The 135,848-nt window shown below is 38.5% G+C and overlaps 24 protein-coding genes, 2 long non-coding RNA genes and 2 other non-coding genes across 43 annotated transcripts; 14 read left to right on the top strand and 14 right to left on the bottom strand.

The window, feature by feature from the left end:
* Positions 1-5,383: 5,383 nt before the first annotated feature.
* LOC133713849 (caffeic acid 3-O-methyltransferase) lies at positions 5,384-8,360 on the top strand. The gene is made up of 4 exons (XM_062139884.1): positions 5,384-6,192; positions 7,333-7,643; positions 7,728-7,792; positions 7,884-8,360. Exons 1-4 carry the CDS (start codon positions 5,774-5,776, stop codon positions 8,184-8,186), a joined length of 1,098 nt encoding a protein of 365 aa, XP_061995868.1. The 5' UTR covers positions 5,384-5,773; the 3' UTR covers positions 8,187-8,360.
* A 110-nt stretch (positions 8,361-8,470) lies between these two features.
* Positions 8,471-17,314, bottom strand: LOC133713851 (protein DOWNY MILDEW RESISTANCE 6). Its single transcript, XM_062139886.1, has 4 exons — positions 16,995-17,314; positions 16,648-16,895; positions 9,245-9,569; positions 8,471-9,140 (listed from the first exon to the last, which is right to left on the bottom strand). Exons 1-4 carry the CDS (start codon positions 17,190-17,192, stop codon positions 8,895-8,897), a joined length of 1,017 nt encoding a protein of 338 aa, XP_061995870.1. The 5' UTR covers positions 17,193-17,314; the 3' UTR covers positions 8,471-8,894.
* A 5,312-nt stretch (positions 17,315-22,626) lies between these two features.
* On the top strand, positions 22,627-25,187 carry LOC133713850 (protein TRANSPARENT TESTA GLABRA 1). The gene is made up of 2 exons (XM_062139885.1): positions 22,627-23,780; positions 24,775-25,187. Exon 1 carries the CDS (start codon positions 22,719-22,721, stop codon positions 23,757-23,759), a length of 1,041 nt encoding a protein of 346 aa, XP_061995869.1. The 5' UTR covers positions 22,627-22,718; the 3' UTR covers positions 23,760-23,780; positions 24,775-25,187.
* Positions 25,188-26,113: 926 nt separating this feature from the next.
* LOC133717032 (probable E3 ubiquitin-protein ligase RHA4A) lies at positions 26,114-26,758 on the top strand. Its single transcript, XM_062143655.1, has one exon. It carries the CDS (start codon positions 26,114-26,116, stop codon positions 26,756-26,758), a length of 645 nt encoding a protein of 214 aa, XP_061999639.1.
* Positions 26,759-34,431: 7,673 nt separating this feature from the next.
* Positions 34,432-35,537, top strand: LOC133717076 (ERAD-associated E3 ubiquitin-protein ligase HRD1-like). Its single transcript, XM_062143710.1, has one exon. The coding sequence runs from the start codon at positions 34,743-34,745 to the stop codon at positions 35,400-35,402; it is 660 nt and encodes a 219-aa protein (XP_061999694.1). The 5' UTR covers positions 34,432-34,742; the 3' UTR covers positions 35,403-35,537.
* A 4,191-nt stretch (positions 35,538-39,728) lies between these two features.
* LOC133717355 (uncharacterized) lies at positions 39,729-42,642 on the bottom strand. Of its 3 annotated transcripts, XR_009849557.1 has the most exons (6): positions 42,348-42,642; positions 42,207-42,271; positions 41,967-42,038; positions 41,080-41,585; positions 40,325-40,458; positions 39,729-40,180 (listed from the first exon to the last, which is right to left on the bottom strand). It is a non-coding gene; the product is annotated as an uncharacterized LOC133717355 (long non-coding RNA). The 3 variants fall into 3 exon arrangements; XR_009849556.1 differs by having other exon boundaries at positions 40,325-41,585; XR_009849558.1 differs by having other exon boundaries at positions 40,325-41,581.
* Positions 42,643-45,894: 3,252 nt separating this feature from the next.
* Positions 45,895-47,052, top strand: LOC133715176 (uncharacterized). Its single transcript, XM_062141567.1, has one exon. The coding sequence runs from the start codon at positions 46,032-46,034 to the stop codon at positions 46,914-46,916; it is 885 nt and encodes a 294-aa protein (XP_061997551.1). The 5' UTR covers positions 45,895-46,031; the 3' UTR covers positions 46,917-47,052.
* Positions 47,053-50,265: 3,213 nt separating this feature from the next.
* LOC133715635 (NDR1/HIN1-like protein 26) lies at positions 50,266-51,377 on the bottom strand. Its single transcript, XM_062142224.1, has one exon. The coding sequence runs from the start codon at positions 51,187-51,189 to the stop codon at positions 50,551-50,553; it is 639 nt and encodes a 212-aa protein (XP_061998208.1). The 5' UTR covers positions 51,190-51,377; the 3' UTR covers positions 50,266-50,550.
* Positions 51,378-56,967: 5,590 nt separating this feature from the next.
* On the bottom strand, positions 56,968-61,074 carry LOC133715261 (two-component response regulator-like APRR5). 3 transcript variants are annotated; one of them, XM_062141696.1, is made up of 9 exons: positions 60,745-60,883; positions 60,409-60,642; positions 59,646-59,807; positions 59,410-59,540; positions 59,154-59,303; positions 58,874-59,042; positions 58,440-58,779; positions 57,503-58,253; positions 56,968-57,404 (listed from the first exon to the last, which is right to left on the bottom strand). In XM_062141696.1, exons 3-9 carry the CDS (start codon positions 59,731-59,733, stop codon positions 57,282-57,284), a joined length of 1,752 nt encoding a protein of 583 aa, XP_061997680.1. In that variant the 5' UTR covers positions 59,734-59,807; positions 60,409-60,642; positions 60,745-60,883; the 3' UTR covers positions 56,968-57,281. The 3 variants fall into 3 exon arrangements, with proteins under 3 accessions (XP_061997680.1, XP_061997681.1, XP_061997679.1); XM_062141697.1 differs by having other exon boundaries at positions 60,481-60,642; XM_062141695.1 differs by lacking the exon at positions 60,409-60,642 and having other exon boundaries at positions 60,745-61,074.
* Positions 61,075-64,222: 3,148 nt separating this feature from the next.
* Positions 64,223-66,395, top strand: LOC133715554 (ribosome-binding factor PSRP1, chloroplastic). Its single transcript, XM_062142090.1, has 4 exons — positions 64,223-64,563; positions 65,374-65,517; positions 65,613-65,964; positions 66,069-66,395. The coding sequence occupies exons 1-4, from the start codon at positions 64,318-64,320 to the stop codon at positions 66,197-66,199; spliced, it is 873 nt and encodes a 290-aa protein (XP_061998074.1). The 5' UTR covers positions 64,223-64,317; the 3' UTR covers positions 66,200-66,395.
* A 125-nt stretch (positions 66,396-66,520) lies between these two features.
* On the bottom strand, positions 66,521-68,300 carry LOC133715553 (transcription termination factor MTERF8, chloroplastic). The gene is made up of 2 exons (XM_062142088.1): positions 67,955-68,300; positions 66,521-67,880 (listed from the first exon to the last, which is right to left on the bottom strand). The coding sequence occupies exons 1-2, from the start codon at positions 68,205-68,207 to the stop codon at positions 66,604-66,606; spliced, it is 1,530 nt and encodes a 509-aa protein (XP_061998072.1). The 5' UTR covers positions 68,208-68,300; the 3' UTR covers positions 66,521-66,603.
* A 290-nt stretch (positions 68,301-68,590) lies between these two features.
* LOC133714159 (uncharacterized) lies at positions 68,591-71,152 on the bottom strand. Its single transcript, XM_062140232.1, has 3 exons — positions 70,189-71,152; positions 69,185-69,306; positions 68,591-69,091 (listed from the first exon to the last, which is right to left on the bottom strand). Exons 1-3 carry the CDS (start codon positions 70,939-70,941, stop codon positions 68,947-68,949), a joined length of 1,020 nt encoding a protein of 339 aa, XP_061996216.1. The 5' UTR covers positions 70,942-71,152; the 3' UTR covers positions 68,591-68,946.
* A 681-nt stretch (positions 71,153-71,833) lies between these two features.
* On the top strand, positions 71,834-74,675 carry LOC133714158 (uncharacterized). The gene is made up of 6 exons (XM_062140231.1): positions 71,834-72,524; positions 72,670-72,838; positions 73,083-73,259; positions 73,386-73,469; positions 73,704-73,785; positions 73,907-74,675. The coding sequence occupies exons 1-6, from the start codon at positions 72,172-72,174 to the stop codon at positions 74,362-74,364; spliced, it is 1,323 nt and encodes a 440-aa protein (XP_061996215.1). The 5' UTR covers positions 71,834-72,171; the 3' UTR covers positions 74,365-74,675.
* Positions 74,676-74,920: 245 nt separating this feature from the next.
* On the bottom strand, positions 74,921-77,128 carry LOC133714160 (uncharacterized). Its single transcript, XR_009848482.1, has 2 exons — positions 75,284-77,128; positions 74,921-75,205 (listed from the first exon to the last, which is right to left on the bottom strand). It is a non-coding gene; the product is annotated as an uncharacterized LOC133714160 (long non-coding RNA).
* Positions 77,129-77,577: 449 nt separating this feature from the next.
* LOC133717326 (large ribosomal subunit protein P1) lies at positions 77,578-78,770 on the bottom strand. The gene is made up of 3 exons (XM_062144019.1): positions 78,607-78,770; positions 78,142-78,348; positions 77,578-77,805 (listed from the first exon to the last, which is right to left on the bottom strand). Exons 1-3 carry the CDS (start codon positions 78,673-78,675, stop codon positions 77,749-77,751), a joined length of 333 nt encoding a protein of 110 aa, XP_062000003.1. The 5' UTR covers positions 78,676-78,770; the 3' UTR covers positions 77,578-77,748.
* A 1,674-nt stretch (positions 78,771-80,444) lies between these two features.
* LOC133715589 (serine/arginine-rich splicing factor SR34A) lies at positions 80,445-85,214 on the bottom strand. Of its 4 annotated transcripts, none has more exons than XM_062142126.1 (14): positions 85,063-85,208; positions 84,124-84,389; positions 83,860-83,980; positions 83,242-83,307; positions 83,087-83,161; positions 82,854-82,983; positions 82,678-82,724; positions 82,539-82,596; positions 81,948-81,997; positions 81,802-81,858; positions 81,470-81,540; positions 81,300-81,371; positions 81,126-81,180; positions 80,445-80,811 (listed from the first exon to the last, which is right to left on the bottom strand). In XM_062142126.1, the coding sequence occupies exons 3-14, from the start codon at positions 83,944-83,946 to the stop codon at positions 80,791-80,793; spliced, it is 789 nt and encodes a 262-aa protein (XP_061998110.1). In that variant the 5' UTR covers positions 83,947-83,980; positions 84,124-84,389; positions 85,063-85,208; the 3' UTR covers positions 80,445-80,790. The 4 variants fall into 4 exon arrangements, with proteins under 4 accessions (XP_061998110.1, XP_061998111.1, XP_061998109.1 ...); XM_062142127.1 differs by lacking the exon at positions 85,063-85,208 and adding an exon at positions 84,549-85,055; XM_062142125.1 differs by lacking the exon at positions 84,124-84,389 and having other exon boundaries at positions 85,063-85,214.
* A 2,940-nt stretch (positions 85,215-88,154) lies between these two features.
* LOC133714874 (polyadenylate-binding protein-interacting protein 12) lies at positions 88,155-92,255 on the top strand. Of its 3 annotated transcripts, none has more exons than XM_062141140.1 (12): positions 88,155-88,292; positions 88,406-88,540; positions 88,665-89,256; positions 89,451-89,567; positions 89,670-89,714; positions 89,814-89,886; positions 89,984-90,096; positions 90,276-90,335; positions 90,421-90,468; positions 90,596-90,664; positions 91,685-91,746; positions 91,859-92,255. In XM_062141140.1, the coding sequence occupies exons 3-12, from the start codon at positions 88,750-88,752 to the stop codon at positions 91,917-91,919; spliced, it is 1,155 nt and encodes a 384-aa protein (XP_061997124.1). In that variant the 5' UTR covers positions 88,155-88,292; positions 88,406-88,540; positions 88,665-88,749; the 3' UTR covers positions 91,920-92,255. The 3 variants fall into 3 exon arrangements, with proteins under 3 accessions (XP_061997124.1, XP_061997126.1, XP_061997125.1); XM_062141142.1 differs by having other exon boundaries at positions 88,156-88,292; positions 89,454-89,567; XM_062141141.1 differs by having other exon boundaries at positions 88,188-88,292; positions 88,415-88,540.
* A 136-nt stretch (positions 92,256-92,391) lies between these two features.
* LOC133714876 (uncharacterized) lies at positions 92,392-94,185 on the top strand. Its single transcript, XM_062141143.1, has one exon. It carries the CDS (start codon positions 92,650-92,652, stop codon positions 93,778-93,780), a length of 1,131 nt encoding a protein of 376 aa, XP_061997127.1. The 5' UTR covers positions 92,392-92,649; the 3' UTR covers positions 93,781-94,185.
* A 200-nt stretch (positions 94,186-94,385) lies between these two features.
* On the top strand, positions 94,386-95,593 carry LOC133718014 (uncharacterized). The gene has a single exon (XM_062144799.1). It carries the CDS (start codon positions 94,976-94,978, stop codon positions 95,459-95,461), a length of 486 nt encoding a protein of 161 aa, XP_062000783.1. The 5' UTR covers positions 94,386-94,975; the 3' UTR covers positions 95,462-95,593.
* Positions 95,594-95,620: 27 nt separating this feature from the next.
* LOC133718013 (small heat shock protein, chloroplastic) lies at positions 95,621-96,788 on the bottom strand. The gene is made up of 2 exons (XM_062144798.1): positions 96,420-96,788; positions 95,621-96,315 (listed from the first exon to the last, which is right to left on the bottom strand). The coding sequence occupies exons 1-2, from the start codon at positions 96,664-96,666 to the stop codon at positions 95,885-95,887; spliced, it is 678 nt and encodes a 225-aa protein (XP_062000782.1). The 5' UTR covers positions 96,667-96,788; the 3' UTR covers positions 95,621-95,884.
* A 1,737-nt stretch (positions 96,789-98,525) lies between these two features.
* On the top strand, positions 98,526-101,103 carry LOC133714873 (protein IQ-DOMAIN 17-like). Its single transcript, XM_062141139.1, has 5 exons — positions 98,526-99,052; positions 99,164-99,550; positions 99,638-99,883; positions 100,012-100,188; positions 100,295-101,103. Exons 1-5 carry the CDS (start codon positions 98,924-98,926, stop codon positions 100,967-100,969), a joined length of 1,614 nt encoding a protein of 537 aa, XP_061997123.1. The 5' UTR covers positions 98,526-98,923; the 3' UTR covers positions 100,970-101,103.
* Positions 101,104-101,668: 565 nt separating this feature from the next.
* TRNAG-UCC (transfer RNA glycine (anticodon UCC)) lies at positions 101,669-101,740 on the top strand. Its single transcript has one exon. It is a non-coding gene; the product is annotated as a tRNA-Gly (tRNA).
* Positions 101,741-102,071: 331 nt separating this feature from the next.
* Positions 102,072-102,143, top strand: TRNAG-UCC (transfer RNA glycine (anticodon UCC)). The gene has a single exon. It is a non-coding gene; the product is annotated as a tRNA-Gly (tRNA).
* An 846-nt stretch (positions 102,144-102,989) lies between these two features.
* On the bottom strand, positions 102,990-105,464 carry LOC133714928 (growth-regulating factor 4). The gene is made up of 4 exons (XM_062141214.1): positions 104,792-105,464; positions 104,490-104,660; positions 103,969-104,410; positions 102,990-103,893 (listed from the first exon to the last, which is right to left on the bottom strand). Exons 1-4 carry the CDS (start codon positions 105,009-105,011, stop codon positions 103,110-103,112), a joined length of 1,617 nt encoding a protein of 538 aa, XP_061997198.1. The 5' UTR covers positions 105,012-105,464; the 3' UTR covers positions 102,990-103,109.
* Positions 105,465-109,359: 3,895 nt separating this feature from the next.
* Positions 109,360-111,130, bottom strand: LOC133715413 (uncharacterized). Its single transcript, XM_062141902.1, has 2 exons — positions 110,944-111,130; positions 109,360-109,702 (listed from the first exon to the last, which is right to left on the bottom strand). Exons 1-2 carry the CDS (start codon positions 111,064-111,066, stop codon positions 109,607-109,609), a joined length of 219 nt encoding a protein of 72 aa, XP_061997886.1. The 5' UTR covers positions 111,067-111,130; the 3' UTR covers positions 109,360-109,606.
* Positions 111,131-111,624: 494 nt separating this feature from the next.
* On the top strand, positions 111,625-117,957 carry LOC133717031 (putative zinc finger A20 and AN1 domain-containing stress-associated protein 8). The gene is made up of 2 exons (XM_062143654.1): positions 111,625-111,866; positions 117,873-117,957. Exons 1-2 carry the CDS (start codon positions 111,625-111,627, stop codon positions 117,955-117,957), a joined length of 327 nt encoding a protein of 108 aa, XP_061999638.1.
* Positions 112,609-115,212, bottom strand: LOC133715458 (25.3 kDa vesicle transport protein SEC22-1-like). Of its 4 annotated transcripts, none has more exons than XR_009849078.1 (6): positions 114,965-115,210; positions 114,262-114,896; positions 113,779-113,827; positions 113,513-113,659; positions 113,354-113,430; positions 112,609-112,904 (listed from the first exon to the last, which is right to left on the bottom strand). XR_009849078.1 is itself a non-coding variant. In XM_062141964.1 (6 exons), the coding sequence occupies exons 2-6, from the start codon at positions 114,400-114,402 to the stop codon at positions 112,857-112,859; spliced, it is 411 nt and encodes a 136-aa protein (XP_061997948.1). In that variant the 5' UTR covers positions 114,403-114,896; positions 114,965-115,212; the 3' UTR covers positions 112,609-112,856. The 4 variants fall into 4 exon arrangements, 1 of the variants encoding a protein (XP_061997948.1); XM_062141964.1 differs by having other exon boundaries at positions 113,354-113,379; positions 114,965-115,212; XR_009849077.1 differs by lacking the exon at positions 112,609-112,904 and adding an exon at positions 112,911-113,095 and having other exon boundaries at positions 114,965-115,212.
* A 6,958-nt stretch (positions 117,958-124,915) lies between the features above and the next one.
* LOC133714866 (uncharacterized) lies at positions 124,916-130,544 on the bottom strand. Of its 4 annotated transcripts, none has more exons than XM_062141127.1 (16): positions 130,118-130,544; positions 129,587-129,637; positions 129,272-129,508; positions 129,006-129,104; positions 128,865-128,920; positions 128,338-128,446; positions 127,922-128,092; positions 127,406-127,663; positions 127,090-127,302; positions 126,792-126,995; positions 126,591-126,716; positions 126,170-126,478; positions 125,967-126,065; positions 125,420-125,874; positions 125,296-125,328; positions 124,916-125,198 (listed from the first exon to the last, which is right to left on the bottom strand). In XM_062141127.1, coding segments are annotated over exons 1-16 (2,538 nt in total). In that variant the 5' UTR covers positions 130,235-130,544; the 3' UTR covers positions 124,916-125,197. The 4 variants fall into 4 exon arrangements, with proteins under 4 accessions (XP_061997111.1, XP_061997110.1, XP_061997112.1 ...); XM_062141126.1 differs by having other exon boundaries at positions 128,338-128,449; positions 130,118-130,543; XM_062141128.1 differs by having other exon boundaries at positions 128,338-128,449; positions 129,272-129,502; positions 130,118-130,543.
* Positions 130,545-135,848: the final 5,304 nt, after the last annotated feature.

The raw sequence follows: 135,848 nt of genomic DNA, 5'->3' as shown, positions 1-135,848 counted from the left end.
AGTTAGAAAAAGAGACATTTTTAAATTCAGTTCCATTATCTGATCTTATTCTCACTAAGCAGTTATTAGATGACTGTTTCTCAATGATTAATTTTTGACTTAAGTTCTTAAAGGACTCAAACGTTTCAGTTTTGTCTTTTAAGAAGTTTACCCAGATGTATCTTGAGAAGTCATCCACAACCACTAGTATATAGCTCTTACCTCCAAAACTTTCAGATTGAGCTGGTCCCATGAGATCCATGTGTAATAGCTCCAATACTTGTGTGGTTGTTGCAAAATTTACCACTCTGTGAGGTGCCTTAGTTTGCTTTCCCACCTTGCAGTCTCCACACATCTTGTCAGTTTTACCTTTTAAATTTGGCAAGCCTCGGACACATTGTTTGGAAGATAATTTCAGCAAATCCTGATAGTTGACATGTCCCATCTTTCTGTGCCAAAGTTCAAAGGTTTCCTCTGTGGATTTAACAGACAGACAAGACTGCAAAATAGAAGATTCATTAGCTTGAATATGATAACAGTTATCGACAGATCTCTTACCTCCCATGATACCTTCTCCTTTCTGATTTAGGACCAAGCATCTCTGTTTGTTAAACCACACATCTTCATAGTCATCAGCCAAATGGCTGACGCTAATCAGATTTGCAGTTAATCCTTCAACAAATAACACATTTTTAAGGTTAGGTATACCTGGAGTGTTTACTGTACCTCGAGCTAGAATGTTAGCTTTCCTCCCATCTCCAAACGTGACTGATCCTGTGGTAATTTCATCCTCAAACGAAGTAAACCATGTTTTGTCTCCAGTCATGTGTCTCGAACAACCACTGTCAACATACCAAAAATCTCGTCGCTTGTCAGCTAATGCAGTTAGAGCTACTAAACAAGTTGCCTCAATGTGAGAGCGTTGATGAATTTGGCTAGCACAAGCAAAAAGACATGTATCATCAGTTTCATTAACAATGGATCTAGGATTTTTGCTTTCAATTTTTCTGGTCCAGACAACTTTTCTTCTTTCAGTTTGAGGATTCTTCTTAGAAACAATTTCAGTTAATTTGTTAATGAGTTCCTTTTGTTCTTTAAGCTCAACCTGTAGGGTTTCAACCGTACATTTTTCTTGAGAAAATTGTAGGTTTGAAAACCGTTCATTGCATCTAGGTCTGATATGGCCAATCTTACCACAGTGATGGCAAGTAGGAATAAAGGTTCTAGGGTTTGCGTACCTGTGTTGACCAGTGGGGGATTCTTGGTCAAGTTTTACCTGATGGTGTTGGTTTGAATTACCTTCCTTTACACTTTTGACATGATCATCAATGGAGACATCTTTCTGCTCTACAGATGATTTTGAGGCACGTACGAACTTGGTGCTTTTGGAATTTTCTCCAGTGTATCCTAGCCCACATGTATCATGAGGAGCTTTTCCTGATCCGAGCAACTTTGACATGGAAGTGGAGCTGATATCGAACTTGATGAATCTTTCTTGAGTTAATTTTAACTCATCTTGTAGGGACTCATTTTTTGCCAATAACTCCAGGTTTAGGACTTGTTGTCCCCTCACATCCAGTTCCAGCATTTTGATTTTGTTCAGAAATTCACCTTTTTCAGCCTTCCAACTTGATGAGTTCTGATCACTTGACGGGATAGCCATCTCAGTTACAAGGTTTCTTCTTCCCTGTTCCCATGTGGATTGTGAAGTCTCCAACATGTGCTCCATTTTTTCTTTTTCTGTTCTTAGAAATTCAACTTCCTTTTCTAAGCTCAAGTTTCTGAGTAAAGTGGCCTTTGAAGCTTTATAGAGTTGTTTGCAGCGGATATTTGTTTCATCATCAGAGAATGTCTCATCACTGTCTGAATCAGGTAGAAGTGACGATACAAGTGCCAGATTTTCCACCTCTAGAGATTCATCATCACTCCAAGTTGAGAGAAGAGACTTGTTGATGTTGTTTCCATGCTTCCTGTTTCCACAGTCAGTAGAGATATGGCCATAGCCACCACACTCATAGCATTTAGGTTTTCCAGAGTGAGTTCCCTTGAAGCTTCCTTTTCCACTCTTGCCATTGTAGTCACTGCTGCTGCTGCTTCCCCCATAGGTGTTTTTCTTAGGAGCATTAGGGTTTCTAGAGGAGTTCTTGTTTTTTAGAAATCTTTTGAACTCCTTTGTGAGTAGAGCAAGATCTAGTGTTTCTTCTTCCTCTTCAGCCCCCTTTACTGCTTTGAAGGCTACACCCTTATTCTTCTTCTCAGGTTTTAACCTCATCTCATAAGTTTTGAGATTGCCGATGAGCTCATCAAGTGGGTACACATCAATATCAAATGAGTCTTCTATACTAGTGACTTTTGAATTAAATTTTTCTGGCAGAGCCCTGAGAATCTTTTTGACAATCTTATCTTCATCAAATGGTGCTCCCAGACTACGACACTGACCAGAGATTTTAAGAATTCTACCGTGGAAATCATCAATAGTTTCATCATCTCCCATAGTCATAGTTTTGAACTCAAAAATCAGTGCTTGTAATTTCTGAGCGCGTACCTTTTTGTTTCCTTCATATGTAGTCTGTAGAAGATCCCATGCTTGCTTGGCAGTATCACAGTGACTGATCCTCAGCTTTTCCCGTTCAGATAGGGCTGTGAAAATGCTGTTCTTAGCCTTGAAGTCTGCTTGCAGATCCCGAACTTCTTCCTCAGTCCAGTCCTTCCTTGGTTTAGGGGTGGCAGTGGAGGAGCTTTCTCCTTTTGCTTTTACCATAGGTATAGTCCAGCCATTTTCTACAATATTCCACACATGTTCATCTTGAGCATAAAGATATGACTTCATGTATATCTTCCACTGAGTATATTTTTCACATCCACCTTCGAACCATGGAGGACTATTTATAGATCCACCAGCAGCCCTATCACGTGAATGTTCCATCTTTCCTGGGATCACTAGAAAGTTCTAGAACCCGCTCTGATGCCAATTGAAAATACTAGATGGAACAAGTATTGATAAAATAATTTATCTCAATGAATTTAACTAAAGAAAGTACGATACACGACACGAGGATTTGCTAACGCAGTGTAAACCTCTCCACTGAGGAAACTTCACTGCGTGGCTTTTAACGTAGCCAACACGAAAAGAACAATCCAATATTAAACACAAGAGTTTACAGAACACAAGTAGTGTTGTTCATAACAAACACTTTCTCTTAGCAACAAATGCTAACTTGTTTTACAACCGTTCTAACTCTTAATTCAACATTCTAGACAATCAATCTTCAATCTTCCTTTCACTCAAGTGAATCACTGATCTTGAGAATGATTATGAATGATTATACAATATCACACATGAAACAAGTAAAGAGGGTTTTTAGAAAAACGATTTTAACCTAACAAGTAGTTCAATAGAAAACAGTTTATGCGGTCAAAAACCCCCAACGAAAACTTTTGTTTTAAAACCTTTTTATAAGGGAGAAAAACTCCCCCTCAATCAAATCTTTTCTTAATAATTAATTAAGATAAACATGGAAAGGTTTAAAACAGTTTTTTGAATATGCAATCGATATTTTCCTAAACAAGACTTCAAATTGATATGCATGTTAAACACCACTTTAATGCATAAGAGATTATTTATTTAATACAACGATATGCATATCAATTTAGAATTATACCAAATATGGAATGAATACACATTAAACTCAAGATCAGTGACTCGATTTGGCTTGATCTTTTCTTCAAGATCCGATCTTGTGATCTTTCTCTTTGTTTTTCTTGAAGCTCCGGTTTCCTTGTTGTAATGGGAAATCATTTGTTGAATGACAATGTGCCAATATACTTACAGAGTGGAGTGGAGTGGCTTGTTCATTCCATCATTTGTTTGGGCTTCATAATCCATTTGGGCTCATGCAGTAGGTTTAACAAGCTTAAGCTTTATGATAATTGTATATCCTCAATTCCTCGATCATCTTCATTGTGCAATTGTTCAAAATCAGATTGGTAAATCCAATTTTATAAGTTACAATCAAGCACGTCGAACTCAAATTAGTAGGATACAGATACTTGTGACTTTTTCAGGGAAGCTTTCTTCTTTCTCTAGTATTCTTCTTTGTACAGACAAATCCAAAAATGAAGGGGTTGGTGAGGAAGTTGGTAAAGGAAATAACCTATGGCAGTGCAATTTTCTCGAGCTTAATTATTTATATTTATGGGCAACCAAAGCTCAATTGCTTCCAGAAAAGTTGTGGGGTCTTATATGCACAACACTTTCTTCTGGTCACCAAAAGCTGCATATCAATCGTAGGTCTACATCTAGATCAAATATTAGGTGAGATGTTATCCCATTTTATTTGTCAATTCCCACCAACTAATTAATTAATTTTAGCCCACATAATCATTCAAAGGAGATTATATTGAAGTAAATAATAGGAGTGTAATTGATTTGAGCAAACAAATCGATCTTAGAGTTCAAAAGTACAAGTATTATTGGGCAAAATTTATTATAGAAACGAAGGAATTAGAACAAAAAAATAACGTTATAAAACCGCCGAGTACGATGAAATATAAGATTGAACAACTTTGTTTCAAACAATAGTGAAAATGAAAATCAAAACGAAATCGAGATGGTCTTGAAGGGTTTGTGAGCAGTTGAAGATTAAACCATGGAAGGTCAATGAATAATTTTCCAACTTGAATCCCCCATTTTTCTTCTGCTTATGAACCACGGCTTCTCTTGTATATTAATGTCCTAACTAATACGTACTTTATGTCAATTCTCAAAAGAGATTGTATCATTTTTTCCTTTGATAAATAGGAATATTATCCCCTGCATTGAATTTTAGGAGATATCATCTTGACTCAAACATTGAATTTTATCCCAACAAGGCATGAGAATAAGACTTCCTAAATATTTACTCTTCAGAATCAGATTAAGTGGAATGGAAGAAATGGCGACCATACTTGAATTAATAATTGATACATGTGAAAAAGAATGAAGTTTGCGTTTGAAGTAAACCAAATTAATTAGGTCTACTATAATGCGTCGTATGATGAATTTAGGTCCACTTGCTCACCAACTGATGTGAACTCTGAGCTCAACTTATTTAGGAGGTGATGACATTTGTCAAGTAAGAACAAAGTACTAGTTTACTTATAAGTTATATTTACTTAATTAAAAACTTCTTATCTTAATGAAACGTTCATTACGATAAGGACTAGTGTATGTTTGTGCTCTCAATATATATACAAATCTACAAGTTTGTGTAAATTAGTTAGTTACGTAAGAAGATTAGATAATTTGCTCATCCGTTTTAAACTAAAATGGTAATTGATATAATCAAATTTCTATTATTTTGAGCATATGCATGACAAGAAAGAATTGTCTTTCATTATTCACCGTGGATCTTCAATCAACTCGCTTTTCATACCCAAAGTGCTTTGCCAGCTTGCAATCATGCCGAAGTTATGCTAAAAGCACACATTATCTCGTAATTTTTGTAGATCAGTTACATATTTGGGATCAGTTACATATTGGGCCAGAATAGTATGACATTGTTTATTCTGTATAGGATTAAACTTCAAGTATTTGGCAAGTAGGGTGAAAATATGATGGACATGTGGTCGACACTTTTGAGTTTTGGTGTATGCAAGCACATCAAATATGGTGGTGGGTGAGCCAAAACCACCATATATAACACCCCCAATTAGTGTTGTCATGACTCATATCCACAATTAACCCCACTACTCCGTCCTCTAGCTCTTACATATTCGTTCTTCTTCATCAACTTCACACTCCACCAACCCCAAAATGGGTTCAACCGGCGAGACTCAGATGACTCCGACCCAAGTCTCCGACGAGGAAGCCAACCTCTTCGCCATGCAACTCGCCAGCGCCTCCGTCCTCCCCATGGTTCTCAAAGCCGCCATTGAGCTCGACCTCTTGGAGATCATGGCCAAGGCCGGACCCGGTGCGTTCCTATCCCCTAATGACCTAGCCTCTCAGCTTCCGACCAAGAACCCCGAAGCTCCAGTCATGCTCGACCGGATGCTTCGCCTTCTGGCCAGCTACTCCATTCTAACCTACTCCTTGCGTACACTTCCGGACGGCAAAGTTGAGAGGCTCTACGGTTTGGGACCTGTGTGTAAATTCTTGACCAAGAACGAAGATGGTGTCTCCATTGCTGCTCTCTGCCTCATGAACCAAGACAAGGTCCTCGTCGAGAGCTGGTAATTAATCACTTAATTAATTCATTAACCATGTTAAATTGATTATTCTCTTCGTTCTTCCCTCTTCTTAGTTTTGCTCTGGTTTTGTTTCCTTGTGGATAATCTATTGAAATTTGGAAATACTATCTGGTTTTTTGACTTTTGAGGGTGATTGAGATTATACAAATAGACGACACATGGTTCACACTGAAACATAAAAAGGTTATATGAGTGGTGGTGGCCTGTTGATCATATATTCACACCTCCGACGATGGAGACTTGGGAACCACCACTTCCCCTACCACTCGAGTCGAGTGTTCTGGATTCGATCTTTTTAAGCCAAAGTTTTTACCAGTTTTATAAATTCTGAAGCAGATAAGAAATTTTACAGAATTATGTGTGGGCACCTCATTTTGTTAGGTTTTGATAGAAATTTCATCTCCAATGAAATGGTCAATTTTCATGTGTAAGAGATACAATGCTTTCATCCGTCAGTTTTGATATCTCTTATAACTATTATTTTATTTCAATTACACTCATGTAAACATTACACAACCAATTGCATCAAAGTAAAATTTAATATCAAATATTTCTGTTAAACTAATATAGTATTTGACCTATCGGTTGAAAAAAAGATTCAGCAAAATGTCAATTGGCAACCTAAATTGTCAAATTTTCATTTGACATTTAGAGTTCTAACATTTCTATTGGAGATGTTCTTAGCTTAATCTTAACTCAATTTTTTGAATTTTTCTGTTATTTTAGACTAAGTATAGAGAATTGGTTTGTTGAGTACATTTTCTTATTAAATGATTTTTCAAATGTCGCCATTTACCTATTTTAGGATTCAAGCTTTATTAAACTAAAAAAAAAAAAAAAACTGACATTTTAATGGAACGATATATTAATTAATTGTGTTGAAAATCTTTCTACTAGTCAATATCATCATAACGAGTTGGTATTGGCCCAAAAAGAAAAACGTAAGCCGTGAAATACGGGCCAGATGCCTTAAGTATTGCTTGTAGGCTTGTAGCTTTAACGCTTATAACCCACGTGGCAAGAGGTCCATAAAGAGAAGTGTTCGAGTAAGTGACAGGTCGTTTCTTGTTGTTATGGTTTTGGATGTGTGTGTGACATGAGTTTCTCTCCATGATTGTGAAGGTATCATCTAAAGGATGCAGTTCTTGATGGTGGGATTCCATTTAACAAGGCCTATGGAATGACTGCTTTTGATTACCATGGAACTGACCCTAGATTCAACAAGGTCTTCAACAAGGGAATGGCTGACCACTCCACCATTACCATGAAGAAAATCCTTGAGACTTACAAAGGCTTTGAGGGCCTCACATCCATCGTTGATGTCGGAGGCGGCACCGGAGCTGTTGTTAACATGATCGTTTCTAAGTACCCTTCGATCAAGGGCATCAACTTTGACTTGCCTCATGTTATCGAAGATGCTCCTCAATATCCTGGTATACTATATGTGCATCATCACATTTTCTTAAAACAAAGAACATAGTTCTTTTTGAAATTTAACTCGTGGGTTATAAACGCAGGTGTGCAACATGTTGGAGGGGACATGTTTGTAAGTGTACCGAAAGGAGATGCAATTTTCATGAAGGTGAGTTGGGCATTATAAGACTAGCTCAACTAGCTTGTTATTTGAGCCTGATTTTGGATATACTAATGTTTGTGTTATTGTGATCTTACAGTGGATATGTCACGACTGGAGTGACGAGCACTGCTTGAAATTCTTGAAGAACTGCTATGCAGCGCTTCCAGACGATGGGAAAGTGATTCTTGGTGAGTGCATTCTGCCTGTAGCACCAGACACTAGCCTCGCCACCAAGGGAGTCGTCCATATCGACGTGATCATGTTGGCTCACAACCCCGGTGGCAAAGAGAGGACGGAGCAGGAGTTTGAAGCCCTGGCTAAGGGGTCTGGATTTCAAGGCATTCGAGTAGCATGTAATGCTTTCAACACCTATGTCATCGAGTTTCTTAAGAAGATCTGAGTACTAGCTACTTAATTGGCTTAGTTGGATTTTGTATGCTGTCATACGCTTACTTTAAAGTTGGTATTTGAGCTGGTGTGCTGATCTATCTTCCAGCATGTGGAACATACACCATATGTACATTTTAATTGCACAAAGAAGAAATAAGAAACTGGTTTTGGCTTTGCTTTTTAATTAGCAATAACATATTTCAAATTTGGATTCCTGTAACTAAATTTGTTGTGTCCAGAAACATGGATAAAAAGAAGGGCAAACTGCATTGAGATTCACTAGTCTGATTCATGTCAACAAAATAAGAAAGCTAGACATCCACATTTTTATTCAGAACCCTAATGATCAAAGGGTTAAACTCTTTGTTCTTGTTGAACACAAAAGCAATGGCGGTAAGTTCAAGTTCGACCAAGAAAAACAACAATTGGATACAGGAAATTATTGAACATATAGATATAACATAAGAGATTATAGTACTTCTAAACAGTAGTTCTAGCCCTGTGGCTCGGCATGTTGCACTCAACAACCCAAACACATGAAGCACTGCCATCATTGATCCATCATTCCACCAAATCACACTAGCACTCCTCCATGTCACGCTGAGCCCTAATCAGATCCGCAACAAGAAAAAAAGACTTGGACAGCAAGGGAAACTTGAAGAGGCTAAGACACATTAATGATGATCGTAATGAGACATGCGTGTCCAGCTGCAGCTAGCTACTGGTTCTTGAAGAGTTCCAAACAATGCTCTTGGTCCAAGTTCCTAGTCCAAAACTTCTTGTAATACTCGGTGTAAGTGTAGCCCCGATAAACAGGTGCAGATCCATCCTCTGTAAGAGTCTTTGCCGGGCTAATCAGTGCATCGTCCTGTGGACACAGAAATGAGGCTACCGAAAGCCTTGCCTTATCAGTGTTTGTAATGGCACGGTGCCACACACTCTTGTAAATCCCATTACTTAGAGCCTGCAAAAAATGATGTGACCTTAAGCAATAGTTCAATCTAAACCAAACTTAGATCACAAGTAACAAACATACTCCTAAGCCAATGACCATTTGGTCTAGGTTACCTGTAACTGGTCACCGATGTTAATGACGAAGGCATTCGGGTGGGGATTGACAGCAACCCATTTGCCGTCTTTGAGCACTTGAAGCCCACAAACGCCGAGGTCTTGGAGCAGAATGGTTAGTGCATTTGGGTCAGTGTGTCCCGGCAGCCCATAAGTGAGCTCTGGTTCAGGACATGGTGGGTAAAAGTTCACAGCCATGTGTTGCCCTTGCTCACCCATTATGTTCTTTATGTAATGCTTCTCCAGGCCCAAGCTCTCTGATATTAACTCCTCTAATCTGTACCCAAGTTCTCGAACTTCTTTACAGTAGCCGCTCACAATGTCCCTAAAACAACCCAAAAATATTTAATTTGCAAGTATATAAAAACTATAAGAAATTTCCACTATCCGGTGTGGGAGAGTGTATCTACAGAATGTGAGTGGTTATGCATTTTTTTTTCTGTTATATATAATTTTACTTGTTTTGCCATTCTAATTAAATTTGGTTTCCATAGTGTTATAAATGATATTTATGGGTAAAAAATGCTCCCCCTAAACCCTAGCCGTCTCAGCTTTGGGCTAGGGGTGGGTTCGCGGAACCGAAAACCGAAAAAAATCGAGCCGAAAGCTGAACCGAAGCGGAAAGAAACCGAACCGAACTAAACCAAACCGGTTCGGTTTGGTTTTCGGTTTTAGGGGTTCAGGAACCGAACCGAACCGAAAAAACCGAACTTACTAAAAACGACGTCGTTTTTGTTATATGGATCAGAAAACCCTAATGTCGCGATATAAATAGTTTATCGCAGCCTCACTTTTCACTTCGGTTCCTCTTTCAGACTCTTCTAGTTTAGGCTCTCTTCCTCTATCACGGAGGCACATCACACCAGATCAGACACCGATCAAGGCCGCCAAACCTTGCCATATGGATGTTGTCGTCACCAGCGTTATCAACTACATCATCTGGTGATGGGTTCGTCAACACCGTCCACAATCGGTTATGGATTCAGACCATTCTCGGCCGACGCTTTATTCGAGTATAGGCCCGGCAAGATCAGAAGAGTCTTCGGCTTCCCCAATGAACATCTTCGCACAAAGGTACCATCTTATTGAAATTTAATCTGGACCCATTTACAAATTTGATGTTATTTCTCAACTGGGTGAATACCCATTTCTTCTCTTCATCAATCCTCGTAGTTTTCTCGTCGTTGTCAAGAACACGAGATCGCGCCAAGGAGTGGAAGGTCGTCAGTTCTCTCCTAGATGAAGGTGAGACATCAAGAACATCCTTGGCGCTGGTACGTTTTTACTTTCTATGGTTTATTTGCTTATTGTTTGGTTAAACATAGGCCCAAAGTTTGGGTCTTTATGATCGATTAGTGCTACTGATTTGTAAATTCATGCACTGTATTCCTACTTTACCATGTGGGTTTTGAATTTTGAGTCTTTTTCTTCTTGATCTATGGATTTACATTATTATGTGGTGATTATTTGCAACTGATGATATTATTTTGTGGGTTGTTGATAATGGTAGAGAAGATGGAGCTGCTGGGATTGTTAATGATGGGAGAAAGAAGGTCATGGACATGAAGGTGGAGAATCTAGTGAGGCCCAAATCAATTCTCAGCCAATTGTTGCAAATCAAATAAACAATAAGGCTGAAACTAAGCCTCAAGATAGTGTCCAGGTATTGCCTGTTAGCCTCATATTGTTGGGTTTGAGTTGTTTTGGTGACTGGAGACTGGAGAGGGCATTAAATCATAGTAACTATTTATGTGCATCTATTTATTCAAATGTACTACAGGTACTATATGGTTGCTTGAGTTTTGTCATTTGATTATGACATCATTAGTTGATCTTTTGATGTTTGTGATCACCAATCGGGGATATCTAAGATATGTTCTTGAGGAATGATGATAATATAATTGCTTATAGTTAATTTAGTTAACTATGGTTTATGTATTTTGCGATTTTCACATCTAGTTTCTCTAATTTGAATGACCTATAGGGAAGTGAAGCAGATGAACCTGAACTGTCGGTGTGGATTGCAAAAAATCAATTGGATCCTAACTGTGGAAAAGTTGTGGTATCACAGTTGCATATGGCTTGGCCGATTCTCTTAGCAAGGCTAATGCAATTATTACAGAGGTAGTTTTGTTTCTTGGAACTATGCTATTCAATCTATTTGTTTGAACAATTATGAGGACAAGTTTGACGATAGGTAGCAAGAATTTGACTAAAGAATATTGATGATGATATGCCCTGTTGTTTTTCTTATTTGCAGATTACACAAATAAGTAGCAAGCTTTTTGCTATAGAATTTGGGCTGTGATGTAGAACACTGCAGGAAGGGGTTTGCTTTTATGTGATACAAATATGCAGTTGAGGGCTTGAGGCACAGAAAGCAGTTGAGTGGCTTGATGGTATGCTAATCTATTTATTATCATTACTTTATTTTTTTCTCTTTTAAAAACTATGTCACTAGTTTTAGTTTTGCTAACTAGAGCTTGCCATTTGTACTTTTCAGGAAGAGTTGTTGATGGTCGCGAAATAACAGTGGAGTTTGCAAAATTTAGTGAATCTGAACAAAATTATAGATTAAAGAGATAATGAACTTGTTATGTGGCTCCAATGGCCTTTCTTAACTTGGATTTTATTTTTTTGGCTCCAATGGCCTTGATTTCTAGTTTCCAATGTAATTTGCTGTAAGTAGAAAGAATGAACTTGATGTGTGGCTCACAGCCTCACTTCTACTAAAAATCTATAATATAATTAACTGATTCACGAAGAAAAAAAAAAATCGAAGTCTGACCGAACCGAACCGGTCGGTTTTCAGTTTCAGACTGGAAAAAGTGAAAAACCGAACCAAAAGTAAGATCGGTTCGGTTTTCGGTTTTGGCTTAAAACCGAACCGAATAAAACCGAACCCACCCCTACTTTGGGCACTATAATCGGCGTTCGGCGCCGATTTTAAACAAAGTGGTCTTCTTCGCCTCTCGCTGCATCTCTGTAGCTATCCATGGTCAGCCTTGGTCATCAGGCATCCAACCCATTTCAACGCCTCACAGTTTGGACGTTGAATCTTGTTTACCGGAAAGGAATCATTGTTTGAGCGAGTTCCCAGTGGCTGGGGGTTTTGCTACATTGGGATGGAGGAGCTGTCCACATCAGGCCAGACTCAAGGATGATGGGCTCTGGCCTGAGCGATCCTGGGCAACGGGAAAGCAGATCACTGCTTCTAGGAGAGGCGGCGTCAATATTTGGAGATCTAGATGGAGGTTACTGGAGTTGGAGTGGGCGGTGGCTTCAAACATAGATGCCCTTGTTTCTGCCATCTTTCAACAAGCAATCTATAAACGCCGAGTCAGAATGGTTTCGTGGTCGCAAACCCGACCTATCCAGCCCGTTAACAAACCGCAATTCCAACTTTGCATAGGTGGAGATGTGCAGGTCCTCATTTAGTCTGCAATCAGCAAGGGTGTGGCAGTGGGGGTGCCCAAATGGTTTTAGTGGCCCAAGGCAGTTTGGGTGCTGAAATCATATGGGCTTCTGTGCCCAAAACTAATAGAAATACTTATTGGATTTGGGTCGTTTTATAGGCCACACTGATGGACTCTGTTTTTTCAGGGTTTCATATTTGGGATCCGTGAGGATCGACTTAGCTAATCACACTTATGTTCTATATTTATGTAGTTGGTCTATGTACTATGTGTACTTTTCATAGTGTGATAGGCTTGCTACGAATAAGTGGGCGCTAATGTTCAATGAGTTGACCTATTCCTATGTACCACCGTGGTATTACCACAACTTCTTGTTTGTCTAATGTATATCTACATGATGGTATTGGAAGGGTATGTAATGGTCATTCTGGCTTGAGATAAATGAAGATCGTTTTGATTTTGATTCAAAAAAATAAATAAAAGATATTTATGTAAAAAAAAAAATTGTTTTAACTGACAAATTCTCCTCTCTTAAATATAACTAGTCACATATTCCACAAAAAAAAAAAGTGAAAAGAAAAAACGCTCTCTAACCTAGACGTGCTTGGTCAGTCCATGACGAAAGTAATGCCTTGTCGGCGGTTCCCCTTCATGGCAGGCTACGTGGTGGTGCATTTGGTGTCCAGATCGTGTGGAGATCCAGCCGGGGTAGGGCGGCGTCGATTAAGAGGCAGGTGAGTATGGTTGTTGTCAATCTTCCTAAGATCGTAGCGTGGACGGCAATGGGTGAGGAAGCCGAGTGGTGATGAGTGGGTGGTGGCGAGGTTGGGCTCTAATATACTCGAATCCAATCGGAGTGTTTAGATTTGGGGTGGGTTGTTTGAAGTCGCACGGGGGAAGGGGTTGGTTGAGAGGGGCAGCACTTCTTGCCTGCACGTTGTGGGGGAGTGGAGGAACGACCAACTCGGTGCCAAGTAGGAGGTGGTGGGCTTGTTGCCGGGAATGGGATGGACAGGATCTGCCATGCGAAACGGAGGCGCAGTGACATCGGCAGATTGCTATTCCGTCTCAGGCTTGATGGATTATGGGCTTGGGGTTTGGCTTTGGGCCCAAACTTATTTACTTTTATGTTTTATTATTTTTTATCTTTAGTTAGATGTAGCTTTATGCCTGTAATAAGTCCCTATCATTTTTTGGTACGGCGATGTGGGTTCTGTCCCAGATTGCACATTCATTGTGCCTTGTCTGACCTAGCGAGGCAGCGAGCTGTTTACTTGATCAAATGAACGCAACCTCCTAGTGACAGGATGAAATGGAGTGTCATCGGATTTATTTCTGTGCGGCAACATAGTGGGAAAGCTGTGCTACTTGTAATGATGCTTCTTCGTGATAGAGTTATATTTCTGTTATGTCATCGCTTTGTTAAAGCAAATGGAGTAGCTAGTCGTGCACTCTTTGCTAGTTAATGCATGTTAGAATACATATATTTTGTGAAGACTCCTGGCATTATTTTCGTGATGTTCTCTTTATGCTTACTGTAATACGGGGTTTAGGCTTTATGTCCCCCTCTTGTATTCTGCACTTTCATTAATCAAGACTTGAGGGCAGCCGCACCAGCCAATTTCAAAATTATATATATATATATATATATATATATATATATATATATATATATATATATATATAACTAGTCTGCAATCACATGCTCTGCATGTATAAAAAAATATATATATATTTGTTGTAAAAAAAATTTTAAAAAATGAGAAAGTTATTGCAGATAGTGGGTAGTTATCTACAGAAGAAATAGATTCAATGGATAGTTTATTCATGGAGTTGGATGGAGTTGGTAGTTTTCCCACGTATTTATCTATTTCCTTTTTTTTTCTTTTCTTATTTGTCTGTTTCTCATGTAATTTGACTATACTATCCCTATGTATTATTTTATGAGTATTAAAGTTTATTAATATTTCAAGGTTATTTTGGTACAATTTTTCAGTTTTGAATAATAAAGACTCTTCTCCTAATAATAATATAGATACTAGAACAAAACACACCCAATAATTAATTAAATATATGTAAAAAAAAATTCAAAAGAAGGAAAGAGTTATTACGGATAATGGGAAGTTTTGTCATGGGTGAAATGCACATAGTGGGTGACTGAAAAATTACATGCAGAGGTGATATATTGTTTTTAATTTTAATTTTGTTATTTACCTTCTTACCCCTTAATTATTAAATATAATTTTAAATTAATATATGTTGCAAGGACTTTGACTAACAAAACTTCTTCCCTTAAAAATAGTATAGATAAATAAAAACGTGACCATAATGGACATTATTGAATCTTCTAAAAAGTCTTGTTTCATTAAAAAAATAAAAAGATTTTTCCTTTTCCAAATAAAAATTCTCGTGGATCATGATTCATGACATTAGTTGGTATTAATAACGACAAAATAAAATTATTTAAAAAAAAAAGGTCTGTTTAATTTAATAAAAGTCAAATATTTTGGTCTAATTTAATTAATTTAGAAGACAAAACAAAAGAAAACAAATTTGACCCAAGGAAAATAATGTACTAAACGATTCCTTCATTTCCTTGATACGACACGTGCAGTGCACATGGTGGGAGATGGGCGGTGATTGTCCACTTATGGGATCACGTTAGCTTTTAAAGTCTTAACTACCATGGGCCAAACGGGCTTACGTTAACCATGGACCACCGAATTTACGCCCCAACTAATCAATCACCAACCACCCGATCCCACCCCCTCCCCCCCGATGACGTCAACACGGACACAATCTGCCTACGTCAGCAGGATCCCAAATCGAGTAAAAAAAAAATCCTATCCTAAATTAAAGCCCGAAATTTCGGCTGTGATCGACCGCTTTAGCAACGGGAAGGTGGCGCCATCACCGTTCATTATGAATAAGATATTTTAAAGCGGTGGGTCCGGCGTCTATTAAACCTTTGTCTATAATAGAGGGACACCGACGTGCAATCACGGCCGTTGATTGGGTCCCGAAAACGTGACGAACCCTAAAGATTCCGACCGAGTCAACCTGGACACGTAATTGTCCTAACTATTATAAGTGTGACTGCTATTTTAATACAAAGAATTATTACAAGTGTCGTGGTGTTTAAGAATTTTGTTTTACTCTATGCTTGTTTTACTCTACCCAACCTAATATCAATTATCAAGGGCAATAAGCTTTGAGATGTATAGTATCGTGTGGCTCTGGTTGGCGGTGCATGGGGTTCTTCTGTGGTCCGCACTAACATCAGAACCGGAAAAACCAATCATAGCGAAGCAACTTTTTGAAGCTCGAAAGGGTACGGATTAGGTTGTTTAAACATATAAAAGGGCTCTCGATACATGTCTGAAAAACCCTAGCCAGGTATAAGCACCTGAACCTCAAAAGTTAAAGTAAGGCTACATATAGATATGAATCTTTCAACTTGCATGAACAGAAGGATCTAATAGCTTCATTCTATAATGTCTCACTTTTAAATTTTAGTGAAGAATTGAGATCTGAGAATGTCTCTGAACTACTATTATAATGTAGAATAAGAAGGTCAGAGAAACCCTAAAAAAAGCTTTCTGAATAACCTAGAAAGATACTTTTAAAATATTTTAAAAGTAATACAATATAGTAATCAGACTATCAGAGAAGCATGTCATATCACGTAAAGAGTTACTATTTACGTGATATTTTATTATAAGACTATTTATAATGGTTATATCATGAATCTAGTGTTTTATAACTCTGAAGGCAAAACCTTTATATAACTTAAAAGAGAAAACCTTAATGTTTTTGTTATGTTTATACTCAACAATATGTATGGATATTATAATGGAAATCAACGTGGCAGACAGTAGCAGTACCACCGCTTTTGCCTGATCATTAAGCACCAGAAAACCGCCATGGCAGGGTAGCTTGAGAGGGGAGGGGGGGGGGGGGGGAGGGGATGGAGAAGAAAGAACGTACTTGAAGGTAGGAGGATTGGAGGGCCACTCAGGAGCGTACTTATCAAGAGGATGACAGTGGAGCCGAAGATAGTCTCTCCAATTATGAACCGTCTCCTTTTTCACATTAAAACTGGTAGAAAGTCTCATCGTTTTCGACGGATCATCTGAGTACAGCTTCATCTTTTCCTCCAGAGAGAGCTCGAAGAACTCGTTGGCAACCCCTAACATTTTTTCCACTGCTTCCATTGAAACTCCATGATTGATTACCTATAAACAAACCACAAAAAGTTAAGCTACACATGTGTAATAATATCACAAAGACTATCTAGTAAATGACAAGAGGGTTTGATTGTATTGTTTCTTTACCTGGAAAAAGCCATAGTACTTGCACGCATCGCCAATTTGCTGAACAGTTTGAGCTCTGTCCTGAGAATCCAAGTCAATTACCGGAATGTTTTCGCAGACTGAGACTTCAGACAAGCGGGGCCTCTCTGATTCCGGTCTAACATAACTTTCCGGCAGGTTTGTGTATCGGATTCCGGAGGACAAGACTTTTGTATCCATCTCTTATATGTTTTGGGGATAAAAAAAAAAGGATTTGGGGGGTTGATATAGAGACTAAGACAGCAAACAAAAATGTGCGAGTTTTTATTCGCAAAAGCAAGTTCGAGGAAGTGGTAAGATACTACCAAGTACCATAGCACATGGTATTTATAATATGACATTAAAGGGGTGGGGGTGATCAAGATTTTAAATATCTGCGATATTTTCGATATCTCTTTTTTTCGACGAACCGATATATCTAGGGGGTAAATATATTATCTTTTACCGTTTCTGTGAAATTTCTCCGACATCGTCAAATATCCCCGATATATTAGATATTTGTGATATATCCCCGATAAAGTGAAGAAATATCTGTAAAATTTGAGGTAAAAATAAAAAATAACTCAGTAATTCTCTAAATGAAAATCTGTGTGAAGAGAGATCTCCTAAAGCCAAATCTGAGTGAGGAGAAATCCCTTCAAGGTGAATCTAGGTGAGTAGAAAATCCCCTCAATGCGAATCTAGGTGAGGAAAAAAATCCCCTCAAGACGAATCTAGGTGAGGAGAAATACCCTCAAGGCGATTTTGGGTGAGAAGTAATTCTCTAAAAATCTAAATGCAAATCTGTGTGAGGAGAGATTTGGTACTGTGTAGTCTGTGACTATGTCTGTAACTCTGTATGTAGTTTGTAACTCTGTAGTTGAATAATAGAAAAAAGATAAAGCCATAAAGGTTCAATTATTCAAATGAGGCCAAATGACATTGCAGAAGGAAGTCAATGAACCATATATGGGAGAACAGTTGGTCATGGTGCTCAAGAGAAGACCCGATATGGAAGGAGGACTAGAGGTGCAACCGATGATCAAAGTACCCCATTTGATGTTTCTTCAATTGCATTAAGTTTTGACTCTATCAGTTTAGGCACAGAGCGCAGTGAGATCTCAAATGAATCTCATGAAGGCAACAATCAATTTGGTTATGATGCTTATGGATATAATCAATATGGAGAAGTATATGATCAGTCAACCAGTTGAGTTCATCCTTATTATCCCCTTATAGGGGAAACGGTCGGCAACTCTAAAGAGATCTATAACTATCATGTTCATCACTACAATTCGCACTATATGGGTCATATGTCTTGGTCTGATTATTACATTTTTGTAGACCAGCGGGCGGCTTTTCAACCACCTAGAGTCTCTTTTTGGATGTAGATGAAGTTGACATTCATATGTATTTATATGTAGTTCTAAATTTCTAATAAATTGATTTTTTTTCAAAAACGACATTTTGTTACCCTGTATCCCCGATATTTCCGATATCTCCCTTTTTCAAAGTACCGATACATATAAAGATACCGATATTTAAAACCTTGAGGGTGACAAGTCAAAGATTTTTAATTCACTTCTATACTTAAGCATTGAGGGTAATCCTTATGTTCTACATCTAATTAGACCTTCATTATTTCCTAGGGTAGCTACTACACTTAATTATATTTTAATAGCAAGTCTTTTTCTTTTACTTGAATTAAACCAAGTCTTTTCTTATAATTTTTTTGAGTGAGATCCATATATGATCACGTTTAGTAGTAATTGTTATTACTTCGGTGCATGTAGCTATTATAACCAGAGGGGCAAAACCCTAACATGCACCGTAGATATATGTGTGTGTGAAGTAACGTGACACACAGACTAGTTTCCAGGATTCCCAAGATCCAAACCCCCTTTTCACCACACCAAAAAAAAAAAAAAAAAAATTCCAAACCCCAATATAAGGTCGGTGATTGTTCCACAACCAGTAGCGATGGAAGCCTTTGTTACCTTTTCCACATAGCTAGGGCCTAGGGTCACTGTGCTTAGTCTCGCTCTCGCTCTCCTTCGATATGTGTCGCAATATTATCCCAGATAAAGATGAAAGCTGTGTTCGAATGCGTTTATGCCCTAGAGTGAAGGAAACGCAACGCTTTATATGGTTAAGAACACTCTGAAAGCTAAAGGGGGAATGAATGATGTGAATCGATTCACTGTATATTAACCACTCAACACGATAATTCGTTTTCCATTAGCTGGGATTGGTAAGTGACTCAGTATACGTATAGGTTATCAATACGCATTGATCTTCCTCCCCATTGATGTTGAGAATATTTTTGCGTGTGCATTTATGTGTGCATTTAGTATGCCTGTGCTTTTATAAGACAAGTTGGGCTATGCGGTGATATGAGAATAAGTAGTTGTTAAGTAAAACGGCTGTGTTTGGTAAACTAGATTGTCAAGAATGCTTATAGTAGTGAGGCTAGTGGCAAAGTGTTTTACTTAACTTGAAACTAAAAGTGTTATAATAATGAGTTGCATCCATAAGTTAGGTTGAGTGGACTTCAGTTTTGTTTTGTTTTGTTTTTTTTTATTAAAATATTAAAATAAACTTACAACGAAAAGGAAAAACCACGACAGACGCCTCCTCCCAACTGATCCAACTAGAACGCTTGACACACATAAATGGGGGAGAGAAAAAACCAAATTCTAGAAAAAACCAAAGCAGTTGTTTTAAGTTTTATCAATTACGTTACTGTCTTATTGTATTTAATTTGAGCTGCTTATAAGCTTTTCCAAATGCAGCATATAATTGTACACATTTTGATTTTAAGGTGGAGGAAACTGCAATTGTATATCCTTATCAAGTTTAGGAAGATTCTAATGTTATCCAGACGAGCAGATTATCACAGCCATTCGTAAAAATGAATTGTTGGTATAGAGATAGGATGAAAGTTTTATGGACAAGACGACTCTTGGCTAGCTTAGGGCTTCCCTACCAAGTTGCAAGTGTTGCAAGTAGCTAGAGCTTTTTCCAGAAATGAAAACAAAAATAGTAAGTTGACTGTCTGTTAGTATTTGTAATTTCCTTTCAAAACATGCAGGTCGATCGGAGTAGCCAACTGAAGCATGTGGGAGGCTACCAACTAATGGGTGTGGTTCCTATAAACATGCCGGCATAAACGAAGAATAATGCATTTTTTTTTTAATTGAGAAGAATAATGCATTTAACTACTTATAGATTGTGCCTATTTCACTAAGTGGGTCATATATTTGTCTTTCGTTTTTAACATGTAGGAAATCACCGTATGTAAAATTAGTGTTTAAAATATGAATGGTGTAACACTAAAAATTATAAAATTATTCTAATTTAGGTTTTTTAATTAATTAGTTTCTGCATTAGATCTGACTATCTGGGACCAAAACAAGTTATTAAGATTATGATTGTAATGTTATATTAAATCAAATACACTACTAATTATTATCGCACTCTTTCAACGTGTTGTAAAATGAAAATTAATGGCATGCATCTCTCCTTATCACAAACATCATTGTATTGCTATGCAACTAATGGTCAAAACTCAAAAGCTGGCTAGATCTTACTATCTTAGTGATCGAAATTGTTGACTTACAGACCATTGTCATCATTTACTCCAAAAACTGGTTCGAATACCTTCTGTAGTGATCAAACTGTTTCGACTTCGGCTAAGCTTTTTGGGCATACTTTTTTCAAAAGTTTACACTAGGGTTTGGCCGAAAGACAAAGAACTAACCGGCCGACAGATATTGGGTATTATAATCAACAAAATCTGCTCAAAATTTGAATTCCAAATACAAATCTCAGTAATTAATGAAACGTCGTCGTCTAGCTCGTTATGCATGTGAGGTGAGGTGAGGTCTTGTCCTAGACTTGTAGGTTGTAGCTACTAGCTAGTCCTATCCTTACATAATAAAATCGATTCCCAGTTTCCCAGTATCTCATAAACGAATAATATTTCTTAGCTCTCTGCACATATCCCATGCACCCATGTCGGGTTATGATCTCATCCGCCGTGCGTCACCGCAAACGACGTGATGACGTCACCGCGGAGTCTCTCTTACGCGGAGTCTCTAGTTCATCAATCATTATCCTCCTCATCATCATGTAGGTGTTGAAAAGCACCACACAGCCGTACCTTGCCAGGTAATCTTATCCTTATCGGCGTTTTCCATGCAAGAACCGTTGGTCTCCAAACTAGCTACGTTTCCTTCACAAATATAAATATGCACAGAGTCTCCGATCGATCTGTAACCTTCATCGCATTCCACGTTCAACCAAGTACGTCACTTATAACTATGCCACCGTCGTCATCAACATTGTATAACTTGGACACTTGCGAACGTTACGGGCAAACCTTAGTAATCTAAACTTAATTATATTTAACGTTCTAAGAAGTTCTTGGGCTTATAATTAAAAACAAGTGAAATAAAAATAATCGATCATAATTAACTTTCAAGTGTTGACCTTCTGGCTTTTGACGCAATCATCCTACTTAAAGTATCGAGAAAAATAAAATTTTCGAGAAATAAAAGCTGATTATTATACTTTCGTCCTACAACTACTAACTTATAATAATTGTTCCGTCTCACATATAAACAAGGTTGTTTAGTAATCATGTGTCGGTAGATTGAGTTGTTTAGACATTATGAACATTTAAGTAGAGTTTGATTACTTTGTTTATCAATCCAAGTGTTAAAGGACAAAAACATAATTTTCATCTAATTTATTTTAATGGATTGTAAGTTAACTAAATTAGATAGTTTATTCGTGATGCTCTTAATTATATGTATATTAAAAAATTTATAGTTTTTCCTCAACTAATAAAGAGCTGAGAACATATGTATTAGCTAATTCTGGACTCTGGATAAAAAGGTTTAGTGAGGAAATGATTATAACTTACTTTCATTAACAACCCGCTGTATTTAAAAAACTTTATGGTGATTGAGGCTGGGGCAAAAATCCCTATTATTTATTTTTTAACCGAATATATAGAGATGTTTTGGAAAAGAAGTCCGATGACGAAGGAATTCCCTATTGAACCGAACTGCTTAGCAACCACTATAAAAAAAGGCACGATAAACCTCTGATTTGCCACATTATCTCCATTGTTACCCACAATCCACATTTCCGTCCAAGTCTAGTTCCGTTCATCATACACCGGCTCATTCGATAATCATAAATGTGATGCCATGCATCAAGAATTGACTGTTATAGACAGACAACGACTTCTTGCAGAGGTAATGTACGTCTACAGCGATCAAGCACTGCGGAGATTGTTCCACGTGATTGTGGAGAATGGAGATGATCATGCCATCAAGCACCGATCGTTGCAGACAACGATTTATTGCGAAGGCGATGTCTACAACGATCAATTCAGACCAATTTCACTGAACCTGTTCTTATATCTTTGATCTCTTACCTCAAATTGGGCCTACACAAACACACCAGTAGTCTCGGGCTTTCACTGTAATGAAAGAATGGAAAAGTCAAAAAGCTCACTAGGCCCAGTCAGACCATGCGTGCAAGACCAGTCCCTACTTGTCAAAGGCTGACCAACTAATTTTTCCAGCCACAACAAAACTGTGTCGTTTTTTCTCCACTAAAACCACCCCCCCCCCTACTTCGAGTTCTCTCCCGCCTCCATTTCCCACCAAACCCTCCCCCAAATTTTTCCGATCCCCAAAATCCCAACCCGACCCGATGGAGAACTCGACCCAAGAATCCCACCTCGGCCCGGAAAACTCCGTCACCTACGACTCCCCCTACCCGCTCTACGCCATGGCGTTTTCCCCGGCCGCCCCGACCCGAACCCGCCACAACCACCCCCGCATCGCCGTCGGCAGCTTCATCGAGGAGTTCTCCAACCGGGTCGACATTCTCTCCTTCGACCCGGACACCCTAACCCTAAAGCCCAACCCTTCCCTCTCCTTCGACCACCCCTACCCTCCCACCAAGCTCATGTTCCACCCAAACCCTAACTCCCTCCACAAGTCCAACGACATCCTCGCCTCCTCCGGCGACTACCTCCGCCTCTGGGAGGTCAAAGACTCCTCCGTCGACCGCCTCGAGCCCATCTCCGTCCTCAACAACTCCAAGACCAGCGAGTTCTGCGCGCCGCTGACGTCATTCGACTGGAACGAGATCGAGCCCCGGCGAATCGGAACCTCCAGCATCGACACCACCTGTACGATTTGGGACATCGAGAAGGGCGTCGTCGAGACGCAGCTGATCGCTCACGATAAGGAGGTTTACGACATTGCGTGGGGCGAAGCTAGGGTTTTCGCCTCCGTCTCCGCCGACGGGTCGGTCAGGATTTTTGATCTGAGGGACAAGGAGCATTCCACGATTATATACGAGAGTCCTCAGCCGGACACGCCGCTGCTCCGGCTGGCCTGGAACAAGCAGGACCTGAGGTACATGGCGACGATTCTGATGGATAGTAACAAGGTGGTGATATTGGATATTCGATCGCCGACGATGCCGGTGGCGGAGCTGGAGAGGCACAGGGGGAGTGTGAATGCAATTGCGTGGGCGCCGCAGAGTGCTAGGCATATCTGTTCGGCTGGGGATGACTCGCAGGCGCTTATTTGGGAGCTGCCGACGGTGGCGGGGCCGAATGGGATTGATCCAATGTCAATGTACTCTGCCGGCGCGGAGATTAATCAGCTCCAGTGGTCAGCCGCGCAGCCGGATTGGATTGCCATTGCGTTTTCTAATAAGATGCAGCTGTTGAAGGTTTGAGGAGGCGGCGGGGTGTGTATTGTAAGTGGTTTTGCTTAGTTTGTACTAGTGTGAGAGTGATAGAATACTCCGTTTTTATGCCAAGTTGATGATATTGTTTAGCTATTGAATGAACTGCTTTTTTTTTTCGTAGTTAGTGGTAAGACTGAAATCACTGAATGGTGTGTTTAACTGTTTTAAGTGCTTGTTTGAATAACTACTGCAAAGGCCGGGCAGAGTATTGAAAACCATTTGCATTTGTGTTTTTGATAGTTTTCTTCTGGAGAGATAGTATATATCTCTGTTTGCCGACCATATGTATGGCTTATGTTTCTTTTGGGTTTTGCTTTTGTGGTCCATTTCTTGACATGGTTCCATCTGTGAAGATGATGTGGTCCTTATATATCTCATCTCGATTTTGCTTTTTGGATAACCGGATGTGATATGGTTGGTCACCTACTGTGGAATTCAAAATGTTCCTTCCTTTTCCGTGAGTTTGATCTGTTTTGCCTAAATTACATCGTGATTTCCCTTGGTGTGATTGTTCTCTACCTTTGGCCTGATGTGTCACACGGGTCTTTAACATCAGTCCTTAAACTCTGTTTGCAAATGTGTTGGATTAACAATGTCACCTGGTTTGCTAGTGAGATTGTTTCCTAAAGCTAAAGTAGCTATATGCAATGCTCAATTGAAGGCTAGCTATTGATATTTCTTATGTTATAATGTCCGTAATAGCTCTCTGTAAAACTTATTAAAAATCAGTTCCTCTATAAAAAATGATGATCACAGTGAAAAGAACAAGGACTAGGGAGAATTAAACGAGTGGTGAACATGTATGTGAGTAGTTATGCAACGGGCAGACTTCGCAGTTGCCGTGTTTGTAACTTCAACGGGCAGGGATGTGTCCTCACTTCTATAGTGTCCTAATCTAAGTCATATAAATTAGAAATGAATTATGGATTTTCCTTTTGTGCTCTCAAATTGGGCGACATTCCACTTATTAACTGGAAAAGTTGCACATTCTCTTTTGTTGCAGGCCTCCTGATGTTGCTTCGCGATGATGTTTAATCTGACCTGCACTTGCACTAGCTTAGCTGGAAGTAGTTTGATCTTCAGTTACCTGTGAGGGATATTTGTACTTTTGAAATCTGAACTGTTGTTTATTTTCTTGGTCTCATAAACCCATTGTGAATACTGTATCTCTCCCTCCTTTCTTACCTTGGTTGTGCTTGTAACTGTTTAGCTTAGTGAGAGTCTCCCTCAATCACGTGCTCTATGTATTCCCGTGTATGATTACTTGATAGAAGTAAAGAAAGACCAAGTTCTCAGATAATTGGTTGGTTCTGTAGAGTGTAGAGAATGAAGGGGGAGGTTTGAAGTTTTGTGTAGTTGTGGATGACACTGCTTATTAGTGGTTTTGGTTAATGAATGAGACAGCATTCGTTATAATTCTTGGGCAAATATGAGTTGACTGGAATTCAAATGTTTGGATATTGATTCCCAACTCAGTTCTAGTCTTGTAAACTTGATGAGGTTTTTGGTTTATGCAAATTGAAAGCATGCATACTCGTATCACATATGGATTCATACTATTGTATATGCAGTGGTATCACTGACCGGAGCAATCCTGTTCAATTACTCGAGGGGGAGCAACAAACAATACCCGAATGATCCTTTTCTTTTCGAGTGCACATATTCCTTTCTACATATTAATTAAGGTTGAATTAACAGCAGATGTATTAATTAAGGTTGAATTAACAGCAGATGAGCCAATCTTGTTTATACCTTTTTCGATGAAAGTAAAGATGCGGCCATATATATTTGACTTGATGCTCATGTTTTCGACGGACAGAGACTTTAGATGGATGAGCTGGTGTGGTTCAGCCTGGCCGGCCAATAAATTGAACAGCGACATCAAAACCAGGGACGCAAAGTTGTAGTTGAAATGTTGAATCACAGTTAACATCCAAAACCGATATGCGACTTTACTGACCGTCCTCACCAAATTTTTCATGCTGGCGGGGACCGTACATATGATGGATACATAGAAAGGTGAGAGACGACTACTGATCAGAAACCTTCTTTAACGGGCGGGTGCAGTCTTCTTGTGGTTATTCTGTTTTCTATACATACAACTAGCCACCTAGCTTAACATACACACATTCGAATTGGATTACCATTTTTGTGATAGTTCAATTCTGATCTCTTTGCCTTCCCCCTCTCTAATATTAGTCTGAAATATCAGGTATCCTTCATCCTTTCACTGCCTTCTTTTATAGCTAAAATTCCTGACGTCGTATAAAGCTAGCTAGCTTGCAACTTCAAGCAACTGATATCAAGGCTCTAGCTAGCTGTTAATTTCTTGGATCAGCGATATGCGTGCTTCTTTCTGTAGTTGTGATATAATCCAGCGAATAAGAAGCATGCTCAAGATGAAGTTGATGTTGTTGCTGTATGATCTTCTCAAACTTCTACTCGACAAGATCATCTACTATCCAGAATTATTCCTTAGATACAGTGAAGATTATCAACAAAGTAAGGACGATAGTGATCATCAGCTGGAGGTCATGAACTTTGAAGCTTCAGCAACTTCAGATCCTACTTGGTTGAACATGCAAGTACCAGTGGTTCCGGTGGTAATTGACACAGAATTGATTAAGAAGCAACTACCAGTTGTGCTATACCGGGATCTAATTCTGAAGAAAACAAGCCGCCAACGCCAATTTCAAGCTACATCATCATCTTCGGAGCAGGAAATGCACATGTCATCATGTATTGTGTGCATGAATAGCATGGAGGGGAGGGACGAGGTGAGAGAGCTGTGCAATTGTGAGCATGTTTTCCACAGAGACTGCCTGGATGCTTGGATCGGTCAGCCTCAGCTAACTTGTCCTCTTTGTAGATCTGAGCTATTAATACCAGCTCCAACTTCAAAGCATGATAAAGATGGAGGAAGAGATCTATGGAGGACCCAGAGGATGATTTACTTGTTTGGTGAAGATATTTTCTTCAATATCTAGCATGCATTTCTTGTATATACTCTGCGCAACACAAAGCTCAATATGCATCAATCAAAACTGTGTGTTTTTTTTTTTTTCCAGCTTATTTCAAGATTCAAACTTAATCGATGAAACTCAAAGTTTGTAATATCTGTAATATATATATATATATATATATATATATATATATATGGCCGGTTCTGAAGAGGACGTCCGCAACCCAGAAAAAGTGCGGACGTCCCTCCTCCGGCGTCGAGAAGGCGGCGATGGCTGTGCTGCGGTTGCCGGACAAACCCTCCGGACATCCCGGACCAATTTGCAGTCGGGTGGACCCGCCGGCTATCACTTTCCAGTCGACCTTGATCGGACTACCATTTTGCAGTCGACCACGCTGCCCAGACCTCCGACCTCAATCTCTTTGACCTTCGTCTTCACTGCAAACTGGTCTGGGATGCCCTTGGCCTTCGTCCGGCAAGAGGAGTGTCGTCGTCGGAGCTTGGTCGCGGAGAAATCCCGGATGTCCGTACTTTTTTCTGAGTTGCGGACATCCTCTTCAGAACCTCTCTCATATATATATATATATATATATAGAGGCCGGATCAGAGGCGGACGTCCACAAAGATGTAAAAGTGCGGACGTCACTCAGAATGGCTCAAGGCGGCTCGGATGGTGGCGCTGATCTTGTTGGTGCCGAATCGGGCCTCCATCTTGAGATTCTTCTTGCCGGTGGACTCCTCAATGACGGGTTCGAAGTCGAAATTGGTTTGCTTGGAGTTTCTATTGAACTTCTGGCGCAGACCTCCGACTTCGATCACATTGGCCCTCAACTTGATGGTGACGCCGTCTGGGGTGTCCTTGGTCTCCGAGGACAGAATCAGAGCCGCCATCCGCGCTGTCTCAAGCCTCCGCTTCTAATCCTCTCCGTGTATATATATATATATATATATAGGGTGCGGCTATTGTCACCCTATCATTTACTTTGTTCACCCTACTTGCTCATTACACCCTACATTTTAATTTCAATTATTAAATTTACTTATCTAACTCATTTTTCTTTCTAGAAATATCCTTATATGACATATCCAATTAAAAAAGAATTTTTTTTATAACGAAAATCTCTCATTTAATTTATACAAATAACAAAACTAAAATATATTAAAGTTTTCTACTAAAATCATAATCTGATTTACTTCCATTTTTTTTTTCAGTATCAATGTTCATCTATTTCATTCCATATCAAAAGATTAGTAAGTTAACAACTATGAGCAATGAAGAAAAGATTGATTTTTTTCGTGTTTTATTTTTTTTTACTTTCAGTGTTCATAAAGAATATTGCAAAGATTTTGACAAAGTTAACACTAATGGTTTTGTAAATTGAATAATGAATTAACTATGAGGAAGAACAAAAGGACAAAAAAAAGTAATAAATTCAAAGTTAGGTGGAGACGAAGAAGATTAATGTTATCCAATGAGAAATTAAGTAGTCTTTGTATTTAATTAATTGGTTATGTATTTAGTTTTATTTACAAATTTAGATTTTAGAAAATTAGTGTACTTATTAGTCATTTTGTACTTGGGTAATATAGTCTTTCAATAATTCAAATGTTTGTAGGGTGAACTAAGAAAATGATAGGGTGGCAATAGCCGCACCCTATATATATCTTTTAGTCTTTAGTTAATTCCCATGCTTCTAGAAATTAATTGCCAATTGCATGCCAAAACTAGTTGACAAATCACATGCAGAAAGCCTAGTCCAAGATTAATTATGCAAGTGGCCTCCTGTTCATAATTGCATTACATGTCAAGGATATATAAGTGGTTGTACTATAAGTTAATTAAGTTCCATCATTTAATAATTTGGTTATATAACTAATAGGAAAAATAACAACTTTGGTCACTTAACTTTTCTTTGTTTGACACTTTAATCATTTAACTTTGAAAAATATCAATTTAGTCACTCAAGTTTGACACCAGCTATCACTTTGGTATTACCGTTAACTCCACCGTTAAAATTTTGTAAATATTATACATTTTGAAGATATTTTCGTCATATCATAGAAATATTTTTATAAACATAAATAAATATTAAAAAAATTATTATTAACCTATACATCTCTTCGGAACCAAGAAAAGAAAAAGAAAAAAAGACACTACATCTCCCAGACCTTGCATTAGTGCATTACTGATCGCAGATGTAATTATAACCCATAATTGTGTTCACAAAATTGTACACCAGAGGAGTTCATAAAACATATAAGGAGAGCTTTATCAAAATATCATATTTTTGCAGATAGAAAATTAAAAACATCTATCTCTGTAGAAGTGAACAACAAAACCCAAAAAAATAAAGAATGACAATTACCATTTCCATGAGTAGAGAAGCTTCCAAACTCAATTTAGCAAAACATTATGAAGAATTACACAACTAAATCCTCCTAACCCAAAAAGATTCAATCTTTAATCTCCCTGCACAAAATGACTCAATCCCTAATCAACCCATAAGAGGAAAATAAACTCGTCTTATAAATAGCAATAGGTTCGAGATGAAGAGCTGCTCCTTATCTTTGCACAGAGAAGCCAAGGCGTTGATGGCCTTGATAGCTCTTTCTTAATCTTGAGGACTTGGTCCTAGTATGCGATGAAGTTGAGAAGGTCTAGTCTAAGTTTGGTTAATGATTTAATTATGAGTCTCTCTGTGAGAGAATAATGGTCTTTTACAAGGTTTGAGTTTTCAACTTGTAATGGATTAATAAGACTAGAGGGAGAGACTACTATGGTCGTGGAGGCCAACTGAAAACCTTCATTTATGCGATTGCAATTTGCAAGAAAATAAATTCAAGAATGCTCAAATTAATTTTAATTTTTTCAGATTAATCTTTTAATGATTTGACCAAAACGTTCTCAATTTTAACTTTTTGTGAAGAAACATTTAATGGCAGTCACTAAAATGTTAAACGGTGTTAAAGTTGAGTGATCAAAGTGATATTTTTTAAAAGCCAATGACCAAAATGTCAAAAAGATCAAAATTGAATGACCAAAATGATATTTTTTTCTAACTAATAAGTACATCGACACACACACACACATATATATATATATATATAACTAGTACTACTAGTCTGGAAGTCATTTCCACACACACATATATATATATATATAACTAGTACTACTAGTCTGGAAGTCATTTCCGTACAAGGCAGGCAACCCCAGGCACTTGTCCATCCATCAAAGTATAGTTTAAATTTCCCGTGAAAGATCTTAATTATTGATGCGTATATTTTTGTCCAATACATATTTTAAGCTTATTGCGAACCTAACCTAACGCTTAAAACTTGCCCCATTTCCACAATTATATATAGTACGTAGCCATTCATGTGATCTTCACAAGAACACAGATATGTTCGTCGCCATTATATAGAAGTATGTATGTCGAGATCAACCCAAATTAAAAACTGTTCTAATTCTTTATAAACTACATTATTGTTATTATTGCAATTCCAATTTTAGTCGGCAAGCGATTGCTACAGAAATCTAAAGAAGGAGCAGCTTTATTTACTGACCGATTGATCGGAACTAAATTGTTGGGTGGCTACTGGCTCACTGAAAAGAGGGAAATCTGATCCGTACGTTCTCTTCTGAAAACAGAATGTACGAAGCTAGTTTAGTTCCGAATTAGCTATTTCAATTGAGAGTATATATGCTCCTTAAAATCAACAGAGACGACGACTTTTTTTGTAATTGGCTAGTGATAAAGTAATCTGGGGTTCAGATCCAAAACCAATTGGCAATGGATGGAGTGGCCCAAACCCTTATAAACCCATAGGCAATGTCCCATTTTTCTCATGTGGGATGACATATATTCTCAACAGCTAGGGCATACAGTTGACTGCTAGCAAGTTGTAGGTAGCAGTTAATATATGCCTGTTATATGTGGAGGTATATTTATATTCGGTGTCAAGCTACTGATCGAATCTGGACATGGATATATATGCAATCAAAAAGAACCATAGCTTTAGAGGGACCTAGAACTAGTTGATATAATCTGGACATATATTCATTTCATTCAGTAGTTTTCCAGAAATCAGAGGTCAGAAGCCTGATGGGTCAAGTGATTGACAAACTTGTGTATCCAATTAGCTTTACTAATTTGTCATAGTCTCATTCTCTTCATGAAAGAGATGATCATATTCAAAACGTCAAGTTGGCGACAACGATGAGAGCATCATCGTCAACCTCAGTAGCAAGTTAGTAGCAACTGTGATCAAATATACAACGATCTTGATCAAATATCTTGAGATTTACAATATATAATTCTAGAATATCTATACTGTAATGCATGTTTATCAAGAAAAACTTGCTTCGTGTACCACTTAGTAGCAACTGTGACATTCATAGTAATCACAACAACACAAATGTGAATTGACCATCGATCTGCATAATCTGGATAGCCATTCAATTTTTGGTCTGGCTAATTATTTGCAATAGGAATCTAAAAGAGGTGCGCGCGCCTTCTAGAAACTATAAGCAAACCAATAGAAATAATGGGAACCATTAGCCATTAATTGCAGCCTTAATTACAGTTAGATATATAGTTGATGACTTCCTCAATATGAACCACTAATACTTACGCTGTTAACTGTAAATTAAAGTAAATCATCAACTTCAAATGATATATAGATATATACAATCAACCTCCAATGATTAATAAAGGGAAGTGAAATCTACACTCCCCCAATTACATTTGACACTCCTTCTCTTACTTTTAAATATGGAAATGTCAAAACTTCCCCCTTCTTTATCTTCTCAAACAGTCGAACACCACTACGTACGCCACCACTTTGTGTTCTCCATTCATTGGTAACTTAACTCTCTATATATCAACAATATATCACTTCCTTTCATCTAGAAGCCATCGCTATCCACCATACCAAATCCAGAGATATATAATTCATTCCCCAAAATGATTGCCCAATTAGACTCCTACAGTCCTACGTTGCCTTGGAAGAAAACCCAGATCAATAATTACAGAATCAACAAGATGATGATCCATATGAAGCAGAGGAGACACCCTCTCTTTGTGATCTTCCTACAGACAGTGACTCAGCTCATTGGGATGACTTCTCCATAGAGTACTAGAGCTCTTCATTTGATAGAAGATGACTTCTTTGAGTTCTTCAGTGAAGAGGTTCACGGCCTCAACATACGCGTCTGAGAATAAAGACATCTTCTGTGGGAAGAAGCTCATTTTGAGAAGATAAAGAAGTGGGCATTTTTGACATTTCCACAGTTGAAAATGAGAGAGGGAGTGTGGAATGTAATTGGGTCCCATTAGACGGCCTCTATAAATAGTAAGGGGGCATGCATGCATTCACTAGTGCCTCACTGCCTCTAAGAAGTCCGAATCTTATACAATCTAATGGATCAACTGAGAAACCTAGCTTTACTAATTTGTCATCGTCTCATTCTACTCATGAAGAAGATGGTCGTATACTCATTGTTCAGACCTGAAGTTAAAGACAAGGTCGACACTAATGATCATCATCATCAGGTCGAGATGAATTTCCCAGCTGCAGCCGCTCCGAAGTGGTTGCACCTACAGGTACCAGTAGTTCCGGTGGTAGTCGACACTGAATCGGTTAAGAAGCAACTTCCGGTTGCAATACCGGAACCTAATGATAGAGAGAAGAGATCGATAGCGATTTAGAGATCATGAGGACGACGGGTACTCTATGTGTATAGTGTGCATGAATAGCATAGAGGCTATGGATGGAGTAAGAGAGCTGCAGAACTGTTCCCACGTCTTTCATAGAAAGTGCTTGGATATTTGGGTTGCTGAGGGTCAGTTAACCTGTCCTCTGTGCAGGTCTAAGCTATTGCCAACTGCTACGGCTACTCCAAATGAACATTGGAAACCTAAAGGAGGGGATCCATGGAGATCGGAGAGGATGATTTACTTGTTCGGTGATGATTACGTCTTCCAGTAGATAGACGATTAGACAGATCGATGTAGGTACTATCGTATCAGTTTTCTTAATTTTTTTTCAATCAAAATGCATATTTTTCCAATTTTTCAAAATCGTGGGAGATTTCAACTCAACGTTGTTACCTGCGTGGGAACATAATGGTTTATAACTTTATTATTATGTATATAGACTTTGCATGTTTGTTTACCTATCATATATATTATATACAGAGAGACTTTGCAGGCATTTACAATTTAATTACTAGGTCCGTCCATCGGCCGGGATGCAATGATCAATTGAAAGCTAGCCATTGATATTTCATATGCAGAGGAAATTGCTTTTTATGTTATAATGTCCGTAATAGTTCTCTGTAAAACTTTTTAAAAATCGGTTCCTCTATAAAAATGATGATCACAGTGAAAAGAACAAGGACTAGGGAGAATTAAACGAATGGTGAACATGTATGTTAGTAGTTATGCAACGGGCAGACTTTGCAGTTGCCACGTTCGTAACTTCAACGGGCAGGGATGTGTCCTCACTTATATATTGTCCTAATCTAAGTCATATCAATTAGAAATGAATTATGGATTTTCATTTTGTGCTCTCAAACTGGGCGACATCCCACTTATTAACTGGAAAAGTTGCACATTCTCTTTTGTTGCAGGCCTCCTGATGTTGCTTCGCGATGATATTTAATCTGACCTGCACTTGCACTAGCTTAGCTGGAAGTAGTTTGATCTTCAGTTACCTGTGAGGGATATTTGAACTTTTGAAATCCGAACTGTTGTTTATTATCTTGGTCTCATAAACCCATTGTGAATACTGTATCTCTCCCTCCTTTCTTACCTTGGTTGTGCTTGTAACTGTTTAGCTTAGTGAGAGTCTCCCTCAATCACGTGCTCTATGTATTCCCGTGTTTGATTACTTGATAGAAGTAAAGAAAGACCAAGTAATTCTCAGATAATTGGTTGGTTCTGTAGAGTGTAGAGAATGAAGGGGGAGGTTTGAAGTTTTGTGTAGTTGTGGATGACACTGCTTATTAGTACTGGTTTTGGTTAATGAACGAGACAGCATTTGTTATAATTCTTAGGCAATATGAGTTGACTGGAATTCAAATGTTTGGATATTGATTCCCAAATCAGTTCTAGTCTTGTAAACTTGATGAGGTTTTTGGTTTATGCAAATTGAAAGCATGCATACTCGTATCACATATGGATTCATACTATTGTATATGCAGTGGTATTACTGACCGGAGCAATCCTGTTCAATTACTCGAGGGGAACAACAAACAATACCCGAATGATCCGTTTCTTTTCGAGTGCACATATAGTACTGAAATTTTCAGCTTTTCCTTTCTACTTATTAATTAAGGTTGAATTAACAGCAGATGAGCCAAACTTGTTGATACCTTATTCGATGAAAGTCAAGATGCGGCCATTTATTTATAAAAGAAAAATTTGAAAACCACGAGTCTTACATTTATATTTGACTTGATGCTCATATTTTCGACGGACAAATCGCCGGTGTGGTTCAGCCTGGCCGGCCAATAAATTGAACAGCGACATCAAAATCAGGGACGCAAATTTGTAGTTGAAATGTATAATCACAGCTAACATCCAAAACCGATATGCGACTTTACTGACCGTCCTCACCAAATTTTTCGTGCTGGCGGGGACTGTACATATGATAGATACATAGAAACATTAAAAGGTGAGAGACGACTACTGATCAGAAACCTTCTTTAACGGGCGGGTGCAGTCTTCTTGTGGTTATTCATGTTTTTTATATATACAACTAGCCACCTAGCTGAACATACACACATTCGAATTGGATTACCATTTTTGTGATAGTTCAATTCTGATCTCTTTCCCTTCCCCCTCTCTAATATTAGTCTGAAGTATCAGGTATATATCCTTCGATCATCCTTTCACTGCCTTCTTTTATAGCTAAAAGTCCTGACGTCGTATAAAGCTAGCTAGCTTGCAACTTCAAGCAACTGATATCAAGGCTCTAGCTAGCTGTTAATTTCTTGGATCAGCGATATGCGTGCTTCTTTCTGTAGTTGTGATATAATCCAGCGAATAAGAAGCATGCTCAAGGTGAAGTTGATGTTGTTGCTGTATGATCTTCTCAAACTTCTGCTCGAGAAGATCATCTACTATCCAGAATCATTCCTTAGACACAGTGAAGATGGTCAACAAAGTAAGGACGATAGTGATCATCAGCTGGAGGTCTTGAACTTTGAAGATGCAGCAACTTCAGATCCTACTTGGTTGCACATGCAAGTACCAGTGGTTCCGGTGGTAAATATTGACACAGAATTCATTAAGAAGCAACTACCGGTTGTGCTATACCGGGACCTAATTCTGAAGAAAACAAGCAGCCAACGCCAATTTCAAGCTACATCATCATCTTCGGAGCAGGAAATGCACAAGTCATCATGTATTGTGTGCATGAATAGCATGGAGGGCAGGGACGAGGTGAGAGAGCTGTGCAATTGTGAGCATGTTTTCCACAGAGACTGCCTGGATGCTTGGATCGGTCAGGCTCAGCTAACTTGTCCTCTTTGTAGATCTGAGCTACTAATACCCGCTCCTACTTCTGCTACTACTTCAAAGCAAGATAAAGATGGAGGAAGAGATCCATGGAGGGCCGAGAGGATGATTTACTTGTTTGGTGAAGATATTTTCTTCACGATCTAGCATTCATTTCTTTTTTGCATCAATCAAAACTGCGTTTTTTTTTTTTCCAGCTTATTTCAAGATTCGAACATAACCGATGAAAATCAAAGTTTGTAATATCTGTTATATATCTATGATATTTTAGTCTTTAGTTAATTCCCTTGCTTCTAGAAATCAACTTGGTGATAGCTGGTAGTAACTTGTAGCTAACTAGCTACTTGTTTATAAGTAATTAATGGTTTAATTGCCAAATGCATGCCAAAACTAGTTGACAAATCACATGCAGAAAACCTAGTCCAAGATTAATTATGCAAGTGGCCTCCTGTTCATAATTGCATTACATGTCAAGGATATATATGTGCGGAAGGAAATCTGCTGTCACTGTCACATCTCTCTTATTGCGACAATCTGTCCATCAACTTAACTGAGAGTTAACACCGTCATGTTAAATATTTATCAATTTACTTTTTAGTGAAAATAAGGTTATTGATTATTGAAGAACAACGGAGCCAAATTATGTGTCGAGCTCTGTACTTGACAGTACTTCCTCTTCCTTATCCATCCGTATTTTTCTTAACTATGTTTGAAGGAAAAATATCTCGCCGTTTCTTTCTGCTCTCATATCCAATTGTCTTTTCTTCTTCTTCTTCTTTCCTTTCAAAGACAAATCCCTTCAAATCCAAACTTGATTTACATAATCGTCTTCATACCAATATCACCAACCCAATTTTCATCAATTATTTTCCTCACCGCCAGATCCACTGTATTATCGTTTGCATATATCAATTTCGTCAACCCATTCTGCCCCTTTTTTTTTTTTTTTTTTTTCTCACAACCACAATCAGATAATTGTGAAATTGGTTTGGGTTGTGAAAAGATGGGGAAGAGGAGAAGCTGGGAAGGATTAACCTTGGTCTTTACAGGCCGGGATGGCTTTATGCAGAAGGATTGCCGATGGTGGTTGTTGAGATGGGTGCAGTCATGGCGGTGGAGGTAGAACTAAATCGGTGGAAGCGGTGGTTTGAGGGATTTAATATTCCCTTTTTGATTAAGGCGTTAAACATGAGTTAAAATTTATAAAATATAAAAAAAAAATTTGAAAAAAAATATAATTAATAGAGTTAACATTCTGTTTAGTGTCTTCCACTAGTCATGATATGAGTGAAGGGACAGAATTGGGATAAGTTTAATGGGAACAGCAGATTTTATCCCATATAAGTGGTTGTATTGTAAGTAAATAAGTTCCATCATTTAATAATTTGGTTATATAATTAATTAATAAGTACATCGACACACACATACACATATACATAAAACCAGTACTACTACTACTAGTCTTATAAAAAAAAATCTATGGTCTCTAGAAACCCTAGAGAAAACACTCTCTCTCTCTAGGATGCTGTTGGTTGTGTTGGTGCCTGTCCGGCTACGTCCCAGCGTTGGCGAAGGCCTCTAGCCTAGCCAGCGTACGTTGGATGCGGTCGGACGAGTAGTTTGTCTTGAAGGTGTGTCTCTCATGCTTGGAGGAGAAGATTGAAGGGTGTACCACCTCCTTTCTCTTGGTTGAAGGGAGCGGCTGACTTGTGGCTGGGATCAGAGTGGGCAGGGAACTTTGCTGGGGCAGATTGGTGTTTGGTGGCAGTCAGTGGTCGGCGGGCCAGGTTCGATGGATTAGATCGAATTTTGTTTGGTTGGTTGATGGCAGCGACCGGATGGTTGATTCGGTTCTTGTGGCAAAGCTTCTAGGGGTTGCGTGGTGTGGGATTTGGACCGCGGTGGTCAGCGTTCCTCGCCTTTGGTCTGACGGCGACGGTGTCGTAGTCTTGGTCCGACGCCAGTGGTGGATAGACCGGGGTGGAGGCGCGGCGAGGCATGTCTTGGCTTGGGCTAGGAGGGCTGGATGGCCCAATTGTTATTCTGTTCCTTTGGGCTTGGGCACTGTCTGTGGGCCCGTTATGGGCTACAGTTTGGGTTGTGGCTCAATTTTTGGGCCCTGCCCTAGGGTTTATTTTACTTTATGTTATTGTTTATTTATGTTATTTAGTTTTACTGCGCTTTATGCGAGCAATAAGTCTCTACATTAGTTGTGTAGGGCTAGTCAGGCTTTGTGCCTGTGTATGCACTCAAAGTGCTTTGTCTGCTCTGGGTAGGCAGTGAGTTCTTTACTTTGTCAAATGGTCGCTACTGCCTAGTGGCAGGGTGAAGCTAAGTGAGTGTCGTCGGTTCTATTTTTCGGCAGCAACATAGTAAGAAAGCTGGGCTATTGGTAATTATGCTACGTTGTAATCGGGTTACATATTAAGTTATTTTTCCGTTATGTCACCACTATGTCAAAGCAAATGGAGTAGCCATTATAACACTTTTTGCTAGTTGGTGCTTGTTTGAATACATGTCTTATGTAGAGATTCCTGATATTATTTCAGGACATACTCTAGATGCTTATTGTACTTAGGGGTTTAGGCTTAATGTCCCCTCTTTGTATCCGACAGTTTCATTAATCAAGGCTTAAGGACAGCCACACCGGTCATTTATTAAAAAATAATAAAAAATTCTAGTACTACGTATAACGTACTAGTCTAGAAGTCATTTCCCTACAAGGCAGGCAACCTAGACACTTGTCCACCCATCAAAGTATAGTTTAAATTTCTCGTGAACGATCTTAATTATTGATGCTTATATTTTTGTCCAATACATATTGTAAGCTTATTGTGAACCTAACGCTTAGAGCTTGCCCCATTTCCACAACTGTATATAGTAGCCATTCATGTGATCTTCACAAGAACACAGATGTTCGTCGCCATTATATAGAAGCATGTATGTCGAGATCAACCCAAATTAAAAACTGTTCTAATTCTTTATAAACTACATTATTGCTATTATTGCTATTTCAATTTTATCCGGCATTGCTACAGAAATCTAAAGAAGGAGCAGCTTTAATTACTTACTGATCGGAACTAAATTGTAGGGTGGCTCTAAAGAGGGAAAACTGATCCGTACGTTCTCTTCTGAAACATAGTTTTACGTACGAATCTAGTTCAGTTCCAAATTAGCTATTTCAATTGAGAGTATGCTCCTTAAAATCAACAGAGACGACGACTTTTTTTTTTTTTTTTTGTAATTAGCCAGGGCATACAGTTGACTGCTACCAAGTTATAGGTAGCAGTTAATATATGCCTGTTATGGAGGTATATTTATAATTTTATATTCGGTATGAAGCTACTGAATCTGGACATGAATATATGATCAATCAAAAAGATCCATAGCTGTTGAGGGACGTAGAACTAGTTAATATAATCTGGAAATATATTCGATCATTTCATGCATTAATTCAGTAGTTTTTCAGAAATCAGAGGTCAGAAGCTTGATGTGTCAAGTGATTGAGAAACTTGCATATCCCGGCCAATTAGCTTTACTAATTTGTCATAGTCTCATTCTCTTCATGAAGAAGATGACCATATTCAAAACGTAAAGTTGGCGACAACGATGAGATCGAGCATCATCGTCAACATATATCGATCAGTAGCAAGTTAGTGGCAACTGTGATCATATATATACAACGATCTTGATCAAATATCTTGAGGTTTACAATTTATAATTCTAGAATATCCATACTGACATATTGTAATGCATGTTTCACTACTAGCAAAACAACAATTACCCACGGATTTTAATCTGTGGGTAATAAGACTATCTCACACTGATTTAAGTGTGTGATAGCTTTTACACACAGTACACGCACAGATTGGTGTTACCGTGCGGTTTGGAGGGGGGGGTAATGCTCATCTCACACGGATTATGTTGTCCGTGCGAAATACTAACGTGGGCCCCACTATAATTCCATAAATATAAATTACCAGAATTGAACAAAATCCGTGTGAACAACTCTATTTCACACGGATATCTGTAGCAAATGTTTACCTATCTCACACGGATTTCTGTGTCAAATATGTACTCATCTCACACGGATTATGTTGTCTGTGTGAAATAGTAACGTGGGCCCCACTATAATTCCATAAATCTAAATTACCGGAATGGAACGTAATCCGTGTGAACAACTCTATTTCACACGGATTTCTGTGGCAAATGTATAAATTGTATTTCACACGGATATCTGTATGAGAATATATTTCACACGGATTTCTGTGTGAAAACCTATAACCTATTGACACGGATTTCAGTAGGTAATCCCTATACTCTAACTCGCACTGATTTCAGTGTGTAAGATTGACAGCATTTAAAAAAAAAATATTTCTGCTAATTAATTTGCAACCTGAACATAATAATACTTTTATTTATCTACAATAAATATACTTCAAATATTTACAATAAAGTGAACAAATCCACAACTCAATCGAAAATATTAAACTTTGCATTCATAGCAAGATGTTATTTACATTCCTAGCAAAATACATTTCATACCAAAGTAAATTCTTGGATTACAAAAAAAAAAGGCTGCTTTCTAGCATACATTGTTATTGAAGGTGGAATATCACTAAGATTTCCCCCTTTTAACAATATAATCCTTGTCCAAGAATAATTTCCATCAAAATGCTTTGAGGACCAACTCAAAGTAGACAAACATAACCATCAAACCAGCTAATGGTAAGTGAAACCAACCCTTTCAGTTCAGCAGCGAATTTGGAACAGTTTGAGGCATTTCGGGTCGATACCCATCATTGATGGCTCAGGAAGCAATGCGCAGTCTGCATCCTCACCTCTACTAGCATAGTGTTCACCATACCATCTTGTATCTAGTTGCCCAGCTCCATAATAAACAGACAAGAAGGCAAAGACTCTACCTGCAGTTACATTTAAAGGAGACAAAAACCTTATCATTCTTTATAAATCATATGATGAAAAGAACAATAGTTGAATGATAGATGACAACAGAGCACTGAGATGCAAAATATACAGTTTTATGAGATGTGAGATTCACCACATACCTAATGCAAATGTGCTTCTGTACTCAGAATTTCAGCTCCAAGGTTTGCCTGTTGCTGTTATCCTCTCCCATGAATAAAGTTGTTGGTCCAAGCGTTTCCAGTGCTGATCCATTAGGGTCCATACAAGTTTCCACCTGTGATAAAGTTACAGATATTATTTAGAAACCAAACTTTGATCATACAGCAATAGTGATTTGGGAACAGCTACAGGTTCTTGATCTCTCCATGTGCCAAAAACTGGTATGCAAGAACTTGTCAAAAGGTAACCATTCACGCAGTCATGATATATATCGCATGAAGCATTTTGAGTTTTGATAACTACTTTTCTATAACTAGATTCAATTCGGCTTATGACAAATGACTTTGGCCTTTATCACTGAGTGGAAAAACATAACTGAAGTCAAGTATGTGGCTACGTCTATGTTTATACTTTATAGGTTTGATTGGTAACGTCTGTCTCAATTTTCCAGCCATATCAAACTCCCTAATAGCATCGGAAACAAACAACCTGATTAATGATACTATCATTTTTATCTTTTCAACAATCAAGAAAGGCAGTAAAGCACACATATCAGAAACAACAATAAATTACTGATGACATATTAAAACAAGAGCAGTATGAAAGTAAATGTGATAGCAAGAAAGAAAAAACAAGATTACAAGCAGACCAGAAGCACACCAAATCTCACATGACAAACGAACCACAGAAGCCAAGAGGGGGGAAAAACAATCCAATCACATGTGTAGTAAGTTACCGTGGACAAATGGATGGACCAAAGTCTACATACTCTGGCTTAGATATCCACATCTACATTAAGCAAACCAACAGTCAAATTTATACTAGAATCATACCACCTGAACAAAACACTCCAAGAATTCATGAAAATGGAAGAGCTGGTCATTTTATATGCAACGTATCTACTGATTTGTTCAACTTACAACCTGATCCTGATATGATCTTTTACAAGTCACAACCAACTTAGTAAACCCTTAGCCTCTATTTTATTCCTCGAGAATACGAGGGAATCCACACATTTTCTAGTTTCGGAGTTTATCCTCTTAAATCCTTTTATAGAAAATTCAAATTCATCAACCAACAATTTCTATGGTTAATATAAATAATATCAAAGAAAAGTTCATGATAAATCAAATATAAAAGAATGGTCATTGCTGGAATGTGCTCAGTGACGCCAACATAGGCCTTTCCATCCAAGCACTGTACTTTCTCTTTCTCTTGAAGTAAACATCTTGACAAACCTGACTACAGAAAACAAACAAAAATGTAGTTAACATTGTGCAAGGTGTTGATTATCTCTAGGCCAGGCTCTAGAGAGATAAAGACCATTAATCCCAAACACAAAGCAGAGCTTGAAACTCTCAATCACAAACAGCAAATGAAATCTAAGATGCAAATATAAACTCAAATAACTTTATCACCAATCTAATGCTTCTTCCTAGACGAACCTAAGACAAAACCAACCCAGCACATACTACAATCATGGATTTTTAAGTGAAGCTTGTGATTTTTGTAGGTTCAGAAAACAAAACTGAGATGCATTTCATACGCTTAGGGAAATAGAGAGTGGCATGAAGTGAATTGAACGTATATATGGAAGATGAGGGTTTTGAGAATTGAATATACCTAGAGAGGAATTGAGAGTTGGAGAGATAGATCTGCTTAGAGATTCAAACCCCTGTAACAATTAGTGTGGAACTGCAAATAGACACCAAAAAATGTATTGAACATTTAAGCCAAATGATAATTCAAATAAAAGTTTAGCTATTAGATTATGACAAAATTCCCTTGTCCTATATGTCTAACAGTAATTATCCAACAAATTTAGGCATGCAAGTTATAGTAACATTCAGTCATAGGACGTACCTATGATCAAGAGTGAAACCCGACATATAGGACCTCCTCATATAACATTCAGCAATGAACTCACTCTGAAAGCCAAAACGATATATGAGCTCTTAATTCACAATCGAAATGGCGCAAACCCCACTTGGTTTGCTCACTTACCCAGAATTGAATGATAGAGATAGGGAGTAATGGGCGGAGACACCGGATCGAAATTGGGGGAGATATCAAATTGTTGTTGCCTACGACCGCTTCCAGACCTCTGATAAGGCTGAATCGATTTGGGGGAGAAGGACATCGATACGCTTTAGGGGTGGGGGAGAAGGACATGGATCGATATGCTTCAGATTTGGATCAATTTGCTGGTTGTAAGCGGAATTTCCACAGAAATCCGTGTGAAATGCATTTACCTTTGCTACTGATATCCGTGTGTATGTACCTCAGTAATCCACGGAAATCCGTGTGTAGTACTACTAGGGGAGGGAAATTGAATTTGTTCCAAAAAAGTGAGCGGGAGAAAATTTACCACAAAAATCCGTGTGAGATACATATATATTTACACACGGATTTTGTAGGGAGAATTTTGTAGCTAATGGTTCTTTTCACACGAATTTCCGTGTTAACATTTCACACAGATATCCGTGTGCGTTACTCATTTCACACAGATGTCTGTACTAAAAACCGGTCAACCCTTTAAACGCTTCTACTTCCCTAAGGGGAGCCGACCCTTGAGGAGATAAAATTTCAGAAATTTTTACATTAGTTGATATAGCTTCTACCCATGAGAGCATGAGAGTTTACAGATCAAAAAAATAAGTTACGAGTGAGCGGTTATGAGCATATTAGTTTTATGTAGTATTTAAGGTTTAGGGTTGACCTACTAGATCGAAACCCAAACGACGACGAAAATAGCTGAAATTTTGAACACAACCATTTATTCTTATCATGATAACATCCTACGGTCGATTTTGATAAAGTCTATTTCTTACGCATTGTTGCTTATGGAATGTATACTTTTCATTATAACTAATAAACTATTTATACCACATTAGTAGACATATAAGAATTTTGTGCAATCTAAAAAATAAAAATTGAAAATTGATAAATTTGACATTACCCATCTATATATAGTGTATTAATAGGTATTGTGTAAAAGAATTAACTCAATCCGCCGTTATTTCGATATCAAATAAGTGATCAACCTTATATACACCTATACTTCCCTAAGGGGAGTTAAACCACGAGGAGATAAACTTTGCAACATTTTTACATTATTTGGTATACCTCATATTCATGAGAGTATGAGAGCTGACAGATCGAAAAAATAAGTTGCGAATGAGCGGTTATGAGCATATTAGTTTTATGTGGTATTTAGGGTTCAGGGTTGATCTAGTAGATCGAGACCTAAACGATAACAAAAATATCTGAAATTTTGAACATAACTATTTATTCTAATCATGACAACATCTAACGGTCGATTTTGATAAAGTCTATTTCCTCCACATTGTTGCTCATGGAAGGTATACTTTTCTTTACAACTAATAAACTAGTTATACCACAGTAGTAGACATATAAGAATTTTGTGCGAACAAAAAAATCAAAATTGAAAATTAATAAATTTGACATTACCCATCTATTTAGAGTGTATTATTAGGTATTGTGTAAAAAAATTAACTCAATCCGCCGTTATTTCGATATCAAATAAGTGATCAACCTTATATACACCTATACTTTTTCACACGGATTTTTGTAGTTAATTGTTCTTTTCACACCTATCCGTGTGAAAAGGTTTTAGTTTTTACACAGACATCCGTTACTGATATTCATTTCACACAGAAATCTGTACCAAAAACTTATTGTAACGGAAATCCGTCCCTCCATAAATCACATAACATAAAAAATTAACGATTTCTAAATAAACTAATTTATAATACGTACAGAAATCTGTCTGAAATACATTTTTAGCAAATATAAGATGTCCGTGTGTTAACTTTTTTTGTTTTTTTACAACAGTATCCACAGTAATCTGTGGGAATATTCAAATATTGAGCGGGAATAAATTGATTAGCCCGGCCTTATTTTTTGAAAATAAATAATTAGTCATTAGTTTTTTTTTTTATTGATAATAATTTTCTTTCAAGTTATTTTGCCACAGAAATCCGTGTGAAATACTTATATAAGAACAATGGCCAAATTTGATCAATCTGCTAATTATAAGCAGAATAACCACGGAAATCCGTGTGAAATACTTACACATTTGCAACCTCGGTAACCACTAACTATCATGTTAATTGTCAGTCGATTATTTACACGGAATTCTGTGTGTAGTCTCATTATTCACACGGAATTCTGTGTGTAGTCTCCTTTTCAAACGGAATTCTGTAGCCAATTGTTCTTTTCACACGGATAACTGTGTCAATATTTTCACACGGAAATCTGTGTGTATTACTCATTTCACACAGAAATCTGTATCAAATCCTTACTGTAACGGAAATCTGTCCCTCCGTAATTCACATAACAAAAAAAAATTAATTATTTCGAAATAAACTAATTTCTAATACATACAGAAATCAGTGTGAATTGATCTTCACACAAATATCCGTGTAAAAATATTTTACCGTTTACACAGACATCTGTTACTGCTGTTTATTCACACGGATTTCCGTCGATATTGTTATTGTATAAATTACTGTGAGCCTAATTATCCTCTTTTCACACGGATATCTGTGTCAACATTTCACACAGATATTTGTGTGTTACTCATTTCACACAGAAATCTGTATCAAATACTTATTGTAACGGAAATCTGTCCCTCCATAATTCACATAACATAAAAAAATTAATAATTTCGAAATAAACTAATTTATAATACGTACAGAAATCAGTGTGAATTGATTTTCACACAGATATCCGTGTGAAAATGTTTTAGTTTTTACACAGATATCTGTGACTATTGTTTATGCACACGGATTTGCGTTGATATTGTTATTGTATAAATTATTGTGGGCCCGATTATGCTCATTTCACACGGATTTCTGTTACTATTTCTATTTCACACGGATATCTGTGGCTTTTAACTACAGTAAATCCGTGTGTGTTGTTATTTTGCTAGTAGTGAGTCCTACGGACTTGCGTACACGGTTGTATAGTGCACCCTGATGGGGAAACTTCTGTATCCAATTATCTAGCTCTACTAATTTGTCAGTCTCATTCTCTTCATGAAGAAGATGATCATATACTCGATATTCAAAACGTGAAGTTGGCGATGACGATACTAATGAGAGCATGCATCATCGTCAACATCAGGTCGAGATGAATTTTGCAGAAGAGTTAGCACCTCCAGAATATTAAATTACTGGTTGCAGTTGCAGGTACCGGCGCGCGGTGCATTTCTTGTGATAAAGTAATCTGGGGTTCACATCCAAAACCAATTGGCAATGGATGGAGTGACCCAAACCCTTATAAACCCATAAACAAAATTATATTTTTCCAATGTGAGAGTTATATTTATACACATTCTCAACACCTTGATCTACGCTGAATTGGTTGAGAAGCAACTCGCGGTGGTGAAATGCCGGACCTTGTTTGCTAGCTTGGTGGGTATTTTCTTTTCTAATTTTCTAGAGAAGAAATTACTCATGGAATACGTGGACCAAGTTATAGTTTGGACTTTGAAGCCACAATTCAAATTTAACTCCATCTCCAAAACCCAATAGAAACTTGGGTCCTAAGAAAGAACGACCCAACAATCCCAACAATATGATTTCTCCAACCCCTCTCTCTTCTTAAATCAGATTACTATGGCGGCCACCACCACCAGACCACCAGCCATCCCCAATCGTTGACATGCCATCGCCGCAACAACCACCAATCAGTAACAGCCACGTCAACCTCCCCGAAACCCCCAACAACAAGCTCCCGATCGTACCCGATCTCCTCCTCTCCGCCCTCTCCGTCTTTTTCCTCTTCTCCTCCTCCTCCTCCTCCAAAATCACCCTCCTCCCCAAAACCCCACTCTTCAATTTCCCATCCTACCCTCGCCGATTCGTCAAAATCCCCACAATGTCGCTCCACCACCACCGGAACTTCGCCACGCCGCAATCGCTCTCCGATTGGCTCAAGCCGCGCCTCCGCTCCGACTCGCTCGCCTCGTGGGGCGTGAAGCCGGGGACCAAGAACGTCCACAACCTCTGGCTCGAGCTCTCCGAAGGCGAAAGCTCCCTAGCCGACTCGACCCCGCCGGTTCGGACCGTCCACGTCGTCACGGTTCGGGTCATCGGCGCTCAAAACCGGGTCTTGGTCGAAGCCGAGCAACAGTTATCGGACGGCAGCGTCAGGAGCCGGGGGAGGCCCCTGTCGGAGAAGATGAAGCCCGGCGAGGACCCCATGTCGGCGGCGAACCGGGCCGTGTTGGAAGAGCTCGGGTCGATACTAAACGGGTCGGGTCAAGACGGCATTGTGAAGATTGTACCCGGTTCGTATGGCAAGAAGGTGGAGGAGCGGAGCTCGGCGTCGTATCCGGGGTTGCCGGCGTGTTACGAGCTGCATTCGGTGGATGCTACGGTGGAGGGCTTGCCGGAGGAGGATTTCGTGACGGAGGAGGAGCATGAGTATGCCGATTCCGGCGAGACAAGTGTTGCTCATGAGGCTGTGTCTGTCAAGAAGCATTTCTGGAAATGGGTTAGTCTTGATTCGATAAACCATGAGCCTATTCGAAATGTAATGCAGTAGTCTTACTTATATAACAATCTTATTTTGTAGTTGTAGTAGCAGAGTTTTCAGACTGTGAGATTCTGTGCAGTAATTCATAGAATGTACCATTTACTTTTGCTTTTGGTCATAATAAATAGAATTTTTGAACTGACTATGTTTCGAGATTTTATGATTGTGATTGTGGTGATGTTTGTTGCAAATTAAAGCTTTAGTTTACACAAATAGAAAAGAACTTGAATGCTTTCTGTAAATGTATTAGTCATTGATAATTTATACAACAAGTCAGGGTTTGTGTAGTCGTGTTTCATTGTGTAGTCAGGGTTTGTGATTGTGGTGATGTTTGTTGCAAATTAAAGCTTTAGTTTACACAAATAGAAAAGAACTTGAATGCTTTCTGTAAATGTATTAGTCATTGATAATTTATACAACAAGTCAGGGTTTGTGTAGTCGTGTTTCATTGGGTCTGAAGAGATTTCTAATGGTGTTGGTAAACTTAGCTAGTGTTTACACTTTTTGATTGGTGGGTGGGTTGAAATTTTTGCTGAGGCAAGTATTCAATATAGAGATTAGAGAGAAATAGTTAAATGAAACGGGGACATATGACTCCTTTTCAGGCTTTGAGTTCTCTAGTTCAATCTATGATATGCAGTTGTTGGTAGCAAAAGATACAATTCACCTTCATGATGAGTGATCACTTTTATATGCCATAGCCATTTGGAATTTTTGTTTTGAGTGGTGTGAACTCCTTGATTCTCCCAGTTCTAGTGTTTGATTAGATCTTTAAGGTCATTGGATCAAGATTTGTACTCAACTTTAAAACTATCTCTCACTTTCCTCGTATGTTTATTCCTTATATATGGCAAATTTTCATTCATGTCACCCTTAAATGTGGATTAGCTGTTGCCTGTTGGAAGTTTTACCATTACCTTGATTGGTTGATGCTACTTGAGATTGACCACCTCCTTCTTTAACCTTTCTGTCAGCTAACAACTGCTATAGATTTTTCTGTTCAATGTTTGACATGTTATTGACTCAATAGTTAGTGTTTGATCTTAGATATTGTAGGGTTTTCCTGTAAATTCATGTTCCTAAATCAGTTATCAAATTTTTGATGAACTAATGTTTGTCCAAGAAAAGGTGCTAGGTGTCCCTAGAAATTACCCTGTATATATTGACACGCATTTATAAAAGCAGCATTTTCCTGAAGTTTGTATGGTTCTTTAGGCTATTCAGAGCTATTTTGTGGGGACATATCACTAGCTATCTTTTGGATCCTCAGAAAGTAGTTCTACTTTTAAATTTGTGTTGCGGGTCTTGGATTTTCAAGAGGTAGTAAAGTATTTCTTCTTTTGCTTTTCAAGAGGTAGTAAAGTATTGTTTGTCACCATCATAAATGTTTAAGTTTTTTTTTTTTTTTGAGAATAATAGTCAACCATTTTATTAATAATAAACATAAGAAAAATTACAACCTAAAGATGTAGAAACTACATCAAAATATAAACTAATAAGGGAAATACTAGATACCATAAAGCAACGGAAATAAAACCGATCAAAGGTACGAAGGGATGCAATTAAGCATTTGATGACGCCCAGGACAGAGTCCGAGCGATGTAAAACGGTTCCAATAGTATGGCCGACCATACTTCCACGCATATAAATACGTCGAATAGAGGGTAACCTTCTATCAAGGTAACCGCCGGTAGTGTGACCGACCTTACCCACTCCACACAAATTAATACGTCGAGTAGAGAGCAATCTTCTACCTAGGTAGCCAAAATTCCAAATCCAGAGTATAGCAGAAAGAGGAATCCGTAAGAAGTCGCCTGGATCCCAAATACGAATCCAAAGAGAAGACAGATTCCAATCAAAGGCCCATCTTGAAAAGCCCAAACCAATAGGAGCCCAGGTCCAGATCCATAGGTGGGCACCCAAAATCTCTCTGGGCACCCAGACCTGCCTTGTCCGCGACCCCAGCCACCGAGCCGCCGAACCTCGCCGGAGGTACCTCGTCCCGGACCTGTTCGCACTAAGCAAGGCATTGCCGCCTGCCTCACCACCCTTGTGGCGATGCCCATTGATGACCGGAAAGCTTCTGCACCAGACCCAAGCCCCGCTGGTCAGATCTGGAGAAAAGCCATCACCGAAGCCAAAAACCCACTCCGGCCGCCGATACGTCATCGTCCCAGCATCAATACTCTTGGTCAAGCAACCGTACGCCATACACCGCACCACCGCAGGACCAGATCTATCCAAGAGACCCACTTTCAGCCTTGCCCGACTCGGTCGGAGACGATTCACCGCCGGTGCCTTTCCACCCCAGCAAGGTGGCACGACCCCTTCTTTTCCCCACCAACCACGATCAGATAAAGGCTGGGACCAGAAAGACGCCGCCGGGAAGCATCCTTGCCGCAACTGGTAAGCACGCACGATGGAAGTCGTGGGCCAAGGTAACGGCGCCGAGAACAGTGCCGGAAATTTGCTCCATCGACGATGGAGGAAAGTACAGAGAGGCCACGAGCGGCTCTCTCCCAACCCTAGCAGAGCGCTAGGTATTCTCATTTTTACTCTACTCAATCATCTAGACTAGGGTATAATTTATAAATGTTTAAGTTCTGGACCGTTTAGTCGTTGCAAGATGTTAGAGTCAATTGTTAACTAACTATTCTCTAATAGCTCGTTAGTTGCCATCACCTTCCATTTATGTGAAGGATTTTGCTAATTGAAGGAGTTTTTGAGGTTAGCCTAAAGTTAATCAGACTGTCGGCCGATGAAATGCTTTTAACTGTAACCAGACATTTTTCTTTGTATTTTCTCTTATAAAATCTATTACCTCCTTAAATTCGATTTTTCTTTCTTGCTGAAGAATCCCTTGACTTTTAAGCAGCAACTCTCAGAACAGTGTTCTGGGACAATTTTTACCTATCATCTTCCCAGAATCGGTAACATTCCCGAGTATATTCAAGTGTTGGGTTGGTGTGATACATTATAATATATAGTGTGTACATATAAGAAAGATTCGTTTTGTACTCGCATCTCTTTTTGCTTGGCGCCAAAACGCAAGAGTCCATGCACTAACAAGTCGTTAAAGGTGGTGAGGGATTGAACTGTAAATTTGAACATTCCTTAGTGAAGAATATAATGGATTTCCCTCCTTTTTCTTTTCCTCTGCTTTTTTTTCTGGTTGGCATCTCACCTATCATTACCTCTTTTATGTCTTTATCCGTCAATCTGTCCTTTTCCGTTTCTTCCTGCCCACAAATCAACAACAACCGTACTAGGAAAACGTGATGAACACACACAATCCTCATCTTTCAGTGTTCATCATCAGTCTTCTCAAAAAACTAAAACCCATTACTGGAAACGAATCTACAAGAACATGAACAACACCAAAGCTTTTCTTCGCCCACTTTCTATTGCTAGAAACTGAGAAGATAAGATTTTACAATACAAACACGCTTTTCATTCTCACTTATGTACATGATCATTACTTCAAGTCCTATTATTTCAATCAGCATAACATACCTCAACACCAAGCAATCATATTCAGACTAATAATAAAAGCAAATTAACAACTCGATCTAGGCAGTGAAGTAATCTAGTCATCACTGTGATTCATGTTAGTAATAGACTAATAGCAGTAGTCTTAATTGGTTCAGACAGTGGTAGAACACTGAGTCCCCTGCCTAGTAGTGAGTGGACCTGTTGGGAGAGAAGGACCGAAAGCCATAACAGCAACGCAATCCACGTTCACTCTGTATCTCCCGGACACCCAAGTTCCTACCTTCCACCTTAGTCGTCCGAGCACTTTGAGATTCAAAACCAGTCTCCCAGCCGTCTGATCACGACCCACTTCATAACCGAAGGAGGGAGCCACCGGCAAACCATTTCCAATCAAAGAAGCAGTCAAGACATTGCTGTCTTCGTGTCCTTGGTAGAAAGGAGGCAGAGATGTGTAAACTGTGATCTGTTGGCCTTTGTATTGAGCATAGACTTGAAGCTCGTCGTAGTAAATGCCAACTTTTTGATTGGGATTCTTGGAAAGCAAGGTGAGTTGGACGGAGGAGTTGAGGAGGTTATTGGTTCCTGAGAGGTTGAGCTGGTAGATATCAGCTTCTTTGAGAGAGAACTGAGGCTTGGTGGGGTGTAGTATAAGCCAAACAAGTAATATTAAACAGAGGATTGTGGTGAAAAGTGTAGAGAATACTGCGAATAGCTTCTTGCAGAGCTTGTTAATTTTCAGTCCGTGCTTATCGCCACAGTGTTTAGGAGATTTCGTGAGGGCTTGAGACATTTGCTAAAGGAAGAGAGATGAAAGAACTCGAAAGTCAGAGATAGATGAGAAGAGATTTAGAGGGCTAAGTAATAAAGGGAGGGGAGCTGATGGGGTTATATATATAAAGGAAGAGGAAGCTGAAAGCTGCAATAATTTTGGTCTCTCCTCGCTACTTTTCACTGGCAACTTCTTCTTGATGTTTGCTTGTGCTGTGTGAACTTCTGGAAAATGCCTTTAATTTCAAAGGGTTGATTGAATTTGTTAGGTACTTGATGCACATATATCAACCATTGGATCATTATACTACCTGTTAATGTTGACCACGTTCCATGATTCATCTTGGGGTAGGACGAGCTTAGCCTTTTCCTAAAAGCAAATTGAATTGTTATTGTAGTTTACTAACTTGGAATAGCAAAAGTCGCATTGATTGAATAGTTTAGAGTTAGCAAGACATGATAACAAATTAGAAAGCTGTGCTACTTCAGTAAAGCCCTGCTTTAGATTATTTACTTTTCACAACTTATATTCACTTTACAAGCATAATCTTCAAGTATATGTGGTATAAAGTTAAGCAATGTTAAGACAGATATAGTATCTCTATCCTGCATCATGATTCATGAATATACATGTTCTTTGCTATGATACAGAAGCAATGCAAAAGATCTAATAGGTTTTGGTTTGTGTACGATTCCAACATCTCATGTTATGCTTTGTAAGAAGCGTAGTTTAAAATACAGATACCACCATGTCAAAAGCATTGGACACGGGGGATATCTATCTTAGCCTGAATCAGAGATTGGATACACTTTAAGAATAATTGAGAGGAAAGTGAAGGCTTTCAAAAGAGCAATAAGAGATAGTGTAGCCAATAGATAGCCTTTTCTGGTTGATTGAAGATGAGTAAGAAATGGTGCTCCTAGTGGCAGCCCCCATAATCTCTGTCTTTGTCTCCTCTTGACTCTTGTAGTCTTGTCCCAGTAAATGCAATTAGAAAAGTGGGTTTAGGGATTAAAATACGATTAATTAGCAGTGTTACCTTGCTTAGTAAGACACTGCTGAAATTGGGAGCTTTGAAGTTCTGGTCTATTTTTTCAATGTATTGAGCTGTGCAGTAGAAAGAGTTCAAAAGTAGAGAAGACATGGAGAATCTATAAAAAAGGCTTTTGGAAACCACTGGGAAACATTACTAATCATTCATTTCTTGGTATTATTATGCATGCAGGTGCTATTACTTTTAAGTTGAGAAAAGTGCTTTGCAAGTAGTTGATGTCATCGACCGTCAGATGTGAAGACTTGTAAAGTATTACCTCGGTCATCACCGTTCGATGTGAATACCTATGTTTTGTTTTGTGATTTGGTATGGTTGGTACCTCATGCTAGAATCTTGAAGGGAATATTATACATGACTTACAGCCTTACAGCAGTTAATCAAGCCTTTGAAATTGAAGAGAGGTGTTTGATTTTTGCTTTCTTGAAACCTTTTAGTTATTGAACCCTTTAATCAAGACTCAAGAGAAAGGAGGACCCCAAAACCACCTTAATGTTTTCTCACCTGTTCTTCTTCTCTCAATTTTGCTTGCTTATTTCTTCTTCTATCTCTGGGACCAAAAAAGAGGCACCTTTATGACTTTGATTATAAAAGGAAAAAAGAAAAGGGTTTTGAGTGTTTCATTTCATTGATTGTTTTAGGGATAAGCATGCACAGATGTACCCAAAGGGTCACCTTCATCAATCCTGAGTTGCTGAGTAGTCGACTGGGCAAAAATATCATCGGTGCACCAGGAAGAATGGAAGATATCGACTAGTAACTCAAACAACTATGATAGGTACCACCGATTTGTTGAGAATATCGTACATTCCACCTTATAATATATAGTACTTGACATTTCCACCTAATCTCAACTAGTTTTGGACATATATAAATTCTACAGTGTGTCATAACGATATATCGATTTGTTTCAATAACGTGATATTCAAATAGAGTCCGGTCACCGTCAAATGATTTTAGGCAGATATCGAGATTTATACAAAGTATATGATTGCTGTAATGCAATACTTCACCTTCAATCTTACAACTGCTGCACAATTTGAGCACGGAATCACCTGCACTGCAGGTTTTATTAGCAAAGCCATTTCGTGCGAGAAGAAAAGGTAGAAGTAGAACGACGTGCCTTGAGTAGTTGCTGTAAACAAATACTTGTTTAAATTGGGTAGCCTTTATGGGAAATTACCTACCACAATTAGTGGAGAAAAGCCATTATCATTTTGATAACTTTGACAAATGTTTGCTTGGACTATAGTGCAGCAACATAGATCGTAGCCAAGTTAGACGTATCTGTTGCTACTTGCTTGCTTCCTACTAGAAAACGATGTTCCTCCACTGGAGATCCGTTGTTTTCTGGTCACCACAACCTCTATGAATTTAAACAAAATTTTAATTTATGGAAAATACTCGATAGTACGTAATGAGAAATATATGGCATCTATTATTTAGAAGATCCGAGAAAATGAGCTTTGCTCTTTCATCAAACCCACATAACCATTTTTTTCCTTCTAAGTTTATTACTTTGAAAAATTTTAAAAGAAAATCGGGTTGAGTGGTTGACACTTTTAAGTTCCGTTAGTTTAAAAAATGCTTAAAAATTTTTTAAGTGGGAGAATTTTAGTGAGAAAATAAAACATTGACAAAAAAAAAATGTGTGCTAATCTGTTTGTTCAAAAATGTCATTTCTGAAAATTTTCGAGAATGGCAAAGATTGATTTTATCATCCTAAAAATTCGTTCTCACAAGGTTTCATGCACCGAAAGAAAGTATTTGCCTTGATAAAGGTCCTTGGGAGACATGCACGACTGGACAGGCACAGTGTTTGTTACTGTACTGGGATAAAAATAGAAATTCTTGAACGTAAAAACAAATGGGCTCGTCAGTGGTCAGGCGTTAGGACCAGTGCAGTCGCATATTCAAATTCAAATACAAATCTAAGAAACAGTTGTTTGCTCATTCCCGAACTGTCTAGGATTCTCGTATGGAGAGGCAAATTTGGTGGCGGATGTTCTTGCCAATTTAGGCCATTCAGTTGACGTTGCAAGCTGGACTCAGGGGCTCCGCCTTAATGCTTGTAATATTGTTCTTCATCAAAAAAAAAAAAAAAACTCTCTAGGATTCTCTGTTTGATTTGTTCAAACCATCTTCTACATCCACAGTAATGCTATCAGTGCAGAGGTCACAGTTTTCTGGTGAAGTAGTAGGCAAGCCCGTGAGCCAATAGTACAATAGTCCTACCCTGCAATGACTGATCAGTCAACTCTGCAATCTCTGATTAGTAAGACTCCAATAGAAGCCTAATGTACATTCTCTCTCTCTCTCTCTCTGATCAACCAAACCAGACTCAAACCAAGGCCGCTTTCTTCCTTTCATCTTCTCTTCCTTCTCCTTAAAAGTTGCCTGAGTTCAGCTATGGGATAGATCGACCGATTCACAAGTGGATTTTAATGAATCGGTAATTGCAGGTATTGTTATTCCATCTTCCTTTCTCCTTATGAGTCTCATCCTTCAAGATGCCTGAGTTCAGTGGGACAGATTCACAAGTGGATTTTAATGAAATTGGTAATTGCAGGTATATATTGTTATTTCATCCGTTATTGTTCTTTATATGCATTTCTATTTTAATAAGCTTTTTTCATCGACAAGTTGTCGAGTTAGCTAGATGACTAGGCTGTTACAAATAGTTGAGCCTTCACTTCGTTTTCACTTTTCACTCTGTTCATTGCAGATTGGTTCCTGTATCCAGTGGTACGTGCGGACTGCCGGATGCCACTGAGGGAGCCACTGAGGGATGCAGTGCATAGAAACGGATCAGGAAGACGTAAGATAACTTTTCGGTTTTCTTCTCTATTTTTTTTTTTTCCTAAATGGGTTCAGGAAGTATGTGAATGTGATTACTTTACATGGCAAGTGCCCACAAATGAGGTTAAGGAAGACATTAATGAAACAAGTTTGAGAACCAAAACCCCTGGTTACCTATGATTATGTTGGTATTCGAAGACTTAAGCGGGCATAAATTGCTGAATTGATGTTATCTATATTTTTTTATCAAAGGTTCGAAGCGTATGTAGTTACGTATCCTGGCGACCTTGCAGCCAAGGCCACACACTAGCAGCCTTGGATCCTGGTGGCCCAGAAAGTAGTAACAATTCTGATGTGATTTATCGATTTGATGTAATTAGTTCCACTAGTGTGTTTAAATGCAAAATGTTTCTTGGTTGCTACATCTTTGCCTCGAATTGCATCCGGGTATTTTGTTTCCACATTGAGAATTTCTTTCTGAAGTGTCAAAAGAAAGAGGTTGGAATTGCTCGATCTCCTGCAATAATTTTTTATATGAAGTGGTTTTATCACTTTATGGTGGCTTTGAATTTAGTTAAATGAATAAGCCAGAAAAACTAGGTGGCATGTAAAAGTGCTTCTTCCATCATCCACATTGTAACTGTATATACATTGGACAAGCTAGCTCGACTGAAAATGATTGAATGAAAGGAAGGCCGGTTTCGAGAAATTTGAAGCTTATATTTGGTGACCAAACTTGTATGTAGGATCATAAGCTGATTAAGCTCCTATTGAAAATTTGGTTTAACAGACATGACATAACAAAATTGATTCTTAACTACTAGTGCAAATTTTACCTCAAGGCAAAGTTATGATAAGTAGGTTGATGAGAAACATAGAAATGAAGGGAAGCAAGAAAGTTAGTACTATACGTGCCCTGAAATCTGCATGCACTCATCAGATGTTCATGTGAGACTATAAGAAATTTGTCAGATGTTCTGAATAATTTTAAAATGTATTCGTCATCTTGCTGCAGAATGAAACGGAGTTTGAACAATGGAGTTTGAATATGATCGGTTCAAAGATACCCCATATATATCTTGTGTCAGTAGCTTACTGACACACTTCAACGACTTAATCTTCATGATCCGATTTATATATAACACCATTAGATTAGTGAGCTGAGAGATATATGTGACCTATTTCATTCTCTTCTCTCTTTCTCCGGCCAGCTCTCACTGTTGGGTTTCGTAGATCCGCTGAAAGAAGGAGTAATATGACCACCAAATCAGACGACGACCACGGCCGCGAGTCATCATCTCACGTTAGAATGGCAGGTCTAGGAAAGATTATTGTTGTCGGCGGTATATGCGTGATCCAATATTCTTTGCTAGTTACCTACTCCGCAACTTATTATTGTTTGTTTATGAGGTCCTCGTAGTTTTTTCAAGACAAGGAGAATGAACCTATGGGTTGATATAGTTTATTACTGTTAATTGTATTCTTTGGGGTGAGTAAATTGATACATAATAAGGAACTTGATATTTTGGTAGATGGACTCCCGGACAGGTTCTCACGCAGCTGAGAGAAGTCACATGACTGACTCGGACAGTCAGTTTTGCAACAATGCATTCTGCTTCTCACAGCAGTCAGCATACTTGGCTCACTCAAAGAGGTTCAAGAAGCAACTAAATTGGTTTCCTAGATTTTGTTGCAATCTCACAACCGAATCTGAGATCACTTCTTCTTTGTTGGAGGATCAGAATTGAATCTATCAGTACTAAAGTTTTAATTTGGTTGATTGGATAACTGTTAATGTAATCTAGCACTCAATTCGAGTGTCACTGCCTGAAAACGCCTTCCATTTAAGTTGTTGGAAGGGACATTATCAAAGTATAAACTTAGGATCATTGATATTCATTTGAAATGAAAACAATTTCTCCTCACCTCTCAATTACAAAATCCTCAAGTAGTTAGTAACAAGAAGATAATCCAGTAAGTACAACTGTACAAATGTAGTTTGTATACCAACTGACATGTAAGTCGGAATGAAAAAACCTGTGTAAATAGGGAAAGAATAACTAAGGCAGCCCTAAGAAAATTTAATGAGGATACAAAAATTTACAGCCCTATCTTACAAGGGATATACATGGTACCATCAGTTAATATACATCCAAAAACAAGATGAATAGGAAGCGGTGTCAGCAAGCATCTCCCGGCATCTTTCTTTCTAGGCATCTAGAAATGAAAATGGTGCAACTTAAACTCTAAAAGAAACCTCTACTCAATCCTCATATGCATTGCCATCAGCTTCCATATGTGAAGGATCATTAAGCACTTGACGAACAAATTGTCCCTTTATTCTTGGACGCTGCTCTGCAAGCTTCTTTCTGCTCTCGTAACGAACCTGTGTAAGAAATTTCTTGTTAGAACCATAGCCTATTTGGCAACAATAGAGGTAAAAGTGAAGCTACAATATTAAATACGATAAAGATAATGATCTACCTTCTTCTCGTAGCATCTATCTTTCCTCTTCAACCGGAACTTGTTGAGAGCTGCTTCTCTTTGGATGGATCGATTATTTCCACTGTGATTAAAGACACTGTCTTCATTCTTGCTCTCTGGAGCAGCCCTGAACATAGCCACCTGATCAACGTTGTTGCTTCCACAAGCACTTCCATACCCCATGCTATTCAGATGACTAGCATTGCCATTGCAAAAACTACTAGTTGCACTCTGATCATTGTTTGAAGAGATATGCCCTCGATCCTCATCGAATCTTTGTTCCTGCTGCTGCATTGTCTGTTCCATCGCAACCTTGGAATTATGATAAGCTGGGTCGTACACCTGCTCTGGTTTATGGTTTTGAAGATTAGTCGGATAAAATGTACTCATTAGAAATGAGGGTTCCTGCTGGGCAGCTGAACTTGGCATTGGTGATGGACTTGACTGTGTGCAAAAGGTTGGAGGCCGTACAGTACCATACCCATTGCAAAGGTTGTTAAACCTTACACCTTTAACGGGAACAGGAAGAGGAAATAATCTCTGCTGAGGGCATGACGTTCCAATTTCAGACTGGTTAGACTGACCAGTAGCTACAGTGATGACACTCCTTGGAACAGTTGAAGTAGCAGCAGGGGTATCACAATCCATATTAACAGGGGATGCAGGCTTCTCAGATGTAGTTTGGTATGCCTTTTGTTGATCGTTTATGCCAGTCAATGGATTATGGGGCTGCAATGGTCTGTTGATGTATCTGCAGGACAAAATAGTAGATTGAATCGACAATTAAGAGTCCAGTGAAAGAGTAATGAATAAATCGTCTAGTGAAGAAATCAATGACTAAAACCAACTTCATTGCAGACTCTTTATATAAATCCATAGATTGATGAGGTGCCCGTATCACCAAATTCATTGCAGAAAACAAAAAATGGAAACTCACCGTGAAAATGCTGAGGCGTTAGAATGGCCCAGAGTATGCCTTTTTTCAGTAACATGAGTCTCAATGCCACTGGAATCTGATCTTCTCAAAGAAAGATCCAGCTGCGGAGCAGAATCATATGTACTAGGCCTATTACTTGATGAAGAGTTTCTGAGGTTGCTAATTGGATAACTACTGCATACCCCAAAGAAGTCTGTGACATTTCTTGAAGAGTTGACAAGGAGATCGTTATCATCACAAGCCTCACTACCCATATTAGCATCCCTCCTATGACTACCTGGCTTGGCAACCTCACCTAGTGGAGCTGCTAACTTGTCCTTGTAGGCATTCACTGCTGGTCCTAATTAGATTCACGGATTGACAAATGTTAACAGGCCTTCCTACCAAACTAACCAGATAAGAAGCTGCTGAATTGAAATGTAAAGATATATCACCTCTGGATTCATTTTCATGCATAAGCAACTTTTCACTACAATTGGTGTTCCCTTCATCTTTCTGCATTCTTAAGTCATCCAGAAAATTTTTAGCCTGTATCTGCTGCGAAAATTCCTGCATATCCACAGGAGCACTCTCAGCTTCAAAATCTGGCTTTGTACAAGAGCTCTGCAAGAGAGATAAAACATTCAGTCGGTCGAAATTGAGAATGCAAATTGAGGGTTTTTTTCTGCATCATCTTCATAATATAATGAACTTCCAAAATAATAAAACACAAACCTGAGAATCAGTCCCTTTTTCAATGTTTTCCTTATTCCTCTGAGCACATGCCACATAGCCACTGGAATGATTGCTTGCAGCATCGTTATCAGATGTACCTTCAATCTTTTCTTGTCCAACACTCTCATCTTGTGGGATATTTCTGGCTAACTGATAGACAATAGATTTCAATTAGGCTCAGGCAGACTTGTTAACATAAGAATTCGAAACTGAACTAGAAGTAATATTAAAAATCAAAGAAATTGAGTAGGCATACAGCTTGTCTCCTCCAAACATGCTGCCACAGGTTTCTCAGTTCATTCTTCCTAATTGGCTTAACAAGATAGTCGGAAACACCTCTTGTCATGCATTTGTAAACTGTGTTAATCGAATCCTGAGAGGACATCACTGCAACATCACAAAATAAGTTCATGAGTATTTTTGGTAAAAACCACTATAATGAAAATCAAATAGCATAAATCATGTCACATTTATTTGTTCTTCAAATCATACTTATAACAGGAATGTTTTTGCAGATCTCATGCTCCATGATTAGCGTAAGCAGAGCAAATCCAGATATTGATGGCAGATCTACTTCCATCAGTATGAGGTCTATCTTATCGGACCTTGCCTTCAGTATTTCCCATGCCTTTAAGCCATCAGGTACAGCAGCAACTGCTCAAACAAAAACAAGAGCCAGGTTAAGTTCGGTGAGTTATGTCGGCCAAAAAATTGATATGTCCATTCATGTAGATTTCACCACATAACTGGGGTGAGCCTTAGACTTGCAATTTTACATGATCTGTATATGATAAGCACTACTAAAATATCTGCAACTTTTTACATGAACTCTCAAAGGGGGTGAATAAAGCCAAGAGTTCTCTTCATATCTTAAGTTTTCACATAAAATAAAAACCTCTATCAACAGTGAGTGACCTGAACCACAAAACCTTCATCCAAAGAAGTCGAAAGAGATGAAGAAAAGCATTAAACCACCTTAATCATCTCCTTAATCTCTGCTAATTAGTCTTTATTTTTTACTGGTGAACCTTGCCTATACTGCAGCTAGCTAGCTGTACATATTGTGTAATTATGTTAATTCCTTGAATCTAAATATTGGTTTCTACTGAAAGAATTCACTCTCTTACTGTAATTAAAACTAGACCTCTTCCTGGACATGGTTGACTTTCATAATATTCACCATCTTCTAACATCTTATCGTATTAATAGTAATTAAACACGATTCATAAGTAAAACAATATTTAGCTGATCTTACAGAGATTAGATCAATTTCTGTTCTTGGCCTAAATTTCTTATCATTAAGATAAACCAACACAAAATCACACACCACTTGAACTTCATGTGAATTCAACAACAACACCCTTCAAATTCTTCATCATCAGCACAGTAGTCACAGAATTAGAAAACCAAGATCTTAACCCTTTTCTCCTTTTTAACCCAAAAAGGCAAAGAAAGAAAAAAGAGAAAAGAAATACAGGATCTAACACACCTACAAATTCACCATCAAAAGATTGCCAAAAAAACACAAACCCAGTTGGTTATTTTAACCAAAGATCAAAACTTTAAGTCAAGAACCAAAAACCCAACTCACCTCTATAGCTACATTTCCTGAGCAAAGCAGCTATAATATGCCTTGTGGAGTCATCAGCCTCAACCAACAAGACCCTCATGTTCATTCCAGGCAAGAGCTTCTCCCACCTCATCACAACCCCACTTGATGAGTCACCGCCACCTCCATTGTTCTTCATCTCTGTACTTCTCTGCTTCTCACTCTCTGTTCTCATTTCCTCACTACTCACCACAACCTCACCCATTTCTCAACTTCAGAAGAAGAACTGAAGAAGAAAGAAGAGAGCTTTGTGTCTTGTGTTTCAGAAGAGCTTTGAAAAATCTCGTCTTTTGGTTCATAAAAAGTAGTAGAGAGTCCTTCACTTTTTGTCAAAGGCCCAGAAAAATATCTCAAAATCTTTTGCCGCAAATCGGACGGTGAAGAAATCTAGGTCTGGGCGATCCAACGGTGAAAAATATCTAGGCCTTGGTATAAAGAGAGGAAAATATCTTGCGTGCCACGTCAACAGCCCTATCGTCATTGGGTTCTCTGTTTTGGTGGCCACGATTTTAAACTAGCCATTCTTTTTTGTTTTTGCGATTTTTCGGTGGAGACAGGTGGCATGGAGGTGGGTCCCCTCTGAATAGATATAATAGGGAGATATTTGGAGATATTTATGAGTGCTTTGAGGGTTGCCAAAAGTGGAGATCATGGCTAGGATCATGCCACGCGGATGGCAAGAAAGGAAGGGGGAGGAAGCTTTTGGCCTTAACTTAGGGCCTTCCAAGTTCCAAGTTCCAAGTGGTCAATTGCCATCTTCATATTTTCTTAATGTTTGCTATAATTATGAAGTTGCTTGACTAGTGGTTAAGAAAACGTGTGGTGTTGTTTGGGTCTGATTGGGTAAAAGGGGGAGGCTTGGATGCTATTGGATACTATAAATACCCACCCCACTACCACTAGTCCACTAGGGGCCAAGATACTTCATTTCAGTGACATTAACCCCTTTGTTTAACATTGACATTTGTTCAGTAGTCACATTAACCTTTGTTTAATACCCTCTTATCACTCTTTTTCATACTAGATGGCATCTATGAGTTGGAGTGCTCCTTGTTCACACATTGCATCAATCTCATCATATACTATTTTTTGTATGACTTTGAGAGTTTGAGGTGGGTAAGTGTTATTTGTTTGCAAGATTTTTAACATGAGCTTCTGGAAATGATATATTAATTGAAATTTCATCATCAATGTGTATAACTTTATAAGAAAAAAAGATAGATACAAAAGCATAAACGATAAACTAGCAAAACCAATGAACTTACAGCAAATGCTTGCAGTATAGATGAGATGTTGAACCCATTTTAATACTTATGCTTCTCTATCAAATACAAAAGATAATTTGGTAAATAATTATGAGCAGTGGACCTAAAATGTATCAAGTGTAGTAACGTAATCCTCACGTAGGAGCACAACCGAATATAGTTTACAGAAACCAACCTAAATGTGTAAAAGAAAATGATAATACCCCGACACTCTACATTTCAATAACACTTACCCTTCACTTGTAGGTAGTCAATACACAATTCTGTGAGAAGTTAGGGATAGGGCTGGGTTCGGATCGGTTCGGTCCGAAAAAGCTGAAAACCGAGTCTGAAACCAACACTGGCGGATCGGTGTGTTGAGCAGGTTGAAACCGATAAGAAACCAACCCGAACACAATCGGTCCGGTATTTCGGTTTTTCGGGCCAAGAAAACTGTAAAGTATAAATGCAGAAATGCATAAGCTAAGCAAAACTGCAAACTACAAATGCAGAAATGCAGAAACTAAACATAAACCTGTCGAAACTAAACAAGTAGAAATGCAGAAATGCAAACATGTACCAAATATCGGTCCTGATCGGTTCTGCAAACACTGAAACCGAGACCGAACCGAATGACACTTTAATCGGTTCAGTTTAGCCCAACCCAATGAAGTTAGCTTTGAAAACCGATCTGAATGGTTGGTTTCGGTCTTGATCGAGCCGGTTTCTCGGACTCTCGATTGAAAACGCCCACCCCTAGTTAGGGACATGAACCTAGTACTTTTAAAGTTTAATTATGCAATCTTGGTTATGAAAAGTTAGGGACTTGAACCTAATAGTATTTGGTTTGCTCACGTACTAGGCCCAACCAAATATAGTTTGCAAGACCCAACAAGACGTGGGGAAGAAAACTAAAACTATTGAACACCCAAAGAATATGGAGGTCCAACAACATATTGAGAGGCCCAACAGAAACAAACCCAATAGTTAAGGAACCAAAGCATCCTCTCCGATTTTTCTTCATCCTTTTTCTTTTCTTTTAGAGCAAATGCACCCCAAGAGTCAATAGGCAAAGGCAAAAGGCAAGGTCTTGCCTCCTATTTGTGCAAAGGCAAAAGACAAAAGGCAATTGCACCCCAAGAGTCAAAAGGCAAAAGGCTAAACCATGCATATGCCGTTCTTTTGGGTGAGATATAGCCGTTGGAGAAGCATGTGATGTTTGAATATTTAATCCCACCATGTTTAACTACAGCCATTACCCTACATGTGAGGCCCATGTGCCATTTTGGTCGACCAAGTCAAAGTCCAAGCCTTGCCATTGGGCTTGGTCGGGAAGGCAGCTGATCGTCCAATAATTTTGCGGTGCATTGCAGCTTTGTCATTTTTTGCCATTTTGGCTGGTCTTGGACGTCCAAGATCAGTGCGGTGCATTTGCTCTTAGCATCCTCAGTTCCTCACTATAGGCATGTGTAGTTTTTATTCATCTTAATATTTATTTTCTTTTTGGATAGAAAATGGTGTTCTAGTGGACTAGCACTCTAGGGCTTAGGCTTGGCCCCTCTTCATGCATGCTTTTATCCAAGACAGAATTATCCCATACTATTATCGGTATCTGAGCAGCGTTCGTCTGTGTAAGGAGGTCAAGACTTGTCAATCTGACCACACCACATGGATTATTCACCTTAAAATTTAGCTCTTTAAGCTGACAATCATGGAAACTAATCCACTACGAGCATGGACTTCTCTGGCCACAGATAGTTTCAGCTGGAAGCAAATCCCAGAGCTGAAGATACCCGACTTGAAATCTCCCCCAAACTAAAGTTGAGTTTGCCAAATCAACCACACCCTGAGCTTTAGATTTTCCTTTGAGAAAATGTTGGAATTTCACACATCATTCTCACACTGAGAGAGAAACCTTATCTACTCCAATATTAGACTGAAAATATCTACACACCAATCCTATCCAAATTGGAAGCAATATTAAACTTTTGTCTTCCAATTTAGGGCATTGGCCAAATTGGACTAGGATTAAACACGTGTTAGTGGTTCCAAAATGTCCAACCAAAGGCCCATTTCACATTGCCCCAAACATTGAATTTAGAATGCAACCAGTCAAACCATCTCCACCGTCCATCCTACTTAGTCTACAACATCAACGGTTCATATTTCTTCTTCTGCAGTGGATAATCTCTGAAATTGCCGCGTAGTGATGGTCCATCACTATATCCAAGCTCGTCACTTTGCTCAAGAAGAGCAAGAACCCATCTTTCTCTGCTAAAACCCCGAAGTTTCTTTCACATTCCAAACCCAAATGGCTACTCTTTTTACTTCTTCTTCTTCTTTGTTTCAATCAATGGCTAGTCTACCATCTACCTTTTTGGCAAAGCCCCACATCTCCAAGCTTTCATCTGACTCGTCTAATTTCTTGAACCCATGTAAGAATTTGAGACCCATTTCGATTGCGATCAGACCCAGAAACAAGGATTATGGTGTAAAGATGTCATGGGATGGTCCACTTTCTTCGGTCAAGTTGATCATACAGGGAAAGCATTTGGAGGTACTTGATTTTAAGCTTAGCTTTCTATTGGGTTGTCATGAAATGCAGGAAATTGTAGAAAGATAACAGAAAATTGTAGAAAGATAATAGCTTTGGTTTGTTTTAGAGTTTGGGGTTTAAAGCATCTTGTTGGGTTTTGATTGTTTTGTTTGATGTAGTGTTGTGTGTGTTTGGACTCAAACTTAGAACTCAGAGCAAAATCTATGATTTGGGAAAGTACATTATGCCACTGAAATAGTTGTTTGGTATTCTATCTAAGAAGGATTTTATATCATGTTGAAGCAAGTTGGTAGTTTCAGCTTACATTTGCAGAAAATATAGTTGTTTATGTATTGAAGTTTGGGTTTTTAAGCAATTTTCAGAGGTTTTGATTGATTTGTTTTGTGCATTATTGCGTGTGTTGGGACTAAAGCAAACAACTTACAGCAAAATTATGATCATGTCCTGAAAAGTACTTTATGCGACGAAAATTAGAAATCTAAAGGGTTGTCTCACTTGTCTGGTATTTCATTTGAAAGCCATTATTTGTTTTTGAGATGAAAGAGTTCTAAGCAATTTAGCTACATTCAACATTTTCAAAACCAGAAAATTGCTTTCAAATAGAATACCAAACAACCCCTAACCCCGATGTTATATGTACGGATCCCACTCTGAACCATTTATTTAGGTAGAAGTTGGAAATATGCAATGACTTGTGAAGCTTTTGATTAGATCTTAAGTTGCTGTTCTATTTGAACTGTTCTATAGTGTAAGTATTGAACTATGCAAATGAGTGGAATTTGATTGAGAAATTTGAATCTGTGAACTTAGTTGACAGAACCAATCAAGAAGCATGTGGAAGACAAAGTTGGAAAGGCAATCTCAAAGCACAGTCACCTGGTGAGGGAAGCTGATATTCGGTTGTCTGTTCGAGGTGGAGACCTTGGAAAAGGCCCAAAGATCAGGAGATGTGAGGTATTGCCGTATGGCATTTTACTCAATGTTTTAGAATAACTGCATTTTACTAAATGTGCATTCTCATAGGCAATTGTTTATCTTTGTTCATGTAGGTCACTTTGTTCACAAAGAAGCATGGAGTGTTCAGGGCCGAGGAAGAAGGGGAGACGCTTATTGCTAGCATAGATCTGGCAGCTTCTATCATCCAGAGGAAGTTGAGGAAAATCAAGGAGAAGGTATCAGATCATGGCCGTCACATGAAAGGCTTTAACAGATTGAAAGTCAGGGAGGCTCAAATACCTGTGGAAGTGGAAGAAGAAGATCCCCAGGAGGAGGAGGAAGACTTATTGGATGAGGTTGTCCGTACAAAATACTTCGACATGCCACCTTTGACAGTCGCTGAAGCAGTGGATCAACTGGAAAACCTTGATCATGACTTCTATGCTTTCAGAAATGAAGAAACTGGTATGAACTACAAAATTTCCTGATCCTTCATAGCCTTGTATATCAGTTTTTATTTATTTATTTCTGTCATCTAGTGGTTGAAATCTTTCTTTCTTATTGCTCAGGTGAGATTAACATCCTATACAGAAGAAAAACAGGAGGCTATGGGGTTATTATACCCAAAGGAAGTGGGAAAGCTGATAAAGTGGAGAATGGGGTGGTAGAACGAGCTAGAGAATCTTCCATGGCAGAATAAGTAGGACTAGCAAAGTGCAGCACTTGTGTATAGTTATGTTCCTAATGATCCGTAGGATTTCTATCAGCAACAGTGATTTGAAAGCTCAGGCCTCATGAGACAATAGTTGATTAAGTGTTAAAGAGGCATAGTTTTGTAATGTATGAACAAAAATTTCTGATATACAGATTACAAGCATCATTTTATTGTTGCCCTACACATTGGGACTAGCTGATAATTCATGTTTAACTTCCTTTTTTCTGCTTCTTGGTAGCCTAATGCTAATTAACATAACACCAATGAGAAAAAGAATTGCTGAGGCGAAATTGAAAGAGCAATGTGGAAAAGAATCAAAGACCCCTTGAATGTTGCTTTGTGAATCACAAGGTATAAGTCATAATAAGGCAGCTGAATGAACTGAACTTTCATTCCACGTTCAGATCAATTACATAAGCAGGAGTTTTTGGTTTAAAACTCTCAGATGAAACAGTCAAGAGCTTATTCAGTGACATTCCTTCCCCCAAAATCTTCCTCTTCACTTCATACCTGGCTTTAATTCTGTCATCAAGCTTGTAACCAAGGAATGCAGGAAAGGCTAATAACTCTTCGATTTCACGACCCATATCATTTATCAAGTACTCCATCTTCTTCTCCAACGCACTATGACTGTACTGCAGTATCTGCGGATGCCTCCTGCTCATGACAACAATGTCGGCACACGAAAAACCATAACTCAAGAACAACTCAATCACCCTTTGCAAATTATCAGAGCTTGTTCTGGTGGCAGATCCCATTGCTGCTGCCATGTCCCTTGTTCTATATCTATACCCAATCTTCACCAAAAACACAAGCTTATATGCAATGTTGTCCTCAAACGACAAGCCTAGAAACAATGGAGCTTTGATCAAGAACTTGTAGATATCATTCGAACTCAACCCACATTCCTTCAGAAACTTAATTCTCGGACGCATTTTCCTCTCCCTGCTGGCACTAACCACATTGGGGAAAACTAGCAAGAATTTGAATATCTGTTCATCACTTAAACCAGCGAATGACCTCAACAACTCTACATGGCCCTTTGTGTGATCCACAGTGTAGCTCAAAATTGCAGGAAGCTTCCCCAACAAAACCCCTGTCGCATTTTCATCTCCACCACTAACCTCAGTGAGAAACTCAACTCTCGGAGCCAGCTGAGTCTCCAAGTCATAGTTCAGTAACGATGGACGCCTCACAATCAAGTCAATCCCACCAAAACGGTTCAAGAATGTGATAGTCCTATCAATTTCCTCAGCTGACTTGAGACACAATGCCTTGTATAGATTCACCTTGTTGAGAACATCAACAATCTTCTCCTCCGGAACTCCGCGACGAACAAGCAATCCTACCTTATACTCAAATCCCACCAAGAATCTAACGTCTGCTGCCCGAAAAAGTCTCCTCAGCTGCCCCGGCTCAAGTTTGGCTTCCATATCATGACGGACAAAACTCAAAAACGGATCAATCTCCTCAGCAGTTAACAGATTCGGACATTTGGTGATCAAATTGGAAAGCACAAGCCCATCAAGTCCAACTGAATTAAAGCACTCAATACGAGCTCGTAACGAATCCAAAGACGTCAAAGCCAGAGCTGGATTCTTCTCCAAAAGCACTTTTGTTTCTTTCTCGTCTATTCCAACCGCTTGTAAGAGCGAGAAGACCGTCCCTGCAACAAGTAAAAGCCATGTAAGTTTTCCTTACATGAAATGAGTGATACGGAGTTGCTTTGCTTTGCTTTACCTATATCGGCGGTGACCGGATTGGAGCTGCATTGGAGAAGAAACTGTGCATTGGGTCGGAGACCCAGTTGGGGTAGTAAGGGGTTTGGTTCAGGTCTTGGGGTTTTAGCCAGCTTTAGCAGAGGAAACCATTCATGGCTACGGAAGGTTGCGTTGGAAGGAGGAGGGGGTGGGTATGAAAAGAGAGAATCAACGGAAGAAGAAGAAGAAGAAGTGGGGAAAGGGTGTGTGAAGAGAGCGTAGGCTGAGACCATGTTCGCGACTCAGAAAATGGGGTTTCGGCTGAGGAGGAGGTTGAACTGTTGAAGACGATGCCACGATGGTTAACGTTCGTCTTTGCCTCTTTGGATTGGATATTATGGGCCACAAGCTCATGGACTCTTGTTGACACGCAATAGTCAAAGTCCAATCCATATAATCATTTGTGTTCTCGCATCGATGACTAAGATGATGTCATGTAATATGGTGCATCGATATATCATACACGGCATAATTTTCAATTCTCGTAGTAGTTGTTTCTTCTTAACCCCATCTTCCTATTCCTGATGTTAGTGAGATTCAAATCTGTCTTTAGAGTGATTATTCATATTGAATTTGAATTTTCTAAGAACATTTTAGCCAAAATCGCAACAAGATAAACAGAACAATCCACCGGAGAGTTTTTATTGGAATTTCATTTGGAATTTTAATTTTTTGGTAAAAATGATTGTTATCATGAAATTACAAACATTACACTAAATTCATATTCACAACATTTTGAATCCTAATGACACTGATCATAATGATCACAACCATAACCATCTTCAACTCCTGAGTGTGACCAAACCTCAGTCCTCATATACTCGATAGTCTCATATCTAGACAGATATCGAAAGGCCTCTAGACCGAACAGTCAATAAACACTCCGCTGGTGCCTGTCATTAGGCTGTTGCATTGCAGCCAGTTACACCTTTCTGGGGCAAAACCTACCCCCTGTGGCTGATCAAAGATCAATCAAGCCTTGTATTTCCTTTGGCTGTCCTTGAGACACTTCCTAGGAAGCTTTCCTTCATTTTTCTCATATGTGGGAATGCCTTTAATAAAGACAACAGACGAGCCATCCTTCATTGTTTTTCTTGGTGGTCTGTTCAAAGGAAACCTGGAAGACAACCGATAGAGAAGTATAAATCTTCAGTTAAATATCGGAAGCAACAGAATATTGAAATTAGATAGTACTTGCAAGTGCAGTTACCCCTTTTCTAAATCTTTTCTATTATTATCTGGTATGTCGTCCTTGCCGAATTCTTTCCCTCTGTCATTTAGAGTATCTGTGGTGTCTTTGTAAACTTCCTTCCTTGCGTCATTCTGTGAATTCTGGACAATGAAACAAAGGGAATAAACATACGTTTCTTAAGTTCATACGAACATGTAAAACAAAAACACAAATATAATATGCTACACTTTAGAAAGCGTACAAGTCTAAACACATTGTCTTCTAAGTATTTAATGGCAGAGACCCTAAATTTTGTTGTTCTGAGCAACAGTTGCATACTAACTTCAAACTTGCAACACAAAATCTAACAATCTAACTCTTGAGAAATTCAGAACCAGAAGGTAGAACCCGGCTATATCCAAAGCAAACTGTCATCAGCACTTAGCAGCGTTCTCCCTTACATAGCCTTAAATCAACTAAATTAATCATTCACCATATAGATGGATCTGTTAGAGTGCCTTCCTTTCATCTTCTAAACTGATAGTTCTTCATCAATATATTAACAAAGACATGAACTCATTATAACCCCAATTACAGTTGGTTAAAAATAAAGGAGAGTGCTAGCATAAGCTGAACTAGAAGACTTGTAACTCCTGAATTCTGAACCCCCAATAAGATTACGTGAGTAGAGTAAACATAAAATCTAGTCACTTACTCTAGTATACCTTCGAATTAACTGGAGGCAACAGTAATGTTGCTCCTATACGTACTCAATGCAAACATCAAATTTCAAACACATGAAATCACAAGCTAAGTAGGAATTAAACCAAAAACACCACAGACGACATCACATGCAGGCTGCACAGTCTTAGTAAATCGAAAACATAATCATTATCAAATAGTCTGAGAAGCATTACCAAAATGCTCACCAAGCATTGCATATAAGCTGAGTTTAACAAACAATTTCACTGCACCATCATAAAATTTAAAGCACAATCAACCAAGAACCGAAACAATTCAAGACACAAGATCTTTTATCTTACTTCAATGGGGTTGACAGATATACATTGATCCCCTTCACAATCCAAAACCTTTGCTTCCTTCTTCTTCTCCTCAATGTCATCATCACCTTCCTCACCACTCACCACTTTCCTCTTATTCCTCCCAAAGCTCCTCACCTTGCTCTTCTTCTCCCTCACTTTCCACACACTCTTCCTCCTAAACACCACCTTCTCCGTCTTCCAAACCTCACAGCTCGTGTCTATCACCGTCACCTCGCTCTTCGAATACCCCTTCAGCTCTCTCTCCCCTTTCTCTTCCAACTCTTCCTCCTCATTCAATTCCTTGTTGTTGTCCGAATTCAACGATGCGATAGCTGTAAAGTCGTGTATGCCATTTCTGGTGCTGCCCGAGCTCTTGTTCTCTTTGCTGTTGGAGTTGGTGGTGGAGGAGGTGACACAAACTCTGGGGTGGGTTTGTTTTCTGGGGACTTTTTTGCCGGAAATTCTCGAGCTTTCTTCGGAGCCGTCGATGAAGAACAGCTCGGAGATGGCGGTGCTCATCAGGCCCAGCAATGCCTCTCCTTTTCCGTTGTCTCGGGTCGGATTGGAAGATTCGGGTCGATTTGAGACCGGTGGAATTGACTCGGTTGACTCGGCATTGGGACTCGGGGATTCCGAGGATGAGTTGGGGTTGTGTCTAAGGAAGTGGTCGAGGTCGAGGTTGTCGCCGGCAGGGAAGCCCTTGTTGGACCGGAGCCGGTCGAGCCAGTTAGGCCGGCGGACCGAGCAGAGCATTGCCGAGCTGGACGGATCGGATTGGCTGAAAGGTCAGAGCTTTGATGTGGGATTGAACAGGTGATGATTGGGATCGGAGATGGAGAAGAAATTTGGTGGCTTTGTTTGGTTTTGTCGACAATTTTTGAGTTCGGAGCTTAAAGGTGAAGACTTGAAGTTGAAACGAGAACTGTTCTGTGTTACGTGGGAAATAGTGTGTTGCTCGCTTTTTACTTTTACTTTACCAAGCTGTAGTGGTGAAGCATGAAACATGTGGGGAAGTTATAGTAGACATGGTCATTGGTCATTGGAATTGAGATATTCCATAGAATTGGTACTGGTTCTAGAGCTGTCGCTCTCAGAGCTCTCTCCATTAGTACATTGTTAGGCCACAAGCTAATGTTTCTTAAGGAGGTGCGTTCTTAACTTTGCTCAGTAAACTCGTTTGTTCATTTTGGTTATAATGAGACCTTAGCTCATACAATTCATGATAAGTTTGTTCAGTAAACTCGTTTGTTCATCTTATTTATAACGAGACTCTAAAAAATGTAATCAATTACATATTTTTCAATACAACTTTCAAGATCATTTTATTTAAAAAATAATGAATATCCGACTCATATAAATTTTGATTAATTGCGTGATTTCAATTTACAGATTTCAAGTAATTGCTTTTCAAGTTTTAGGAGTATGTAATGTGCCAACGGTCCCAAATAGCCTTCATGACATGAGCTAGGATCTGAGAAACAAAACAACTAGCTACAGGATACAAGAAGCAAAACGATAATACTGGTTAAGATAGTCAAACAAGGTAATCCTCTAACTCTTACCACGTGTAAAAGCCCACAGAACAAAACCCACCATAACCATAAAAGCTAAACCTAAGGTTTTAGACGACGTGAAAAACAAGAAACCTCAGCCACCGGGAAGCAAGCACTTGGAAACTTTAGAATCGTACGTTTCCAGAGCCTTTGTCGTTTCGTCTCCTTCTTGGTGCTCTTGGAAATCATTGGACGTATCAAAATATCTAATCTTTGTTATCCACCAATCCCAAATCCTATTTTAGCTTCTCCACAATCTGTAGAGGGCTCCCCTGATTTTCCTGACGCAATTCCCAGCCTACACCACTGAAACGGCGCCGTCGTATGAACCCCAAATCAACTATTTGTTTCTGTGTTTGATGCTAGAAATCCCCAAAAACCAAAAATTTAATAACAGAGTTGCAAACTCTGCGTCAAAGTTTCGAGCTTTATGGCGGTAACCAACATGGATGCTCCGCATGAGATTTTGGAGATGGTGAAAATAGAGTACACGGACTTTGTGGTGTTTCTGGGTCCTCTGTGGACGGCTTTCCTTATTGGTATTGTGATTGGTTGGGCATGGAAGCCGAAGTGGGCAACATTTGGTCAGGAAAAACTAGGCTCCTCTGTTTCTAAAGTCTTGGATTCGTCTATGCCTACTTCGCCGGCTAGGTCTGTGATGTCACCACCCTTAAAAGGGTTCTCATCAGCACCGTGCTTGTTCCAAGGCTATGAAGCTTGGTTCATTAACCATGCAGTGCAGAAGAGGCTTTCTCCCTCGCCTATCGAATTTGATGACCACAGGTACTGGTGTTATTGTTGCAATTTGATATGAAATGTTGTTACTTTGAGCTTAGTTTTGATTTTTGTTGGGTTTGGTCCTAAGCGTTGTTGAAGAGTGTAAAAGTTGGAACGGAATTTCTCACTGGTTCTTGTACATTTTGTGTAGTACCTGTACATCGCAGATGAATGAGAAGAAGTCTAATGTTGTGGCTCAGGAGGATGTAGAAAATCTATGTCGGCTTGTAGATATGAAAGATGGAGGTCCGGCTTGGATACATATGATGGATCGTTCAACTCCAACTATGGCCTACCAAGCTTGGCGTAGGGATCCGAAGGTAATTGGTTTCCTTAATTCTCATTTCTAAAAGTTTTTGTAGAAAATAGAATTCATTACAAACAATCGATGCACAGCCATGTTTCATTGCTTTATCTGAACTTTCATTCCATTAGTTTGTTTCCTTTTTACTAATTTCTATTGTGTCAAATTATGTGGGAGAAGTTAGTTTTTGTAGAAAGTAGAGTTCTTTAAACACAATCAATACACAATCCATGTTACATTGTTTCCTATTCTTCTGTTAGATTGGTCCTCCTCAATATCGTAGCAGGACTGTGTATGAGGATGCAACGCCGGAGCTAGTGAGGGACTTTTTCTGGGATGATGAGTTCCGGTTAAGGTGGGACAACATGCTTAGTGATGCCACAACCTTAGATGAGTGCCCAACCACAGGAACCATGGTTGTTCAGTGGATAAAGAAGGTGAGACTTTTGAATTCTGTTTTATATATTCTCACCAATCAATCTAAGTTTCAGTTTTTATGATTACAAAGATTCTCCCTTGCATATGCTTAAGTTGTTTATCTCTGCATTGCTTTTGTCCTGCAGTTCCCGTTCTTCTGTAAAGACAGGGAATACATAATAGGACGTCGAATTTGGGAGTCAGGAAGGAAGTATTATTGTGTGACAAAGGTATGAAGAATGGAATTTATGTTTGACTTGTATGTTCTATTCTCTTTATCACTTCACTTCCTTTGATGATTACCGGCCTCTGCCTTGCTATGCCATTTTGTGATGTGAACTGGCAATGGCACATGGGTTGGACTTTGAAAGAAACTGAGGACTAGAATTCTTGAAGCAGAAACAGTGTTCCGTTTCCCATTCTTCTTTGACTAGATACATCAATGTTTGTCTTTTCTTTTGTAGGGAGTACCCTATCCTTCTATTCAAAGGCATGACAAACCAAGACGTGTGGATCACTACTACTCAAGTTGGTGCATTCAAGCAGGTAAACTCATGCTAGTCTTCTTTAATCTAATCAAAATGACATTAGGAATATTCAGTGCTTTGGTTTCATCAGTTGCAATGATCAAGTGGCCTTGCCTTCTTAATTTGTACATAACCTGCAGTGGAATCAAGACACGGCAATGGCCAGCTGACTGCATGTGAAGTTCAACTGTTTCATCAAGAGGAAACGGGAATCCCATGGGAAATTGCAAAACTTGCTGTACGAAAAGGAATGTGGGATACTGTAAAGAACATGGAGTCTGGTTTACGTGCTTACCAGAATGAGAGAGCGTTAGGTGGAATAATTTCTCGGCCTGCCTTTCTGGCTCAGATCAACACCAAAATAAATCTAGAGTACCTGAAAGCCTCCGCTGGCACTGAGGATTCATCACAAACTGCAGTGGTGACTACATCTGACAAACCTTTCAGTGGGAACATACGGAATCTTATAATTGTTGGTGGGAGTATTCTCCTTGCATGCACTCTTGACCGGGGGTTTCTGGTGAAGACAGTAATATTCGGTGTGGCCGATGTGGCCAGGAAGTTTGCAAATGTGGGGAAGAAGTCAAAACCAAAGTGATTGGATCTAATCCAAGAACTTCGATAGGTATGCTGTGATCTTCATCCTGAGTAATACCCTTTTCCATGTCTTCAACAGGAGAGAAATTAAGAGCACACTAGTATAGTTACTCATATAAGAAAGAGGAGACTGTTGATTAATTAATATAAAGTATATGAACCCTAGAGTTGTATCAAGAATACGGAGACATTTTGTAGCTGTATATACATTAACTGATATTCTTTAGGTTTCCACACTGCTGAATTAGGCAGTTCAGCATGTGTAACTCATTGGAAACTATCAGAAACAGAGTTTACAGAGTCTTCGTTGCTTATGTTAGTATTAGCTTCACACCGGCTTGATTTCTTTTGTGAAATTTACGCAATACTGAACTAGATGGGGTTTCCTTGCTCGTATCATATGAATTTATTCTGTTTTTTCATGTTTGTAAATTGTAATGGGAATTTTCAATTTATAATAAAAGGAATTGTAGTACAATGACGGTTGTATTGAGAATAACAATGTTAGTACGTCCATTGGAAATTTGGCATAAATTCTCAATCAAATAAGACATGAATGGCAACAAGGAAAGAAATTCCTCTTGATTTCTTCTTTTCATTTCGAGTGTGGCAGGGAATCGAAAATGCTGAAAACTGAGGAGATAATATATATGCCCTTCATGAACTATATACAGACTGGAAATAAGGCATGTATTCCTTGGGAACTAACGACCAACCAAGGTTTCAAAAGAGTCCAACCCATCAAATTGAGGTGCCAACTTCGGCATCTGTGTGTTGCTCACCTCCACCTTGGCTTGTGTCATGAAATTTTCAATAGATGCTCGAATCCCACCTCGGGTTTCCTGCTTCAAGAAGAAGCATGATTCAAATATAAATCAGGAGACCTAGACATATAGATATAGATGCGCTCTAATTCTAACCTTTTGTTTGTAATGATTTCTGTCAAGGAAGTAAATCCCAGCTCCAGCCGCAACGACGAAAGGCAGTGACATATTGACAGTACTCATGGCCATCGCAACTGCTGAAGATTAGCTATTGTTGATTCTTGAGACAATTTTTGGCCTTCTGATGATAATATGTGAACTTATAGATAGCTTTGAGTGGAGGGACAACAAAAGGAGAGTAAAGCAAAGGAATGAGAGATGCCTTGGTGGTGAAGACAAGTAAAGAATGGCACCAATCACCAATAAAAGGCGAACAGAGAAAAGCAGCAACCAAAAGCCAGTATGAAAGATAACCAGGATTGCAATGTGACGATTTTTTGTGGCAAATTAATATATATTGAAGAATAACTTTTGCCGACGACGATTGTCTAGAATTGTTTCTTTGCAATCACTAGTTAAGAAACAATGCTACACAGCCTACACTGGTAAGGGTATGAGAAAGCTTCTTTGTACTTTGGCGGGAAATGAACGGGAGCTTTCATGCTGGTAAGGGTATTTTAGGAATTGCAAAGAGTAAGGTTTGGGTTCTGGTTTGCGCCATTGTACAAACTACAAAGCTATTATACGTACAGCCGTTAAAACGGTGCGTTTCACTTTAACAGTGTTGGTCTGGGCCTTGTCTATAGTCCGAAAATTGGGCTTGAGAAAAGAGCCTCATTGGGCCGAGCGAGACCTTGGAACGGTGCGTTTCACCTTGGAAAAGTTAGACTGTGCCTACTCTATAGTCTACTAATTAAGCCTGAGAAAAGAACCTTAATGGGCTGATAGTTAAGTGGAGCGTTCCAGAAAATGGGCTTTAGAGTTGAGGAAAGAGCCTTAATGGGCCTTATTGGGCTATTGAAATATTCAAAAGTCCACCGGAAAGACTCGCACTTGTTTTTCTCCGATGCGGACTTTCCCGCCAAATCAATGAAGGCTCGGCGCCAATCTTCGTAGCACCATCCCAAAACTAGGTCGTTCGATTCGTTGAGTACAAGAGGTGGGAAAATTATCGCAAGTATCTGAAATCGAGGGTTCCGGCGACGGATGGGACTGGATCGAGTGGAACAATGCTGCTAAGGATCGGATTTAGTTTTTTATATACAATTTCTCCAATATGATCGAGCTTGCTATATGCAATCTAAAACATGATGAACACAAGCCAAGTATATTATTTTGCATTAAGCTTTTCTTTATTCCACAAGCATGACAAGAACAAACAATTTGATTACAAGTATATACAGATGGTGAGAGAGAGAGAGAGTTGAATCTGATCATCACTGAAGAACAATGGTTTCGAAACAGTGAACCCCATCGATCTCCGGCGCAAACCTTGCCAATGGCATCATACTGCTGCTGCTGCTTCTCTCCATGTTCACTATTGGCCGCCACCGCCGATGATGAAGAAGCAATTTCACCGGCCTCCTTCTGTTTTTCCTTGTCGTTTTCTATGAAGCTCATTGGCTTGTGGATTATATCCGAGGAGAACATTGTTTCTGATAATAGGAATAATAGGCTCTTTGCTTCTGAGTTTGATGACTTGAGCGAGAGGAGGTATTTAAAGAACAAGAGAACTGGTCCAAGCGCAATGGAAAACTTTGGTCTATCTAACACCGACTAGATACGTGGATGGGTTAAATTAGATAGACCATCCATAAACATAGATAGACCAAACTAGGTACTTGAGAGCCTAATTTAATGAACATACCCATCGGAGAGATTGTATTAGGTACTTGAGAAAAGTTTGGTCTCTATATAACACTTGATCGGAAGTTTGGTATGTTTCACCCGTCGGAGAAATTGTAAGGCTTCTTATTCTAAGAGCTTCAGATATTTTTCTCATATCTACAAGGATGTGATAGAAACTTCGAATCAAGTGTCTTGTAGATTCTAGACTCAATAATGATCATGGAAATCATTATAAGAATGCAAACTTTGGTGGTGTGGTATATTAGTCAGTGGCCACCATCAAATTAGGTTATGACAGTGAGGGAGTAAAAATCCAATTAAATTTTGGCCTAATCCAGTTTGCGACACTAAAAATCAAACAAAAATGGACCAGGACAAGAGTCCATTATGCTAGAATTGTACCAGCAAACCCGATTGGAATCAGGGATCGGATTATTTGGCTAAGAAAACCACTAAAATGGGACAAAAGGGGCCTAATGGTGGGAAACACAAAACCAAACCACAAAATTACAATGCTTCCCAGTGAAAATACAATGGAATAGGTTGATTCGGCATATAATCTACTTGCATATCATAAACCACACACATTGTAGATAATTAAAGATGGGTAGAAAGACTTATTATTATTCAACAAGTTAAATGAGATAGATGTACTACACAGTAGGTAAAATTATAAACTTTTAGAGCAGTAATTGAACATAAATTGGTCCTAGAATGGGCTGAAACCAAGAAGACAACAAGTATGAGCCTCCATGATTATTTTGTACGATCTTCTAGTCATCGAACAAGCTGATACCCAAGTCATCATCACTTTCTTCCTCTGGTTCGTCCTGCATATACAGCAAACAGAAGTTTAAGAAACAAGTTGAACAGACAAGAACAGCAACCAATATGTAAAGAGATTAAAGCATCATAAGTATCCTTACTTCATGTAAAGAAAAACTCTAAAAGACAACAAAGACACAATGTTATACCCAGAACCAAGCATCAAAGCAACAGGGTATTTCTATTGATAAACTTGAATTTCAAGGTCTATACTAATCAGAGCTCTCATTCATAACCACAGATTCCGTAATAGAGCAACGAATTTATGCAAGAATAGCAAGTAATTGGTGTATCAAATTCACAACTGAAAGCCAAGCAGAGAGCCTTAAACACATTCTCACCTTCTTCTCCTCGGCTGCAGGAGCAGCAGCACTGGCGGTGGCAGCCGGAGCAGCCATAGCTACTGGAGCTGCACCACCACCACCACATCCAACATTCATTGTAAGGCCACCAAGATCCTTCTGCTCCGCAAGATTGGCAAAGAGGTTGGGCCAGTATGCTTCCACGTTAACATTTGCAGATTTGATCAAAGTAGCAATCTTCTCGGCCTATTTCAACCAAAACAACATAGAATTCTCAGATATATAATCAAAGTAACAGGAGAAACATGCATGAAACTACAAACTTCTAGCACAGCGTTTTATCGAGTCTACACTATTTTATTCCTTCGCTTCCACAGATTGACAAAGCATATACAAAAGATATAAACACAGCACCAATTTGGAATTAGAGTTTATAATTAAGCTCCACAACATGTTGAAATTTCCAAACTACGTAGACCTAATATCAATGAGGGAGGTTCTTACTGTGATTGGGATGCCCTCGTCATGAAGAATCATGGCGGCGTAGGCGCAAGCAACTTCACCGGTAGACATGGTTTCACACAAGATTGGATTTCACTCTGAACCAATCAAAATTATAAAACCGAAGAACAATGCGGAGGAGGAGGGATGAGGCGCAGCGTTGTAACCGTTTTGTAAATAGGGTCTTATATAGAAGGTTGAAAGGGCTAGGGTTTTTTATTAGGATGCCACGACAGTTGTCGGTTTATTACTTGGGCCGGCCCAATTCGTAATCAACAACTCACCACTTTTTAGGGAGCCCACTACTAGCCCACTTCGTAATCAACTCATTCCTTGGGCTGGGTTTTAGACTTTTAGGGATCACACTGCTAGCCCAATTCGTAATCAGCGCACTGGGTTTTAGGGACCGCACTACTAGCCTAATTCGTAATCAACTCATCACATGGGCTGGTTTTTCGGGGGCGCACTACTAGCCCAATTATGTTCCTTTACAGCTTTTTTTTTTTTGAAAGGGAAAAAAGGTCCTATTTACAGGACGGAAAATGAAACTGCATGGGCATATAGGGCTGGCAGATCCAGCCGAGACAAACCAGCTAACCGTATCCGTCCCAAACCAAGTTTTTCGGTAGCCGACAATTTCGGTAACCGAAGTTGCGGTACGATATAACCGAACCGAGATGGGGTAATTGGTACGGTACTAATATTGAATTTTACAGAAATACGGTATACCGTACCGTACCACATATTTAATCCCTAATCCCTCATTCCCTCAGACGGACACCTCAGTCTCCCTCTCTCTCTTAAACCCAAGGTCCCCAGCCCTCAAACTCTCTCGTTGTCACTCCCTCAGACGGAGACCTCACTCTCTCTCGAATCCGAGCTCATCAGCCCTCAAACTTTGTTGCTGTCACTCCCGTTGTCATCGAACGAGCTCTGGCCATAGGCAACAATGGTAGATGGGAGGAGGAAGGAGAGTTCAGGGGCGCTGGGGGTGGGTTTTCTGATCTTGCAGACCTAGAGGGGTTGGGATTTGGATCTTGGTTGCTGGTTTGGGGTCGAAGGAGATTGAAACGGATCTCGACCGTCGGTTTAGGGGAGTTGTGACGACCAAGCCTCGACTAGCAGCAAAGGTGGATAGTTGTTGGTTTAGGGTCGGCGACTGAAGCAGCGGACTGGGTGGTGGTGAATTAGGTCTGCGGCGGCTGGGGATAGTTTCCTTGTAACTCCTTGTGCTAGTCCGACAGTGGTGGGCCGGCGGATGGTGGCTGTCCGGCGGTGGTGGAGGGATGGCAGAGGTGGTGGTGTCGGGTTGGGATTGACTCTGCAAGATCTGGGCTTGCCTTGCCTAGCGAGCCTAAACATTCTCCTTACTCCTTTGGTTTGGGCTCAATTCTATGGCTCTGGCCGGATTGTGGCCTAATTATAAACTCGCTTGGAGGCCCAACCAACCGACTATCTCAGTATACCAAAATCTGTGGCCGGTAATGGTAGCCTATTTTGTGTACCAACTACCAAGAATGTCCGGTACGGTAGATGGTATTGGGCTTGAATGTCCGGTACCGTACCGAACCCACCCCTAGGCATACGGCTGATTGTAATTTTTATGTACGATATGATATTGATTGGTTTAACTACTTTGTTCTTCTTTAGCTAGTTATTTTTTAACAAATTAGATAAAGGATCTCCATTTCATTTAAAGGGACCAAATAAAGTTGAAACCTTCAACAAACAAAAGTATATATCACGTAGCTAAATCGTTTTTGAAGACCTACGATTTTTTTCAATCCACAACAATGTTACAAGGAAACAGTGAACTGAAATCTACCGCTATTATTCAGAAGGAAAAAGAGGTCCCAAGATTATAAAATGAATGATAAAACGATACAGTCGCAAATTCACATGATGTCCAGTGAATAGCTCTTATTTATTCAAGTCAATCTTACGCAACAAGTCCACAAAACTAACTAATACTAAAATACACCCCGATAGTGTCTTACCCCGTTCATGGTCAAATTAAAATCACTAGACATTATCGCTCTTTTCTGGACAAATAAACACACAATAGCAGCCATAATCCAAAGCCAATGAATGTTCTAAACAAAAAAAAAATTTCAACAAGTCCCCTCAGATATTTGAATTCTTGCACCTAACACCCATACACCTTGGAAGGATGACTTGCCAGGAGGATCAAGCACTATCTGACCGCGCCTGCAATATATCAATCTTAAGTTAGCATAATGAAATATGTCTAGCTATTAACTTAGGCCAAGGTTTTTAACTCAAAAATTGGCAAAACTTTCAACCAATATCTCTCTAATTCTACTTTCTATAGAGCCAAGTTTAAACTCAAGTCCAACCAAGCATGTCCAATTATTTCCAAGAATACAGTGTTTGGATGTTGTAGGAATGTAGGTTATTCGTTTTATTCCATCCGTAACTAAAAAATAACCTTCCATTTTCAAATTACTAGTGCCTATACTATGCCACACATGAACTTGTACATTAGAATATACTCCACTTACCGGGCGGGGAGACCCTGACCTTGATCTTGACATTGATCTTGATCTTGATCTTGGCCTGCATTGGGTAAATTTATAAAAGCATGTATTAGACATCATAAACAAAACAAAAAACAAAAAAAAGAAACAAATACAATTAAGAGAGTAAGAATTACTTATAAAGCCAAAGCCAAATACCTGGAAGGTTTGACCGGAGATGCAGACCTAGATCTTGAAACTGATCTAGAAACAGATCGCTCCAAAGAATTGCTGCATTATACAGAACGAATCACAAGATGTAAAAGGAGAAAGTAATTGCAAAATAATAACACTAATAGTAGATAAGTTGGCGGACGACAGCGCAATACCTCTTATTCCTTCTTACACTACGGCTTCTGCTCCGACTCCTAGAGGGACTGCTGCTTTCATACACTTTAACCTGCCCAGTTGGTACACAAACAATTGCCAGAACAATTTTGTGAGACAAACCTAAGTCAGAAATTTGAGAAGTATATTTCTACAGGTTACAATCAGGAATGGAATAGAGAACTCAGAGTACTCGCACCATCAACCTTAACAGCAACATGTTGCAAGATCCATGGTAAAGATAAATCATTTGCAAAATAATATTTACACATCATTCAAACAACCAGATAAATAAAGCACACCCTAGCAAACTTCCACAAAGATAAAGGTTTACCCGAATATAAGATCTTGCCCAAGGATTTTTAAATTCAGTATCATGAAGTTCCCGAACCTGAAAAAAGAACAATGAAAATATTATGTAAGCAAGTGAATTAGTGTGGAGCTTATAAAGGGAGCAGAAGGTCTTGTAGTTGAACTTACAGCATATTTCATGTCATCATAATTGTTATAATCAACCAAGCCATAAGTCCCTGAACACAAAGCAGGAAATTCATGTGTTAAGCAGATAAACATTTCAGCTCATAGAAAATTAGGATAACCATTAATTGCATGCTAGTGTATTTTCATAAGATCTTAAGTATTACTGATGACTCTATAGCTTTTCTAGAGTATGATGGCATGGAGAGTGAAGACACTTATCTGGTACTAATTATAGAATATTGTTGGTCTACATAAACAGTTTTCTTTAAAAAAAAATTTCTCTATAAGCCACTACAGTTAGCCAACTTACATCGGAGCTGATAAAAACAAAGCAGAAAGGGTTGTTTGCATTAAGAAAATTTCTAGGCAGGGGGTCAGTATTAGGCACAAATCCTTGCACTTCCCTAATAAGAGGATCTTGAATCTCATTTAAGTTCAAAAAAAAAAAAACACCTCAGGATGCATATCTGACTCTGACACTCAAGTGAAATGTATGATCAACTTAAGTTCAGAAATAAATTGAACAGTAGAGTAAATTGACAAATTAGCGTAGAGGTATCAATTGCTAAAAATATAGGGTAAAAACTATACCTTCACTGTCACGACAAACCTCGGCAAAACACACATCACCAGCTTTTCGCATATGATCCTGAAATCAATAATCAGTAAGGTTACAAGTAGAATACAAAACAAATGGGGTGCACAAGTTTGGGAGTAGACATAAACAAACCTTCAAATCTTGCCATGAAGCAGAAGAAGGGAGGCCACGAACAATAACTGGATCAAATGCAAATATACATCAATCAGTACGAAACTAAACGTACGTGAACTTTTAATGGAAAGCACGTGTTAAACATATCCCGGATTGTTATTCAACCAAGTAAGGCATCCTAGAAGAAGACACACCTCGAAATTCAGAATGACGTGAGACACCAAATCGACCCCCACTGCTGCCTCCTCTGCTACTGCCTCCACCATATCCACCACGACGATCACTAGGTGGCGGGCCCCTACTACCACCATGGGCAAGCTCAACCTGTATTGGGGACAAACAAAAAATCAATAAACCACGAAGAAACCACAATACAACATAGAAAAATAAATTTATAGCCAGAAGCATAACAGGAACTTTTTAGTACCCTTAAACGACAGCCATCAAAGTTGTACCCATCACGACCCCTAATTGCATCTTCTGCATCCCGAGAACTCTCAAACTGAAATCCAAACATATAGTCCATTAGAGAACTATCAAGGTTCATTCAAATACATCCAGAGCACAAAGCACAATAAGTACCTCAACAAAACTATAGCATGGAGGGCGAGGTGGAACCTTCAATTCAATATCCAAAATGCGGCCATACTGCAGAGGAAAATCAAGTTTAGGATGCTGAACAGACAGAACTAATACAATTCATTTCAAATAAGTGAAATAATTTCACAAAGAAAAAGAAAAGAACATTTTTTTATCTAATAAGTGCTACAAGAACTCTTTCATACTTGTTTTTAACACATACTATCATATATCAAAAACTTTTTGCATCAAGGCCAATGAACTGCACAAACCTCGTGAACTAAAACAGACACCTTAACCAAAATTTAGAAATAAACAACTAGAAGAAATGAAAGTTGCAAGCAGTGATCTATAAACCTCGTCATGTTAAAAAGCAAGACACTGCATAACACATGTAAAATTAAGCTTGTGCTCTTTTAGTAAATCAAACATGGAAAATTATTGTGTGCACTTGCTCAAATAATAATGTGTAATTTGTAAAATCAGATTTAACTTCCAAAGAGAATGATATAAGTTATACTTCTATTGACATACCAAAATACAGGGTGTAACAAAAATTATTAAGGATAAATGAAGCTCATATACGAACAACCAATATATAGTAAATAATTCGGTGACAACCTTGTAGAATAAATCTTCAACCTCCCGTTCTCTTATATCTGAGGGTAGGTTGCCGACATAGATTGTGCGAGAAAATCGTCCACTCATATTTGAGACCAAAAGATTGGCTGCTGCAAATTTTCTGCAATCAAAGAAATAATTCATGTGAATATTGCATCCAACAATTTGTAAAAATCTGCTAGTTTGGTGTCCAGTTATCATCTTCATGTACTCTGTTGACAATATAAAAAGAAAAGAAAAGCAAAACCAAACAATGAAGCAAACCAAGAGAGCAATCCTCGAGGTGAGCCGTGCTCCACAAGCTCCATTGCTCATTTGCTCCAAGATGCTCCAAAGCAATAATTATATTGAATTAAAATTTGAACTCCTCATCCTCTCCAGAATTTTAGCAGATGTATAGATCTTCTGAGAGTGAGCAAGAATCTCCAATAACAAAAAATTATACTCATAACTCCAAAATGATTCTCCCACTCCCTCTCTAAATCCCTATGTATGATTGCAAAGCTCATATTTGTCCAAGCGCTTGACATCTATCATAAACAAAGCATCTGTGTCATGAGATCAGGCAAGATTGGCATGTATTTATGTATTTACCTTATTCAGCTCTCTTAAGAGCATTGGAAAACAAAAACGAAAAAACAAAAACCCTAGAAAACAAGTTAAATTTCTCCCATTTATCTTACACTTACTTCCAGTGTTGCATAAACCATGTCCATGGTGCTCTCAAGGATCCCATTATTCATCGAATTTACGCACCAATCACCAGTTTTATCATGGTAATGTTTCTAATAATGATGCAGTTTCCAATTTCCCCGACTCGATTGCTAATCAGCTTTTCATAAATTACACATAAAAGCCATGCAGACAGTGTTTCTTTAGTTTAAAACGTCTTCTTGCACAGTACTCTTGATCTCTTAAACATCAAGAAACCGAATTCACTGCCGAAATGTATAAGCAGAAACTAAGCCCTAAGAACACAAATGTAGAATCCAAGCCAAAATCCTCCAAGATAATCAAGGCCGCTTTCATCCTCAATCAAAGACGTAATGAAATCTTGGCTACCTAGCTCAAATACTCTCCAAAATTTACCAGCGACTAAAAACCTAGCAGATAGTGCAGAGAATCACAGAAACGCAGCGATTTCAAAACCCTAAAAAGGTTAATGCATAGAAATTGAAGAGGGGAAGAGGACGAATATCACACTGGAGACGAATCGGAGAAGCTTCGGAGGTGAAGAGTGCGGTTGTGGGCAGCGCCGGCGCCTGAGCCGTTCGAGCTTGAAACTTCGAAACGCCGAGAAGAGAGAAAGTGAAAGAGAGCTAGGGCAAAATGCCTGATATATAAAAATGTGTGAGAGTAAAATTCTGGACCTCTTTTACGGCTCGATGGTTTGGGCCTAGGCCCAATATTAGAGTCCGGATATAACATTAAGTATGTAACCCCATTTCTATGGAGGGCCTCTGCTTAAAGGTCCAGTGTCCCCAATTTGAGCCCAAAAGTGGGCTGAGCTACTATTGAGTAACGCAGTCTATTTCAGTCCACTATATTGCGACGACTGCTTCGAAGGATTGAAGACGAGCAAATTATAAGCTTTGCTATTTTGATAAATACCTGACCTTGTTTCTTTGTTTTTATTTTGTTTTTCGCTTCAAAACTCTTTGTTTGGAAAGTTGCATTTGACACCGTAAGTCATCGAGTAAAATATTACTCCGCTAATCAAGCAAGAATCCAAAGGCTTGTGTATATAGGTCGCTTCCTCTCTTTTTTCCAATCTTGTCCTTCTAGAATTTTAAAACAATCGTAATCTATAAGTTCTTGATAGTTCAAGAATGCACGCAGAAACACCTAAACTCGTCAAAGCCATGCTTGCATTTGGCTTCTTATTCTCCTTCATCCTACTCCATTGAGACTTGGGAGGGTTTTCAAACTTTCTGACTTTCTCTTGTTTTCCTCTGTGTTGACCATCTGAATAGAAAGCCCTCCATTTCAACATTCCAAGTCGATCAAGTTGTATGTTGCTCACTTTCAAGCCCAAACACGACGTTGTGTTTTGTTCTTCAATCCATGCACACATGTGCTAATTGAGTCGTGATGGGAAGGTTCTCAAATGCGATGGATATACATGTATGGAAAACAAAAGCTTAGCTTTGACTGGCTTCTGCAATTGCTTGCTTATATTAGGAATCGGAATGCTTGAACAAGTCGGATCTTCTACCATTCCACCATAACCAAATAAGTATAGAAGTAGATACGTAAGTGGTCGTATAATACAAGTATAATACTTGGATTCCGACGTTACCGTAATAATTTCTTTGAGGAGTTGGAAAAATTTAGGACAATTAAAATGTTTGCATTGAGAGCCCCATCATTTCCTGGTCCACAAGCAAAATGAATGAATGAGATTTAGCTAATTAGGGGTGGTGCTTTAGCATGATTTGGGGCTAGATCTACTAAGAGCAATGCCAAACTATTTACAAGGCAAATAGGATCAATCAAGCACTCCAAACTATGTTGCTTGAGAAGGCAATAATAAATTGACAAAATCGGTTATTGTTGGGACGAATATTGATTATAATATAGTGTAACTTAAAAACAACAATGTTAAAGCATTGATTTTTTATTGTAGTAACTATCGTGTTATTTACGTTATTGAAATATTATATTTGTTTTTATGTCTAAGCATATTAACCATGCCATTCGAGTTATTGCTGAAAATGATTGATTAATAAAATTGACCGTAATCTACAATGTGTTTTCCCTCCTTGTCTATGAATTGGAAACGAGACTAACTTTTTTATTTTTATTTCTATTACACCAATGGTTGCCAACCAAAAATTATATAATATGCATAAACAAAAAGTATAATCACATGTTGGTTACAAACATTATTGTTTCACCAATAAGTAATGAGTTTAGTGATCAAGTGATTGCTTAGTGTAGTTAAGTATGAAAATAAATAAAATAATGAGGGATTTTAAATTTCTTAGATTGCTTTGAAAAATGAACTAGGACAAAGAAATGTACAAGATTCAAGTTGGAAGATTTATACACTTGTATGGTTGGACATGATATTGATGTGATTCCCTTCTCAAAGATGTGACAATACGGCTTTAGTAATCAATCATAAATACGATAAGATTGTTACTTGGTGACATGATTATTTGCTTATCTTTCCATTCTATACATTTCATACGAACACGACAAGAGTATTTTCTGACCTTCTATGTAAAACTTTGACATTGTTCATTCTTCACATATAACACATCATAGTGCCGTAGCTGTACTGGCCCTCTTCAAAATACAACATGAAATAAGTACGTTATGATAGTAAAATAAACTGTTACTCCTTACACTCTAATGCCAAAGTATAGTGTGCTTAAAAAAGATACTACCAGGCTCCGATAAAAGAGTATGATACTGATATTAATATTCATGTCTCTACACACAATGACTCATTTAAGCAGTTTGATATATGATCATAAAAATGCAATGAGTTGTCTGTACTGCAAAAATTATTGGATTTGCACACGTTACACGTAATGGTCATAATGAGATAAATTACATAACATGAGTATCGTAAAAGTTTATTAAGTAAAAAGGTACTTGCACAACCGTTATGTTTAAAAAATCACTTCCAATAATAGGTTGTATCAACTATATTCAAACAAACTAGGATTTTTTCAAACATATCAAATTCAAAGTTTGTTTTGATCACCGAGAAAACTACGAAACAGAATTAACTTAATCAAACTATAAAAAAAGACCAAAATGTTTTGCTTCCATTGTCAACGTCACTGTCAAGAATATGATATAACAAGGTAACCTTGCAGAGCTTTATACCAACCACTCCAGTATTGAAATCTCCGTATATTTTTCTTTTTCTATCAAATCACAAACTTTATCTTCAACAATTGTAAGAAATAAAAAGGAAACAATTTAAGAGAATAATCTCACCTCCAAATTAGAATGGATACTCTCTTTATCTCATTATTAAATACCAAGCAAATTTGGATTTTCTTTCACTACCAAATTTGAAAAATAGCATCATGTATATCCAAATAGTTTAAAAATCTTTCCATTTTCTACAATATACCTCTCATAAATTCCATCTCATGCGTTTATGTAGGTCATACATGCATCATGCATGTCAGAATATAAACAAAAATTTAAGATCATCACAAAACACATGTTGTATTTGCCAAATTGAAAACTCCAAAACCCGAAAAAAAAAAAAAAAAAAAAATTGGGGTTGGTGGGTCTTCTTCCCCACATATCATAAGAGCAGTATATAATCATCACCACCATTTTGGTACGTTGTGAAGAAGAGAAGGGTCCAAAAATAATCGGACGATCCCAAGCACAAAAAACACATACCCTTTTCCTCTCCCTCTCTCTCTCTCTCTCTCTCTCTCTCTCTCAAACTCTCATCATCAGTGAGTATATATATATTTTTTGGCTGAATAAATATATAATATTTATAAAAAAAAAAGAATAAAGATCTGTGCTTTCTGCTTTGTTTTACCAATTTCTCTTATCAAATTTGCAGTCTTTGCAGACCCTTTTTTTTCTGCTTGGCCTTTCTCTCAATCTGTTATACTAAAGCGATCTTGAGGTGGGCTTTGTTTCATTTCAATGGAGTTGATGCTCTAGATAAGCCTCTCTCTCATTTTCTCTTTCTCTGGTAAGCCAAAAAACAAAAAATGATCCCTCCCTTCTTTTTTTGTTCTGTTTCTGGATTAAACAAAGAAACAAGATGATGATCTAGTTTAGTTTTGTAGTTTCTGATCAATGGTTTTATTTTGCAGGTAGTTTGGTGTTATAAAGTTGCGTACTTTAGAGCTGTTTCGGATCAAAATAAAGGTCTCACGTGTTTTCGAAAACCAAACAAACATGGCTGTTGCTGAGAATGCACCGAGCTTCGATAACTCATCGGAGTCCAATGCTCAGAGCGATCTCGAAAACCCACCAAAACCCAAAATGGACTCGGCTGCTGTGGTGAGTGTGGACCCCAATTTGCAGTCCAATGGTGGTGGTGGTGATGATCAGAACAATTCTGAGCTGAAGAGCCAGGAGGGTTTGTCAGTCCCCAACCACAAGGCTCAAACGGGCCAGATGCAAAATGGGTTCGAGTCCAATGGGGTGGCTGCTGATGACCATCAGATGGTGAAGGCTGGTGGGTATGGGACTGATCAGAGCTCCAATGGGGATGAGAATTTCAAGAGGGATATGAGGGATTTGGAAGAGTTGTTGTCCAAGTTGAATCCCATGGCTCAGGAATTCATACCTCTAAGCCTTGCCAACAACCAAGGGTTTGCTCTTCCTGGTGGATTTGGCTACACTAACAATCTGTTGCTGCAGGCCAATTCCGGCAATGGGAATGGATTTATGGGCAAAAGGGTACGTGTGGATTTTTCAATTTCTTGGATGAAGTTCAGTTTTTTAGGATATTTGGTGATCAGAAATATGAGCTAATTGTTCAGTTGGTTTGGTTAGTTTATGATGGAAATGGATATGTATACTTTGTTGGCTTTTTCTTTGTGTACATTTCCATCAGGAAGTGGATAGCTAATTGGGTTTTGTTTTAATTTCAGCAGAAGAAGAATGGCTATAGTAATCAAGCCAGGAGAAGGAACTATTACAAGCTGAGTTTGGCACAGCGAGAGGAGATGATTAGGAGGACTGTGTATGTTTCTGACATTGACCAACAGGTATGTGTAGTTTGGTGGTTTGTTTTAGGTTCTAGGCTTGCTGTCTGCCTTTGCATTTAACTTGTGTTGTTGTACAATTGACACTCTTTTCTGCATTATCAGGTTACTGAAGAGAACCTGGCTGCTCTCTTTATTAATTGCGGACAGGTAAGCAGTGTTGATATTTTCCTCATATGTTCTTGTTCATTATACAAGGTGCCATGATGGTGGATTATCTTCTGAATTATTTTCTGTCTGCTTTTACAGGTTGTAGACTGTCGTGTATGTGGTGATCCTAATTCTGTTCTTCGATTTGCTTTTATTGAGTTTACAGATGAAGGTATTATCAAAAGCTATCATACTTCAACTAGATAGTGATGATTCTTTGTTTTGTAATGATAAATTGATGAGTCAACAATTTTATGATATGCTTGCAGAAGGTGCAATGGCTGCTTTGAGTCTGTCAGGAACCATGCTTGGCTACTACCCTGTAAGAGTGCTGCCTTCCAAAACTGCAATTGCACCTGTTAACCCAACATTTTTGCCCAGGGTGAGCCCTATACGAGACTTTTCCTATTTGTTATTGACACACTCAAACACACTGACACACACACACACACACACACACACACACATCTTATATGGAAATATATATTATGTGCACAGCAATTCATTTACTCCTGGGCTGATTTTAGATTCTTTTGTCTTTCTTGGTGTTATTCTATGCAGTCAGATGATGAACGTGAAATGTGCTCAAGAACTATTTATTGTACCAATATTGACAAGAAGGTAGTTTTCAACTTTCTAATCGGGTTTACGTGGTTTATGAACAGAACTGGTGCAGCTGTCTAACTGTGTTGTTCACTCGATGCAGGTTACTCAAGCTGATGTCAAACTGTTTTTTGAATCACTTTGTGGAGAGGTTGGTCTATCTATCTGTAAATACTTCTGCTAGAATTGTAATACTGTCTAATGAACTTATATTATTTTTTTTCTTCTGCTAAGATTGTAATTGTCTTATGGTTTTTTTTTCTTAATGGATTGCATAGGTTCAACGCCTGAGGCTCCTTGGAGACTATCATCATTCCACTCGTATTTGTTTTGTTGAGTTTACAGTGGTAATGACATAATGACTTTTGATATATATGCTAAAGTTTTTAATACTCGTGCCTTACTGTATTATGCTCTTTTTGTGTGTTTTCCTCCACCTTTCTTTAGAACCTTTAGACAGTTTATGAAGGCAAAGTTAAGTGATTTAGTCCAATTAGTCTGTGTGGTTCATTACAATTCTAGAATAACCTATAATGAAGTTTTATATAGACTGTTTGGAAATCAGAGGATAGTAATCTGAGTGCAATACATTTTGTTGATTTCTTATATGGATGTTGGTCTATGTTTAAACACAGTAGCGTACTGTTCTAGAATGATCCATGTTGGTCTATCATACTTGCCAATGATCACAAAATTTTGAACATCAAAGAATGTTGGTTTTGGATCCGGGAAATTGGGATTGTAGAGTTAGTGGAAGGTTTATGGTAGTGGCTAACCTGGTGCACTAAAGAGTTACCTGCCTTGTTTTTATGTATCAATTCTGAAAAACACATCGTACCTGGTGAAGTTGTGGGTACTTTTGATGAGCAAGAAGCTTAACCAATGCTCCATTAATCCCGCTGTTGACTGAAGGTCATTCTTGTCAGGATGTAGTTCCTTTTAGAAAAATGTATGGCAGAATTAAGAGTAGTTTGGATAGATAACCCCAAGTTTAGCTCATATCATACTGAGAATTGACTAGGGAAAGGTATAGAAGACTGCCACTTGAACTTCGTTAATAGGGTACTTCTATGTAGAAGACCTCAATATTCAATGCGCATGGACAGATAAATAAGTAGGAGATTTTTTTACCTGCAATATCTTGTGTGCGCAAGCATGCTGTAAGTTGTGGTTAGTCATTATTGAGAAAACACTTAATATATCATGCAAATCATCGTTCTTTGTTAAGATTGAACATCTCATGAATAACTATTTCGATCTCTGTTCTTTTAACAAGTATTGTTTTGTTTTATTATTATTATTATTTTAGATTAAAAGTAGTCTGCTGTTAGTCTCCTTGTCCTTATTCTTTCTTTTCACTTGTGCAGGCTGAAAGTGCAATTGCAGCTCTTAACTGTAGCGGTGTAGTTTTGGGATCACTGCCTATAAGGTTAGTAATCTGTAGCTTGAACTGTTGTATTCTCCAGCTGCTCCCTCAGTCCCTCCTTATAGAAGCAACTTATTTTGGAACTCTTATTCATTTTTATGTGGTATGCATGCAGGGTCAGCCCGTCAAAGACACCTGTCCGCCCCCGTGCTCCTCCTCGCTCTCCATTGCAGTAGACCTGCCTTTCGTTGCTGGACTAATTTCCTGCTGATAGATATATTTAAATATGCATACATAGATACAGATATGTTTACGTATTTGTGTTTATCTATGCTTTTGTTCTTCTGGTTGCTGTTGGGTATCTCTGTTACCTACAACTACTAGGGGTTACTTGTGGATTATTTTCAGTTGTAGAGTTGGATGGAATTCTGAGGCGCTGAATGGTTTTATTTATCGTGCACATTATGATGAAATCTGGAGGAATGGTGCCCGAAATCTTTGTCTTTTGATGTTTCTCATGACCAGAAACTGAAAATATTTTGCCAGTGGTATAAATCTTTTCTTAGCTGTTTTATTCTGCTTTATTCTTATTCTTTTTGCACTGGTTGGTTCTGTGTTTCATTACAGTTTAGGAAAAACTGCAGATCTTACTTTGGTAAGAACATCTAATACATAACTTACCTAAATCTTGACTTGATTCTCAAGAAGAACGCAGTGGCCCACTTTCCTAATTAGAGATCTTGGTTTCCTAACTTTCGTGGCTATGTCCCTTAATAATTTATAATCTAATATTATTATATTTTCCTACGCCATTTAGAGATTTTGCCCCATTCCTGGAGTGCAAGGGGGTAATGTGATAGTCTATCTATATGTAGCTCCTTTTTTTCTCATATGCTGTTGCGAAATCTTTCCAAGCCTAGGTAGCTCCTATTTGTTTTTCCGCTACCTAGTTGAAGATCGATCGAGATGGGGTGTTTTCTTGAACTGTTATTGCGTTGCTTCGGGGGTTGCTTTGGGATCCAACATCATGACCGGAGGCGGAGCCCTAAGGCCTCTATGAATGCAAAGGTAAAGGCTTTGGAGCCACGGAAGAAGAAGGAAATCGCAAAGCTCCTTGGTCGTCCTGATCTCATTCACATCGGGACCAATCTTTACGAAGATGTAATATTAGACTGTGATATTGTCATGAACCCTGACCTCATTGAAGTGGAATGTGACTCTCACCTTGATGCTGTGAAAAAGCAAGCCTTGTTTGACCAAGTGATTCTTCCACTACGGAGGCCTGAGCTGTTCTCCCACGGCGGCAAGCTCCTCGGTGGTCCACAGAAAGGAGTCTTGCTCCATGGACCACCGCCGAGTAATACTGGCAAAGCAACATTGCTTGCTACAGCCAAATTTATAGCGAAAGAGTCTGGAGCCGTCTTCATCAATGCAAGGAAGATAGCGAATGTGATCATGAGCAATCGGTTCAGCGATTGTGATTCTGCAGAGAAACGGCAACTCATTGCTGCTGTGTTTAGCCTAGCTTATAAACTCCAGCCTGCTGTCATATTTATTAATGACATGGATAGTTTCTTGGGGCAACTCTCCCAAACCAACATGAAAACTGAGTTCACGGACTTATGGGATTGCTTTTTTACAGACCACAAGCATGAGCATGCTCAAGTACTGGTTCTAGCCACCACTAGTAAATGTAATCGTGCATCACCGGAGCTTGACGAAGCAATACAATGGCGCCTTCCTCGGGTCTTGGAGATTCGGATGCCCCGGAGGAAGGAGAGGGCAGAGATACTAAAGTTGATTTTGAAGGGCGAGAGAGTTGAACACAATATTGATTATGACCACGTAGCTGCATTGACTGAGGGTTACGCAGTTTCAGATCTTTTCCAACTTTGCAAGAAAGCAGCTTACGTTCCTATCAGAGATCATCTACTGTATGAAGAAAAGAGTGGAATTAAACAATCGTCTCCGCCAAGGCCAATGTCACAGTTGGATTTAGAGAACGTACGTGGTGATTGTACAACTTATTCCATACTTGAACAAGTTGTTACAGCAAATGACGACTATATCAGCATTACTGGATCAAACTCACAATGAGAATCACCATCAACAGCTGAAACGGATAGTGAGCTCTTTAGCCTTTAGTTATAGAGGTAAAGATGACAGTAATGTGATGGAGAAGAGAGACAGAGAAGCAGGAAATACCATACTTGTAAACGATATATCAAGAGTGCGCAGCGGCACCAAAAAAAGGAAGCAAAAGGTGGATTCACCGGGACATGCACCAATTGACAATTAACGAATGGAGAGACACAATATCATATAGGCATAGAAAGTAGTTAGAGATCGAACGATTTAAGGCTTCAAGACACAATGTAACATTATGTCTGTGAATGCTCATCATTAGTTATACGTGTGTGTATATATATACACCTTTCGTGTTGTTTAACGTACTTGAGGATTTACTGAGCAATTAACGTATTTTACTCTGGTGAAGCAACAACATCAGTGGCCAAAACCTGATTATCTAAGTTCATTGTATAATCAAATTTCACACTTCAGGAAATCTGATTGGATTGATCAACGTCGCAAGTTTATTACTTCGAGAACTTCTATTGTTTAAATGATAAGTTCAACCTTTCAAAAAAAAAAATTTGATAAGTTCAAGTGTTCAACACCATTAAGAAAAGTGTATTCATCCAATCAACAACTTCCTAATATATTGCTTTTACTTGCAAGTCATCTACTAATATAATTAGGTTAGGTTACTCTTCTTGTGTATGCTAACCTTCCTTTGACATCACCATAAGGATGATGTAGCTTACAAACAAGGTGTACAAAAAATCAACCAACTTAATGAGGTGGTTTTCTACTTCGAATCTGTTAAAGATCTTCATAGCCCCCATGCCTCATTATGAAACCACCCTTATAGTCTAAACTAGTGTCCATCCTACAAAAGCTAGACCATTTGGCTTCTACCACGCACCTCTTAAGTAATTTCCAATACAATTTCATTAGAGCTGAAAGCTACCATGTGCATGCGTGTTGACAATTGCCTTATCTTTTCCTCTAAGATTCATATAAATACCCATCCCTCTTGTTTTGGCTCCCAATCCATATTGCCCTTCTCAACAGAACATAAAACAAAACCCTCATTCCTTACGCCTTTCCTTAATTAATGTCACCTTTGCTCCTTTCTCACTATATAGATGACACCTTTATTCCTTCACACTCCCAATAGCTAAAGCCACCACCAAGTTATAGACTCTAGCTCCTTGGCTCTTGGACAAAAATGGGCAACTGTTTTGTTCTTTGCAGAATCAGTACTGCTTCTCGGATTGTTTCTGAGGATGTTGCGCCGAAGCAAGGAAAAGTTGTGAAGGTTCTGAAGATGGACGGGAAAGTTTTAGAATTCAGGGCACCTATTCTTGTCAAGAATGTCTTGTTGAGCTTTTCAGGCTCTGCAGGTATAGGTGTATCAAAGCAATTAGCTTCAGAACATCTCCCTGCAAATTATGAACTGAAGTTAGGGAAGTTTTACTATATGGTTCCTCTTCTTGGTTCTGTTACAAAAAACAACAGGACAGCTTCTGCTACAACAAGAAGGATTAAAATTGTAATAACTAGGCAACAGCTTCAGGAGCTTTTGACAAACCAAGTATCAGTCCAGAAGTTACTTTCATTTTCAGGGCCGGAAATTAAACCGTGTAATTTGGTTGATCCTTCCACAAATTGGAAGCCTAAGCTTCAGGTCATCCCTGAAGGAAGTGAGCACTGAACGTCACAACTAGATAATAGAGGCATAAGGCACACCAGGTTGGTTAATTGTAATGTATAATGTAACTTATGGGATTGAATTGTACTCATCAACTTTGCAATCAACACGTTTTTCACCTTAATTATTTATATTTTCTGAACTTGTTAGGTAGGCTCTCAGTGATCAGCAGGACAAAATCTATGATTACCATTAATTATTAGAAAGCGCAGGAAGTTTAGGTAGAGTGAAAAATAAGGTCACGCTTTTCGACTCTTACAAGTTTTGAGTATTAGTTCAGCTTTGATATTTCACACAGAGAAGGCACATGCCACCATACTTGTTCCGGCAAAGATGTTCCATGATTAGCTAGGTCATCTAATCCCTTATTCCCATTTCACATGGTAAACAAGCCTATACAAACATACCGAGAAGGACTCTATATGATCACTTGATTTCTACATCAACGACATTGCGCTCCACTTTGGTCTTGGGAATGGCAATGTAGAGAACACCATTCTTGAGCTCTGCGTTCACTTTGTTCTTGTCACAGTTATCAGGAAGCTGAAGGCGTGTGTTGTAGGAACTGAAGCTCCTACTAAACCACGCATCGTCCTTGTTCTCTTCCTTGTTTCGCTCACCCTTTATAACAAGCACATCATCCTCAATGGACACCTTGACATCCTCTTTAGAGAGTCCTGGCATGTCAAACCGCATTTTGATCTCATTCTCGTCGTCTCTGATGTCCCAAGGAGCGCGAACCTCGCCTCCTGATCGGCTTCTGCTGCCGGGGAGTATCATAGTGTCTTCGAAAATACGGTCCATTGTGTCCAGCATCTGGCGCATAGTCCTCATTGGTGACATGGGGTCTAATAAACCTGCAAATTGGTAACAATTTGAGTGATAACAGCAACGAATTCCAAGAAATAAAGAGGCCAACGATACTACACATATGACATCAGTTTCAAGTTTTGTTACTTACCAAAAGGTGACACATCCACAGCCAACCTAGAGCTAGGCCTCTTCTCCATTTGAGTCCCTTGGTTACTACCCTGATTAACAGCCACGTCAACATTTCCATCTCCACCGGCCTGAGCTCTCAGCGCCGGCAGTCTACGTGGTGGTGAAGGAAAGCTGGCTGAGCGCGAAATAACATTTGCTTTAGCTGAAGCCAATGCTTTGCTTGCCACAAAAGGTGATGGTGATGACGAGGCCAATGTTGAAGCCATAGTTTTAGTGACAGACAAAGTTGTGCACAGAAAGAAAATGAGTCTAAAGTCTTTTTGAGAGAGGAAGCTTCTGTTTTCTTGCCAACTAGAGCTTGGAGATTGCTTGGTGAAAATGAGAAGGGATGAATGTAAATTTATAGGTAAGGGAGGGAAGCTTGGAGAAGGGCCTTGAACATGGGGAGTGTGATAGTGTGAAGGTTCTGGATCTAATACTTGTAATTCTTACATTTTCTTGGGCTTTCGGGAATGATCGATGTCATGTCATGACTCATGATATCTATCTTTTCTTCTTAGCTAGTTAAAGAATGTGATATCGTAATTAGACCCTTGAACTCTGAGATATTTTCAGACGACCCCCTACTGTGTGCTGTGTCATTCAGTGCAAAGCTTTGCATACGTACAAATCCATCCTTGTCTTTCTCCTCTTTCATCTCTCAAATTGAAGACAAAAAATCTGTAAAGATACGAATAAAATGCCGAAGTCTTGTGTATTCAATAGTACTTTTAGATAAGTAAAATGCCGAAGTTTATGATCTTGTCTTTTTAAGCAACTTGTTCAAAATATCACGCTCTTATTCAAATCCTGATCATTTTAACTTAGAATTACTCAAAATGCAATTATTGTCACTAAAAAATGAAGCCATGTTTACCCATAATATTTGTTTGGCTGTACAATATAGGTAGAGAAATACCATCTCTAGCAGTAGCAACAATGGAGTAACCCTTGTGCTTCAACCAGGAAAGAGCCAAGATTATGAAATTAGCCACTATTTTATATGCATAAGTTAAGCAATTTAATCACCTTACCACAATCTAGAAGGTCTTATGAGTCATTTGGCTACCTGAGGCTGAGGACAACAAATTTGGAGCTCAAATAGTAGTGTAGTGGCTTACAGTTTTTGAGGTTGCCAAACTGGGTTCTAGTGCTACTGCCCATTCTTTGTTCTTTCCTCTTGTTAATGCATGAGGAGGACTCTTCTGCAGCAACTACTTTCAAATATTCACCTACTCTGTAAACACTCATAAAGAAAGTAGCAGAGAATCCAAGAAAGCTTGAATGTATCTATTGAATGGACTACTGCTCCTTTTCCACATAAATACAACAATCCCATCTTCTACTGCATTTATTCCTAAAAAGGACCTAAAGTGACCCAAAATCTCATGTATTCCATAACAAATGAATGAAAGATCCCATAACCTTAATCAATAGCCCCTTACCCAAAAATCCCAATCCCCAAAAGAAGACCATCTTCCTCCCAATCTTATGTTAAGCAATTTCCAGTTTCCCCCAAAAGTTGACCAGTTCTTTTATTGTGCTCCATTAACCAAATATTTAAGTGAAATGTTTGTTTAAGTTTCAAAATAAATTTTCTAACGTCTATTTAAACTTCACTTTTGTCAAAATTTTCTAAAAATTCAGGTTGCTGCTACTAACCGGTTTGATGAATATCGCTCTCTTTAACTCGAGTCCTCCTTACATGAATTTTATAGCCATTCAAACAGCAAAATTCTTTGCAATTTATAAAGTCAAAATTGCTTGAATCTCAACGAAGTTAAGACTCACAATAATGTTGATTTGACTGAATTAATTCTAACATGATAAACATCAAAACATAATATGAACGCTAAATATTTGACTAAACGCACGCACACAATAGTAAACTAGTCAAAGTACAGGCAGATTACTAGGCTCTAGCCTTCTAATTAAATCCGGTGCTCCAAAAAAAGAGAAAAACATCAAAACTTAACAATTCCTTCATCATATTTTTTTTACAGAAAACATGTAAAAGCAAAAGTAAAAGGCTAAGTTCCCCTCCCTCTCTTTGCTTCAGCTTTCAGCAGTCTCGAGAGGTATTCTCCATTTTACTGTTTCATGTTGGTCTCAACTCTCTGACACAGTGCTCCCCATTAATAAATTCCTCCATGCCACAAGAAAACACAACGTTTCCTTTTCCTCTTTACCATTATACACTGCCCTGCATATGGTAACGTTTATATATATACACCATTACAGTGATTACACAGTGAAAGAAAGGCCTGCTCTGCCTCCTATATGCATGGACTTAACAGTAACATTTTGCAGAGACCCACTTGCTGCAGAGAGCACATAATACTTTGTTCTCTTCCTTCCCCTTCATTTAAGTCTCTGCACCTTCAGCATTCATATATACCACCTACTCAAAACAACAATCTCCTATAAGAAAAAGGTTCCTTACAGTTCATCTATGGATACCATTAATGTGTAGCTTTTAGTAGCATGGGGAAGACTGGAGGAGGAGGCTCATGGTTGACTGCGGTCAAAAGGGCTTTCAGATCTCCCACCAAGAATGAGAAAAGCAACACCAGGAGGAGAGAAGAACTACAAGAACATGAGGAAGAAGAAAAGGTACACATATTTCAGTGCTATAGTCTACTCTAATGGTTAAAGTTAGCTTGTAAAATTTTGTAACTACGAGATCTGTAAATTACTGACTTATTGTTGGGGTTGTTTTTGCAGAAGAGAGGAAAAAGGAGATGGATTTTCAGGAAGCCTGTGAATCAGGAAACAGTCATACATGTGCAGCATACTGAAGAGAAAACCTTATCTAAAAATGCCACAGAAACTGCTCAGACTGCAACTGCGGCTTTACTAAAGCCTGTTTGCCAAGATAATGAGACTGTTACTAATGGAGCTGCTGAAGAACAAAGAAATGCTCTTGCAATGGCCGTGGCGACGACAGCAGCTGCTCAGGCAGCGGTTGCAACTGTCCAAGCAGCGGTGGAAGCTGTTCGTCTCAGTACTAATTCTAGTTCTAGTAACTGTAATCTCTATAGGCCACGGCCTTCTATTTTCGTTAGAGATTACGCGGCCATTGCTATTCAGACTGCCTTCAGAGGATATCTGGTAACTAATCATTGACATTAATCCTTGTTAGTTAAAATGTGGCATGCTAAATTACTAATAATTAATGTGGTTTCGGGTTTAAACTAGGCGAGAAGAGCTCTTCGGGCGTTGAAGGCGCTGGTGAAGCTTCAAGCATTAGTGAGAGGCCACAATGTTAGAAAGCGAGCAAAGATGACTCTACAATGCATGCAAGCACTGGTTCGAGTCCAAGCTCGGGTTCTTGACCAACGAACTAAGAGGCTTTCGCATCAAGGAAGCCTAGATTCCATGTTCAGTACAGATCATCCCAATTCTAGCTTATGGGGGTCACATTTCTCAGACAGGAAGTCCATTGTAAGCAATTTATGAAAATTCTTTAATTTCAGTACTAAAACTTTAGCTATTGTTTCAGTTATAATTTCTTTTTGGTGAACTTAGATGTAATTGTCTCTGTTATAATTCAAGTGTAAATGTAATTGTAGTCAAGAGAAGAAGAAAGTAGTACCTTGGATGATGAAGAGGATGATTGGGTCCATTGGGATGATCTCCAGCCAAAAACACTAGAGCATATTCAAGCCATGTTGCATAAAGCGAAAAAAGCTGCAGCCTCAAATCGCGAAAGGACTACTCTTGCTTATGCCTTGTCCAACACAAACCAGGTCTTAGATCTATCTACCACATACCCTTTTATTCTGTTATAATGTCTTCAATAAACCTGTATATAACTATATATAAGTAGCTCATAATTGCTAAATTTTTGGGCAGGAGGAGCTAGAGGAGAAGTTTAATATGCTTGATGGGTGGACAAGAAGAAAGCAGTGGGAGAATGGGAGAGCTTCTTGTGATCAGCAAAGAGCAGACCCTATTGTAAAAACAGTTGAAATGGACACCTCTAGACCTTACTCTTATAGTCCAACCCCCAATTTGAAACGAGCAGAATATCAATACCAGTGCCATCACTACCAACAACAACAAAGATCTCATCAGTACTCATATCCGGTTGCCTCTCCACAAGCACCAACCACACCATTTGCATCCCTTACAAGAATTCCGCAAGTGCACTCGGCTAGCCCTCGTTGCTACATTAGAGAAACCGGTCATGGAGTTGGAATGGGGGAGAGTGAAGTGCCAAACTACATGGCTGCAACAGCTTCAGCCAAGGCTAGGATTCGGTCACAAAGCGCACCAAGGCACAGACCTGCAACACAGGACAGAGAAAAACAATGCTCAGCAAGGAAGCGCCTTTCATTCCCGGTTCCATCTGAGCAATCTGGTACTAATTGCACTTCAGACATCGAGTTGAAGAGCCCGAATTATAAGGGGATTAATGGAGGCCAAGCAATCCGAAGAGAGCACAAAGCAAGCAATGTGTCTTATTATGTAACAGACAGTGAGACATCTCCAACTTCCAGAGGTGAACTAAGAAGGTGGTTGAGGTGATTAGCAGCCTAGCTATGGCAATTTAAGGCAGTAGTGATTTAGTTTTCTCAATGCCAAATGCACATTATGTGATGATGATTATAGAGACTGATGTATTCAACTTTTATGATTAATAAACTTCAAGCAACTGCATAATATCCTCAGTTTCAACTGTCACATTGTTCAAGTGTTCATTTCCCTCACTTCTAACCAAAATATATATTCATTTTGATCAAGAATCTTTGAACAGAGAGGCGTAAAGAATTAAAGATTAAGCAGATTACAATTTTCTTTCTTTACATTACACAAAGCTAAAGTATTGGATGTTTTATCTTTTTTATTGCCAAAGCTTCTAGCATGTGAAGGCTTGGTAACCGAGAAAGAAACAAATCGAATAGGGAAAAAGAAAAACCTCAGCAACATGATTTACAAGAGTAAGAAAAGAAAAGATAGAGACTCCCAAGCAGATATCAATCAAGAAAAAGATGAAAAGAACCATTATATATGATTCGAACTCAAAATGTAGACCTAATTCCTCTGTTACCTCTTAGAGATTGGAAGTAAATCAAAAGTCTACAGTTTTTGTCCCTTTGCGATCATTTGTAGCAGTAAAAACTGCAATAGATGTTATTGGCAGGCAGTTCATCAATTTTTGACCTATGGTGTGACCTAGAAGTACTGTTGAACTGAAGTTCTGAAATAAAATGAAAAGAGCATGCAGCGTTTGTAGTCCAACGGTTAGGATAATTGCCTTCCAAGCAATAGACCCGGGTTCGACTCCCGGCAGACGCATTTCTCTTTTGCTTAATTATTCCTAATTTCCTATAGACCCTCCTTAAAATTCCAACTCCCCGACTCCCGAGCTGATATTATGTTACTCGTAAAGCTCATTTTATCGTATATACGGTTTCATTTGAATTCATTTTCCTTAATACTCAAACTCTATAGCTGATATCATGTTAATCGTAACACCCACTTTATCGTTGATACTATCGAGGATATCAAATTTTTTTACATTACTCGTGAAAGCTAACTTTATCGCAAATACAAGTACTACTTGACTATTTCTTCTCATCTAAACCAAAAATCTACAGTACATTTTGAGCCGATCAAATAGCATCTAGCGTTTGTAGTCCAACGGTTAGGATAATTGCCTTCCAAGCAATAGACCCGGGTTCGACTCCCGGCAGACGCATATTATTTTTGCCTCTTTTTGAGTTCATTTCCTTTAAAACTCCAAGTTCTTCTTCTTTCAAAGATATCATATTTCATCACGCTGCTCATGAAGTTAACTTTGTCCTGGATACAAATCGCAACTCTTGGTCATGCTTAGGACATTGACAAGATTTGGATTCATTCGCCACCCTCACCTACATAGGCCTCCCTCGGGCCTCGGCTTTCAATTTCCACCAATTGAGATCTGCACTTCACGAGCCATGTCTATTTCTCTTCATCTAATACACAAAAACTAGGCCACATTTGGAGCCAATCTTCTGGTGAGGCCTTGAGGTCATGACTCTGCCTCTAAAATAGGTGGCGCCGGATATTGAACGAAACAGATTACATCAGTGTCTTACAGTCTTCTCTGCTAAAAATAGCACTAAACAGCATCGGCACTGCCGTATATGATCACAGAGAACAACTTCAAATGACAGAAAAGTTGCATACTTTAAGCCGCTTAAAGCCACATTTTCTCCCACATCCAGGAAATGGTTACTACTAGTCATCATCAATGGCGTCATTGAGTATAACAATCCAAGAATCTCATACGTTTGCTTATGCAGCCATTGTAACTTTCATTTTAGTACTAAATATCGAAGCTAAAATGGACTCATGCTGCAGACTCCCAAGTCAATTAGAAGCCAAAAAGAACTTTTAGCTTCTCTTAATATAAGCAATTAGATGGGATTAGTCAGCTAATCATTAGTAGAAGCATCTAACACAAACCTTAAAAGTCCCCGGCATAGATTAAGACATATAGTACAGGCAAAATGATAAAAGTGATTGAACGAAGGTTCTGTTCTTTAAACAAGAAAGGTCGAAAACATGAAAGACTAGATCTTTTTTTTTTTTTATCAAATAACCAAATTGAAATCCTCTTTAGTAGTCAAAGAACTACACCAAACTAAGCCGAAATAACAACATGATCTGAAGAAAATGACTATGCTTTGCTCTGATTCGACCACAGAGAAACAGTCTCTGTTTTGGCCCTTGAACTCGTAAGATTTGGGCTACTATTTCCACTGCTATCAGAGAATGAAGCAAACGTTTTTTGAAGAACCCCCGATGGCGACGACACCGTATTCCCCAATGGGCTACTAAACTCGCCGTGGTTACCGTTAGTGGTGATCGGAGACGACGGGTTTGAGGCGGCGCTGGTGGTGGGCTTTAAGACCTCGGCTAAAGGCCCACCAGGCGGAGAAGGAACCCAAGAAGCAGGGGTGAGCCAGGTCGAGACTTGTGGCTTAATCCCGTTTCCACTTCCATGGCTACATCCCAAGCTCATCTGCGTCTGACCCATCTCATCGCTAATGGAATTGTAGCCTCCCATTGATAGTGTCAATGAAGAAGGTGAGAGCTTCCCACTTGATGGAAGAGAGCTGTTGTTGTTGTCTCCGTTGTCGTTTTTGGACCAAGCATCGATGAAGCTTCTTGGGGTTTCTTCGAGTAGAGGGTTTTCCAAAGCAACCACATCAGGATTCAGAAACATGTTGCAATCATTACCTTGTTGTTGATGATGACCATCTCCGGCATTGAAATTTGTATAAGAATTTAGATTCAAGAAACACTCTTCCTCAGAACGCTGGCCGAAAACAGAACTATTTGCATCGAAGTAGGGGATCCTAGAGCAGCTCAGCTCTGTTTTGCTCTGCATCATATCGTGCCATTGCGCATCGGAGCTACTCATCGGAGCAGCTTCAGTTTTCATCATCCACTCCACGCCTCTGAACACACACAAAAATCAGCTCAATTTTCTACCTTTAACTAAGAGCAACGTTAACTTCAAAACAATCACCCACCTGACTCCTCTGTCTGATGAAACAGAGTTTACACCACCTCCAAAAGGTGCAGACTTTACACCGGCCTTGTCCAAATACATCTGAGTCTGATGAAATGGTTGAAGTGAAGATCCGAAAAACTGAGTCGGGTACCCATTTTTGCTCATCTCGTGGCTTGGATTCGAGATAGTGGGAGGAGATAGTGGCCGAATGTTGTTGCTATTGTTGTTGTCACGGCGAACCCTCTTAGCGGTGGTAGCAGTGGTGCTTGTAGTATTGTTGGCATGAATTTCCACATGCTTTCTTGAACGGGGACGGCCTCTGTGCATGTGGCGCTCACAGTACTTCTGGTTCGGCGCAACATCTCTCGAACACCTCCATTTCTTCCCGTCCGTCCTCTTGCACCGCCCCGGCTCCGGATCTTTGCTATTCGACAGCCTCAAATTGAACCCACCGCCGCTCACTGCAACCCCCCAAACAAATCAAAAACCCGAGAAAACAAACTTGGTTAATTCAAAGACAGAAGAAAAATCGGTCATTACATGGAGATTGAGAAACCGAGGCGGAGGCGGAGGCGGTGGTAGTGGGAAAGAGGAGGTCACGAGGCACAGGGATAGAAGCCATCATGTACTTGTAAATCATGGCTTGCCTCTCAAGCTCCTTCCACTGTTGATTAGTGAAAGGAAAATCCAAAGCTGCTGTCGTCATGCCTCCTGCAAGAACATATCAGCTTCTTCAGTCTTTTATTAAAGATTGAAGCTTTCAGATACAGGACAGAAAAGACTGATTGAAACCTAGTTTGCATTGACCTGAAACGAAAAGGGTCTCTAAAATTCACACAAACCTGGGGATCTGAGAGCGGTTGAGGTGTGATGATGAGTATTTGTATTTGATAAGTACTGAAAAGGCTGCAAGCCTCTCAAAACTGAACCTCCACTACTACTACTAGAAGAACCAGCTGCTGGTTCTGCAACACCAGGGGGTCTGTTACACGTGGGACCATCGCCACCGTCACATCTTTGATCTGGACGGCCACGGTTGTCATGATGGACCATCATCATCATCTTCTTCCTTGGTTACTACTACTGTTGCAGGGTTCACACTCCAACTCAAAAACTAGCTCTTCAATTTCCTTGTCTTAGACGCCTAATAATTAATGGAAAACCCACTTTGGCCTATTTTGGGAAACCACTACCTTTCCAATCGAACACTCTGAGCTGCCCTTAACTTTTTGGTTCTGCTGCTTCTGAGAAAAGCTTTGTGCTCTGGCTTATGGGTGTTTCAGAATTTCAGAGCAAAGATATAGACCCCCATATATCCTATTATCTCAGCCCTTTAGAAATAAAAGAAAATGAAAACTCTTTCTTTTTCCTTTATCTTTTTTTTTGCTGGCTTTTTGTATGAATGGGATTTGATTAATGGGTTGCCGCCATTCTTAGCCTGTGATTTGCTTCCATGCTTCCAACATTCGCACACCAAATCATATACTAGTAGCGTAGCTAGTTGCCTAGTTGACAAAGCAAAAGAGAGGAGCCACACCCACCACTACTCCCCCTCTCTTTCTCATGAGTCATCATTATTGCGGTATCTATCGTTTTCTGCATGTCAGGCTAAAACAACCGTACTCATCCTTTCACATTTCTTTTATTATTGGGAGGAAACCTCTTCATCTATGTAACAGTCTCTCTACATTAAACATAATACGACAAGACATAGGTTTACCATAAATTCCTCTCTCTCTCTGATTTAACCTTTCATTACACTAGTACAAAACTATGAACAACTACGATAGAAGGTTTTAAGTGTTAGTTGAGCTAATGTTCCATCAATGGAAAATTTGAATCACATGTAAAGTACGGGGGAATACGTAAAAATTTACAGTGAGCAAACTCTCGAGTTCGCAATCAATACAAAAATTGCGAGAATAGTACTGACGACATGACTGCTATTTTACTTTTCTATTATCGAGTCAGTGAATCGGATATGTCAGACAACACAATCGGAGTTAAATATCTCCGCATAAGAAACTAAACAATACCCTAATTGTGGCAATAAACATTTGGAGATTTTGTGATTCAAAATATGAAAGCTCGGAAGAAGACATCAATATCATGTTTATTATTCAAACAACATGTACATAGTTATTGAGTGATCAAAAACTTTATGATGAGTTACTCTTAAATTTAAAATGAAGACACGATATATTGTGAGAATAATCTTGACAAAACGATTGTTGTTTTACTTTGCTATTATCAAGTTAGTGAATCATGCTTTAAAAACCAAACATAAATTACAATTACATATGGTGAAAATTACTTTAAATATAGTAAATCACAAGTTACCCAACTTCGATGTTGTAACATCTTTTGTCGTTATAGGCACCGTTAGGCGTTAGCCCCTTTGGTGCATCGAGAGGTGCAATGGACCCAAACTAGACGCAAACGTCCCCCACTCGCATCACTGAGCGCGTAGCTTATCCCTATAGCAAAGCCTCGATTCTGATTGGTCCGTGACCACAAGCGCTCACGCGGTTGAGATTGGGAATTATTGCATGATGGCGACTAGAGGTGAGGGTGGTAATGACAAAGGATAGAATTCTGGGCCACATGATCTGCATCAAGATTTTTTATTTTAATTGGGCTTGTTTTTCTACTTGTAATTTAATTGGACTTGGGTCCCTTGAAAAATATCCCATCTTGTAAATATGACCAAAAACGTTTAATTGCCACAACTATTCATTGAGTAAGATCAAGTTGGTTGGATCTTATTGGGTGACAAAACGGTTATTTATTGGCATCTAATTCATACTTTCTACATGTATCCAGCAAATTTCTTAATAGATTCAGTAATTATTATTTGTTAATTATTTCTTGCTAGCTTTCCCATATTACCCTCATCTTTATATCCAGCAAATCAGATTTTTGTACCCAGAAAATTTGGGGAAAACCTATCTGACAAACATCAATTTAGGCATTTAGCAGGAATCTCATAATTGTGGTATAACCAGGGCAATTGGTTGGGTGAATTTACGATTAATTATAGTGATTCTTCCTTTGATCTAACATTTTTAGTTGGGTGACTAAGAATATTTAAAAAAAAAAAATCAGACACTTAGAAGCAAAGATTTGTTGAAATTAATTTATAGAATAGTTGTGCTGCTGAGTTTGCATGCTAATAATGATTTTCTTTTGGTTGATCAAAACCTTTATTATTCATCCTCCACAACAGATGAATTCTGGACGGTTCTTTAAACATAAGAGCAAGACTGAAGGGTCTATAATCACATGAATTTTTCATGAATCTGTTGAATTTGTGAGTCCTATTTCAATTTGTTGAATACTGATCAAAATGAAGTTGACCCAGAGGCTTGGTGGGATTGGATTCTCAAAGATCAGAAGTTTGGATTTTGTTGCTGGGTAGTGAAGACATGGGTATTTTGGGAAAGTTAATTAATATATTTAAAATAAACTAATTGATGGGTGTATTAAGAAAATTGTTGGGTACATTTAGAATGACCTATGTCTAAATTACTCCCTTACCAAACCCCTAATTCTTACTTGAAGTGCTAATGTGTTTAATTCGGAAGTATTAGCATCAGGTATGTGTTCGATGAATTACTGGTCAATTCAAGATTATTTATGAAAGACTTAATAATATCTTAAATCGTTTGTTAAATCACTTTTCAATACTTATGAACTCGTTTAAAAGACGTTCTGTTGAAAAAATATATATATATATATATAATGAAAGCTTTGAAACATAAAGTGGTAATTGTGTTGACATGACTTGATACACAGTATAATGGAGGATTGTATTGTGGTTGCTAAGCAAACTGATATTGTTGATAGTGCAGTGCACATGAATCAATATTTGATGTTACATAATACAAGACCTAGATAACAGCTTTCTCATAATGTTGTGACAAAACAAGTGGCTACCAGAAAAAGATCTCTCCGAGAGTAATGTGGGTTTCCAAGGAAGGACATTATTGTCCTGTTAAGGGTGATGAGGTGGCAGCTTGGGGTCATGGGCTGGGCTGGCCCAGACAGACAGCTGGGGAGGGTGCTCATCACATTCACATTTACATTATGCAAAGACAAATCCCTCTTTCTCTCTTTGAATCCCTGCCTTTCCTTTCCTCTTTGTTATCAGTCTATTTCTGAGAACACTGTCCTCACCATTGCAGTCAGACATTCAATTGGTACTACATAACAGCTTCAGCTTTTAGCACAGTAAAAAGAATTTACAGACCGGCCGACTTATTTAGGATAATTTAGTCTTTAGTCAACCGCTATCGACCGACTTCTTTTAAATAATTTAGTTTTTAGTTAACTCCTAATTTAACTAAATCAAATCAACGAGCGACAATCCAATTTTGACTTTCCCATCAAATAATATGGGGGTTTCCGGGTCGGTCGGTGGGATTTGAAAATATGAGAACCATGTCCATATTGTGTTACATAGATTGTGTAATTTTCCTAAGTCGAGGCATTATTGTGCTTGGAAGGGTGTGTCTCCAAGAATGGAACAATGGAATATCAAGAGCATGGACCGCTTGGTTGAATAATATAGTGTTCAATGTTCCCAATGATATTGAATTATTGATGATAAGGAAGGAAGCAAGGAACCAGAGGAAGGAAAGCTACCACCGCCAAGGAAACACCAACTCTTTCCCAAGGTCAGAAACAGCTCACAGAATCATAAGTGCCATCATTTCATTTGTCTAATTAGGATTTTTCAAAATTTCAACGGTGTTCTATACTCCAGTGATTTTTTTTTTTTTTTTTTTTTTTTTTGGCGGAAATACTCCAGTGATTTAAAAATCCGGAATTATTATGTCAGAAAAAGTTAGATTGTAAATAATTTACAGTTTACCCCACTCAATGAGTTCTGAGTTCTAGAGTTTCAATATTCGATAGTTCTGTTACGAAAAAAGATGCATCTGCTTTCTACTTAGGTAGTGGTTAGGGGAGGATGGGCTTTTACCTATCTCATATCAAGGGACCACATAGGTATAGGGTGTTTCCCCAAGTTGTTTTGGGGTAGGGAACCCTCCAACCTTTTCAATTTTCAGTGGGGGGTTTCCATTCTTCCCTATCTTCTTGTTGTTCTTTTCTTTATTATGACCATACCAAATTACCAATCGTGATGGAGAAGGGTTCAAGGAACCAATGCGTTCATGAATGTTGGATACGCACCTTCTGAGGTCCACTATATCAGCATGCGAGGCTAGAAAGCCTTTGTGAGGATTTCTTTTGGGTTGGCTTCTATTTGAGTCCAGTTTTAATTGCGCCCTCCAACCAAACCAAGGCCACCGCATTAACGCATTAACAAATTAGGAAAGAAGCCTTCAAATTGCGCAGCTCTCACTTTCTTGTAATTTGTTAAAATACTGTTATACTTCATAGCCGATAAAGATAAGTTCTCCCAGATAAACATCAAAATCTGAATGCAGCAATAGTTTTCGTCTGCTACTACGAGATACAAAACTCAAGCCTTCAAGTAAATGACGTTACATGATTGGGGATACGATACAAACCAATTACGTCAAAGTTATTCTTTGAGAGGGAGGAGAAACTACATAGAAACTACCTGCATAATAGGAAAAATCATTTTAGGGGCCACAGTATCAAAATGCAGTAGCATACTCTCAAGGCATCTATTCAGCTGCTTCTGCAGGTTGTGGAGCTTCAGTTTGTTTTAAACTCTCAACAGCTGAAATTCGTCTGTCCAGTGACTCATGGAGGCCTTTCACCTGGAGAAACAAAGAAAAAAGAATCACAATTCACCTTTCCTTGTCTTGCAGTCCACTTAAAGGCCAAAGATATTATTGCACACTAATGCTTATGAGAATCCATGAATCTTAAAGACCAGAAAACCATAAAGATAGCACCAACATAAGAGCATACATCAAACCCGAATATAAAATAGAACCATAGGTGATACAGGACAAACAACGAATTTCCAAAGATTCCATAAGTTCTCTCAAGGACTGACACAATCAGCATTGCATAAAACTTTCTCCAAATTGAGTCAGCAGCATGGATAGCAACTTATAGGTTGGATATTGTGTCTGTGCATGTGTTAACAGATTTGGAGCCTAGACACTATCATGCTTTGATGACTAGCTAGAAGCGCTTTTACTTAGCAGGAAAATCTAGTAAGAAGGTTTCTTTCTAGTTCAAGTAGTGAGGCTAATTTCACCCTGTGGAGTACAAATCATACATAAATTATATTTTCGAGTTGCATTTGCATAGACGTTAAGCATATGCTGTCACAGTGTAGTGTTATAGCTAGAAGACTGAAACCATTTCAAGCATGGTAAAAAGTACAAGAAAAGAGCAACCAACACAAGTGTCTGGTTTATATCCAAGACTAGACTCCTTGCCTATATTCAATCAAACCCTCCTCATTTTCTCCCTCCTCAACACAAGATACTGGTTGTAAAGCAGACACAAGTCGGGCCAATACTTGAGCTCAAACCAGTACAACAAGATACCATGAAGCTCAAAACTCACAACTGATACAAGAAGGATCATAAAAAGTACCACACAAAATAACTAGATTAACATTCGAGCTCAAACTAGACAAAAGAAAAGTCGAAAAAAACACCGGCGCATGACTGTTTTCACATCCAAGAAGAGAAGAGCAAGCATAACACACCATCACCCACATTTTCCAGAGCACCCTAATCACTCCATTCCTAAAATACCAACATTATGTTCCCAATTTTCATTTCTTAAACCACATGTTCAAAACCACACCAAAATTTCAATCCCACCCAATGTTCCAACCACCAATCACCAAACCCTAATTTCTTTCCTTATCACAAATCACTTTATCCGCAACCTCATCTTGCAAAATCAATTCCGATTCCAGCAGTACGGGACTTTCTAAACACCCATGAATGCAACAAATCGAGGTTTCTAAACACCTTAATTTCAACATCAACTGAAAATTTGAGACGAAAATGAGGAAGAAAGAGGGCGGTAGTACCTGACGAGAAATGGCCTCATGAGCGACCTTGTAGTCATTGTGAAGGATGTAAAGCCCCGTAAACGACGCCACCGCAGCTCCGGCGAAGAACGACGCCAACCTCACTCGAAGAACGTAACCCATCTTCTCCTTCTTCTTCTTCTTCTTCTTCCCCTTTCTGCCTTCTCCGATCTATAAAGACCTCGTGAAGACCGACGCGTCGTGTTCGTTTCTTATAGGGCTTTGAAAACGCATCGTCGTTTTTTTTTTTTCTGATTCCACTTGTGCCAAAACACATCGCAACGTCGCCGTTTAATCAAAACACTTGTTGTTCTAATTAAACTCAAAACATCCATTTATTTATTTTTGGACGAATTTCTTATGTGAATTTTAATTGATAACTACCTAGATTGTTCTGGATTGTTCGAATTGTTAATTCATTCCAAACTCGGTTAGTAATCAGTATAAATCCACCGACCAAGAGAAAAGAGATATCATTTGGGTTGATTAGTCCTAATCCTCATAGGATCATGAAATACTACGTCCTTATCTAAATCGTACGCTACGATGACCCTCGCCTATATAAATCGCACAAACCCCACATCAAGTCTCCAAGAAATTTTGTACACAGTTACGAACGAAGATCAAAGAAGAAGAAGGAGAATCAATTCAAAAGCAAAAAAGATGGAGTTGCCAAGAAACATGGACTGTCGACCCTCTCCACTCTGTGCAAGAGGTTGCGGTTTCTTTGGGACTTTGGCAAACAAGAATATGTGCTCAAAGTGCTACATTGATTATTTGAAAGAAGTGCTTCTTGCTAAGCATACTGCAGAGCCGGCCGTGGTGCCTTCAGTGGAGAAAAACCTAGACGTCGCTGTTTCTGCTAGCGAGTCGTCGTCAACCACAACAACTAGCGATCAGCCATGTGGTGTGACAAAGAATTGGTGCCAGAGCTATAGCTGCAAGAAGAAAGTTGGTCCGGTGCAAGTGGCGTTAAAATGCCGCTGTGGTGGAGTGTTTTGTCCAGAGCATAGGCTAGCTGAAAAGCACACACTACAACAGAAAAGCTAATTTGCAAGGAACAACTTCCTCGCTGAAAATCGAGATTTCCTCGCCATAGTGTTTTGACGAGGAAAATATTTTGGTCGTCAGTTCCTCGTAGTAGGCTCGTCAAGAAAAGTTTCTACGAGGAAACTACTATTTCCTCGCCAAACTCTTTTCTCGATGAAAATACTTTTTTCTCGCCATTATACTTTAGCTAGAACTTTTTTTCTCGCCAAAACTCATACTTTTTCCTCACTGAAAAATTTTGAGGGCCAAATAATAGTCGTTAAATATATTTCCCGATGAAATAGATTTTATCGCTAAACTATTATTTCCTCGCTAATGATAAGTAATAATATAGAAATTATAAATAATAAAAAATTTAAATACACTTTTTGGGACAAAAATATTTTCGTCGTTATAGATAGATAGCTTTGGGTGATGAAGTTTTTCCTCGCTATAAGCTATCTTCAACGAGGAAATTTTATTTCCCTTGTACTGTGTATGCTTATAGCGAGGAAACCATTCCTCCCTAATTGTACTCACTGACGAGGAACTTTACTTTTGTCATTGTAGGTTCTCTTGTCCATAATGAGAAAATTCATTTTTATTGCAATTGTTTGGTTATGGCAAGAAATAAGATGAGTAGACAAAAGAAATATATACTAAAATTAAAAGTAATAACTCAAAGTATTCCCTTACAATAAGTACTAATTCAAAGTAGTTATATCAATACTATATACTAATTCAAAAGAGTTTAGGGATCCTCCTCAATTTTGTTTTTGGGATCCTCCTGATCACTTCCCTAAATCTTGGAATCTCTTCTTCCCTTGCACTTGGAACTCGTCACTAGAAATGAAAGTCCTCTTTTAGAGATTTTGTAGAGAGCTTTAGCACCTGCAGAGCATGGCAACAGGAGCCCACTTACGGATCAGAGCCTGCAATTAAGATGTGAAGATGAATTAAATTTTAGCCACACATACGACTCCATATGAACTATACATACATATGACCCAAATGCTTGACAAAAACATCTCACTCTGAAGTGCTCATAGCAGATTGGAGAAATTTTCCTCATTGAAACAAATACAGCTATGAAAGAGACTAAATTGGCCAAAAAACAAGAAAGCTGCAGAAATTAAAGAAGAGCAATAATAAATAAAGACAACCCTAAATAAGCTTAGCAATAGCAAAAGCATACATCACCACCATCAGGCACAAGTGATAAATATTGTGAACCCCCACAAGCACATAAGGTTGTTTCAGTAGATAATTAAACATAACGATCCAGAGCAATTCCAATCTATAATTTTGATGTCACCAAGGAAATGGTATAGACTACTTTGTATCATATACAAATCAAATAAGACTAATCTGTAACACTAACCTGTTGATTCAAGTCTCTCGCCTTATCTGCATATGCACGAGACTTTGATGTTAAACGATTAGACATTTGGCTGACCTCTACAAAATTCAAATTTGGGAGCTATTTTATCACTTATACAGAAGCCAAAACCTTCCCTTTAGAAGCAAACAGAAAACTTACAGTCCAACTTTTCACCGACGCCAAGAACTTCCTGAACATTGCAAGTCATTATTTGGTGGACTTCATAGAGTTCATTATTCAACTTTGAAATAGTCCGCTGAGTACAAGTGTCCTGGTACAATTTCTTGGTTCTCTGTATGAATGTATCTTTTAAACATAAAAAGTAAAAGGAAATCAAACTCAGAAAAAGAAGCACCAAAACATAAAGCAAAATTACATAATTTCACATAAATATGAAAGAGTTCAAGTTATGGCAGTAAACCTACCAAATTTAATAAAAGCATATATGGTCTTGCAGGTGCTAAAACTCCCTACCTAATGATTAAGAAGGTCATGAGATTAGCTATCGAAACTTTCAATAGCAAAAGAGTGTGTTATACTCCATATGGTGGATCAAAAAGGCTGTTTTTGAAATTTGTTTTTATGTATTAATGTAATCTGAGAACTAGGACCTTTTAGTACTTCTTTACTCTATTATCCTTGTTAGAAGGAGTTTTAGACCCCCACAAATTACTCTATGGAGTTAAAATAAACAAAAACAAAGCATTGTAAAGTGGAATTGGCTAATGTGTTAGCAATGTCCAGAGCTTGTCATTATGAAGGAACCTGTCACAGAGAGAATCAATCCAAAAACACACAATGATTCAAACAACACTTGCACTTAACACCGTAAAATTCATGCTCCGACCCTAATCTTGCAAAGTAAACAGGCAAATATTAAATTTTCAGTAGCAAAAGTTGGTACTTACTGAAAGCCTGACGAAATTATTAACTTGCAGCGTCATACATCCATTGATCACATATCCATACACAGAAAAGAAAAGAACACCAGTATTATTTGGTATTGAAATACAGAACATAAACATCATTGAACTGAATTGAAAGCTCATCGAGAAAGGGACGTACCTGGCTAATTGAATCGAGGCAAGATTTGGTGGCAATTACTGAAGCCATGTTTGGTAAATGTTATAGGCAAAACTGCAGCTAATTGAATCGAGGCATATCTTTGCCTCCCTCCCTATTTCAATTCAAGACGAAAAACAAAGACAAAAAGAGACAAAAACTCCAACCCAATTACAATTCACCAAACACTTCTCTCTTTCTCACTCACAACTCAACATTGCCATAAGCCGCAAACCAGACAATCCAAAGCCCACTTGATTCGAAAGCCATTAAAGCACAAGAACAGAACAAGTACCCACCTTTTTGCTGTTAATCAAATACCCAAAAAGGAGGAGCAATCTTTAAACCCCAGGAGAGTCATGAGCGTATGGTGTAGGGTGTATCGTAATCGACGCCATGATCAACACTGCCAACCGCTTCGTCGTCGACCAACAACAACGCCCCGTCACAACCCTTCAAGCCTTCATATCTTTATCCTTGTCTGTAAGATTGAATTGGCTGTTATACTGTATAGAGAACCTAATAAAACAGTTGAAGTTACAGACATACCTGAAGGGAGGGACTGAAGTGAAGCCAAACTCTCAATACCAGATCGGTTCTCCAGTGATAGAGCAAACCCAACGAAAAATTGAAGGAAGCCTCTGTTTTGGTTGATTGAGATCTCCCCGATCGCCATCAGGAAGCCTATTGATCACCCATGCAGTCCAGTTTTTCAGTTTGCCCCCAAACCCCAGCCGAGCACTCAGACCCAGTTTTTAGGGTTTTTTGTCGTGTTACTCTTCTGACTGATTTTTTATTTTTATCTTTGGGCGCATTTTTTTTGTTATATTGCCGCATTCAAGTCCCGCTTTTTATTTTTATGTTTTCGAAACCCGCCTTCTCTAATTCTTTTTCTTACCTCGATCAACAATATAAAGTTTAGATTTACGGATTAGGGATTAGGGATTAGGGTTTAGGGTTTAGGGTTTAGGGTTAAGAGTTTAGGGATTAGGGGTTAGGTTTTAAGGCTAATGTTATGATCATGGCTAACTAAATGATTATTTTGAAAAAGGTTTTGCATATACAATCTATGTATGAAGATCTAAATATTTTTCATAGACAATCTATGTATAAAGATCTAAAGTTTGAAGGGTTAGATTGTCAAAATTAAATTGTATAGTATGTAGCGTCTAGAGTACGACCCCCTATGCAATCATATTTCTACAATCCAAACCATTCGACTTGTAAGACACCACTCCTTGATCATCTATGCAAAATTTCAACTCAATCGGGAACCAATTAACTATTTATGATCATGATGATAATAACTGTTAATACGCAAGATTAATGACAAAGAAACGGATCGAGAATATAAGTCATATATATATATATATATATATATATATATATATATATATATATATATATATATATATATATATCCAGAGCGGAGCTCTGCTTTGGAATTAACGTGTGAAGTTCGAGTTTTGGGTCACTTTTCGGTCGCATATCCACATCTCAACCGTTCAGTTTTTAGGTACTAGTGTATAGATCATCTCTGCAAATTTTCAGCCAAATTGATGATCGTTAAGGTATCTAACTCGCTTAAACCAATGGACGGACTGAATCTGTCAACCTGAACCGTACTAGCTTTAAGGCAGTTATCAATGCCTTAACGATCATCATTTTGGCTGAAAATTTGCAGAGACGATCTATACACTAGTACCTAAAAACTGAACGGTCGAGATGTGGATGTGCGACCGAAAAGTGACCAAAAACTCGAACTTCACACGTTAATTTTCAAAGCGGAGCTCCGCTCTGGATAGGATCTGTATATATATATATATATATATATATATATATATATCCCTTCTAGTGAGATCTTTTCTTTTTTGGTTTTTTTAAGGGATCGCTCACTAGAAGGGCCTAAAAACTGAACGGTCGAGATGTCAAAATGCGATAAAAAAAGTAAGTCTAATAAGCCATCCCTTAAAATGGTAAAAAAAAAAAATCCCTTAGTTGAAGGGCCCTCTATCTATGTGTGTGTGTGTGTGTGTGGATATATATATTTATATACACGTATACATATACATTCAAGTAGTATAGAGATGAACTTGAATTAAATTAACTAACCAAGCAATCATTCCTAGTAGTCCTCTGATTATAGAGAGGTCAGGTGCAAGAGTCAATTGAGACATTCAGAAGAGAAAGTGTTGTTTAAAGAATTACAACTATTGTATTTATTTTAAAATATTTTGAAAAAAATCTGAAAAACGATAATTGTCAGGACTCGACCTCTGGACAGAAATAACCTTAGAAGATTTGAAAATTAATTAAATTAGGAGGGCAGTTATGATAATTACAAAAACTATTTTTATTAAGAAAATTAAATAGAAAATATCCCACAACCAACTTTTCTCTCCTAATCTTTTCTGTAATAACTATTTTTTTTGTCTTTTTTTTTTTCTAAAAAAAAAAAAAACTTTTATACATGCAAAGCACTTTGTAAACACACAGACTTTTAGCGAGGAAATAATACTTTTGTCGCCATTGAATTTGGCGGATTTTACATAATTTTTTCGCCAAACTAACAACGGCAAAATCGTTATTTCCTCGCTAATTGCTTCTTTTGACGAGTAAATAGTTCCTCGTAAAACACAGACTTTTAGCGAGGAAACCGTACTTTTGTCACCATTGAGTTTGGCTGGTTTTACATAATTTTCCTCCAAAAAAATAACGAAGAAATCTTTATTTCCTCGCTAATTGCTTCTTTTGGCGAGAAAATTGTTCCTCGTAAAACACAGACTTTTAGCGACGAAACCTTACTTATTGTCGCCATTGAATTTGGCGGGTTTTACATAATTTTCCGCCAAACAAATAACGACGAAATCATTATTTCCTCACTAATTGCTTCTTTTAATGAGGAAATAGTTCCTCGTAAAACACAAACTTTTAACGAGGAAACCATATTTTTGTCGCCATTGAATCTGGCGGGTTTTATATAATTTTCCGCCAAACAAATGACGACGAAATCGTTATTTCCTCGCCTATTGCTTCTTTTGACGAGGAAATAGTTCCTCATAAAACACGGACTTTTAGCGAAGAAACCATAGTTTTGTCGCCATTGAATTTGGCTGGTTTTACATAATTTTCCGCCAAACTAATAACGACAAAATCATTATTTCTTCGTTGAGTATCGTTTTCGCGATGAAAAAATTCCTCACCCAAGTCTCATATTTCCTCGCTAATAACATGATGATTTTGGAGACCAAACTATGGTAACTTTTAGTGATGAACCGAAATCTTCGTCGTAGAAAGTGGTGTATAGTGAGGAAAATCTGTTTCTCGCTGAAAATCTAATGACATTTAGTGAGGAATCAAAATATTCCTCGTAAAAAGTGACATTTACTGAGGAAAATAAATTCCTCGCAAAAAACTTGGTCGCTAAAAAGACTTTTTGTTGTAGTGACACATGTAGTGTGGATTACAAGAGGCCTGGAGGAGAGCTCTTGGCCAAGCAAAACCCAGTTTGCAAGGGTGACAAGTTAAAGCAGAGGGTTTAGAATCAACTTTAGATAATCAATCCTGAACTATAGAAAATCGATGCATGGCATTGACAAATTAAGCGAGAGGATAATATGATGTTGGTAACTTTAGTTATGTTACGTGTTTGCATGAACTTTAGTTATAATACATTGTTGATTTGCTAACAATGGCTTTCATTCCTTATTTCAGCAAGATGAATGTCTTTAAATAAATTTTCTGGCACACTTTCTCAGATTAGATATACACATGCCGATAGACATTAAAATTCAAGGAATAAGAGTAGTAGAGACAGTGCAATGAGCAGCAGGGCACTACTAGAAAATTGTCTACTAGTCACCCCCTGTTAGCTAGACACACTTTTGTCACACTATCATTTGATAGTGTAAATGACGTATTTTGTAATTTTTTGTTTCGTTTGTTTAATTGATACATATAACCGTGACTTTACCCTCTCAATTCTTGATTTATAAGAATATATGGACTTATTAGATACCAATATCTATTTGTATTTGAGAAAATATAAAGTTAAATAAATTAAATTAAAATATATAAAACTGATAGATCATACCATTATCCATATGTTTTGTTTGCACACTGTTATTATAACCGTTACTTTTAATCTCCACCACTGAAATCCGTATCAATACTTCAATTATTATCAGATATACTATTTTTTGGTAGAAATAGGGAAATTCTCAAAATTAAGCCTCAATTGACCCTATAGCTATACTTTGTTGTGAAGCGTTTACATTGTTAAATAAAGTAAGAAAATAAAATTAAAGTTTTGAATGAGCTTCCCCATCCAATCTAAAGACCAGAGCTGACGCTTTGCAGCTGATAGAATCTTCGGCCTGGTCTTCTTGCATGAGGCATTCTGCAGCACAAAGAATATACAAGAAATAGGGAGATTCTCAAAATTAAGCCTCAATTAGCCATATAACTATGCCTTGTTGTGAACCGTTTACATTATTAAAAAAGCAAGTTATAATTTGTACGAGCTTCCCCGTTCAATCTCAAAGCAGAGCCGACGCTTTGCAGCTAATACAATCTTCGCCTTGGTCTTCTTGCATGAGGCATACTGTAGCCCATAGCTCCTGTTTTGCCACCTAAAGGGGATCATTTCTTTCCCATAGCAAGCATTTGTTGAACGGTATGAAATAACTTCTTCCCCACACCCGTCACATGAGACACAAACTTGAAGCTTGAAGTTTCCATACGACACTTCCTCTTGATTAAGGGGCCCGGAGAGCCCGACATGACAATAGTAGGTTTCAGCATACCTTCAAAATTCCCATTCCCACCTAACCCTGGCAGCTAATTTGGGGCTACTAAGCCTTTTGAACTCGATCGCTTCCCCAAAGCCGAAGCCAATAAGGAAGGATCAGCCTGAGAAGTGACCCCCAACTCCACCAACAACCTCCAAAACCGGATCAGTTTCAAAACTATGACTATTTTCGTTATACAATAAGGGTTCAAAACTTGGATCCAACGTCAGTTACAAGTGGCCATAGTCTCAGGCCCATCCATTTCATCCGGGCCTTAAATCTCGAAAAGTCCAAATTTTTCCTAATTACAATGGGAATACTTAACCCAAACCCAAACTAGAACCTAAAACGAATCCAAATCCTAGTAGGAAAACAAAAACGCCACATTTTGTATGACTATATATATGTCTTCTCTTCTTCAACGTCCTAAAGGAAAAACCCTAGATTTTGCGGAAGAGAAAAGAAAATCGTGATCCAATTTTAGAGTAAGAACATCATGGAGGAGACGAAACAGAGCAAGCAAGAAGAAAAGTGAAAGGAATTCGAGGATCAAATTAGCACTTATGATAATGGCTGGAATTCCAATCTGTGGATTGAATACGCAAAATGGGAGATGAAGAACAAGTCCTTCAACCGTGCTCGTCGCGTGTTCGAACGTGCCCTCACACACTTGCCGGATTGGTTCAATATCTGGTACCGATACGTTCGGATGAAAAAATGCTCGGGAATGTCGCTGGTGCTCAAGAAGTTTACAAGAAAGCCACCGAGTAAGGGTGGATGCTAGATGCGCAGTTATGGGTATCCTACGTCTAGTTCGAGCTTCGAAATGGCATTGTTGTTCAATTATATTGTTGTTCTTTTTCATGATGTTTGGACCAATGAAGATGTTGTATATTTACAGGCCATTGAACCATACAATTTTACACTGTTGTTCTTTTTCATGATCTAAGAACAGTCTTCATCTTCACCATCATAATGAAGCCAAAGAATCTCATCGTTGTCCAAGCGGTCTTCATCATCGTCGTCGTCTAAGCAGTCTTCATCATCATCATTCTTTTTTTTGAACATGTCAATGATGTCATCATCATCATCATTCAAGTAGTCTTCATCATCATCCAAAGTGCCTTCATCCTAAATGTAATAAAGATCAGTAGTCTGTTCACCATCCATATGATAGATAAAAGGAAATTTATAAGAATATTGCCAAAAAAAAGAAAAGAACTGAAAAAAAATTCTCATTGGTGAATATCTTAGTTAGGAAACAAAACACTGAAAGAAAAATTAAAAAAAATCTCAACCTTTTTGGGCTGTTTCAGAATCTTGCTTTCTCTTGGCTCACAAAAGAGAATCAAGTGCAATTCCTCCCAATTTGGGATTGTATAGAGAACTCCAAACTCTGACATTAAAATAGGTCATTTCCCTTAACTTGTCAAGCAGCCCTGAGTACAATGGGATAAATGAAACTCCAAACTGAGGCTCTACAGTCAAAAGCCTTGAATTGGGGTTAACTACAATTTCGATGTATGCCTTACAGTAGATAGACAATCAAGAATTTCAATGACATTGTTGTTCTTTTTCATGACGTTTGGACCAATGAAGGTGTTGTATATTTACAGGCCATTGAAACAGACTATTTTACACTGTTGTTCTTTTTCATGATTTAAGAACAGTCTTCATCTTCACCATCATAATGAAGCCAAGGAATCTCATCGTCGTCCAAGCTGTCTTCATCATCGTCTTCCAAGCACTCTTCATCATCATCATTCTTTTTTTTTGAACATATCATCATCATCATCCGAAGTGCCTTCATCCTAAATGTAATAAAGATCAGTAGTCTGTTCACCGTCTATATGATAGATAAAAAGGAAATTTATACAAACATTGCCAAAAAAAGAAAAGAACTGAAAAAAAATCTCATTAGTAAATATCTTAGTTACGAAACAAAACACTGAAAGAAAAATTAAAAAAAAATCTCAACCTTTTTGGGCTGTTTCGGAATCTTGCTTTCTCTTGGCTCACCAAAGAGAATCAAGTGCAGTTCCTCCCAATTTAGGACAGTATAGAGAACTCCAGACTTTGACATCGAAATAGGTCCTTTCTCATGCTTTCTTGACTTCATTTCCCTTAACTTGTCAAGCAGCCCTGAGTACAATGGGATAAATGAAACTCCAAACTGAGGCTCTACAGCCAAAAGCCTTGAATTGGGGTTAACTACAATTCTGATGTCTGCCTTTATCATACATAGGATATCATTCAGTGAATAGCCTATATATATTGTGAGGCCACAGTTTTCATCAACTTTATCTTGGAAAATCTGAAATTTGTCCATGGTTGATTGAATTTTTGTCTCAAAAGCACCTGTGGAACGACTTTGTTCATTTATTACCATAGACTACTACGTTCTCTGAAACTACTGCTCCAAAATTAAACAATAGACAAGTCAACATTCCTAGCTATAGATATCCAAAAGTTGTTATGCATCATACAATTATAGCAGCCTCTACTGATGATAAGGCCAAACAATCAATTTTCAATTTTCAATTATGGAAAGCTTTGATGGTGATAAGACCAAACAATAAGGTATGGAGTTTTGATGATCTTACCTGATTTGAAAGCTTCTTAGAGAATGTTAGCTCCACACCACGAACACGAGATCACATTTGTTGTCTTGCCAAATTTATTGAGCAAACTAATACATGCAAGACTTTCAAATCCAAACTGTTCACTGAATTGCTCAAGATGCTTCTCCTCTAGTCCTTTTAGCAGCCTGGATTTTATAAGGTGGTCGTTGGCTTCTTTTTCAAAGTTGGAGAGATGTTGCAACCCTTGTTGAAGTTTGTAATTATATGAAAATGGAACCCTAACTATTGGGTAATGGCCTTAACGCATGGCTCATGCTTTTGATTAAGCCGCTGTGAAACGGTGTGCGAGACTTTGACACACTTCTCATAGTTATTAGTGGCTTGCTTTTCATCCAGTGTTACCCACTTCCTCAAGAATAGCCTTGGTAATGCAGACGTAGACCCAAATAAACTGGAGCACCAACGTTCGTCAATGTATGAATCACTGTCTTTAGTAGTATCTTCTTCGGTAGCACACAAGTCAAAACCACAAAAGAGAGTAACGTCAGGATAATTCTGTATCAATGGTATTAGGGTTGGTAAAGTCATACCATAGAAGATGTCTAAAACTAGTCGCATTGCCCCCCAATAAACATTTATTGGGGGGCAATACAAGTTTATGAAACTTCGTGAAAGGTCTCCAAAGAGGTCGTCGGAGATCTCATAGGTCGTCGGAGTGGTTTATTGCTCCCTCAATAAACTTTTATTGCCCCCCCCCCCCCAATAAAAACTTGCAATAAAGGTTTATTAGGGGGAAGAGAAACTAATCTCTCTAAAATTAGGCAAATAAAACTTTGATTGAGGAAGAAAATGAAAAGATTACATCAATTCAAAACCTTTTATTGAGGGGCAATATTTGTTTTATTACGAGATAATAATCTTTTTTTTCTTTTTTTATTTCCTTCTCGGCCTTCTGCCAAAAAAAATAATAATAAATTGATTTGGGCACCCAGAAAATGCTCTAGGCACCCACATCTTCACCTTTCTTCGCCGGTTGCAGACCCATGACCAGAGATACAATCGAAAATCAAATTGCCGTTCACCTGCATAATCAAATTGAAAGACCCTAAGTTGCTGATTTGGGGCAAAAAGGGCGTCGTTGGCAGAGGAAGGGATGTACAGTGGCGGAGGAGACAAGGATGAGAGCATGGATTAGCGTTTTAGATTCCTCCTCTTGTTTCGACTCCTCCACCGGTTCAGACTCCACCTCCGATTCCGATTCCTCCTTTGGTTCAAGTTCCGGTTTGATAAATGTGATGTCCGACATCTGCACATCGATAACCCGGTCGTGGATGGTGGCTTCCTCCTTTGGTACTCGACTCCACCAACGTCCCCCAACCTCCGATTCACCTCCTACTCGAACAACTCCAACGGCTGGGGGCCCCGAACTCGTTCACCGGCTACGAAACCAGCTCTAATGTCGCTGGGCCCAGTCCTTCACCGGGGAGGGGGAGAGAGAGAGAGAGACGGCAAGGATGTAATTCATTAATATTAATTAGGTTGAGGGCAGAATAATCATTTCTCTTTAAATTAGTGCCGTAAGTGGGATAATTTTAGCTCATTTTGGCGCTTTGTCAAAAACCCAATAAAAAAAGCAAAATCCATCTAGAACCCAACAAAGAAACGGGTATGGGTATATGGGTATGGGTAACCCAATATAGAAACCTATATAAAGACAATAATTTCGAAACCCCCAAATCTGAAAAACGCGGAGGGAAGGAAGGGGACGACGACTCACAATTTTGCACTCTCCTCGCGGAAGGTCGATTCTTGCGCCATGAAAGTACTGAAGACCTCAGGTTCGAGGTCGCCGAAACCCATCGCCAGAACGAAAGGAGTGTACATGAGGCGAGTCATCTTCTCCAGCACGACGCTCTGACACCGGAGATGCGCGGACATAGTCGTCCTGTATATCTCGTCCATGGCGTAGTGAGGTATCAGAGGTTTGTCACCTGTGGCTGCATTTATCAAGAGTGCTGCTGCTAATGCCGGTTTTCGGAATTGGGTGTGTGTTGTTGGAATACTTGAGTTCTGGGTTGGATTTTCGACTTTGTTTTCGGGGCTGAGCTTTGAACTTTTGAATGGATAATTGTGGTCCTCAGAGCCATGTATTAGCAGAGAACTGGCAATTGGAGAAGGATTCATGTCTGTTAGTATTTCTGGGGAATGGGTGAGAACCATATTGGCAGCAGCAGCAGCAATTGAGTAAAGAGGGCTTGTTGACTAGAACAGAGTGATGGTGTCTCGGCAATAATGACTAATAAGCTACCTCCCGGATTGTTTCTATACCGCAATGTTCGGACTGCAAAAATCGGCAAAGTTGGAATCTGCCAACCCATTTGCTGTGCACAATTGGGAGAGAAAGTGTTTTGAGACTTGATGACGAATTCACGGAGGTTAACAGAGTTGTTCAAGTGTCGACTAATAAGCTAAACAGGGATGCAGCAGTTTATGTGTTAGGGAGGGTGGAGAGGGATGTGTTAGTCGGAAATCATTTTGGGGAGCTAATGGGAGCAATGGCTTGTTCTTGGGAGAGTAGGGAGGGTGGTCTTGTTTCTGCAACTCAGTTTGGGTTTTCAAGGACTTGTAATTGAAGTAGATTCATCCAAAGCAGCTCAGCTAATCAACGACCGGAGTACATGCTGCGAAGAGAAATGATAGCAGCAGCAACTAGCAAGCCAGCAATTGACTGAAAGAGCGGCTCCTGAGTCCTTACATGGTGTTGTTTCGTTCTTTTGTTCTGGGCAATGTTGTACCTATTGTTATATGGAGGAAAAAGATTATTCACTACTAGGGGACTCATTTTGTTTTACATTAAAGCTGAAAATGTCGCATAATAAGTTCTACTATTGATGAACTCTAGTTACCCAGAATTTTGATATCGAATTGACTTGTTCCGTTAGAAACAAGTAAGATGTAGGATTTGTGGTTTGGCCATTTGCCTGAATTCTGAAACAAACAGTTGTTCAAAATCTAAGACGATCTTTTAAAAGAACAGTAAATTTAGACGGAAGATGCAATTTTTCTACTCCAGAAAGAAAAGACGAGCTATTGTTTAAATGATCAAGAATCCAAAATGAGCCAACCCGTCAATGAACAGAAGCCGTTTTGTGCATGAATATCACTTCAGACAGTTGGCTGTGGAGTCTTGACTATGATAAAACACAGCAAAAACTAAAGCTTTTTAACCAAAAAAAAAAAGGCAACACACAAATCCAATCTGCGAATCCCATGAGATGCAAATATTGATGAAACAGATTCAATCTTCACAACATAATTTCCCCACATCCAGTATAACTTCCCAAAATAAGCCTCTAATCCGCACACTAGTACACTTTCGGGGCAAAAGATGGTGTGACTGCTCCTGAAGTCCTGCCAGCACCAAAATAATCATGAGATGCATTCGAAGTGGCAATTAATAGGATAAAGGACTACATCACAGAATACAATTTTAAGTGTCTTTACTTACTATCTTCTGGAGGTAAATGCAGAATTAGTCATCCTGTCAAAGTAACAACACAATAAACTCAATAAGCAATACAGGAAACGAGTTTAAGTGTCTTCCAAGTATGTTTGAAGGTTTAGAGGCATACCTGCCATGCTGTTTCCCAACAAAATTTGAGCTCGGCCGGCCATTGGCCATTGACCTGTCCAGAGCTCCATTTCCACCATTAAGAAGTACAGATGACTGGCTGGGAGTAGGTTCAGGCCCATTCATGTCCTTGGATTTGCTCAAAATTTTTACGTTCGACATACCTCCCGAAACACCAAAAGATACACCATTTAATTGCTGATTCTGCTTCACAGACTGCAAGTGAGCATTATTTGCATTTGGAGTAGAAGTAACCACATTTTTGGAATCAAGAGATAATATCTTCTTTAAGCGGTGAGTCTGTGCCACTGGAGTAACAGCCACAGAAGGCAAACATGAAGAGTAGGGGGATGATGCTGCTGCAGCAGCAGCAACTCTGGCAACGGCGGCTGTAGCTGCTATCATCTCTTGAGCTCCTTCACGCAGCTGAATATAGTCCCCCTCAATCACAAATAGCTGAAAAGACAAATTAAGGTTCTCATGAGATGATAATAAAATAAACAATCTACACAAACATAGATGCATTTGAAATCATCTGCAGAACTCACTTCAGTATGAGCAGCAACGAAATCATCTAGCTTTCCATACTTTTTCTTGTAATCATGCCAGTGTAAAGGTGCAAGCATCTTCCCGAGCCTATTCGGCAGCTGTATTTGGAACAAATAACAGATTATTGACTAAACAGTTGCTAATAGAAACAGAAAATGGCATGCTCACTATAGAAGTTCTGGTAGCTAATAGGTAGGCTCACCGTCGAACTGATCCTAATTCTACCACCAGCTGGTATTGTCCGAACCATGCAAGCCAACAATGACCTTTCATCTAGAAGAGCAGTCTCCGAAGTCCTACCCACTGATGGTGCATTGGTGTGTCCAGTTGAGACAAAGGACTCAGGCAAACCTGTACCAGGGGAATTGTTTATTGTAATTTCATTGAGATTGACTGAATGGATTGGAGTGTCAGATTTTGAGGACTTGGTAGCAGAATTTGGTTTCTCAGCCGTTAAAACTTGTCCATCCAACCCATGATCGATCAAGGTCTGAACATTCTGCTCATGTGCCTGTTCACATGTAAATTAAGCTGAGTATCTTCCACTTACTACTGAAAACCTAACACTCTGACCAGCTCCAGCCAAGTTAAAGAAAAAAGAAGCAAAACAAAAAATTTCTTACCTTGGTTTCACTGCTCTTCTCAAGAGAATCTAATCTTAAAGAATCAGTAAATTGGGAAGACATTTGTTGCAAGCTCTGATCAGTTTGGGGTGAGACCAAGTAACTGCTATTAATTGACTCAAGAACCTGAAACAAAATACATACTGTAATTCCCGCCTAATTAAAATACACATAGGCACATAATCATTTACAAGGAAATACCTGTGCTTCCTCGGGGGAAGATGATATCACAGGCTCAGGCTCTGCCCCTTCGCGAATTTGAACATCCAAATAGTCTTGATGAAATGGTTGCCCATTAACAGAAGTTTCATAGTGATACTTTGCATCTGATCTAATCAGGTTTTGATCATTTTGGGAAGATGGAGGTTCAGTTTGTGTAGCTATCTGCAAACTCTCGGACGGAGCCTAAAAAGAGAGATCAAGTAACATGAGTTGGTCATTACGGATAACAGATGCTGATCATAATCAAAATAGAAAAGAGGTCTTTGACTGTCAGCACCTGTTGGTTCTGCCACTGTTGAAGAGATGACATTGCAGGTATTGAGTGAAAATTCCCCACATGTGATTGAGGAACCTGTGGTGGCATGGAATGGGGAACCCCAGGTTGATGCAGGACAAATGGATGCATACCAGTCACCTGTCCAGGTGGAAGAAAGGGAGGCATCCCAAGTAGAGACGAAGGACCAATTGGAACACTAGGAACATAGTCAACCTGATAAACCATAACAATCAACGTTTATGGATAAATAAAGAAAAACTAATATAATTGAATCAAAACGACCAGGTCAAAATCATGTTTGATGCGGTCAAAGTACCTGACTTGATGCATTGACAGTTGAAGAAAACGATGAAACGTCCTGTGAATTCCCATTTGGGAGGGCCCCTGTATTTCCATTTGACGTATTTATATCAATCTGGTTTCCATTGTTCCGACCAAACTGAGATGCATCCTTTGAAGTTGAATTTGCTGCACGTGATTCATCAGTGTAAGTTCCACTTCTTTGTCTGGCATCAGCTAACTCAAGCTGAAGCTGTTGTACCGTATGCATATGATGTCTCTCCATTTCAGCAAACTATCGGTTATCCAAAAGAAAAATCGAATTGGTCAAACTCACCCAAAAAAACAAAACCATGTTATATTTAGGTATAGCACCACCCTCACTTAGGTATTGCTTAAAAAAAGTAATACAAAAATATTCACCTATGCAAAAATATCAACATTTAGGCATACATACAATTGTTCTGATTTTTCTGTGAGCGTCAAACACGTTTGCAAGCTATATGGAAAGAAAAAAAATGAAAATGCAATACAGAAAACAAAACTAACCAACCTGTCTTTGCCAACCAAGCCAGAGCTGATTATAGTGTTCTGAATGTTCCCGCAACTGATTTTGAAGTGTAGTTGACTGCAAAGCATCCATTTCTTGAACACGGGTGATCCAAGCTTGGGCTTCGCTCAATTGTTCATCCTTAAATAGAATGGCTTCTTGAGCAAGCCTATGCTGAAAATATGATGGCTATCAGGCACAGCTTCACAATAACTAAATGTAGCATGCAACTCCTTGAAGTAAAAAAACATCAAACTTGTTCCAATTTCTGTCACTCATTATTCAGTGTCTGACATTTTGTTAACAATTTGTTTACACACTGTTTATTCGCAAAAGAATAAAATAGTAGAAAAGTTCAATCATTCTACCCATTACAGTAAGACCATACAAAAGCATCATATACATGCAAATGAACAAACCTGTTCCTGCAACTCAATAAGTTGCCTCTCTTTTTCTTGAATATGTTCTTGAAGATCATGTAATTGCTGTATATGCTGGGCTCTTTCAGCTTCTGAATGGTCACGCTCTCTTCTGCAATAAACGCCAAATTTTTAAACATGTTGATATAATTAAAACCTCAACCAGCATTTATTCATACAGAATGAAATACAAAAGCCTTATATATTATGCAATAAAATACAAAAAAGTAAATCTTCACACTCATTGTTGCGAAACACATATTTAAGCTTGAACGACAAAAGAACACATGCTCTTGAATAATTAAAATGAAATACATATAATTAAAACCCCAACCAGCATTTATTCATACAAAACGAAACACAAAAGCCTTATATATTATGCAATAAAATACAAAATAGTAAATCTTCACACTCAGTGCAAATACAGTGAAGCAACACACATTTAAGCTTGAACAACAAAAGTACATATGCTCTTGAATAAGAGCTTAAAAGTGCAGAAAATAGGTCCCAAACCCATGGATCATTACCTGAAAGTTGCTAATTCTTTGTTCTGTTCTCTAAGAAGGCCCTCTTTGGCCCAGGCCTGCCAGAAAGTTATGAAAGTGGTTAAAAACTACAGATTACTCAGCTAAACCAACCAAGAGAAATTTCATAAGCATTCAATGTACCGCTTCATTATCTAACTTGGTAGCATGCAGCTCTCTATCTTTTTCTTCCAATTCCCTCTCCAAATCATGTATGGCCTGCTCCTTTTCATGGAGTTGCTCCTACAAAGACATGTCAACTGCTGTTAGTCGCTTATGGAAGGTGGGATTTGCTACACTATATATCAAAATAAGCATGCTAACAGAGCTTGTGTAACAGCTACACATTGTTAGATTCTACGACAACTCTACCAAAATATACATTCTAAAAATAAAGAAATCAAGCGAACCTGAAGCTTGGAAGCAGCATTAGCATGCTCCTTCAGTTGAGCATCAAAGTTATTTTGTATATCCATTATCTCAGATCTTGCAATCATTTGAGCTCTAAGCTCAGTCTCCATATGCTGCAGTTCCTCTCTTTGCCTGACAACATCATGAAGCCGCTGCTGCAAGAGGTCATGGTCCAAAGTCCCATCTATGGAGATCGAACAAAAGTCTACATCAACTGGCTCTCTTCCCTGCTGCACCTTGAAAAACAACAAATCATTTCCGCTTTCAGGTGAATCTTTGAAAACATAACTTATCACTGGTCCCGAAATCCGTACCTCATATATTGTTCTCTCATCAGAATGGCCTAACTTTGATCGCTCCAGCTCCTGCGCATTGGAAAATTCGGAGTTCAAGAACAATAACTACAAATGCAAAACGAGAAGCACATAGACAGAGCCCAATTTCACAGCTAAGCCAATGTTACATAGAAAAATATCTACATTCTTCAGGCACAGAAAGACTAAAACTAGACTCGGCTGAGCCCGATTCTCGTTCAAAGATTCACCAATCATGTTTATTTGAGATTATGTGAAGGTACCAAACACATTACCCACTGATCACAATTCAAAATCCTAGCCACACACTAAATCTAATAACACAGACAGTAAATACAAATAGTTAAAACCCGAGCTAGAAACTAATTATATCATTTTCATAACAAATAAACCCTAATCTCCAATCCAAGTGAAGGCAACCCAATCCTAAACAATCAACTACTCCAAATTCCGTTTCGTTTCAGCTCAATTCACATTGTTCAATCCAAAGCAAAATTCAATGCCAGTGGTTTTCAAGTAAATCAACACTACCTCGTCGCCGATGTTCCGAGCCGAATGATGCTCCGAGACGGCGCGCCACTGCTTGCGAGTCTGAGCTTGCGTCATCGCCGGCATCGAACCACCGCGCGCGGCGGCCGTAGCCTCCATCAAATCAGAAGCTTACAGTCCAACTCCAACTGGCTCACTCACTCTGCTCGCGGAAACCCTAGGGTTCGTTGAGCTCGGAAAAAAAGAGGCCGGGGATATGAGGGCCCTGGAATTTGAGAATTCACGAGAGGAATGAAGCCGGAAAGGTGAACGGAGTTGGGATTGAGGAAAGGCGGAAGTGTACCGGTGACGATTTGGGGTGCCTTTTCGGATTCAAGGGTTTTGGAGGGGTTGAATTGTAATTAACGAAGAGTTGACGAGAGAGAAAGAGAGAGAAGGATAATTGGGTGTGAGAAATTTTTACAAGTTTGATGAGGCTCCCGCCATTTATAGGGCAATTTTCACTACAAATGCATGATTGCTACACGGCTTCGGGTGGCGCGTGGACATAGACCTAATTTTGGGTCCAAACACTCAGCCGTATCTAATTTAAGATTATTATTTTCTTTCAAAAGCCGAAGTGATTCCACAAAATTCATTAATGATATGGTAACGTTACTCTTAAAATCTGTCACTGATTGACTCTCTTTAAACGTTATCATGAAATCTGTCATTGATGACTCTGTTTAAAGTAACGTTACACTGGTAATGTCGTCAGAGTCACCGTTGAACCTGCTGAAATAACACTATTTAAAGTAACGTTACACTGGTATTCTCAATGCGTATCGAAATAAACAAAGAGTTTATGGGTACATGTTGTATACACATGTTTCAAGGGTGTGTCATCTCTACTCTATTAGGCCAATTGAGCCACTTCTTTAGAAGCATAGGGTCTTTTTAAAGAAACCTATAATCTCTATTACAAAAGAATACAGGATCTAGTAACTCAAGCCAAAACCGCTAGTCTTGACCCATCTCCAAGCCTAGCCTCGACCCACCTATCATGTTCATTGGTCATGCGTCGCCCTATGAAGATCTAAAATCAAGGTGAATTAAATTATAATATGAGTAACACATGAGAATCGTCAGTATAATTAATTATTCTGAATGACTATCTCCTATCACTAAATTCATCTTACCATCATAATAATACACACAAAATGTATAAAACACAAAGACAATACACACATATATTATTGGGATCAAATTTACCAAATTATTAGAGTTAAATATTTGACTATTTTATAAGATTGGCTAGAAGTTAGGAAATGGTGACGGTAGTTCATGTTACTAATCAATGTTGTCTCCGTGATTTGAAAATGTATGATGGTAAACCTTAGTCAAGATGATACACGACCCGATACAGAAATGTTCAACAAGCCTTGTAGCTCATGGCGGGAATGCTCAAACAAACCAAAGCCAAGTTTAGCCCAGAACTCCAGAAGGTCCAGAACTTGTTTTGGGCTGAATATAGTAAAACGAATCCATAACTTATCTCAGTATGATTGCGGTTCTTAAACCCGGCTCCGGCACCGGATCTTAATGCAACCAATTACGCACCGCCACATTGCAAAAAGAAATTAAATAAAGAAAACTAATGAATTTTTTTTTTTCGATATAAAAATGATTTTGTTGTGAAATTGAGTCATAAAACTTATGAATTGAATAATTCTTTTTCTTTAAATAAAGGTTGGTGCAGCTGTCTTTGAGCATCGATGTTTTATGAACCAAGTAATTTTTTCTCGCATGATATGAGTATCTGAATTTAGTAAGGTTATGCTGAGAAATTACGCATGTTTGTTTAGTTATTTGAGTTTGAATCACATTTGATTACTTGGGTGTTTGGATTTGAGTGAAATATTGTTGAGAATTTTGGTTTTTATTATGGCTACACACGGATTGGGTTGGATCGGTTTTGATTGCAAACAGTCTCTATGCAAAAGTAAGCGGTTTAGGCATTTTGAACAACCAATCATTAAAAAAAAAAAAAAAAAAAAAAAACCCTATTCCGATCCAATCCAGTCTCATCCAATTAATTGGGTTGTGAGTGTTTTGTTGGGTTTCATGCACGCAATGTTCAATTTGCATATTGATCCACCAAAGCTTGAAAACCTTCATATTGAGAAGCCTTTTCTGCCGAGTTTGTTTTTGGAGAATGCAAAACCATCCCTTGCCATATTTTTGTACCAGACCTGGGAGTGTTTGAAGGACATATTGCTCAGTTTACCAAACATGGATTTGGACTTAATCTTGCAATTCGGCTTCTGGCTCAAATTTCTTAGGTTAAGTATGTGTCTCTCTCTGCTTATGTTTTGGAGGTAAAGTGTCCTAACTCCTAAGTGAGTCCTAACTAGCCTAACCTGTTTATTGTTCTTATTTAATTAGCCTTAGTTGTTGTTATTATTCTTCTTTTGGCAATTTAGGATTTGATATTCTGCTTTTTGTTTGATGACTTGATCCATACTGTTCTTTCTGTCGCCGCATGGCCTTGTCAGCTTCCTGATTTTGTCAATTTAACCCGATTGAAGCTGGTTCTCCTTGATTGCTATTACTGGGAATTGATAGCAGCAGTGCTCCTAATCTGGAAGATATTGTCTTAGAAGATGAAACTAAAGATGACAGAGAATATTCAGAGCTTCATTGGAATCCACCAGAGGTTGTGCCTGGTTGTTTGTTGTCACACCTCAAGACTATCTCCATTCATGGATTCAGGGGACAGAGGATTGAGATAGAAGTGACAGAGTATTTGCTGTTCAATGGTTATCTCTTGAATAAGTTGACAATCACGTATAGTATAGATCTTTCGGATGAGGAAAATGAGTAGTTACGCGACAATTGATAGTGGGAAAATTAGAGGGTTGCTTCTCATTATGATGTATTATGAATAGTAGATAGGTCGAGACATCACCATTTCACACATCAATCGATTAATCATTCACAGTCATATCAATATAGAACAACTTTTTGCTCTTATCCTTCTCTCTCTTTCGTTTTTGTATCTTTCCTAATTGTGTTAATAGGCGACTCACAATACGCAGTGACTTGTTATTTGAAATTTACGTAGATTTAATCACTGAAGATGTGCTTGAAGAGACAGATCGAAGGCCTGATGTTGATAACTCCCTATTACAACATTTCCTCGTTTGTATTTTAATGGCTGATTCAAACTGTGCAAAGTTTGATTTGGTCACCTACTATTTGATTGGCTACTACCTCTCAATTTCAGTTCAACATGACCTGTATGAATGTGACTTCAGTGAAATAGCTACATATAGTGATTGGTTTTTTAAGTAATTAGTTGTTAATTGTTAACTAGGGTTTAAACAAAACCAAAAGCGTTGTAATCAAGAGAAGGTTTTAGAAACCAAGTGAAGATCTCGAAGTTGAAACAACAGAATATGTTTCCGAGGACAAATTGGTCTTTGTGGTAATATTCTATGAAAAACGCGCTTTGCATTGGGACAATTTTGATTAATTCTCCTTACTCCCATTGTTTGAATTCTTAATTAGTACCCAACATTCTGGTACTCTATGAAAACAAGTGGTATTTTAATTTATGATTGTCTCCATGGTCGTGCTTAAATTTAGGGGGGTGTATTCATTTAAGAGTCTACAAGATTTTTTTGTATTTTGAAAGTCTATGAGTATTCAATTGAGATTTTAAACAATTCTTTAAAATATTGATGTATTCAATTAAGATTTAAAATTATCCATTCAAATCTGCAGATATTCAAAAGTATATGGATTTTTAAGGATTTCATTAAATGCTGGATTTTGGAGGATTTTATAGTGCTTTTTATACATATCAATTATCAAAACTCAAAAACAATCCAACCACTTCCCAAGAGATTTTGATGGATTCTTTCTCACTCAAAAAATGAAGAAGCTCTTCACCAAAAAAAAGAAAAAAAGAAGAAGAAGCAGCTCTCAATAGGTGACACTCATCCATTTTATTTTAGACCTATCTTCCCACTATCCTCCTCTGCCTCTACCTCTACTCTCATCTAATAATTTTTTTTATATATTTTTTATCACTATAGCTCTGGAAGCCTTAATCATTCTAGCTAATTAAGCTCACTTTCAATGGTATTGTTAAGATGATACATACACACATGTTTCTTTTTTTTGAATCAAACCCGAAGCCGGGTGTCGATATATATACATATATTCATCTAAAGCCAGAATAGACTCTACATACACACATGTTTCTTTTGCAAATTAGATATGAAATAAATTATATCATTAGTTTACTACTTTATTTTTTGTGTAACATTTTGGCCGATTAGTTTTCACTTATTATTCATATATCATTATACACAACATAAAGAATGGTAGATTGCTATATATATATATATGTGTGTGTGTGTGTGTGTGTGTACTTTTTTGTCATTGATATAGTATTATAGTTGGATCCATACATCAATTGCTTTTAAAGAAGAAGAAAAAAAAATTAACCTACAAAAAACATCATAAGGACTTGTAAAATCTAAACAAATACTATTAAATCAATCTATTAGAATCAATCAGAGTCGATATAGAATTTAAACAATCCGTGGATTAAGTAAATCCATGGATTATAAAAACTCAAACAAAATCTTTTAAAATCTGAATTGAATACACCCCCCTTAATAGTGAACAAAAATATTTTTTATTAAGCATAATTTTATGAACAATTCTTAGGTTCACCCCTAGGGTGAATGAGCATATTCACAATCTATTGCGATTAACGCATAATAACTTTATAATTTTTTAATCCAACCATTCATGTTATATAATGTAATACAAAGATTAGCTATGTAAAAAATCAATCAAATTAAAGACCTTTTAGTTATTCATTTCTATGAAATACATGGACGGTTCATCATAATAACAGTAAGTGTTGTTAGAACCATCCATTTGTTTGATTCAATTAGATAATTAAACGATTTCAGATTCGATTGATTTTTTCCATAAATGATCTTTAAAGGATAATTTAAGATGAACAATTCTCAGGTTCACCCCTTGGGGTGAAGCAGCATATTCACCATCTCTTATGATTAACGCATAATAACTTTTTAATTTTCTAATCCAACCATTCAAGTTGTATAATGTAATACAAAGATTACTTCTGTAAAAAATCAATCAAATTGAAGACCTTTTAATTATTCATTTATATGAAATACATGGACGATTCATCATAATAGCAGCAAGTATTGTTAGAACCGTCCATTTATTTGATTCAATTAGATAATTAAACGATTTCCGATTCAATTGATTTTTTACAGAGATGATCTTTAAATGCTAATTTAAGATATGGACCGTTGGATTATAAATTTATTAAGTAAAAGTGAGTTAATCGATAATAGGGGTGAATATGCTTGTTCACCCAGGGGTGAACCTAGGAATTGTTTTAATTTAAGATATAGACCGTTGGATTATAAATTAATTAAGTAAAAATATGTTAATCAATAATGGAGTGAATATGCTCGTTCACCCTAGGGGTGAACCTAAAAATTGTTCTAATTTTATTTGTTAACAGTTTAACACCACTACGCGCTTAAATATGTGATTTGTTGATATAGTGATGATGTGAATATGATGTCACATATGTTTTCTTGTCTATAATGAACCAAAAGAAAAATGAAAAAGTCTCTTTAAAAGAGAAAGTAATTTGATACATAATCATTCTAAAAAGATTCGGATAGCTTGAGACTTTGGCAATGTTATTTATGGTGAAAATGTAGTTTGAGGATCC

Source organism: Rosa rugosa, chromosome 6 (genome assembly GCF_958449725.1).
Source record: "Rosa rugosa chromosome 6, drRosRugo1.1, whole genome shotgun sequence".
Taxonomy (NCBI): Eukaryota; Viridiplantae; Streptophyta; class Magnoliopsida; order Rosales; family Rosaceae; genus Rosa; species Rosa rugosa.
This window is presented reverse-complemented; position numbering and strand designations above follow the sequence as displayed.

Coding starts and splice junctions, on each gene's coding strand:
- LOC133713849 (XM_062139884.1), top strand. CDS start 5,774: ATGGGTTCAACCGGCGAGACTCAGATGACTCCGACCCAAGTCTCCGAC. Junction 7,644..7,727: donor AGATGCTCCTCAATATCCTG/GTATACTATATG, acceptor TTATAAACGCAG/GTGTGCAACATGTTGGAGGG. Junction 7,793..7,883: donor GAGATGCAATTTTCATGAAG/GTGAGTTGGGCA, acceptor GTGATCTTACAG/TGGATATGTCACGACTGGAG.
- LOC133713851 (XM_062139886.1), bottom strand. CDS start 17,192: ATGGATACAAAAGTCTTGTCCTCCGGAATCCGATACACAAACCTGCCG. Junction 16,896..16,994: donor AGTACTATGGCTTTTTCCAG/GTAAAGAAACAA, acceptor GTTTGTTTATAG/GTAATCAATCATGGAGTTTC. Junction 9,141..9,244: donor ACATCGGTGACCAGTTACAG/GTAACCTAGACC, acceptor CATTTTTTGCAG/GCTCTAAGTAATGGGATTTA.
- LOC133713850 (XM_062139885.1), top strand. CDS start 22,719: ATGGAGAACTCGACCCAAGAATCCCACCTCGGCCCGGAAAACTCCGTC.
- LOC133717032 (XM_062143655.1), top strand. CDS start 26,114: ATGCGTGCTTCTTTCTGTAGTTGTGATATAATCCAGCGAATAAGAAGC.
- LOC133717076 (XM_062143710.1), top strand. CDS start 34,743: ATGCGTGCTTCTTTCTGTAGTTGTGATATAATCCAGCGAATAAGAAGC.
- LOC133715176 (XM_062141567.1), top strand. CDS start 46,032: ATGCCATCGCCGCAACAACCACCAATCAGTAACAGCCACGTCAACCTC.
- LOC133715635 (XM_062142224.1), bottom strand. CDS start 51,189: ATGTCTCAAGCCCTCACGAAATCTCCTAAACACTGTGGCGATAAGCAC.
- LOC133715261 (XM_062141695.1), bottom strand. CDS start 60,967: ATGGGTGAGGTTGTGGTGAGTAGTGAGGAAATGAGAACAGAGAGTGAG. Junction 59,043..59,153: donor AAAAAGGGACTGATTCTCAG/GTTTGTGTTTTA, acceptor TCTCTCTTGCAG/AGCTCTTGTACAAAGCCAGA. Junction 58,254..58,439: donor AACGCCTCAGCATTTTCACG/GTGAGTTTCCAT, acceptor TTTGTCCTGCAG/ATACATCAACAGACCATTGC.
- LOC133715554 (XM_062142090.1), top strand. CDS start 64,318: ATGGCTACTCTTTTTACTTCTTCTTCTTCTTTGTTTCAATCAATGGCT. Junction 65,518..65,612: donor CAAAGATCAGGAGATGTGAG/GTATTGCCGTAT, acceptor TTGTTCATGTAG/GTCACTTTGTTCACAAAGAA. Junction 65,965..66,068: donor TTTCAGAAATGAAGAAACTG/GTATGAACTACA, acceptor CTTATTGCTCAG/GTGAGATTAACATCCTATAC.
- LOC133715553 (XM_062142088.1), bottom strand. CDS start 68,207: ATGGTCTCAGCCTACGCTCTCTTCACACACCCTTTCCCCACTTCTTCT. Junction 67,881..67,954: donor TCCGGTCACCGCCGATATAG/GTAAAGCAAAGC, acceptor TACTTGTTGCAG/GGACGGTCTTCTCGCTCTTA.
- LOC133714159 (XM_062140232.1), bottom strand. CDS start 70,941: ATGCTCTGCTCGGTCCGCCGGCCTAACTGGCTCGACCGGCTCCGGTCC. Junction 69,307..70,188: donor TATCTGTCAACCCCATTGAA/GTAAGATAAAAG, acceptor TTCATTGTCCAG/AATTCACAGAATGACGCAAG. Junction 69,092..69,184: donor AGAAAAGATTTAGAAAAGGG/GTAACTGCACTT, acceptor GTTGTCTTCCAG/GTTTCCTTTGAACAGACCAC.
- LOC133714158 (XM_062140231.1), top strand. CDS start 72,172: ATGGCGGTAACCAACATGGATGCTCCGCATGAGATTTTGGAGATGGTG. Junction 72,839..73,082: donor CTTGGCGTAGGGATCCGAAG/GTAATTGGTTTC, acceptor TTCTTCTGTTAG/ATTGGTCCTCCTCAATATCG. Junction 73,260..73,385: donor TTGTTCAGTGGATAAAGAAG/GTGAGACTTTTG, acceptor TTTGTCCTGCAG/TTCCCGTTCTTCTGTAAAGA.
- LOC133717326 (XM_062144019.1), bottom strand. CDS start 78,675: ATGTCTACCGGTGAAGTTGCTTGCGCCTACGCCGCCATGATTCTTCAT. Junction 78,349..78,606: donor ACGAGGGCATCCCAATCACA/GTAAGAACCTCC, acceptor TGGTTGAAATAG/GCCGAGAAGATTGCTACTTT. Junction 77,806..78,141: donor CTGCAGCCGAGGAGAAGAAG/GTGAGAATGTGT, acceptor CTGTATATGCAG/GACGAACCAGAGGAAGAAAG.
- LOC133715589 (XM_062142125.1), bottom strand. CDS start 83,946: ATGAGTGGACGATTTTCTCGCACAATCTATGTCGGCAACCTACCCTCA. Junction 83,308..83,859: donor TTGAAGATTTATTCTACAAG/GTTGTCACCGAA, acceptor TTTCCTCTGCAG/TATGGCCGCATTTTGGATAT. Junction 81,859..81,947: donor ATGATGACATGAAATATGCT/GTAAGTTCAACT, acceptor TTCTTTTTTCAG/GTTCGGGAACTTCATGATAC.
- LOC133714874 (XM_062141140.1), top strand. CDS start 88,750: ATGGCTGTTGCTGAGAATGCACCGAGCTTCGATAACTCATCGGAGTCC. Junction 89,887..89,983: donor TATTGAGTTTACAGATGAAG/GTATTATCAAAA, acceptor ATATGCTTGCAG/AAGGTGCAATGGCTGCTTTG. Junction 90,665..91,684: donor GTTTTGTTGAGTTTACAGTG/GTAATGACATAA, acceptor TCACTTGTGCAG/GCTGAAAGTGCAATTGCAGC.
- LOC133714876 (XM_062141143.1), top strand. CDS start 92,650: ATGGGGTGTTTTCTTGAACTGTTATTGCGTTGCTTCGGGGGTTGCTTT.
- LOC133718014 (XM_062144799.1), top strand. CDS start 94,976: ATGGGCAACTGTTTTGTTCTTTGCAGAATCAGTACTGCTTCTCGGATT.
- LOC133718013 (XM_062144798.1), bottom strand. CDS start 96,666: ATGGCTTCAACATTGGCCTCGTCATCACCATCACCTTTTGTGGCAAGC. Junction 96,316..96,419: donor TGTGGATGTGTCACCTTTTG/GTAAGTAACAAA, acceptor ACCAATTTGCAG/GTTTATTAGACCCCATGTCA.
- LOC133714873 (XM_062141139.1), top strand. CDS start 98,924: ATGGGGAAGACTGGAGGAGGAGGCTCATGGTTGACTGCGGTCAAAAGG. Junction 99,053..99,163: donor AACATGAGGAAGAAGAAAAG/GTACACATATTT, acceptor TTGTTTTTGCAG/AAGAGAGGAAAAAGGAGATG. Junction 99,551..99,637: donor CTGCCTTCAGAGGATATCTG/GTAACTAATCAT, acceptor GGTTTAAACTAG/GCGAGAAGAGCTCTTCGGGC.
- LOC133714928 (XM_062141214.1), bottom strand. CDS start 105,011: ATGATGATGATGGTCCATCATGACAACCGTGGCCGTCCAGATCAAAGA. Junction 104,411..104,489: donor CTCGGTTTCTCAATCTCCAT/GTAATGACCGAT, acceptor GGGGGGTTGCAG/TGAGCGGCGGTGGGTTCAAT. Junction 103,894..103,968: donor TCATCAGACAGAGGAGTCAG/GTGGGTGATTGT, acceptor GTGTGTGTTCAG/AGGCGTGGAGTGGATGATGA.
- LOC133715413 (XM_062141902.1), bottom strand. CDS start 111,066: ATGGGTTACGTTCTTCGAGTGAGGTTGGCGTCGTTCTTCGCCGGAGCT. Junction 109,703..110,943: donor ATGAGGCCATTTCTCGTCAG/GTACTACCGCCC, acceptor TTGTTTCTCCAG/GTGAAAGGCCTCCATGAGTC.
- LOC133717031 (XM_062143654.1), top strand. CDS start 111,625: ATGGACTGTCGACCCTCTCCACTCTGTGCAAGAGGTTGCGGTTTCTTT. Junction 111,867..117,872: donor TGTGGTGTGACAAAGAATTG/GTGCCAGAGCTA, acceptor TGACACATGTAG/TGTGGATTACAAGAGGCCTG.
- LOC133715458 (XM_062141964.1), bottom strand. CDS start 114,402: ATGAGCTTTCAATTCAGTTCAATGATGTTTATGTTCTGTATTTCAATA. Junction 113,828..114,261: donor ATAATTTCGTCAGGCTTTCA/GTAAGTACCAAC, acceptor CTTAATCATTAG/GTAGGGAGTTTTAGCACCTG. Junction 112,905..113,353: donor CGAGAGACTTGAATCAACAG/GTTAGTGTTACA, acceptor TCTTAATTGCAG/GCTCTGATCCGTAAGTGGGC.
- LOC133714866 (XM_062141126.1), bottom strand. CDS start 130,234: ATGGAGGCTACGGCCGCCGCGCGCGGTGGTTCGATGCCGGCGATGACG. Junction 128,450..128,864: donor AAAGAATTAGCAACTTTCAG/GTAATGATCCAT, acceptor CGTTTATTGCAG/AAGAGAGCGTGACCATTCAG. Junction 125,875..125,966: donor TCGTTGCTGCTCATACTGAA/GTGAGTTCTGCA, acceptor TTGTCTTTTCAG/CTATTTGTGATTGAGGGGGA.